Source organism: Entelurus aequoreus, linkage group LG15 (assembly GCF_033978785.1).
Source record: "Entelurus aequoreus isolate RoL-2023_Sb linkage group LG15, RoL_Eaeq_v1.1, whole genome shotgun sequence".
NCBI classification, from domain to species: domain Eukaryota; kingdom Metazoa; phylum Chordata; class Actinopteri; order Syngnathiformes; family Syngnathidae; genus Entelurus; species Entelurus aequoreus.
In genome coordinates, this window is record NC_084745.1 from 32,907,916 (window position 1) to 33,052,094 (window position 144,179).

The window sequence follows — 144,179 nt, forward strand, 5'->3', positions numbered from 1 at the left end:
CCCTCTTTCTTTTACCTCCCCCTGATCCCAACCTATCCAATCTATGGCCTCACTTCGCTGCAGCCCCTCCTAATAAATAATGGCAAGTGTCCGGAGCTCATCATCCCAGCAAATAGGCCAATATATAAGATGTGCAATGACCTCGGATAGCCACAGTGGGGAGGTTGGCAGCCCATTCATTCTAGGTTCAGTGGGAGCAGAAAGGCTTTATATAGACCCTTCGACACGCACACACACGTCCTTGACTAAACAGGAAGTCCAACAAAATATGCTAGAAAATGCTTAATTTTGACCTGTTTGGATTTGCCTTCCTGCTACAACCTCAGATTCATTACACCCCACCCAGCCTCTGTTAGAAACTTTCCCCATATAATATGATGGCCATCTGCTCGGCTGAGCCACGCTTTCCCAAAAGCCCCTGGGCGAGATGTTTATCTGTCTCCCCTCCCTTCCCACCGCCAACAACAACCCCCTCCTCTCCCATCCACCTCCCGCCCGAAACTCTGTTAAGGATGCAAAACATATCAGCGATCAGGTGCCGCCGAGCTGTAAAGTGATCAGGAGAAATGGGAGGAAGCGTAATTGAAGTGGATTAGAGCAGAGAGCCGTGGGAGGAGGAGGGTGGCGGATGGGAATGAAATAAAAATTCTCGCGGCTTGGACAGCGGCCCTTCTTACTGCTGTTTGAAATTCACTGCGCTGTGATTAACATTGGAGCAGAGCAATGGTTAGAAGTCCTGGCAAGTTCCATGTTTTATTAACAGCTGTTGTTGGTAATGTGTTCCTGTCAGCTTGACAAATGGACTCCCAAGTACAATGGGGGGGAATGAGTATTAGATCCCCCGTTGATTTTGAAAGTTTGCAAAGATAAACTACCGAGAACTAGCGTTTTCTTCAGAGGACATTTGTATTTTTCAGGGCTATTATATGTTTTTTCTAAATGATAAAATCTGACAAAAGAAATACAGAGGAACCTCAGTGACGACAACGCTGTGGATACCCTCTATAAGTTTTAAACCAAACATCGCTTGTTCATTGCATTCTTTGGACTCATATTGAGCTAGCAAAATTAGACAAATGCTATAAGTAAGCTAGGGTTGTACAGTATACCGCGATACTAATGAATCATTTTCGGTACTATACCGCCTCTGAAAAGTACCGGTCCCGCACCACCGTCGTCGTCACGTCGTGACATTGCTGGTTTTAGCAGAGGAGCATGTTCGGCAGTGCACAATCACGGAGTACTTACAAGCACACACAGTGTGTAGACAGAAAAGGGAGAACGGACACATTTTGGCTTAAAAACTAACAATAAAGGTGAAGTTATAACACTGAAACACCCTCAGAAAGAGATGCTTTAAGACATGGCTAGCTAGCTAACGGCTAAAGTCCAGCCGCTGTCTGCAGTGTTTTAGCTACTTCTAAATCACTAATCCTTTCCTCCATGGCGACAAATAAAGTAAGTTTCTTACAAGTATCATCCATGCAGGACGAGCAATAGCTAAACAGCGATACTACTATGATTACGTCGATATTTTTTGGCATCACAACATCATCTTTTATTTTTAAAACATTTATATTATGTTTATAAACTCAGGAAATACATCCCTGGACACGTGAGGACTTTGAATATGACCAATGTATGATTCTGTTACTACTTGGTATCAGAGTGATACCTACATTTGTGGTACCATCCAAAACTAATGTAAAGTATCCAAACAACAGAAGAATAAGTGATTATTACAATTTAACAGAAGTGTAGATAGAACATGTTAAAAGAGAAAGTAAGCAGATATTAACAGTAAATGAACAAATAGATTAATAATTAATTTTCTACCACAAATTTTGACAAAACAAATAGAATGGAAAATGACACATTATGTTACTGCATATGTCAGCAGACTAATTAGGAGCCTTTGTTTGCTTACTTACTACTAAAAGACAAGTTGTCTAGTATGTTCACTATTTTATTTAAGGACAAACTTGCAATAAGATACATATGTTTAATGTACCCTAAGATTTTTTGTTAAAATAAAGCCAATAATGCAAATTTTGTGGTCCCCTTTATTTAGAAAAGTATCAAAATAATTTTAGTACCGGTACCAAAATATTGGTATCGGGACAACACTAAAGTAAGCTAAAAACACTTAAAATACATTCAAATTAGCTACTACTGTGCTGAATAAATGAGCACTGGAGATCGATCAACCTGCCCACAATGACTGTGCTACCGGGCACAAAATGGCCGTGCTGTGAGGCACATATTGAGTGAATAAAACAAAGACAAAGTTTAAACACCAAAACATATTTTTGTTCAGTCTGAGGTTCGGAAATCCAAAACAAATTGCCGCTGCAGAGGACGGTGGTTCCCAGGAGAACAGCCCAGAAATTAGGCCTTGTCGCTCATTGCAGTCTTGTGCAAATCTACAGTTTTGACAGTTATTTGGTCTTCCCCATAATGAGAGGGTTGAATATTAGTTTATTTCTCTTTTATCCATCCACATACGGAAGGACAGGACTAGGATGTGTGTGCTTCATTGGGTTTTTCAACCGAACCAGTGCCATTTGCTTGTAACTCTCTTAAAATACACATAAATAATTTGTTCAACTTTAAATCTGATAATACACGTATTAATCTACTTAAAATGTAAAGTCAATGTTGATTTATTTCCCTAAAGCGAAGTAGAAAAATAATGACTATGGGGCTGTTAATTATTATTACCAAAGACAGCAAATCCACGATTATCTTATGACTTATAAGATTGGTCAGTGGTCCAATGTGTGCTAAAAAGTGAATTTGTCTTGTTAATTGGCTCCAAAACTGTTAGTATGGAACTTTAAATATAAATGCATAAATATTTGCAAGGAGTGTAACGATTGATCAATACATCAATAGATTAATGTGGAGGTCTTGCTCCCCAGGGTTCCTTGGATCACCACAGACGGACGTGACAGCTTCGGTCATGTTTGCACACAATGATTTATTTTGCAATAAATAGTTCCTTATGCTTTTCAGCAAATGTCCGTCCCTCTCAGTGAGCACACAAATGGTTTCTCTGCAGCCTTTCCCTCGTGCTCCGCTGCCAACTCGCCACCCTCAACGACCATCAACCCCCTTCTCCTTCCCGACTGCTCCCTTTAACAGAGCGACAGGTCATCAGACAAACACTCTCAGCTGTGTCATCTACGCACCTGTCGCTAATCTCGAAGCCGGTCCTGGCACATCCCGCCTTGCTGCAGTCCTGCAGGCCACGCCCCTCACAATTGATTTATAGTCCTAAATTTCAAGTAAATCGATTTGTGCCTGGTAAAGGTGTCAAAAAAAATCTATATCCGAATGAATCGCAATTCTTATTTGTAACGATTCTTAATCGATTCAAAAAATTGTATTTATTTATTTATTTGATCTGTACTGTCCAGCCACTCAGGCAAATCATATCGTTGATGTAGATGCCATTATCAGCTATAAAGATTTATTTTAGAAAAGTGAAGTGTGTGATATTTCTCTTGTTGCCTTATTTGTATTTGACTTTATTAAATGTTTGGGTAGAATTTTATAAAACAAAACCTGTTTTTTTTAGGTAATATAGACATTTATCACAGCAGTCTATCTATTTCATGGAGGAATGCAGTTAATCATAGAACTGGCACCCAATGTTCTAAAAAAGTATTGATTTTAAATCGAGAATCAATTCTGAATCGAATCGTTTGGTGCCCAAAGATTCACAGTCCTCATGTTGGGCATGTTTGCCTTCTGGAAGATACTGTATGTGTCAATCCAATATCGCTTTAAAAGGGAATCGATGGGTTTTATCGATACTAGAAAAACGAAAACATTGGATGGCAGACTTAATACGAAGTGTAACAGTTTTAAAAAATAAGGCCGTTAAACGTCATCAAAACAAAGATGGCGGATAGCTACGGTGGCTGAGAAAGGTCATAACAAACGCCACAAGACAATACAGTATCGTTAATTACTACACAACAGCTTTCAGCTACAATTGCAGAAGCCATAACAAATACAAACGATACAACAATTTAGAGCCGCAACACAACTTTAAGACTCAAAAGACACGACCGCCACACCACACCGTAAGTGACAGTGGAGCAAGATACTTAACGCATCGACTTCGGCCACACAACAACATGGAGTGTGACACACAACACGCAACTGGCAGCCAGGGAAAAGAAAATCGATAAGAAATAACTAACTACAAGAGATGGATAAAGGAGGCTATGGTGAATTAGGAAACGAGGGATCAACAGGGATGAGGGGGCATACATGTTTTAGCACAAAAATATACTGTATGGCTGGAAACTCATCATGTGTGCTTACGGACTGTATCCCTGCAGACTGTATTGATCTATATTGATATATAATGTAGGAACCAGAAATATTAATAACAAAAAGAAACAACCCTTTTTTGCGAATGAGTGTGAATGAGTGTAAATGGGGGAGGGAGGTTTTTTGGGCTGGTGCACTAATTGTAAGTGTATCTTGTGTTTTTTATGTTGATTTAATAAAAAATAAAAATAAAAATTGTATTTTTTAATTTATTGTTTAATTTCTTGTGCGGCTCGGTACCAATCGATCCACGGACCGGTACCGGGCCGCGTACTGGTGGTTGGGGACCAATGCCCTAAAGAACAAGAATTTCTCTCTGGATATGATCTGCCCGAAATAACGGAGGTAAACATACCAAATGATATAGTCGCACTAACATCCAAATTACAAAAGTATGGAGGCACGCAACTTTGTCACGGGTCCATGATCTTGCCCTGAGAGGTTTAAAACACAATCTTAAGACTCTTCTGTCCGTGTAAAGTATTTAGCATTTACAAATGCTACAACACACTTCACCACGACTTGTTACCGTGAACAAACATTAATCGTTGACACCGCTCTTCTCGTATTTTGGCCTCTTCAGACTTCTGTTTGACTTTGCTGTGGCTTAAGTTTAGTGTAGGAGCCCAGAATTAGTCATCCACTTGAAATAAAGAACTTGGCTTTCCTGCACAATATTAACAAAGCTTTTATGTTTCTGTTATTAAAATCGACAACAAACGTATAGTTAGGTGAACTAGTTAGATTAAGTTAGAATACGGTATATTGGACCAACAATCACAATATTTATTACTAAGACTTAATATGACATTAGTTTATTTCCACAATCAGAGGTATTTCTATTTAGGCATAGTACCCACAACATAACAGAAAACAAACAAATGCAATCCCTTGTCCTTAGTTTACATTTAGTTCTGCTCTCACACACTAACTATATAGTAGAGAATAAACCTAAAAGTTTCTCAAACAAATCAAATGTTCAAACAAACCATTTCACAAAGTGATTGCTGCAGACACGAGCATGGTCCAACTGTACTCCACAAGATGAAAGCATCATTTTTTGAGAGCCCCTCCCTTCGACACCCTTTTATACTTTTCCTAACTTTATTCCCTCTATGAAGCACTTCTTTCGGGACTCTATTTATAGTGCATTCATATTTCTCGATTTGAATGGTTGGAACAAGGGTTGTCCCGGTACCAATATTTTGGTACCAGTACCAAAATGTATTTCAATACTTTTCGATACTTTTCTAAATAAAGGGGACCACAAAAAATGGCATTATTGGCTTTATTTTAACAAAAAATCTTACGGTACATTAAACATATGTTTCTTATTGCAATCGAAGAAAAATGTTGTCCTAAAATATAAAAGTGAACATACAAGACAAGTTGTCTTTCAGTAGTAAGTAAACAAAGGCTCCTAATTTAGCTGCTGACATATGCAGTAACATATTGTGTCATTTACCATTGTATTATTTTGTCACAATTATGATGGGCGGGCGGTAGAAAATTTATTATTTATCTACTTGTTCATTTACTGTTAATAACTGCTTATTTTCTGTTTTAACATGTTCGATATACACTTCTGTTCAAATGTAATAATCACTTATTTTGCTGTTGTTTGGATACATTAGATTAGTTTTGGATGATACGGTCATCGATCAGATACCAAGTAGTTACAGGGTCATACATTGGCCTTATTTAAAGTCCTCATGTGTCCAGGGACATATTTCCTGAGTTTATAAACATAATATATATATATATTTTTTTTTTTTTTTTTGAAGGAAAAAAAGATTTTGTGGTTTTAAAAAATATCAATGTAATCATTGTAGTTACAACTAGATACGTTCCTGTACTTGGTGTCATTACAGTGGATGTCAGGTGTAGATCCACCCATGGCATTTGTTTACATTGAGGAGCGCTAGCCTGTTAGCGGTGAGCTATTGTATCCTCCCACGGTGTGTAGTCAAGCATGTTTAGCTATTCTTCGTCCTGCAGGGATGATACTTGTAAGAAACTTACTTCATTTGTCGCCATGGAGGCGAGGATTAGTGATTTAGAAGTAGCTAAAACACTGCCGACTACGGATGGACATTAGCCGTTTGCTAGCTAGCCATGTTTAAAGCACCTCTTGGAGAGCGGTGCTTCAGTGTTTATAGCTTCACCTTTTATTGTTCGTTATCAAGCCAAAATGCATCCATTCTCCCCTCTTTGTCGACACTTTGTGTCTGCCTGTAAGTACTCCGGGATTGTGCGTTGCCGAACATGCTCGTAAAACCAGCAATGTCATTGCTGGTATACCTTACAACCCTAGTTGGAACACCCAAGAACAGCACAGCAAAGCGGCATTTTCAGTTTAAAATCTTCACTTACCAATGCGTCTTCCATTTGATTTATTACCAGGATCAAGCCCACAGATACTTTGTAGAAGATCTGTATGATGCAACTTCTTGTAGATCATGTGATTTTTGGAATATTCCAAACTGAGTGAATATCAAAGACGATAAACTTTTAAAGTATATATAGGATAAAAAATACAAATATGTACAAAATAAAAAAAAGCATTTCTGAGTGATTTAAATAATTATATTTTATGATGATGTCAAATTTCAGGAATCTTGGACAAGCGAGCATTAAATGCTATTTCTCCTGTGTTTAATGTAAATAATCAATGAGATCATTGGGCAGGACACTTTGTTTAGTAAAGAAATGTACTTTGCAGGTAATTGTATCGCATATTCATACATTTTATTTACTGTGGACGCAAATGGCACTGATTCCTTGGGATTGTATGGCCCCTAACCTGTCAGTTGGGGTCAGAATGCTTGCTGGTTCAACAATTTTTTAGAAGTTAATTTGTGTCTTTATTACAAAAGTTTTTTTTTTTAATACTGAATTCATGTAACATCATTTTTTGTGTTTACATTTTGTCAAATGGAATTGTTTACTTTAAATTATGCTGACTATTTAATAATTTAAAAAAAATGTTTTGAATAATTCAGTTTGTTAAAATAAAGTGTTTTTAAATTCAGTGTGTAAAAAATATTTGCATAAGACCTAAGCAATCGAATGAATTGCCTTTTTGCAGCTTTGGAACACATCACGTGACTGAAAACTTAACACTTGATTGGCTGGTTCTGAGACTGGATCGAGTCTTGAGTTTTGAAGAAACAAATCTTTCTGCACTGAATTTTTACACACAGGATTTTAACAAACGTAATTTTTAAAAACACAATACATTCAATCAAATTGTCAGCACATTTTAATGTTGAAAAATTCAGTTCACAAAATTCAAAACACAGAACATTCAGTTACATAGATTCTGTGTCCGATTAAAACTTTCACAATAGCCTCCAAAAAATTCACTTTTATTAAATGTTTTGGTTCAGGATTTATTTTACATTCAGTCTCTCGGTTGGCTTAAAATGTACCGTAAATGTTCTGTACAGATTATATCTTTGTAATGGCAACATCTTAAAAATCATCATGGGATCAAATACTTGTATGTGACAGTGTACTTTGACTAGTACACTTTTATTACATGTGTGCAAGCAGCAAAGCAAATATTAGCATTTTGCTTTGACAATATGGGTGTGCAATATTCACCCATATGTTGGAAGACTTTGGTAGCTCAAGCAAAGGGAGCAGAATTCTCCACAGCAGTCACTCATGAAGAGAAATTCTTAATAATAAATATCCCAGCAATAATGAATGTGCTGCTGGCTGCAGTTGTCTGGAGGGCATAATATCTAATTTCCTCCCAATGTTTCATATCCCTTCTCCAGCATGTCGACACAGTCCATCATTGCACTCCGGCGCAGGTTCCTATCACTTTTTATTTATTTTTCAAATCAATATATAAATCAAAAGCGTGGACAGATGAGATCCAATAAATTACGGAGTGCCGGACAAATGCGGAATGTTAACCGTGTGCCAAGATAGGAGAATCCCATGGGTGCTTCCTGTTGTCCGCCGTGTTGCCAAATGTCATATTAAATCACCTTAAATATTACTAAAAGCTTCTGCACTTCGGCCATTGTTCTATGACGCAGATGCCCGTTTATGTTTTGTTATTATTAGTGTATTGTGCACTGTGTGTTGATGGCAGGAGTGTAGACTTTTTTTCAACGAATGTGAGTTTAGATCTGCATTTTTTCTATTAATCTTGCTCAACATTTATAGATGTGCTCCCAAAAAGTGTTTAACAAATGATTTGGTGAATGAGCTAAACACCCTGAAGCAGGGGTCTTCATCCTTTTCCAGGCCAATGACCCTCAGGCTGATTAGCAGGCCTATGTATATCTTATTTATTATTGTGTTTCAAATTAAACTGGTCCTAAAGGTACCTTGTTTTTGTGCAATACTGAGATATTTAAATTATACAGGATAGTGTCGCTAATAGTTAGTTGGCGACTAGCGCATTACTTGCACAAATAACACTGGCTAAAAACTACTGCGCCAATCGCAAGCTAACTATTGCTGCAGCCATCGATTGCTGAAAACCAGCGTACTAATTGCAAGCTCACATCCGGCATGCTAGTCGCTAGCTGACAACTGAGCTACCAACTAGGGTGCTATTTGCTAGCTGAAAACTGGCACGGTAATTGTCAGCTGACAACTAGCCCGCTAATTGCTAGCTGACAACTAGCGCGCTGATCGCAAGCTATCTTAAATGTTTGACATCAAATAGAAATCATAACAATTGTTTAAGTTTGTATTTGAAACCTGCAAGGTACAGTGACAGGTGGCCATGTCACTGCCATTTAAAGTGTGTTGGAGCAATGTTAATGTGTATTTAAAGACATTTAAAGTAGTGGAAAAAAGTGCATGGGGAATATAAAAATAGATATATTCTGAAAAAAAGACAAAACATATATACAAACATATATTTTACGACCCCCTGGAGTACCTCTGCCCTAAATTTACAGTGGATTGTTTTGTCCGTGAGCCTTATGGGGTCTGTAGAAATGTTTGGAAAATTAGGCCTTTTTTTTGTCTTCATTTATATTTTCACACCAACTGAAATATCTTTGAATACATTAACATTGATCCAACACAGTGATGTGAACAGAAATATAGGCTGTTAACAAGAGATTGTCTCCAAAAACTAGTTGCAGTTGTACAAATACACTCAGGATGCCATTGTTCAGTAAATTTTACAGACCTCATTATGTCTCAGTATGAAAATTAACATCATAAAAAGTTCAAAGGATAAAACAGCCACCAATATTACTTGTGAATTTGTTACTTAATTGTTTCTTGATGATTGCGGTTAACACCAAAGAGTACTAATGTTCATGAACGCCAGATCGGTAATTGATTTTAAGGTCTGGTATGAGAGGAGGAGGTTATTTATTCTTCGTCATGATCCTAGGACAATATTTTAAAAGGTAGCAACACCTGCAAGACAACAAGGTAGACATGACTGCAAATAAACCACACAGATGAAAGTGTAACCGAAGGCCTTCTTATTTCATTATATCTGCATGTCTTTTATATTTAGTCCAATTCAGTCAGGTATTATTTAGTCCAGGGGTCTGCAACCTGCCTCTGCCCTGGCTTCCTTTGGCTTGCCTTTGACACACAATTTCAATAAATAATGGCTATTTAATTTTGAATAATTAATTTTTTTGTTACTATATTTTAATGTTACAGTTGTTATTTTGGAGAGTTCTGTGATCTTGTAATATTAAAATTAAAATTTTTTGTCGATCGAAACGTATGTCACACCACCTATGTGTCATCTGTTGTTGCCAAGCAATTGTATAGTTTTTTTTAGCGGTCAACATCCCGTAAGCTAGCAATTGACGGAAAATACAACATTTAATGCTTCATGGACAGATTCATTTGCTGTCTCTGTCGACGAGGTTGGTTCATGTGCCCAATATGTAAAGAGAAAATGGCAAACAACAAAAAAAAATCAAATGTAGAAGACATTTCCAGAACAAACACACAGCATTTGCGGAAAAAAATTACCCAGCTGGAGATGACCGAAAAAGAGCAGTTTTGGAACTGCTGCGGAAAGCTGATCAGAGCAAATCAATTTGGGGAGTCATTTTCTGTCTCGTGTTTCATCATCAATCATCAATCAAAGTTTATTTATATAGCCCTTAATCACAAGTGTCACAAAGTGCTGCACTAGCCACAACGACATCCTCGGCTCAGATGCCACATCAGAGCAAGAAAAAACTCAAACCAATGGGATACAATGAGAAACCTTGGAGGGACCGCAGATGTGGGGACCCCCAACCCCTGGGGCCAGCAGGGGATCATCTTGAGTGGAGACAAGTCAGCAGCGCAGAGACGTCCCCAACTGATGCACAGATGAGTGGTCCGACCCGGTTCCCGACTTTGAACAGCTAGCGCTTCATCTGTGGTCACCTAATAACTGCTCCACGCAGGAGAGGGGGGCAGAGCAGAAAAGATACGGCAGATCAACTGGTCTAAAAGGGGGGTCTTTTTAAAGGCCTACTGAAATGAGATTTTCTTATTTGAACGGGGATAGCAGATCCATTCTATGTGTCATACTTGATCATTTCGCGATATTGCCATATTTTTGCTGAAAGGATTTAGTAGAGAACATCGACGATAAAGTTCGCAACTTTTGGTTGCTGATAAAAAAGCCTTACCTGTACATCACAGGTTGTGGAGCTCCTCACATCTGCACATTGTTTACAATCATGGCCACAAGCAGCGAGAGCGATTCGGACCGAGAAAGCGACGATTTCCCCATTAATTTGAGCGAGGATGAAAGATTTGTGGATGAGGAAAGTGAGAGTGAAGGACTAGAGGGCAGTGGAAGCGATTCAGATAGGGAAGATGCTGTGAGAGGCGGGTGGGACCTGATATTCAGCTGGGAATGACTAAAACAGTAAATAAACACAAGACATATATATACTCCGTTAGCCACAACACAACCAGGCTTATATTTAATATGCCACAAATTAATCCCGCATAACAAACACCTCCCCTCTCCCATCCATATAACCCGCCAATACAAATCAAACACCCGCCCAACACACTCAATCCCACAGCCCAAAGTACCGTTCACCTCCGCAAAGTTCATACAGCACATGTATTTCCCCAAAGTTACGTACGTGACATGCCCATAGTGGCACGCACGTACGGGCAAGCGATCAAATGTTTGGAAGCCGCAGCTGCATACTCACGGTACCGCATATCCAACTCAAAGTCCTCCTGGTAAGAGTCTCTGTTCTCCCAGTTCCCCACAGGCCAATGGTAAAGCTTGATTGTCATTGTTCGGGAATGTAAACAATGAAACACTGGCTACGACGTGGCCGCTACGTGTTTGTGTTGCTGCAGCCCTCCGCTAATACACCGCTTCCCACCTACAGCTTTCTTCTTTGCTATCTCCACTGTTCATTAAACAAATTGCAAAAGATTCACCAACACAGATGTCCAGAATACTGTGGAATTTTGCGATGAAAACAGACGACTTAATAGCTGGCCACAATGGTGTCCCAAAATGTCCGCTACAATCCGTGACGTCACGCGCAAACGTCATCATACCGAGACGTTTTCAGCAGGATATTTCGCGGGAAATTTAAAATTGCACTTTACTAATCTAACCCGGACGTATTGGCATGTATTGCAATGTTAAGATTTCATCATTGATATATAAACTATCAGACTGCGTGGTCGGTAGTAGTGGGTTTCAGTAGGCCTTTAAAGGCTAGCGTATACGAATTTGTTTTAAGATGGGACTTAAATGCTTCTACTGAGGTAGCATCTCTAACTGTCATAAATGATATTTCATAAGTGTAATGAAACTATAAGTGGGGTTATCGTCATTTTAGGGATCAAACAGAGTTTGTGGCTCTCGGTGGGTTTTATTTGGCGGGAAATGGGCTCAAATGGCTCTTTGTATGGTAAAGGTTGCCGACCCCTGATTTAGTCATTTTATTGGGAAGCTTCTGTGGTTGGTCATGGAGTCCTTGACAAATGTAGTGTGTGATGTGATGGTGGGAGAGACTCACCAATGCAGCAGCTTCTTATGTCAGTATCGTCCAAAGGACGTTCTATCTGTCCAGTGTTTTCGCTTTGTCGAAATAGCTTGGCTTCAAATTCCACATTTTGTTGCTTTGAGTCATTTTCACCTCACTCTTTCGGCTTCCGTCTGCTCCAACCTCTCACTCTTCCTTCGTGCTCGCTTTTATAAGCAGTAGTTCAACCTTTATTCATTCAGATTCAAAAAGATAAGGTTGTGAATCCTCATTTGTCCAAAAATAGTCATATTTGTTGTTTGTTACCGAATCTGCCATGATTAGCAGACACACACACCTTTGTTTCCGGAAGTCGGAAGTGCGATGCTATGGAAACTGGAGTCAATGCGCGGAATAAATCAGTCCCGGCATTGATTAAAATGATCAAAATAGGGTAAATATTGTACATATTACTTATTGTTATCAACGTGTCTGTTACTAATATTATATATAGACTTGCAGTGTGTATATAAAACGTTGATGGAGGGTTTTGAAGGAGTTTTAGAGGGCTTTGAAGGCTACAACAGTGACTCTCATTAACCATATCTTGCAAGCGTTTTTATCACAAGTGTGTTCTTGTCTCTTATAATGATTGTGAACGGTAGGCAAAAATCCCCAAAAAAGTACAATTCCCCTTTAAGTTTCACCAACTGAGGCCATGCAGCAGCTCGCCGGCTCAATATGCCAGCATAAGCTATTTGGCTCTTTGTGATCAAGGCGCCACTATAAATAGTGTGTCTGCGTTAGCGCTTATAATAACAATATCACTAATATCCGGGATATCGCAAAAAGCTGCTGCCTGACCAGGGCTCAGACAATCTGTAGACTTCTACCACACCCACCAAGGACTGTTTTCACTGCTGGACTCTTGAAAGAGGTTCCACAGCCGCCGTAGCAGAACCTCCAGGTTCTGTAACAGCTTCTTCCCTCAGGCCATCAGACTCTTGAACGCATCATAATAACCCCCTCAATTCCCCCCTAAAAACGGATTAACTCGCTGGAATATAAAGACAATATAACATACATCCATAAACGTTGATACATATGCAAAAGTGCAATATATTTATCTGTACAGTAATATATTTATTTATATCTGCACCTTATTGCTCTTTTATCCTGCACTAAAACAAGCTAATGCAACAAAATGTTGTTCTTATCTGTACTGTAAAGTTCAAATTTGAATGGCAATAAAGGAAGTCTAAGTCTAAAACGTGGTTAATATTCAAGTCACGACATGCAAATGGTGTATTGTTGGCGGTTTCTGGATGTTTTGTTAGAGGACTTTAAGGGCGGAATAATGTACTCCCATTAGCTGTATTGTTAGCCACCTCGTATTTACCGAATTTTACAAGTTAAGATTAAGATTAAAGATTAAAGTACCAATGAGTGTCACACACACTCTAGATGTGGTGAAATTTGTCCTCTGCATTTGACCCATCCACTTGGGGAGCAGTGGGCAGCAGCGGCGCCGCGCCCGGGAATCATTTTTGGTGATTTAACCCCCAGCTCCAACCCTTGATGCTGAGTGCCAAGCAGGGAGGAAACGGGTCCCATTTTTATAGTCTTTGGTATGACTCGGCTGGGATTTGAACTCCAACCTACCGACGAATGCATAAAATAAGAAAGTATGTTCTTGTCTTACATAGGAAGGGGAACTGCACTTTTTTGTCTATTGTATTCATTATAAAAGACATGACAATGGATGTATTTTTTATTTTATGTATTTTTTGCTCATAAATAAATGTCCGGGAGGTCCTCTATTTCGCCCATAAAACCCAATAAAAAACAATCCACAAAGCGCCAACAATACTACATTTACATTTCAGGACTTGATTATTACCCAAGTATTACTGATATTGTTATTATACGCGCTAACTCAGACAAACTATTTATAGTCAACCGTGTTGATATGATCGACTGATCAGCTGCTCTCTCGTTTCTTTGCTTGTCAAACTTTATTCTAGATCATAAATAGGGATGTCTGATAATGGCTTTTTGCCGATATCCGATATTCCGATATTGTCCAACTCTTTAATTACCGATACCGATATCAACCGATACCGATATCAACCGATATATACAGTCGTGGAATTAACACGTTATTATGCCTAATTTGGACAACCAGGGATGGTGAAGATAAGGTACTTTTTAAAAAAATTAATAAAATAAAACAAGATAAATAAATTAAAAACATTTTCTTGAATAAAAAAGAAAGTAAAACAATATAAAAACAGTTACATTGAAACTAGTAATTAATGAAAATGAGTAAAATTAACTGTTAAAGGTTAGTACTATTAGTGGACCAGCAGCACGCACAATCATGTGTGCTTACGGACTGTATCCCTTGCAGACTGTATTGATATATATTGATATATAATGTAGGAACCAGAATATTAATAACAGAAAGAAACAACCCTTTTGTGTGAATGAGTGTAAATGGGGGAGGGAGTTTTTTTGGGTTGGTGCACTAATTGTAAGTGTATCTTGTGTTTTTTATGTTGATTTAATAAAAAAATAAACCGATACCGATAATAAAAAAAACGATATCGATAATTTCCGATATTACATTTTAACGCATTTATCGGCTAATAATATCGGCAGGCCGATATTATCGGACATCTCTAATCATAAACCATGGCTCTCACCTGGATAGTAGAAGGACGAAGATGTAATCCGACATGTTGGTACACTTTGACAGGCGATAACGACACAAAAAGATGATTGGTTCCACCCCTTTTTCTCCGCGAGGATTATGAGACATTCTTCACCTAAATAGCAATATATGAACATCCTAGCAGTCAAAATCCTAACGACAGCAGACCTTGTACAGTAACATGTTTTATTAAGTTTGATGGATCTCATGAAGTCTGCAGTAATCAGTGATGTGGTAAAAAAAAAAAAAAAAGCGAACGCTGTGATGCGTTTTTTAAATAAATGCAGTGCGTAGCTTAAAATGATCAAAATACATAAATATTAAATGTTATTATAAATGTGTCCGTTACCACATTACATATATACTTACATCGGGGGTGTCAAACTTCCGGCCCGAGGGCCGGATCAGACCCGCAAACAGGTTTAATCCGGCCCGCGGGATGAGTTTGCGAAGTATAAAAATTCACCTGAAATGTTTGAATGAAAGAAACAGCTGTTCTAAATGTGTCTACTGGATGTCGCAATAGTAATTATTTGTATCTTTGTAGATGATGCTACATATGTACAAAATAAACCACATGATGTTAGTACATCAGTCGAGGAAAATGATCAAACTACATAAAAACATACGGTAGTTTGATTTTGATATTATTTTTTTACCTTGATAGATTTGAAAATGAACACCAATGAGTTGACTGATGAACATTATCACATAATTTATTCAGAAAATATAAATAACGACAAATAAAGATAGAATACTATTAACCGCAACATGGAAGTATAAAAAAAACCCAACAACATTATGATTTGTACAATTTCAGAATGTGCTTGTTCTATTTTTTAAAACAAAGAAAACAATCTGAAGTTCTCTTTATTTTTAAGTTATTGTGCCGTGATTTTACCAGTCCGGCCCACTTGGTAGTAGATTTTTCTCCATGTGGCCCCCGATCTAAAATGAGTTTGACACCCCTGACTTACATCACGTATATAAAATCCTAATGGAGGTGTTTGGATGTTTTTAAGGGCTTTATAGGCTCCATCGTAAGCAGACTTTTGATCGCATTTATTTAGTGTTTGGAATGCTTTCAAAAGAAAAACATCCGTCGTCAAGTCCGTCATTATGATCGTTAATGATAGGCAAAAAAAAAAGTGCAGTTCCCCTTTTAACAAGGCAAATATCTGCAAGCATGTGTTTCCACACTTGCACTCTCAATCCACATTGAACTTGTAGCGGCCAAATGGAACCAAGTTTTTTTTCCTCCCCAACCGGGCTTTGCGAGTCAACGAAAGCCCAACCGCATGGAAAAAGACAGAAGTTATATGAATAAGAGACGGTGTGCAGTAGAACCAGGTGAAATAGAGCAGACAACAAGGGGAGTCGCCCTCATAAACCTGCAGCTGCCATGTTGAATCCTGACTACAGACCTGCGTAGGTGCATGGGGCTAAGCAGTCAGTTTGGGCACTGACTGTAACGTGAAGGGCGGGCACTAAGGGCACACACACACACACACACACACACAGACACACACACACAGCTATACCTGAGCATGGCAATCATCGCTATCAGCAGGGAATATGCTACCATCAGGCCCAATAACATCAGCGGGCACCTTAGCGCTGACGCCACATGACATGCATATGTGCAGGCGATGGCGGCCCAGGCAGCAGCAGGGGTTTGAAGGAGATACCCGCTGACAGTGGTCCACTTGTGTGGGGGGAAGACCCCCCTCCATGCAAAGTGAAAGGACAGAGCCCCTTGACAAAACACAAGGAGGAAACTAGGCAAAGGATTGTTACATACATTAGCATTAATAACAAGTATAATTACTAATATTATATAATAAAAGACGTCATCTCCATTCATCCAAGATATTACATGCCGCACGGGGAAACACAATCTCATTTAAAAACAATAGCAAAGCAGAAGGCCGCTGCCGCCGCTCTAATACGGAGCATATAAAAGAATAAATAATCCAGTTGTCTGCAGTGCCCAATGCAAAGTAATTTAACGCATCAATGCGCGCCCACCTATTAATTTCTTGTAGAAGCAGAACGGGGGGCGCCTGCGAGCACTGATTGGATAGCAGCTGCATCATGTATCACTTCCCCGGCCAAACAAGGCGCACAAACGCCACGCTCATTGTCATGGCACACATGGGAACGAGGTGACAGTGTATTCCTAATGAATGAATTACCAAAGTACGTCAACACATATAGAGCGGCGCCATTTGGGGGCTCCTGTCCTCAGGGCGCCGCGACACTTAGAACGCTCCAGGCTTCTTCTCTGCATTCAATGGAAATCCCCGGCTGCTTTAATTAGATCCACGTCTTCCCAACGCCCCCCCACCCACCCACCCTAAAAGTGATGGTGTTGTTATCACTGAGCTCACACAATACCTTAAATCAATACTAGTTGGACTTGAGCCACCAAAGAGAGGAGATTCTACATAACTGCATAACTGACCATCAGCAAACATACTATTATGTTTTAACATTGACTGTGCACTTGCATGAATACTACAATATGTTCGATACCTTCATTTTTCTAGTCATGCATCATTCAAAAACCACCCCACTTAAGAAAATTAGTGCACACATGCATTTGGAAAACAATGTTTTGAAAATATACTGTATTATTGTAAACAATATACAAACATTATATTTTATAATAGGCGATAAATATATTTAAAAAATAAAATGAACACAATTACAAGTTATTTTAATATTAATTCCCCCTTATATTGGTCAATGAGGTATACATAAAGATAAAAACACACAGTTGACATACAATTGTTTATATATATATATATATATATATATATATATATATATATATATATATATATATATATATATATATATATATATATATATATATATATATATATATATTTGTGTATTTATATGTATGTATATATTTGTGTATTTATATGTATAAAAGTATACATATGTTAATTGGTGTTTGAAATATAATATGTCAATATATTACAAATATAAAATTACCCACTGAAAAACACGAAAGTGCATAGTTTTTTTATTTATTTGATAAAATATAAATGTATAAAACAGATAATATACATATTAGGAACATGTATTAAAATTGACAAGACCTTGCAAAAATCGTAAGAAGGAAAAAACACCCCACAAGTTTTTTGTTTTTTTTATGCAGGAAATTAATGTACTCATTAGTTAGGGAAAATATGTTTTGAAAATATATAATTAGCAAAATATCATTGCTGAATATGGTTTTCATGTAAAAACTCAACTATACATAAAATATGTTGATCGTGGCCATAAATTTTTTTTTTTTTTTTTTCATTGTTTTGTTGGTTAGACCGGATGTGAAGCATAGTGCTATTTATGTGAAGCCGCCAACCGGTTGTGTGTGATTGGTATGAGAAAAGACTTGACATCTTTTAACAAAAATTTCAGATAAAAGTGACTTTAGATTTCCTCTCGACTGTCTTTGTTTCTGTTGAGCTTGTATTCCATCTTACTAAAGCTGTTCGAGTAATAGTCTACATTTTATATTTTCAAGGCACTTAACTGTAATCCAAACACGGACGTGAAGCTTCTCCTCACTCCAAGCAGCAATGTGTGCTCAGCCTTCGCTCCAATGATGTGGTCTCACGGCGATTGAAGGTAAAATTGTCTTGTCTTGTCGGGAGAACAACTTGCCATGGCTTTGGATCTGAGATTTCCATAAGATCCCCCTTTCTTTGTGCAGTTCTGCTAGCTATTTTCGAGCCTGTGGCTCCACATTAACTGGACGCCATTACACATGTTCCCAAACTACGGAAAGGGCCGAGGGTTAAAAATGTTAATTGCTCGTGAAAAAAATGTTCGCTGTTAAAAGAACATATCGGTAACGTGTTATTGCGTTAACTTTGACAGCCATAATATATATGTATATATAAATACATATGTATCAGTGGCGTGCGGTGAGGTTCATGTCAGGTGAGGCACTGACTTCATCACAGTCAGATTTACAAACATATGAACCCTAAAGAGTATCTTATTCACCATTTGATTGGCAGCAGTTAACGGGTTATGTTTAAAAGCTCATACCAGCATTCTTCCCTGCTTGGCACTCAGCATCAAGGGTTGGAATTGGGGGTTAAATCACCAAAAATTATTCTCAGGCACGGCGCCGCTGCCGCCCACTGCTCCCCTCACCTCCCAGGGGCTGAACAAGGGGATGGGTCAAATGCAGAGGACAAATTTCACCACACCTAGTGTGTGTGTGACAATCATTGGTATACTTAACTTTAACTTTACACTTACAAACTGTAGCACACAAAAAAGCACATTTAATAAAAAAAACATTATTATGGTCTTACCTTTACTTATAAGTGCGGGAGCAGTGGTGTTCGTGTTGGAAGAGTTGTGAATGAATGAAATATGAAATCCGCGCTGCAGTCTGCAGGTGTACCTAATGTTGTGTCCCTGTTCACGGCTCCTCCGGCGCGCCGCGCGAGCATTGTTGTTTTTGCACTTTTTGGCTTCTTGTTAAGTGACTTTTTTGGGTGGATTCGGTCTTGCACGTGGAGGGTTTGGGTGTGGGCTTTGGTTGGTGTGGCGCTCCCGTCGGGCGGTGCATTCTGCGGCGGAGGTGCTTGGCACCAGGAGGCGGGGTTATGAGACGAGCCTCCAGTTTTATGATCGCTCAGCACAAGAAATACGTTACACACATACAGTTGTTGAGAAAATACACTGTACATTATATACCTCAGCTAACTAAACTATGGAAATGTATAATATAATTCATATAGCAATACGGTCTCACTGCACAGCAGGCCAGCAGTTAGCCGAGTCATTGCGCACAATCCATGTTGAGGCACAAATCAGTGACGTGCCTCAACTGGCTGCTGATCACCGCACCGTCTCTTCTCAGTATTTGAACGGCAAATGTGAAAATATAAATAATCTAAAACTGGTGAAGTTAAATGGAAAATAACTTTAGTATAATCACTGGATACATATAACAATTTAATTAATTGTTTTCCTTTTTCCTTTTTTTTTTCTTTCCATGATGGCAGGTGAGGCCGTGCCTCCCCTGCCTCTAGTGACTGCACGCCACTGATATGTATGTATGTACTGTATATATGTACAATATATGACCAATATATGTGTATGTATGTGTATATATATATATATATATATATACATATATATATATATATATATATATATATATATATATATATATATTAGGGTTGCAACTAACGTTTAGTTTGATAATCGATTAATCTGTTGATTATTAATTCGATTAATCGATTAATAATCGGATAAAAGAGACAAACTACATTTCTATCCTTTCCAGTATTTTATTGAAAAAAAATAGCATACTGGCTTCAACTTGCCAAATAAAACAAGGAAATGTTACAAAAATGCACACTTTTGACACCCCTGCGATAGATAATAAAAAATTAAATCTGATAAATCTATCGATAAAAAGCAGAGCCTGGCGACGCATGCGCGTTTATCATAACTCTCCCGCTCTCGCTCTCTGTCTCTGCCCCTCCCTCACGAATGCTGCTGCGCGCACAATTTGTTTAGTTTTTAACCTTCTTAACCCTGAACGTACATTGTTAATACACACAACCATAACTCAAAATGCCGGACATTTGAGGCATTTAAGAAACACCGCCCGGACAGCCGCGCAAAAGAGGACATGTCCGATGAAAAGAGGACGTATGGTCAGTTTCACGGTTTCACCGGACATGTCCTCTTTTGCTAGCATGCTAGCAGCTAACGGGCTACGATAGACCATACATATATATATATATATATATATATATATATATATATATATATATATATATATATATAGTATATGTATGTATATATATATGTATATATAAATATATATATATATATATATATATATATATATATATATATATATATATATATATATATGTATGTATATACAGTATATGTATGTATATATATGTGTATATATATATATATATATATATATATATATATATATATATATATATGTATATATTTATATATAAATAAGTGTATAGATGTGTTTGTGTATATATATACAGTATATGTGTATGTATGTATGTATATGTGTTTGTATGTATACAAGTACATATGTGTATATTTATTTGTAAATATGTGTATTTAGAAATGTGTTAATATTTATACATGTATATATATATATATATATATATATATATATATATATATATATATATATATATATATATATATATATATATATATATATATATATATATATATATATATATATATGTGTGTGTGTGTGTGTGTGTGTGTATATACTGTACACATATATACATATAATGAATGAGAATAGGCAGTGTACAAGATGGATATAATATCTAAATATAGTGGAAAAAATACTACTTTTCATATTATTACTATTAGAAATGATTTAAAAAAAGTAAAACACACCATAATGTATAATATTTATTCATTATTCATCAAATTTACAATGGCAAAAATATAATCTGGCAGTGTCATACAACTTAATAAGGTGACCAGCCGAGCTACCATAACAATGCCGTAAATTAATACTTAATTAAAAATGATTTGTTGAATGTGAGAGGATTGTGTGAGAAATAAAAAAGTGAGCTTCATCTTTCTGAAGGTCATCGAAGAAAATATGCACCAATTTGCTATCGTTAGTAGAAAATGTCTGAGCAATTAATTTGACCTGTCTCATAGAATCAGAGTATTTTCTTTGATGCATGTTGCTTCATTATCACTATAGCCCATCATTACTTTCCTCTTATTACAGTCTGGGGGACATTTGAGCCAACTCTGTGGATGGGGGACAGGACACACACAGTTTCCGTGGGGGGGAGGAGTAGAAAATGTGCCCCACAGATATAAAGTCTGTGTTTTCCTGCAATTAATTAATGGGTCCCTAGCTAGTTAGCAGTAGGCAGCTCTCGCTTTCTACTGTGGCGACTGGGAGAGGGCAGAAGAGGTTGAAGGCAGGCTCGCCTCGGTAGCTGCAGGCTTCTAGTTGTGAGCCACTGGATTTGGACTATTTTTAACGAAATCCTTTTATGGATAGATAAATCTGATTTTATGCAAGAAGAGTCTCCTGGGTTTCAATTAACTGGGGGGTGCGGGGAGGGGGGTCACGTTGCAGCTCCATCACAAAAAAAATGAGGCAGGAAAGAGATGGAAAAGACGAGGTGTTAGTTAATGGTTGTCTAATTAAACATTTGTCAAACGCATTATGTGTTTTTTTTCTGTTGAGTTTTTTGACTAAGCTGTAGTTGCATTATATTTTGGTAAATTCTCTAAAATTTGTTGTGCACAGGAATTCTTACTAACTTCCACAAAGTTGTACCAACCTCGCAATACAGTCAGGAGTCTACTGTGTAAGAATAATGCAGCCCTGCAGCCTCAGTCTCACAGGAGTCATCATGCCAAGGATAAACCAGAACTTGAAAATATTTTTCCGCCGTTCGTCACCTGTTTGGGAGCACTTGGTAAAAGAGCTACTGTAGGTTACACCAGTGATTTTCTAAGTTTTTTCACCAAGTACCACCTAATTTTTTTCCAGAAGTAATCGTTGTTGGCCAGATTAACATTGTTGTTGAGGGGTGAAGGGCTCTGTGGTTCCGAGCGCGACGTCACGCGATCACGTGACTGACTGCCTCATTATTTCTCAAAATGTCTCGGGGAATCTCTGTGAGATTGGTACTATTTTGATCAACTTTTGAAGTCTTTTGGTGTCATAAATCAGATATATATATGATAATAGCTTCAATATAGAGGCGACTCTTTAGGCCCCATTGAATCCCATAATAGCTGCTATTTTTAACAGACTGTATTCCTGTTATATTACTATGCTTTTTCAATGAACACCAAAGTAATCTCATTGTTGACAATTGATTAAAAAAAATTGTATTGTTTTACGCTCCTTAACCACCAAATGGCACCAGAAAATGTTGAACTTTGATGAGCGTAAATTAGTTAAATTGCCCTTAAACTGCTGAAATGCGTAATATGTGTATTTTATATACCATTATAAAAATAATATGTTATTGTAATGTATTTTTGACAAAAAAGCCATAAAAAGAGTAGATGGATTAACATTTTTATTTTGATACTTTTCGGTACTTTTCTAAATAAAGGGCACCACTAAAAATTGCATTATTGGCTTTATTTTAACAAAAAATCTTAGGGTACATTAAACATATGTTTCTTATTGCAAATGTGTCCTTAAATAAAATAGTGAACATACAAGACAACTTGTCTTTTAGTAGTAAGTAAGCAAACAAAGGCTCCTAATTAGTCTGCTGAAGTATGCAGTAACATATTGTGTCATTTTCCATTCTATTATTTAGTCAAAAATATTAAGGACAAGTGGTAGACAATGAAATATTAATCTACTTGTTCATTTACTGTTAATATCTGCTTACTTTCTCTCTTAACATGTTATATCTACAATTATGTTAAAATGTAATAATCACTTCTTCTTCTGTTGTTTGATACTTTACATTAATTTCGGATGATACCACAAATTTGGGTATCAATCTGATACCAAGTAGTTACAGGATCATACATTGGTCATATTCAAAGTCCTCATGTGTCCAGGGAAAAAATATCGATGTAATCATAGTAGGATCGACTAGATACGCTCCTGTACTTGGTATCATTACAGTGGATGATTCAATAGTATTGCGGTACTATACTAATACCGGTATACCGTCCAACCCTAATATATATATATATATATATATATATATATATATATATACAGTGTTGGGAGTAACGCGGGTAACTAGTAATCTAACGCGTTATTTTTTATATTCAGTAACTCAGTTACCGTTACTACATGATGCGTTACTGCATTATTTTACGTTATTTTTTATGTAGTATCAGCTAGAAACTGAAGATCTGAGTGTGTTTTGTGGCAGCGCTGCGGTGGAAAATAAGAGGCGTACGTGCTTTGTGTGGGTGGGGGCGGGGGGAGACTCCCATACCGTAGTTGAGGGGCGCAGGGGAGACGTTCCTTCGGGTCTAACAACCTTCACTTTACCCGGAAGTGGTCTTTACAGCTGAGGGTGAATGACGAGGCCGGCGGTTTGTTGCAACTTTGTGACTTTATTGGACGCAGCCATCCAGCATGCTAGAGAGAGCACCTGCACACACTCACTGTCGCCGGTCCCTCACTTCTCTCGCCCACTCACTCACTGACGTCACTCACCTCTCATGCTGTCATATCTTAAAGGGCCACACACACACACACACATATACGCTACTATCATAACAACTAACAAGACGTCAAGGCGAAGCAAAGAGTCGATTTTTTTAACAAGGAGAAATTCTCAATACTTTTCTTTTGTCGAGCACAAAGAAAATAACATTTTGGTTACATGTAAGTTGTGTCTTGGATCAAATATCCTATCTACTTCAAGTTCAAGTTAAAGTGCCATTATGTTGCAGCTATTTAAAATAGTTTTGTCAATTTGTTCTGGCCAGCAACAAATTGGCCTTTGAAATATATCTTTGTGTGTTGTATGTAGACCACATTGCTTAGCAGAGTTCAGTGATGTAAATGCATGTCAAGTTGATCAACACATTGTATTATTCTCCAGTGCAATAACAGTACTGACATGAAGGCTAAAGGGCATTAATGGGAGCTTTTAAAAAAGAAAAGAAAAAAAGAAGTAACTAAATAGTTACTTTTCAAAGTAACGCATTACTTTTTGGTGTAAGTAACTGAGTTAGTAACTGAGTTACTTTTGAAATGAAGTAACTAGTAACTATAACTCATTACTGGTTTTCAGTAACTAACCCAACACTGTATATATATAAATATATATATATATATATATATATATATATATATATATATATATATATATATATATATATATATATATATATATATATATATATATATATATATATATATATATATATATATATATATATATATATATATATTGCTGACTTCTGACACTTTTGAGCAGATCCCTTTTGGATCCTGATTGAAAATGTGTAGTCAATCTAAAGTTTGCACAAGGGTTAATCATACGCCAAGTCACATGACCTGGAGGAGAATATAACATATCAGGAAAATGTTGTTTGTTCAAAACGCACAGCAAGATCAGTGTGTCTGTCACCTTAGCGCTCGTCATCCCGCATCATTCTTCGCCAACCCGCCAGCTCTCTCCTTGGTTGTTAAAGTACCCACAGGGGCACCCCCTTAATGTGAAGTTGATCTCAGGTTATAGTCACTTACTCGCCATGCCGCCATTACTGCGATGACATTTCTCTTCCCATTCAATTCCCAGCATGAGCGGCGCTTGCGAAAGCGTATTACGTCCGTCTTTCTTCCCTCTCTGCCGCATGGTATGGGGGGAATGATTCGCTTCGCCAGAGCGCGGAAATGTGCTTGGATACATTTGGCTGTAATGCACACACACGCTGGACGAGCACACATTACACACACACACACACACACATATGATGCTGTTTAGACATGCAGGTATTGAGCAATGAGCATGCAGACTCCATTAAGTGTTTTATGTAGTCCTTGCTTGATTTCTCAACCAATCTTGCTCAAATGTTACACAAATATACTTGTCAGTCCCCTGAAAGTGTATACCACATTGTGTGGTTATTCAGCTAAACGCCTTTAAGTTACAACAGGTGAACTGCAAAAGAAATCTCAAGTCAATCTGATGTTTTTATGTATTCTGTTGATGTAGGTGTACTTAATAATGTGCCCAGTTGTTGTCAGTGTAAGCCAGCCCCTCCATGACTTTGCTGCCTTTTTTTGGAATTGTCGTGGCCTAAAATGCCTAAATTCGCGTCACCTTTTTTAGAAAGTTGCGGCAAAAGTTGCGATGTTTTGAGGCACTTTTTTTTTCATCCATCCATCCATTTTCTGAAGCCTATCTCAGCTGCATTCGGGCGGTAGGCGGGGTACACCATGGACAAGTATTTTCACTCACATTAAATCAACTTGGTTGGTTGATTGGTTGAAGTTTATTTTGAACATGTATACAGTTTCAAAATGATACATCACATACACTATATTGCCAAAAGAATTTGGCCACCCATCCAAATAACGAGAATCAGGTGTCCTAATCACTTGGCCCGGCCACAGGTGTATAAGATCAAGCACTTAGGCATGGAGACTGTTTCTACAAACATTTGTGAAAGAATGGGCTGCTCTCAGGAGCTCAGTGATTTCCAGCGTGGAACTGTCATAGAATGCCACCTGTGCAAAAAAAAATCCAGTCGTGAAATGTCCTCGCTCCTAAATATTCCAAAGTCAACTGTCGGCTTTATTATAAGAAAATGGAAGAGTTTGGGAACAACAACAACTCAGCCACAAAGTGGTAGGTCACGTAAACTGACAGAGAAGGATCAGCGGAGGCTGAAGCGCATAGTGCAAAGAGGTCGCGTCAGTTGCTACAGAGCTCCAAACTTCATGTGACCTTCCAATTAGCCCTCATACAGTACGCAGAGAGCTTCATGGAATGGGTTTCAATTAAGGCTGCAGCTAACGATTATTTTTCTATCGATTAATCTGTTAATCTATGGATTAATTTTTCGATTAATCTATAGATTATTTTTCCTTTTACCGATTATTTTTTTTATTTAAAATGAAGATGAAAAAATAAATGTAGGCCCGTTTTTTCAAAAGGCATGGCTTTTATTTACAAAAAAAAAGAAGTATGGCCACTCAGTCAACATTGACAACAACATGACAAAATATTCTGTAACAATGTAAACATTTAAAACTTTTAACATTTAACAAAATTAAAAGTAGCTTTTTTGCTTTTTAATGTGCAAATATAAAAGTAAACATCCAGTGCAAATCTTAATATTCTGCAATAGCATAAGCATTTCAAAAGTAAAAGTATTGCTTATTTTGCTTTAAAATGTGCAAAAATAAAGATAAACATCCAATACAAAAAAGTGCAAAACGAAATATTCTGTGACAACAGTGTAAACATTTCAACAAAAGTGAAAGTATTGCTTATTTGCTAAAATGTGCAAAAATAAAGATAAACATCCAATACAAAAAAGTGCCAATCTAAATATTCTGGAGCACTGTAAACATTAAGTATTGCTTTTAAAATGTGCAAAATAAACATCCAGTCCAACACAGTACACAATAACCAATTCTACTCATTCCAGTGAGTGTCTAACAGTTGTAATGAAGAAAGGTTAGCATGTCTACATGCTCTGGTTCTTTTCTTGTTTACAATATTCCCAGCAGCTGAAAATAGGCGCTCAGAAGGGGTCGATGTGGCTGGAACTGAGAGGTAATTAGCCTTCACCTCAAGCCAGGACTGCGAGTGAGCTGAGCTGCAGTTTAAGTTTCTAGAAGGTCAACGGGCTCATAGTGATGTTACTAGTAGTTGACTGGGAGGTGTTTATTATCATTTGGGGAGAGTCCGCTGCCTTATGCTCACCTGCTAAACACATATCTGCTCGACGCTGAAGCGCTGACTACATGCGCTCTGAATACGCACTGCTGATTGGCTGCTAACGTTTTGAATATGCACTGCTGATTGGCTGATAACGCTTTGTGTGTACCAATCAGATGGTTGTGTGGGTGGGACAATGCTGCGTGCTGAGACAGAAGCAGAAGGAGCAAAGCAGCTTGTTAAGACTTTAGCTTTAGCTTAGAAACTCGTTCGGTACACACCCGTACCGAACCGAAAGCCCCGTACCGAAACGGTTCAATACAAAACACGTACCGTTACACCCCTAGCAGATACAAATGACACATTCATGTTTTTGTGTAATGATGACAACGTATGCTCACGCGGACGATTGACTAGTTGATGGTTTTCTTTTCAAATGTTCGTTCATAGCCGTTGTGCTGCTATGATAGGCCATTTCCGCTCGACACAGTGTGCATACAACATTATTAGGCCGTGTATTGAAATACTCCCACACTTTTGACCACTTTTAGCGTGATTTTTTCCCCCTCGCTCGCACCGTCTGCTTTGCGGTCCGCCATGACGGTAGTGTGACGTAAATATGCGTCGACGTATTTACGTAACCGATGACGTCGACGACGTCGACGCGTCGTTTCAGCCTTAGTTTCCATGGCCGAGCAGCTGCATCTAAGCTATACATCACCAAGTCCAATGCAAAGCGTCGGCTGCAGTGGTGTAAAGAACGTCGCCACTGGACTCTAGAGCAGTGGAGACGTGTTCTCTAGAGTGATTAATCACGCTTTTCCATCTGGCAATCTGATGGACGAGTCTGGGTTTGGAGGTTGCCAGGAGAACGGTAAATTTCGGACTGCATTGTGCCGAGTGTGAAATTTGGTAGAGGAGGAATTATGGTGTGGGGTTGTTTTTCAGAAGTTGGGCTTAACCCCTTAGTTCCAGTGAAAGGAACTTTGAATGCTCCAGGATACCAAAACATTTTGGACAATTCCATGCTACCAACCTTGTGGGAACAGTTTGGAGCGGACCCCTTCCTCTTCCAACATGACTGTGCACCAGTGCACAAAGCAAGGTCCATAAAGACATGGATGAAAGAGTCTGATGTGGATGAACTTGACTGGCCTGCACAGAGTCCTGACCTAAACCTGATAGAACACCTTTGGGATGAATTAGAACGGAGACTGAGAACCAGGCCTTCTCCACCAATATCAGTGTGTGACCTCACCAATGCGCTTTTGGAAGAATGGTGGAAAATTCCTATAAACACACTCCGCAACCTTGTGGACAGCCTTCCCAGAAGAGTTGAAGCTGTAATAGCTGCAAAAGGTGGACCGACATCATATTGAACCATGTGGGTTAGAAATAGGATGGCACTTCAAGTTCATATGTGAGTCAAGGCAGGTGGCCAAATACTTTTGGCAATATAGTGTATTTTACATATTTGTTTGTTTTTTTGTTTTTTTACAACACGTCCTAAAAAGGAGTTTGGAAAAAACAAAGCTTATTTATTACTACCCATTTTTCCACTTCATAGCAATTGCTAACACATATGTTCTCTTCCTGTTCTTAATTTGTAGACAATTTACTTTAATTTATTCTTAATACAGCAGTTATATTTAGAATTAAGTCAGGTATAATTCACTTAATGAGATGAGTAATATCTTATTTTCAATAAGTTCCTGACATTTGTCAAAATTCTTATTTCTTGTACTTTACAAACACTTTAAATTGGATCATATTAGTACATTGTTTGATTTATTTGCTTAATCCATTCCATAATTTAATCCCACATACTGATATCCTAAAGGTTTCCAGGGTCATACATACATGCAAATGTTTTAAGTTAGATTTTTCTCCAAGGTTCTATTTCTCCTCTTTTGTTGAGAAGAATTGTTGTACATTATAGTTATAGTTTGCTTTGTGCATAATTTTAGCTGTTTCCAATTGCACCAAATCATTGAATTTCAATATTTTTGATTTAAGAAATAAAATGTTTTTGTGTTCCTTGTATCCAACATTATGTCTTATTCTAACTGATCTTTTTTGTAACACGATTAATGAATGAAGTGTACTTTTTTGTGATTTTATGAATTATTTGTTCCTTGTAACCTGAACCTCAAAAAGCCCAATATTTCACAAACATTGGAAAACAAATACTGTATTGATGTTTTACTTGTTTTATACCACACAGACTTAAAAGTAAACACTAAATTACCGTAAAAGCACATAATCGGCGCTCATTATCAAACAACTTTACTGTTTTAACCAGTTATAAATAATAATAGTCATCAATAATTATAATTACAGAAACAAACACTACCAAAGACTTCCTCAATGTTCACTCTGCTCTGTCGTCCGTGTTAAACTTTCATTTATATTCCAAAACATTTACCCACGAACACGAGAGCAATTTTAAACGGTGGAGAGCGATTTATATTAGTCATTTTTGTTGGTGAATGAGAGGAGATTAGAGATAATCATCACACTTCAACATCTCTACCTGCTAGGTCAGCTTTGCGAATGAAAATCAGTTTTTTATTGTCTCACCCTGGACAAACTAGAAAGTCAGGATGCCAGCTCAATGTTTATTTAATACAATATCCAGAAGGCTTACCGCGTAAACAGGAACAGGAAGTATGTCTAAACCATGGGTGTCAAACTCTGCCGTGTAATTTCATTTGGCCCTTGAGGCAATATCAAATCAACACTAGAGCTGACCCGCCGATTATATACAGCAGCGGTGCCGCGGTATCACCGCATTCACCCTGGTATCACCGCATTCACCGCTAATTCTCATACTTGCCAACCCTCCCGGGAGACTCACAAATTTCAGTGCCCCTCCCGAAAAACTGCCCCGAGCTGTCATCACGTCCGCTTTCCATACAGTCCACTGACGTGCTCTTTCAGTCACATAATATGTTCGGCTTCTGCACGCACCAACACAAGTGAATGCAACGCATACTTGATCAACAGCCATACAGGTCACACTAAGGGTGGTCGTATAAACAACTTTAACACTGTTACAAATATGCGCCACACTGTGAACCCACACCAAACAAGAATGACAAACACATTTCAGGAGAACATCCGCACCGTAACACAACATAAACACAACACAACAAATACCCAGAACCCTTTGCAGCACTAACTCTTCCGGGACGCCACAAAATAATACACCCCGCCCCCAGCTCTCCAAAAAGTGCACTTCTGCTGCTATTTGACATAACTGTTTGTTATGATGCTTTGACATTTTTGCACTTTATTTCTTTATTGAAAGAAAATTCTATGAAGAGAAAAGTTGTTGCAAATGTGGTTACATTGCTAAAAAATGAAAAGTTAAAGCTGAAAAAAGAAATATACTTTATTGAGTTAACATTATTTCTTTATAGGGGGAAGGATGTGATGTTATGAGCTAGAAATATAACAACTACACTACCCAGCATGCAACAGGAGTGACGAGCATGCATGTTGTTGCATGTCGCCACCCGGCAGCTAAGAATGAGGTTATGAGCACGCTGTGAAAGTAAACGTCAAGAACTCAGCCAACACCCCTCGTCTGCATTATTTATAATTAGACAGACAACACATATACAATGTGATTTTGTTTTGTTTACAAGGAAAGAAAAACAAAAGTTAAAAAAGGGAGATGTCATATATGTATGTGCTGCGGTTGCTTTAAGAACGTTGCGACAGCTGCCGTAAAGGAGGTGCGTTGCTAGCCTTGTTGCTATGTTTCTGGTTGGTCGTAAAAGTGTTCGTCATGTGTTTGTACCCTGCACAAATCTCTCAGTAAAGTTATTCATTGGATTATACCTTTTGTTTTTAACTTTATTACACCTTGGAGCACTTTTTCCGGTCCATTGTTTTTCCTGCTTTCCCTATCTGCGCCTAATGACTGAGCTACGTGACGTCATTTCTTGTGATGTCCCACGGAGCATTTCTGGTCGGGACGGGATTCGTTCCCAGGGATTCGAATAAAGAAGCAACTCTTTTTCTTTACTATAGTAGTCTCGATAACGGGTACCGGTTCTCAAAAAGGGATTCGAGTCCGAGGACTCGGTTCTTTTCTTATCGAACAACCGGGAAAACCGGTTTCGAGTATCATCCCTAACCTTGAGTTAGCATAACTCAACTGTTGGATTAAATAATTCAACCCAATAGTTTGGTTGGGAATAACCCAACATTAAGTTATCATAACTCAACTTTTTGGTTAACTAATTCAATGCAAAAGTTGTGTTGAAGAAATTAACCCAAAATGTTGAGTTAAAATAACTCAAATAAGGGGTTTGTCCTTTTCTGAACTAGCAGCTGGGTTAAAATTGGGTTATTTTTTAACCCAACATTTTTTAGTGTGCATGACAATTGTACCGTTTGATAAGTAAAGAGTTGATATGTCATCACACGCTGCTGTCCCTGCTTTGTCTACACAAGAAACAAAAATACGTTTTGATTAAACAGTTGACGTGCGTGTTTCTTTATTTTTTTATTTTATTTTTTATTTTTTTTGTCCTGCCCAGCTTCTCAGGAAAATCATATTGTTGATGTACTTTACAAAAGAAAAGTGTGGGATACTTCTCTTGTTTATTAAATGTATTTATATTATTATTTGGTGCAGCCGGGCCGGAGCAGGAGGGGATAGAAAGAGAAGAAAAGGAAGACAGAGGGGGAAACTGTGGGGACAAGAGGGGGATAAGACAGAGAGACAACAACAACAACAGCAAACACAACAATAACAATAACAACAACAACAATAGAACAACATCAGCAAATAGGATATGTACAAATTATGATGGTAAAAGTGATAGCAAAGAAGCAGTTAGTGGAATAAATAATAATACAGAAATGACAATGAACATTTTTACACTACTCTATTGGAGCAATACAAATACCAATAGAAATAGCACTATTGATAATGAATAATAACAATCACCTCTATTATCAACAATACAATTGTTCAGATGCAACAATACACGTGTTTCAACGCAGCTGAAAGACAAATTTGATTGGCAAAAATGTCTCCATTTGGCCAAAATGTGCCGGGAAGTTGTGGCCTTTGGACAAAGTTGCGGGGCCGCATATAATTGGAGGGATTGGTTGAATTTGACTGGTAAGGGTGCTATTAGGGTGACGCCTGGCGAGACAACCTCTCTAATTGGACATCTAACCTTGATGAGCTATTTTACGCACACACACGCACGCACACACACACACTCACACACAAGTGCAAGCGTGCACGCTCCCACTCGCCATAGGAGTGTGTATCCGTGCCCAGAAATGACTCCATGTGATATATTATCATATTTCTGGCAGGAGCGGCGGGGGAGAGTGCTCATCTGAGACAAATTATCCAAATTAATTTCTAATTTAAAAATCCTCTGCCTTTTTATTACGAGCTGTGGGCACCTTTGGAGTAAAAAAAAAAACAGACTGAAGTCCAATTGGACACTTTAACAACTTGTGTGTTATTTTGCCCACAAACCAAATGGATAATGGGGGTTTGATGGGCACGGGAAGGATGTAATTGCACATGGCCGCCTGACATTCAGCTTCCATGGGAGATTAAAGAGTGAAATCAAAAATGAAAAGTTTGAGGCATACTTAGAGCTCCCCTTTGTTCCAATTAGTGGTCGAAATTGGGAGGAGAAACCAGCGGCCGCAGGGATTGGTCAATCTTTGTGGAATTGGTTTGAACGCGAGCATAATAGCCCAGAGTTTTATGGGAAATGTAGGCCTGGAAGCCTGTCTGGACCAGTGTTGGAGGTCTCATTACTTGAAATGACCAATTAGACTATCTTATCTAGGTCACATATAATGCTGCCATCAGACAACCTATTTCTTGTATGAATGGACGTTATTGAGCATGAGCAGAATGTAAAAAGTTCAAATGATTAGCCCGGGGGTCTGCAACCCGTGGCTCTCGAGCCTCATGCGGCTCTTTAGCACCGGACTAGTAGCTCCCTGGAGCTTTTTCAAAAATGGAAAAAAATGGGGGGAAAATATATTTGTTGTTTTAATAATGTTTCTGTAGGAAAGCCCATTGTTTAATATGTTTGTGTTTATGTTTTACTGATGAGACTATTTGGCCAGTGCCGTTTTGTCCTACTAATTTTGGCGGTACTTGAACTCACCGTAGTTTGTTTACATGTACAACTTTCTCCGACGCTGCAACAGAAAGACGTGTTTTATGCCACTCCTTCTTTGTCTCATTTTGTCCACCAAACCTTTCATACTGTGCGTGAATGCACAAAGGTAAATGATAAATGATAAATGGGTTATACTTGTATAGCGCTTTTCTACCTTCAAGGTACTCAAAGCGCTTTGACATTATTTCCACATTTACCCATTCACACACACATTCACACACTGATGGCGGGAGCTGCCCTGCAAGGCGCTAACCAGCAGCCATCAGAGGCAAAGGGTGAAGTGTCTTGCCCAAGGACACAACGGACGTGACTAGGAAGGTAGAAGGTGGGAATTGAACCCCAGTAACCAGCAACACTCCGATTGCTGGCACAGCCACTCTACCAACTTCGCCAAAGGTGAGCTTTGTTGATGTTATTGACTTGCGTGGAGTGCTAATAATCCATGCTAACATGCTATTTAGGCTAGCTGTGTGTACATATTGCATCATTATGCCTCGTTTGTGGGTATATTTTAGCTAATTTAATTTCCTTTACTTATGTCCTCTGTGTATTTCATTTATATTTGCATGTCTCATGACACATCATCTGTATATAATATTGGCTGCATTTCGGCTTGTGTGCCATGTTGTTCTAGACCACAGCAAACGTTACCATGTACACCTACTCAATGGCCTAGTGGTTAGAGTGTCCACCCTGAGATTGGTAGGTTGTGAGTTCAAACCCCGGCCGAGTCATACCAAAGACTTTAAAAATGGGACCCATTACCTCCCTGCTTGGCACTCAGCATCAAGGGTTGGAATTGGGGGTTAAATCACGGGCGCGGCCACCGCTGCTGCCCACTGCTCCCCTCACCTCCCAGGGGATGATCAAGGGTAATGGGTCAAATACGGATAATAATTTTGCCACACTTGGTGTGTGTGACAATCATTGGTACCTTAACTTTAACTTTTGTTCCAGACCACAGCAAACATTACCCAGCTTGCAAAGATTGTAATAAATCTATTAAAAGAAAACAGCATGTAATTTCCTTTAACTTAGGCACAGATATATATATACCTTTGGCAGTTTTAAGACAGTCATTTCCAGGAGTTGTCTCACCCTCTGAAACACCAACTTAATATACCTTCATTATAACACTTACATGAGGCTTTTAACTTTGTGCGGCTCCAGACAGAATTGTGTTTTGTATTTTTGACAAAATGGCTCTTTCAACATGTTGGGTTGCCGACCCCTGGATTAGCCAAATGACAAGATTTGGTTACGATAACATTGGAATCTTCAAAGGCTTCAAAAACAAAAATAGAATACCGAGGGATGTGTACCGAATTCGGTACTCTTAAAGGCGCCGACTAAATTCCGTCTGTACTATGGGGTGACAATTCACATAAAACCAAAGCATGCCATATTGTTATATTTTGTTGCACGTGACGTCTTGTCCGTTTGAAATGAAATTAAACAATCACTCAAGCAGAACTTAGAGTACACTCAGCCAAACTTGCCTCCAAGTAATGTTACAATTTCCCATGTCAACAAAGCAAGCATGCCTGATAGACAACACTTAAACACAACGTAAGGCTACACTTTTCAAAATGCACAAACTCAATGCTAATTCACATTGGATTTGCCATAAACATGTTACTGATTAGCATTAACAATTTTACATTACAATTTCAACACCTCCACACCTCCAATTGTGTAATCAAAACTACAACAACAATCAAACAGCTGCTGTGTAATAAGTACAATATTTACTGTATAAAGACAACATAAGACTTGACTGACATTCAGTGTAATGGAAAAAGACTACTCCCTGACAAGGAAACAAACTGTATCCTATACATATACACTACTGCCATCTAATGTCTTAAAAAATGGCAACTCCATACAAAGTATATTATATAATACTTGCAAATGAGACTCAGAATTGTAGCAAGAAAAGATATGATATTCAGCTTTTTTTAAATGTTACATTAAAAAATCATATTTTATTATTAATCCATTAACATTTATTAACACTCAAAGGTAGAATACATTGTTACCATTGAGTACCCGGTTAAAATTAGATTGGTATCCCTCGTGGTAACATTTTTCGTAAGATTTGGTTTTCAACTAACATATTTGCCAAAGTTTTCCCCCGGTTTAAGTATACCGTCTCGGGTATTGTGGTGTTACATTACGCGTAACAAACTAGTCTGTTTGCTACTCACTCAATTCCATGAAGTAATAACTACTTTGTTATCTTTCAATTCTATATGTACCAACTTAAATTTGACAAAAAACTTTGGAAATTACTCACATTGGGTTGAGTTTTTTCTTGCCCTGATGTGGGAGCTGAGCCGAGGATGTTGTTGTGGCTTGTGCAACCCTTTGAGACACTTGTGATTAAGGGCTATATAAATAAACTTTTGACTTTGACACTGAGCAGATAGGCATATACTGTATGTCTGACACATTGTCTCTTACATTTGAGCTCAAGTGAACCAAACTGCACCAGAGTTCCCTCTTAGAATGTTTTGACCCCCACTTGACCAAATGAAGCGCACTACCAAACAAGACATGTTGTGAACGCACCCACATTTTTAAGTTGGGCCAAATTTATTTTATGGAAAATATGCTAAACGTGGACTTGGTAGGCGTTGATATTATGCGTTATATGGACACAAGGAATCAGTCACAGATAGACAGACTATAATATGGTGGGATTTTGACAAACAATTAACTTATGAGCTCAAAATATCATCAAGCCAAGTACAAGATGACAAAGTATTTGGTTCTGCATGCATTACTTTTATACAGCATTGTCACTATTGTCATATGACTTCTAAACTTAAATATTTAGGTCAAGGATATGTTCTTCTAGACCCGCCATTAATGTCATGTTCTATATATGTTATGGTCAATTTTACATGTAAAGTATGTGGACGTAAACAACCTACTTCAGTTACATAGAATTTCATAATATCAGGCGTGTTTTGTTTTTTTTCTTTGCCTTTTTGCCATGTTACGCACTATTACACAGTTACCAATTGTAGCTAATGTATTAATTCCTCCATTCTGTGCCGGGTATATTCAAAGAATGAGTAGTTTTACTTTATTGTAGTTTTATTTAAGAATATTAAAACCTGCAATAGGGTTGTACGGTATACCGGTATTAGTATAGTACCGTGATACTAATGAATCATATTCGGTACTGTACCGCCTCTGAAAAGTACCGGTCCGCCACCCTCCGCACCCCCGTCGTATCATGGCTGGTTTACAAGTACTTACAAGCAGACACAGTGTGTAGACAGAAAAGGGAGAATGGACGCTTTTTGGCTTAAAAACTAACAATAAAGGTGAAGTTATAACACTGAAACGCCCTCAGGAAGACATGCTTTAAGACATGGCTAGCTAGCTAGCGGCTAAAGTCCAGCTGCAGTCGGCAGTGTTTTAGCTACTTCTAAATCACTAATCCTCGCCTCCATGGCGACAAATAAAGTAAGTTTCTTACATGTATCATCCCTGCAAGACGAGGAATAGCTAAACATGATTCACTACACACCGTAGCTCATCGCCGTCAAAATGTAAACAAACGTAACATACACTGTAATGATGCCAAGTACAGGAGCGTATCTAGTCGATACTACTATGATTCCGTCGATATTTTTTGGCATCACAACATCTTCTTTCGTTTTTTTATTTATTTATATTGTGTTTATAAACTCAGGAAATATGTCCCTGGACACATGAGGACTTTGAATATGACCAATATATGTACTTGGTATTGGATTGATACCTAAATTTGTGGTATCATCCAAAACTAATGTAAAGTATCCAAACAACAGAAGAATAGATTATTATTACATTTTAACAGAAGTGTAGATAGAACATGTTAAAAGAGAAAGTAAGCAGATATTAACAGTAAATGAACAATTAGATTAATAATTCATTTTCTACCACTTGTCCTTAATAATTTTGACAAAATAATAGAATAATAATAAATTACACAATATGTTACTGCATATGTCAGCAGACTAAATTAGGAGCCTTTGTTTGCTTACTTTCTAATAAAATAAAAGTTGTCTTTATGTTCACTATTTTATTTGAGGACAAACTTGCAATAAGATTGTAGCTGAGATAGGCTCCAGCGCCCCCCGCAACCCCGAAGGGAATAAGCGGTAGAAAATGGATGGATGGACAAACTTGCAATAAGAAACCTATTTTTAATGTACCGTAAGATTTTTTGTTAAAATAAAGCTAATAATGCTTTAAATACAATGTGTGGTCCCCTTTATTTAGAAAAGTATCGAAAAGTACCGAATAGTATCGAAATAATTTTGGTACCGGTACCAAAATATTGGTATCCGAACAACACTAACCTGCACATGTGTCCCCAATGTTCTGATTTAGTTTAGTTTGCTCTCATTTTTTTACATTGTATTTCCCCTACAGCCTAATTTATTCTTATTAACCTATACTGTATTTATAAACCATTCTATTTAAAGTACTATGTATATAGTATCGTCCTTGTGGTAATCATTGGGTTAAATCTGGTGACACAATTTTGTGCCATTTCATGTGTTCCCTGAATCCTTGATTGATCAGATGAAACATAAAATAGTGTACCATTTGTACCCATAATGATGCCAAAATATGTAATGGTAGACAGTCGTACAAGCATCTGTGTTGGTTAATAACAGACAAAGTACAGTAAATGTGCTTCAGTCATTATATCGCCTTATTAAGCCATTATTTACTGACGCCACATGCAGCTTGTAGCTCCGTGTTTGATCATCTGGAGCCTACAGCTGCTTTTTAGCCAACCTCAAATAATAGAATAATAGCGCACAGTGTAATGAACAAATACAGCGCTGCTCTCCAAACATGATGCACATGTGCATTGTCTGTGCCTCTCTAGGGCGAGGATGTGTGTGTGCTGGCTTGAGGAGAGTCACCGTGCCGTAATTAAGGACAATGAGGGTCTTGTGGGGGAAGGAGGGGGGGTGTGCTCTATGTAGTGTCCTCATTAGTGGAATTTTCACCCAGAGGTGGTGCTGGGAAACAGATATCTAATGAGGAGCCAAGACCAAAAGTTTGTTCGTGCTGTATGCTCGCTGGCTACATTATTCAGTCCCTCCAGGATTTTGCAAGCTTTCTTTTTGTGAAATGCCGGAATTTGCAGCAACTTTTTCATAAAGTTGTGGCAAAAGTTTTGACTTTTTGAGGCCTATTTTTTTTTCCAATAACATTGAATCAACTTATGATTTTATGAATTTGTTTTCAATGTTCAACCTTAACGTCCATCAAGCGGATGGTTTACTTGTTTTATACCACCCAAACTTAAGGAAGAACTGCACTTTTTAAAAATGTTGCCTATCGTTCACAATCATTATGAGAGACATGACAATGGATCTGTTTATTTTTTATTTTTTGCATTCTAAATGTTAAATAAAAGCGATCAAACGTTTACAATGGCTTACAATGGAGCCTATGGGAGCCACGCAATCCTATAAAGCCCAAAGAAAAAAACATCCAAACACCTCCATTAGGGTTTTATAAACAAGATGTAAGTACCATATTTTCACTTAAAAAACTTTTTTTTTTTCTCAAAACGTATAACCCGGTACATCTAAAGCAGTGGTTCTTAACCTGGGTTTGATCGAACCCTAGGGGTTCAGTGAGTCGGCATCAGGGGTTTGGCGGAGCCTCCGCCGCGGCAGTCAAGACACACCCGACTCATCGTGTAAATAAAAAAATCCATATCGGCGTATCATTGATACGGCAACAGCAGAAGTCACACTGATTTGCAGGTGTGTCATTTGTTGTGAGTTCATGCACTGTTGGTTTTGTTCTTTGAACAAAGGGGTGTTCATGCACGGTTCATTTTGTGCACCAGGAAAAAAAACCATACAACTTTGTCTTGAATTTGAAAAAAAACATTTTATTTTTTACTAAAGAAGGGTCCGGTGAATGCGCATATGAAACTGGTGGGGTTCGGAACCTCCAACAAGGTTAAGAACCACTGGTCTAATGTAAGGAATAGTTTTGGTTGAGCTTACCCACCTCAAAGCTATTTTATTTGGTACATGGTATAATGATAAGTGTGACCAGTAGATGGCAGTCAAACATAAGAGATAAGTGTAGGGCTGCACCATGATGGTAATATGACTCAAGTAAACAACACCGACATGTTATATGTTCCATTGAAAATATAGAACATTACACACAGCGCTCGAAAATCTATCAAAATGTTTTAGTACGACTTTGGTAAGCTATGAAGCCGCACTGTTTGATGTGCTTCAACATACGAGTATTATTATGGTGTGTGTATAAGGTGAGACATATTATCTGGCGTTACACTATTTTATTAAAGGACAAACTTGCCATAAGAAACATATGTTTAATGTACCATAAGATTTTTTGTTAAAATAAAACCAATAATGCAATTTTATGTTGTCCCCTTTATTTAGAAAAGTACCGAAAAGTATCGAAATAATTTTGGTACCGGTACCAAAATATTGGTATCGGGACAACACTACCCTGGATTAATCTGATTAAAATATAATTTGTTTGACAACACAAACCATTTATGAATTCTACGGAGCATTACTTTCTAAAAGCACTATGTAAGAGTGAAGCTGCCCTCTGGGTAATGGCAACATGCTGTAGGTCGCTTCTGCCTCTTACACACACACACACACACACACACACACACACACTCTCTCTCTCTCTCTCTCACAGTTAAACTCTCAGCATGCCTCTGTACAGGTAATCTCACTTAATCATCTCAGAGGTCACCGCAAAAGCAAGGCGGGGTGATAATTGCTGTGCTGAGCAGCAAGGACAACAAGCAGGAGAAATAGGGCGAGGCCAAATTGGGCAAACGGGGACGGGACGTGAGACAAAATCCCCATTATACAAATTATATACTTCTATTACTTCTTCACAGTACGACACAAGAGCTACGACAACCACAATCAAATGATAATAAAGTCAATGGCTGACAATGCTAGAGAATTTAGGGACAAATATTTTTGTTACCACTTTTACAAAACATGCATTAAAAAGACATTTTTCTCATTAAAAATAATGCTAATCCAACTATCCAAAAGGTATTAGTACAAAACACATTTTACGGAGAAAGATTATACTTGTACATGCAGTGAACAATACAAATACATATAAATGATGAATTAAATGGATAAATAAATATTTAACCTCACTTTTACCGTGTGGGCAAAGACGGCTATTGGCGGAGAGAGAAACGGGCAGGGGTTGTACAAAACTATGCGAAATAGTACTGACCAGAATGTAAGACGACACTAAATATGGGAAAAGTTAAAGTACCACTGATAGTCACACACACACACACTAGGTGTGGTGAAATTACTCTCTGCATTTGACTCATCCCCTTGTTCCACCCCCTGGGAGGTGAGAGGGGAGCAGTGAGCAGCAGCGGTGGCCGCGCTCGGGAATCATTATGGTGATTTAAACCCCAATTCCAACCCTTGATGCTGAGTGCCAAGCAGGGAGGTAATGGGTCCGATTTTTATAGTCTTTGGTATGACTCGGCCGGGGTTTGAACTCACGATCTCAGGGCGGACACTCTAACCACAAGGCCACTGAGCAACCACACTTTTTAAATAAACATTTTGCGTAAACAGGTGAAATGTGTGTTTCTTGTTGATATAAATGGCATTTATTTGCTGCTGAACAGTTTATTGATTCTGATTTATTGATCACAATGATCTTCAAAATAATATCATAACCCCTTGTTTGTTGTTCGCTAATCTGACCAACCTTTCAGACCCTTTTTAAGCGGGTCCTTGTTGCGGCTGCATCTGTCCAGATCCAGTGATGGGCAGCAACAAGCTAGGACTACATTTCCCAGTAGCTTGGTGGTAGCTTAGCTACTTTTTTAACGAGTAGCTTTTACTGGAGTTTAGCTACTTTTAGACCCATGTAGCTAGGTAGCTTACATCAAAGCTACAAGCTACAAAGAAAGAAGATGGACTCTGAATGCAAAAAAATAAAAAATATATTGAGAAAATACAATGACCTGGATGAATGAGAACATCCATCCATCCATCCATCCATCCATTTTCTACCGAATGTCCCGTTCGGGGTCGCAGACGGAGAAAATCCATAAGGATTGGTTGGTGTTCGTATGATGAGTCACAAATGGCTAAGGTTCAGTTCAATTTCAGTTTATTTCGAACATGCATACAATACAATGTAATACATCACATATTTCCAGCTCTTTCATTACAGCACGTCCGAAAAGGAGTAGGAAGAAGCTGAGCTTTTTTAATCCTACCCCTTTTTCATGCCATAGCAATTTTATCCTTTTTCCTTGTTCTCTGTAACATAATAGTGAACAAATAAATAATAAACAAATAATATACCATAGTAAATAAACAAATATTAAATACATAAATAATCTTTGTCTCAATATTTTTTTTATTTTTTTATTATTATTTTTAAGGGTTCAGGTTCAGGTTATAGTTTGCTTTGTATATAATTTTAGCTGTTTGCAAATGCACCAAATCGTTGAATTTCAATAATTGTGATTCAATAAATAAAGGGTTTGTCCATCCATCCATCCATCCATCCATTTTCTACCGCTTATTCCCTGGCTACAATCGGGCAGAAGGTGGGGTGCACTCTGGACAAGTCGCCCCCTCATGGCAGGGCCAACACAGATAGACAGACAACATTCACACTCACATTCACACACTAGGGCCAATTTAGTGTTGCCAATCAACCTATCCCCAGGTGCATATTTTTGGAAGTGGGAGGGAGCCGGAGTACCCGGAGGGAACCCACGCAGTCACGGGGAGAACATGCAAACTCCACACAGAAAGATCCCGAGCGCAGGATCGAACCCAGGACCTTTGTATTGTGAGGCAGACACACTAAACCCTGTTTCACCGTGCTGCCACATAAAGGGTTTGTATGTTCTCTATATCTAACATTATGTATTAGTCTAATTGATCTATTTTGTAACACCTTTAGTGAATGAAGCGCATATTTGTAGTTGTTTCCCCATATTTCTGCACAATAACTCAGATATGGTAACACTAGCGAGCAGTAAAGAATATGAAGTGTTTTTTGGTCTACAACATGTTTTGCTTTGTTCATTATTGACGTGTTTCTTGCTACTTTATGTTGTATATTTTTTACATGAGATTTACAATTAATTTTATCATCTATTGTTACACCCAAAAATGTGTTTTCTTTTACCCTTTCAATGTCTACTGCGTCTATTTGTATTTATTTGACTTTTTCTTCTACTGTTACCAAATAGCATTATTGTAGTTTTACTGAGATTAGTTTTTAGGTGTTTACTTTGCAAGCCCAAAGTAAAACCGCTCTCTCCATCCAAGACATGGAACACACATTTAGGAACACACATTAAGGTTGAGTTGTGTTTGATTTTATTTGGAACATGCATGCATACAACTTGATACATCACAATTTCCAGTTTCTCTATTCAAGATGTTCGAAAAGGAGTAGGAAGAAGCAGAGCTTATTTAATCCTACCCCTTTTCCTTTACATAGCAGTTGCTAAAACTTTTGTTCACTTCCTGACCTCAATTTATTCACAATATACTCCATAAGTAATAACAATAAATAAATAAATTATAATTAGTGAGGTAAGTTATATTTCATACGGTGAGATAAGTAAGATTATCTAGAAAATGAATGGATAATAAATTCAGAATGGTTATCATGGTTCTTCTTCTTTGTACTTTGTGAACACTTTAAGTTTGAAGAGTTTCTTAAAGTGGATCATATTAGTACATTATTTGATTTCTTTGCAAATCCATTCCATAATTTAATTCGACATCCTGATATACTGAAGGTCTTAAGTGTTGTACGTGCGTACAAATGTTTTAAATCAAATTTTTCTCAAATCAGTGGTCAAAAATCTTCAAACTTAACAAAAACCCTGGTAGCAGAAGCAGCCTTTTTTCTTTGCGTCCTCTCCCATTGACAGGAAGTGAGTTGAGTTCATGAAAAGTTTTTCTGCACATTATTATCAACTAGTCCCAAACAACACGCAAGTCATTGTATTTTTTTTTTGTCGAGATACAGATAAATGCTGCTTTTTTACTGTAGGTAGAGGAAAAGAAAAAAAACATAATAGGGGTGGGCCAAAGAAAAGGCAAACTAAATAAATACATACAGTGGGGTGCGGGGATGCCTAGAGGTAATTGTAGGGAGTCCCCAACTAAATGACAGATAGTTAATAGTAATAAACTCTTATTGAGTCCATTTGTACACTTACAGTTACATTAACATTGATATTATACATTTGGGCCCATAAATAAAAATGCCATTAAATGTAGCTTTGATATAGCAAGCGACTTTTGCTGTGTAGCTTGTAGTGTAGCATGCTGGCTACGATTCTCTGGGCATAACTTCCAATATAGCTTAGCTCCATTTAATCGAGAGTAACTTGTAGCTTACCCTACTACATGTTCATAGTAGCTTGCCCATCACTGTCCAGATCACTGGTGCATGTGAGTGACAGAAAGAAAAGCTCTGGCTTCGGCAGAAGTCGGTTTCCGCCACCTGTTGGTTTTGCATGGGTAAATCCTTAGACCTCGAATATAAGACGACGTATCTCTTTTAGACTAGGGGTCTTAAAATCAGGTCAATACGGTAAACCTCTGACACATCTTGTGCTGATATTTGCCGTAAAAAAGAGACAGTTGTGGTGTTAAGGATTATAAGAAATTCATAAATATATTTTCTGACCAGTGACGTCGCAGCTACTGCCCTACCTTGTCCAAATCTCTCCCAAAAAAACTTTATTTTATTATGATGTTAATTATTTTACTGTGTTATTATTCACAACCGTAGTGAGGTGCGGATCTATATTTAAATATTGATACCTTTGGTACCAGATATCCATGCTCTAAAACAGTGGTTCTCAGACTTCTTTCACTAAGTACACCCTCAGAAAACACTTGGCTCTCCAAGTACCACCTTAACGACCAGGATTAAAATACAGTAGGCGTAAATAATCATTAAAAACAAGGCAGAGGTTTTATTTAACAAATATATTTATTATGTTTGGCCACTGTAACATTACAAACACTTTAAAAAGTAACACTGTGTTTGAAGATTTAATTAGGTAATTATTTAGCACCCCACTAGATGGAGCCTGTGTGCCACCAGTGATGCGCGTACCACAGTTTGAGAATCACTGAGCTGAAATTGATACTGAAATATGTAAAAATGTATACAAACAATCAAATGTATGATTTATTAGGTTATGTTTTTATGCAGGGAAGATGAAAGCGCTCCCAGCATGCCTTGCGGCACTTGATTTTTTATTACCGTATTTTCCGCACTATAAGGCGCACCGGAGAGGCTGGGGTTACGTTATGCATCCATTAGATGGAGCTGCGCTAAAGGGAATGTCAACAAAACAGCCAGATTACAAACCAGCGTTCTGACAACTCTGTTCACTCCCAAAATGAATAAACAGCTGTTTTATTATTTTCCCCAAGGTAAAGTCAGTGACGTGGTATTTCGTTTATCTTTTAACAACAGCAAGGTATAACAATGCAACATTTATATCACATAGTGGAGGGGAACTTTTCCTCGATTCAATAAACACGTAAAAAACAGTCTGATACTGTTACGGTAAATCAAACGTTAGTGCAATCACAATATAGTAACACTAGAAATAGTGCAGAGAAATAACAATATCAATAACTCAACGTTGCTCAAACGTTAATGTCACACAACACAACATACAAAATAAACATGTAAAGCTCACTTTATGAAGTTATTCCTCATCCACAAATCCCTCGAATTGTTCTTCTTCAGTGTCCGAATTAAACAGTTGGGCGAATACGGCATCCAACATGCTTCGTCTCGCCGAAGTCGTCATTAATCGAGTCAGTGTCGCTGCTGTTGTCTAGCAGTTCAGTGACAATTTCTGCCTTCCTCATATATCCCAGCATGCACCGCGTGCTTCTTCTACGGGGGGAAAAATAAAGTCGGCGGCTGCTTACCGTAGTTGCAAGACCTGTTGTGGCTCAATATTGGTCCATATATAAGGCACACCGGATTATAAGGCGCACTGTCAGCTTTTGAGAAAATTGGAGGTTTTTAGGTGCGCCTTATAGTGCGGATAATACGGTAGTTTAGATTGTTGAACTGTTATTTGTGTGAAACATACGTAGTAAATGACAAAAAATTAATATTTTGCATTATTTATTGGATTGAATTTCCAGTTATATTTCCGCATTCCCTGTATTTATGCACATATACCAGGGGTGTCAAACGTACGGCCCGAGGGCCGGATCAGGCCCGCGAACAGGTTTTATCCGGCCCGCGGGATGAGTTTGCTAAATATAAAAATGAACCTGAAGTTTTTGAATGAAATAAACAGCTGTTCTAAATGTGTCCACTGGATGTCGCAATAGCAATTATTTGTATCTTTGTAGATGATTAAGTTAAAGTTTGTCATGTCTGTTAAACATGTTTTTGTTTGGCCATGTGCTGTTTATTTTTTGGACTCTTTTTAGTTCCTGGTTGTGCACTCTTGCTTGTTTTGTTTCCATGACTACTAATTAGCTTCACCTGTCTCACGTTTTGCACTCGCGCACCTGTCACTAATCAGGTCGGTATTATTTAAGCTTGCAGTTGCCAGGCAGTCTGTCTGGCGACATTACCTCCTTGACACCAACTCGAGTATTTCATATATATTTCATATATATATATATATATATATATATATATATATATATATATATATATATATATATATATATATATATATATATATATATATATATATATGTATGAAATACTTGACTTTCAGTGAATTCTAGCTATATATATATATATATATATATATATATATATATATATATATATATATATATATATATATATATATATATATATATATATATATTATTTATTTTATTTACATAAAAGAAATACTTGAATTTCAGTGTTCCGGTGGCTATCCATTAGATGGCAGTATTGTCCTGTTTAACTTCTCCGTTCATGATGAGTATATCATTTTGGCCACCGTGTTCAATGGAGAAGTCTGTTCTACATATTTACAGGCAACATAAACCTTCCCCTTCGAACTGTCCTGGATGAACTGAAATTCTTGTTTCCATTCGTTTGAATTCGTTAGGCAAGCTGTTTATATTGTGGGAAAGCGGACGTGAGAACAGGCTGTCCCCACTCAGTCTCAAGTCCGCATTGAGCTGGAGGGGGCGTGGCCTCCAGCTCCGGCTGAATACCGGGAGTTTGTCGGGAGAGGCGCTGAATACCGGGATTCTCCCGCTAAAAACGGGAGGGTTGGCAAGTATGATCCTTACTACTCATGCCATTGTCATGCTGCCATAGTTTTCATGCTGCTCGTTTCTTGCCACGTGAGTTTTGTGTATTCTTGTCACAGTAAGTGTTTATTTGTTTCATGTTCATAGTTTTTTGCCCAAGTCCTAGTTTTGTTTCATAGTCAAGTTTGAATCTCCGCCTTGTGCGCGCTCTTTGTTTGTTCTTTTTGTTAGTGATAAAAATAAATATGTCTTTACCTGCACGCCATGTCCACTCCAACTTTCCTTGCAACTCGGGAAAACAAACAACCCATAGTCCACGTCTTGACAAAGTTAAAGTACCACTGATAGTCACACACACACACTAGGTGTGATGAAATTTTGACCCATCCCCTTGTTCCACCACCTGGGAGGTGAGGGGAGCAGTGAGCAGCAGTGGTGGCCACGCTCGGGAATCAGATTGTTGATTACTGATCTCAAGGCGGACACTCTAACCACAAGGTGCTACATATGTACAAAATAAACCACATGTTAGTACATCAGTCGAAGAAAATTATCAAACTACATAAATAACATCCTGTAATTTGAATTTGATATAATTGTTTTTATCTTGATAGATTGAAAATTAACCCCACTGAGTTGACTGATGAACAATATCACATCATTTATTCTGAAAAGATAAATAACGACAAAATAAAGTATATATACTATTAACCGCAACAGGTGATTGTAAAAAAAACAAAAAAAACAACAACATTATGATTTGCACAATTTCAGAATGCGCTTGTCCTATTTTTAAACAAAGAAAAAAATCTGAAGTTGTCTTTATTTTTAAGTTATTGTGCCGTGATTTTACCAGTCCGGCCCACTAGGGAGTATATTTCTCTCCATGTGGCCCCCGATCTAAAATGAGTTTGACATCCCTGACATATACTATACTATACAACTTCGGAAAAATACTGGTGATATTTGAAATTGCCATTTTTGACATTGTGACATCGCTGGTAATACAAGCAGAGGCGCATGTTAGGCAACGCACACAGAAACAGTGTGGAGATGGAACACGAAAAATGGATGCATTTTGGCCTACACAACTAACAGTCAAGTTGAAGCTATAAACATTGAAGCGCCGCTCTGCAAAAGGTGCTTCGCTCTTGCTCTTTTTTGCCGTTAGCTAACTAGCGGCTAATGTCCATCCGCAGTCGGCAGTGTTTTAGCTACTTCTAAATCACTAATTCTCGCCTCCATGGCGACAAATAAAGTAAGTTTCTTACAAGTATCATCCCTGCAGGACGAGGACTAGCTGAACATGCTTCACTACACACCGTACGAGGATACAATAGCTAACCGCTAACAGAAAGCTAGCGTTCCTTAAAGTAAACACATGCCAGGGATGGATCTACACAGACATCGACTGTAACAATACCAAGTACAATATAAAGTTAAAGTACCACTGATAGTCACACACACACTAGGTGTGGTAAAATGACCCTCTGTATTTGACCCATCACCCTTGTTCCACCCCCTGGGAGGTGAGGGGAGCAGTGAGTAGCAGCGGTGGCCGCGCTCGGTAATCATTTTGGTGATTTTAACCCCAATTCCAACCCTTGATGCTGAGTGCCAAGCAGGGAGGTAATGGGTTCCATTTTTATAGTCTTTGGCCGGGGTTTAAACTCACAACCTACCAATCTCAGGGTGGACAGTCTAACCACAAGGCCACTGAAGACATTATATAGTCGATACTACAATGATTATGTTGATATTTTTTTATTATCACAAAAACGTTTATCTTTTTTATTATTTATAAACTCAGGAAATACATCCCTGGACACAGGAGGACTATAAATGATGACCAATGTATGAGCCTGTAACTATTCGGTATTGGATTGATACCAACATTTGTAGTATCACCCACAACTTATGTGAAGTATCCAAACAACAGAAGAATAAATGATTATTACATTTGAACAGACGTGTAGATAAAACATGTTGAAACAGAAAGTAAGCACATATTAACAGTAAATGAACAAGTAGATTAATAATCAATTTTCTACCACTTGTCCTTCATAATGTTGACAAAATAATAGAATGAGAAAAATGACACAATATGTTACTGCATACGTCAGCAGCCAATTAGGAGCCGTTGTTTGCTTACTTATTACTAAAAGACAAGTTTTATCTTATTTAATGCCAAAATTCTTCTTTGATAGCAATAAGAAACATATGTTTAATGTATCATAAGCTTTTCTGTTAAAACAAAGCCAATAATTAAATGTTTTTGTGGTTTTTATATTATCGCAAAGTACTAAAATATTGGTATCTGGACAATCCTAGTTTCTACTAACGTAAGAATTTGTGGGTCAGAGGCTTAACATTAGAACAACATATAGAGCGGATAATGCGTGAATAGCATCAAAGATAAAGAGCAAATTTCCCTCAACATTGATGGTTACCGTGATGTTCATAAAACACAGTGTGACTTCAAAGTCAAATTAAGTTCACCGGGCGAAATTATGCCGGTCTGGCGGAATGTATCCATTTATATGACTCTTTTTATGGCTGATTCGAAGCCGCCTAGCTAATCAACGCTCTATTACAACGCTTCTCCGTGGCGGCGCTTTGATTGGCTTCAATTTACATAATAGCGGAACGCTGCGAAAGTGAACTGCTTTCCATTTCTCCTGCCAAGCAGATTAGATCCATAGGTTTATGGATTTGCAACACATGCCAAGCATTTATTTATTTCATTTCGCCCAGGAACTCACGAGTTGTTGACAATCACTGGGGGGACGTATTTGCCATCCTGCTTGGTTTGTGTGATTTACAAAATACACAGTGGCTAATTTGGGTCCCTGATCAGAATTGTATTTACAAATTTGTTTCACACTTTTTTTTTAATTTATGTGAAATGACTTTTATACTTTTTTAATCAAAGTGGACTTTAATTTGATCAAAATCAGAATAACACACAAGGAAATTGACTTGTTCGACTGTGCTCCTTTTGTACAGTGTAAACATGAAATTAACAATTAATTAAAATAAGAACAAGTATTTATTTAAACAACCGTAAATTCCCGACTATAAACTGCTACTTTTTTCCTACACTTTGAACCCTGCTGCATATAAGACGTTGCAGCTAGTTTATGTATTCTGCTTATGTATTGTTCTTTGCTGAGGCCATAAAAAAAGTTTTAGCCAAGCAAATACGCTGGAAAGGTGTTTTATTGCCACTAGTGCTTTTTATTTTTATTTTTTCCTCAACCAGAGTACCATTTAATCTTCTAGCCGCCGATAGCGTTTCTACATTTGTAAGTTTAACAGTATAACTAAAACTATTTGTACTTACTAGTGTTGTCCCGATACCAATATTTTGGTACCGGTACCAAAATTATTTAGATACTTTTTGGTACTTTTCGATACTTTTCTAAATAAAGGTGACCACAAAAAATTGCATTATTGGCTTTATTTTAGCAAAAAATCTTACGGTAAATTAAACATATGTTTATTATTGCAAGTTTGTCCTTAAATAAAATAGTGAACATACAAGACAACTTGTATTTTAGTAGTAAGTAAACAAACAAAGGCTCCTAATTTAGCTGCTGACATATGCAGTAACATTGTATAATTTATCATTCTATTATTTCGTCAACATTATTAAGGACAAGTGGTAGAAAATAAATTATTAATCTACTTCATTTACTGTTAATATTTGCTTACTTTCTCTTGTTCTATCTACACTTATGTTAAAATGTAATAATCACTTATTCTTCTGTTGTTATCCGGTACTTTTTAGAGGTGGTATAGTACCGAATATGATTCATTAGTATCACAGTACTATACTAATACTTATACCGTACAACCCTAATACTTACTAAACTGTCCCATGTGTGATGTCTGTAGAATTGTTTTCATGCATATTTGCACCTGCTATCATAATGTAATGAAGCTAGCGTCGTTATCATTAGCTAATATGCTAACACATTTACAAGTGTCTTTGTTAGAATTAACAACTTTACAACAGCATTATTTTGGTTTTGTTTCAGTTTCACAAATTCCGCCGTAAACTCACCAAGGCGTGCATCACCATGGAGTTATTGAAGGGGAACTGCACTTTTTTGGAATTTTGCCTATTGTTAACAATTATTATGAAAGACATAACGGATGGATTTTTTTTTTCATGCATTCTAAATATTAGATAAAAGTCTGTTTACAGCAGAGCCAATGGGAGGTCCTCTATTCCGCCCAAAAAAATCCAATTAATAACCATCCAAAAACCGACTCCAAATACATTTTGTGACTTGAATATTAACCAAAGTATTAGTGATATTGGTATTATAAGCGCTAACACAAATCAACTGTTTATAGCAGCGCCGTGATCACTACCATGTGTACCGATATTTACATCATCGAATGGTCTGCTGCTTTCTTGCTTCCCTGCTCCCTGGAAGTTCGTTGTAGATCATAAATCATGCATCTTACCTGGACAGAAGAAGTCTGAGGCGGTATTCCGACAAATTGGTACACTTTGACAGCCATTTAGGTCCCACAAAAAGACGTTTGATGGTAGGGAGGATCCATACTTAAAAGAAATTCATTGGAAATAAACTGTTCAGGAATATTTGATGTGCAAAATAACAGATTTAACACAATTAAAACATATTTTTGCATATTTTCCTAACACCTGTACATACATTTAATTTGCCAGATTAGACCAGGATTTTGCAATGGTGCCAATTTGTCCAATACCCGCAACTTCCTTGCACATTTTCGCCAATCGGCCTTCATTTTTGCCATTCGAATTTGTCTCTTAACGGCGATCAAACACACACGGCAAGTGTTTACGCTTGTGATGACAAAGCAAGAACAACAACGTTTATATATTACCTCCTTATTGCTCAAACGGTTGTCCTCCCAAACTCCCCGTTCTTGTCTATAGCGCTAAGCCTTCTGGGTAATGTGGTATGTATGCATTTACTTGCTAGTTTACATGTATTTATATATTTATTTATCTTTATTTATCCATGTCCATGCAATTGAGAACATATTTCTATTTGCATTACTGACCTAACAAAGAGGCCATGTTTACATGTTAGAGATGTTGAAGTCTGATGATTATCTCTCATCTTCTCTCATTTACCAACATAAATAGCCGCAAAGGTTGCTCTCAACAGTTCACAAATGCTTTTAATGTACGAGCTAAATGTGGTGGAACATAAATGAATGTTTTGAATGGACAAACACTTTTCAAGCGTAAAACATACATGGAGAATGTCTGCAATTTGTGGAAGACAGAGCAGACAGCGGACAAAAGGAAGACATTGGTGATGTTTCTTTCTGTATTTATCATCACTATTATTAAAACAGTACAGTAATTTGACAATGTGCCTTTATTGCCATCCAGAGTCTGTGTTGTATACAATGAGTAAAACATCAATACAGTATTATTTTTAAAATGTTTGTTGAAATGCTGTTGTTGTTTTAGGTTAAGGTTGCAAAGAACACTTAAAACATTCATAACAAAATCAAAATCATAAGTTCATTCACAAAATATTGCAATTTTTGCCATAAATCCAGGCATTTTAAAGGCCTACTGGAATGAATTTTTTTTATTTAAACGGGGATAGCAGATACATTCTATGTGTCATACCTGATCATTTCGCGATATTGCCATATTTTTGCTGAAAGGATTTAGTAGAGAACATTGACGATAAAGTTCGCAACTTTTGGTCGCTGATAAAAAAAGCCTTGCCTGTACCGGAAGTAGCGTGATGTCACAGGTTGAAGGGCTCCTCACATTTCCCCATTGTTTACAGCAGCAGCGAGTACGATTCGGACCGAGAAAGCAACGATTACCCCATTAATTTGAGCGAGGATGAAAGATTTGTGGATGAGGAACGTGAAGGACTAGAGTGCAGTGCAGGACGTATCTTTTTTCACTCTGACCGTAACTTAGGTACAAGGGTTCATTGGATTCCACACTTTCTCCTTTTTCTATTGTGGATCACGGATTTGTATTTTAAACCACCTCGGATACTATATCCTCTTGAAAATGAGAGTCGAGAACGCGAAATGGACATTCACAGTGACTTTTATCTCCACGACAATACATCGGTGAAGCACTTCAGCTACAGAGCTAACGTGATAGCATCGTGCTTAAATGCAGATAGAAACAAAAGAAATAAGCCCCTGACTGGAAGGATAGACAGAAGATCAACAATACTACTATCAGGAGACACCGAACCAAACACTGGACCTGTAACTACACGGTTAATGCTGTGCCGCCTGTCGAAGCCTAGCAATGCTGTTGCTAATGACGCCATTGAAGCTAACTTAGTTACGGGACCTCGTCAGAGCTATGATAAAAACATTAGCGCTCCACCTACGCCAGCCCTCATCTGCTCATCAACACCCGTGCTCACCTGCGTTCCAGCGATTGACGGCGCGACGAAGGACTTCACCCGATCATCGATGCGGTCGGCGGCTAGCGTCAAATAGCGCGTCTGCTATCCAAGTCAAAGTCCTCCTGGTTGTGTTGCTGCAGCCAGCCGCTAATACACCGATCCCACCTACAGCTTTCTTCTTTGCAGTCTCCATTGTTCATTTAACAAATTGCAAAAGATTCACCAACACAGATGTCCAGAATACTGTGGAATTTTGCGATGAAAACAGAGCTGTTTGTATTGTGATACAATGTGTCCGAATACTTCCGTTTCAACCATTGACGTCACGTGCAAACGTCATCATACATAGACGTTTTCAACCGGAAGTTCCCCGGGAAATTTAAAATTGCACTTTATAAGTTAACCCGTATTGGCATGTGTTGCAATGTTAAGATTTCATCATTGATATATAAACTATCAGACTGCGTGGTCGGTAGTAGTGGGTTTCAATAGGCCTTTAAGCTGTATCAATGACGGATAAAAGCCCAGGAACCCCTGGAGCCACTGACAAGAGATACAAAAACACCAGCCTGATACACGTAATGAGTTTGCAATGTTTTAGGAGGGCTTCGACATAAAATGCACATTATTTCCAGCCATTTAGCTTGCAGGGCTGCTACATAGAAAAATAAATCCCCCTAAATAAATACGATGTATGGGAGGGAGTCGATGCAAAGCTTTGTGAAATTGGAGACAAACACCGTGACTAAATGTGTGACGCCATGTCAGAAAATGCAGGTTTCAGGGTCAGTGGCCGAGGTTAGGGTTAAGTTAATGATAAGGTAAGAGTTAAGGTCAGACCAAGTCATGGTTAGGGTTAGTCTCCAGGAAATGAGTCCGTGTGAAGTTCTCTGAAGTGGTAGAAAAGTGTGTGTGTGTGTGTGTGTGTGTGTGTGTGTGTGTGTGTGTGTGTGTGTGTGTGTGTGTGTGTGTGTGTGTGTGTGTGTGTGTGTGTGTGTGTGTGTGTGTGTGTGTGTGTGTGTGTGTGTGTGTGTGTGTGTGTGTGTGTGTGTGTGTGTGTGTGTGTGTGTGTGAGAGACAGTCCTTCTGCCAGAGGCAACCCAGCAGGACTATGTGCAGTCAAATGATTTCACACTCTTTTCTTTTCTCCTCGGTTGCCTGTGCTGTCATTTCCAAAGAGCAGCGAGTGCACACATATGCACCCAAATTACACGTGCACACACACACACACACAGACCCGACACAGGCACACAGGAGGCGTACAGTGCATTGGAGGGGGGACACAAGACACGGTCTGGTGTACACATCTTTGATTTGTTTTGTGTGTGCAAAATTAAGGTACATGTGTTAATTGCCTTACGTTATTATTCATGTGGCGCCTATATATACATATACATATACATATATATATATATATATATATATATATATATATATATATATATATATATATATATATATATATATATATATATATATATATATATATATATATATATATATATATATATATAAACGCAACACTTTTGTTTTTGTTCACATTTACATAAGTTGAACTCAAAGATCTAAAACGTTTTACTATCTACACAAAATACCTGTACCTCTCAAATATTGTTCACAAATCTGTCTAAATCTGTGTTAGTGAGCACTTCATCTTTGCCTAGATAATCCATCCCACCTCACAGGTGTGGCATATCAAGATGCTGATTAAACAGCATGATTATTGCTCAGGTTTGCCTTAGGCTGCCCACAATAAAAGGCCACTCTTAAATGTGCAGTTTTATCACACATCACAATGCCACAGATGTTGCAAGTGTTGAGGGAGTGTGCAGATGTCATGCTGACTGCAGGAATGCTTACCAGAGCTGTTGCTCGTGGATTGAATGTTCATTTCTTTACCATAAGCCGTCACCAAAAATTTGGCAGTACATCCAGCCGGCCTCACAACCGCAGACCACGTGTAACCAAACCAGCCCAGGACCTCCACACCCAGCAGGTGCACCTCCATGATCGTCTGAGACCAGCCACCCGGACAGCTGCTACAACAATAGATTTGCATAATCAAAGAATTTCTGCACAAACAGTCTCAGGGAAGCTCATCTGCAGGCTCGTTATCCTCATCGGGGTCTGGACTTGATTGCAATTTGTCGTCGTTGTAACCGACTTGAGTGGGCAAATGCATTTTAATTGATGGCATTTTGAATGCACAGAGATACCGTGACGAGATCCTGAGGCCCATTGTTTTGCCATTCACCCGAAACCATCACCTCATGTTGCAGCATGACAATGCACAGCCCCATGTTGCAAAGACCTGTACACAATTTCTGGAAGCCAAAAACATCCAATTTCTTGCATGGCCAGCATACCCACCGGACATGTGACCCATTAAGCATGTTTGGGATGCTGTGGATCGGCGCATACGACGGCGTGTTCCAGTTCCTGCCAATATCCAGCAACTTGGCACAGCCATTGAAGAAGAGTGGACCAACATTCCACGGACTACAATCAACAACCTGATCAACTTTATGTGAAGGAGATGTGTTGCACTGTGTGAGGCAAATGGTGGTCACACCAGATACTGACTGCTTTTCTGACCCCCTCAGACCCCAGATAAAGCAAAACTGTGGGACATTTTAGCCTCTTGTTTTGGCTTGTTAATAAAGACATAGTTAATTAATTGCCCCCTTTTATGTTTGTGTGATATACAGTACTGTATAGCACTTTATATTGTGTTCAACGTGCACAAACCTTCACTAAAATATGGACTTTTGTCGAGGCTGGAACCCACTATTCATATTTACATTGTGTCTTGTGGAGAAATTTGCTTCACTATACGAACTTTTTGATTCACGAACCATGCTCAAGAACCAATTCATTTCGTGAATTGAGGTTCCGCTGTACAGTCAAACTAAATTGCGTGATTAATTTGCATACATACTGTATATAAATAATGACGTCATTTTTTGTGATTAATCACACGAGTTAACTCAATATATTTTTGACAGCCCTGATTTTATAATTTGAAGCCCTTAATAATTGTTAGTTTAAATTGCTCCAGCATGTCCATGTTTCTGCAGCGGTAGAAGGAACTCGCCGAGCATCAAAGACCCTCAAGCAGCCCCTCGCCTTTGGTGTCACAAGTGTGCCTGAAGGCCAAATGCTTGCTGGATGCTAAGAAGGAGAAGAAGTGCTGGAAGATCAAAATTAGCAGAGCAAGAAAGATCGGGGGGCGTCAAGACCCCGCCACTCCCTCCCCCCCTTTCCTCTCATGTGGTGCCGGGTGGAGGCGGCGAGCTCAGGTAGCTGCACTTTTTAATGACGCCATTTGCCTAATGCCTTCTCTGACTTGTCAATCTATCTCACATTATCATCCTCGTCTCCGCCTGTCTTGCCGCATCGCCCTCGCCCCTTGACTCCGGCACGCCGAAAGAGCCTCGCCTTGCATGTGACGAGGCTCCAGTGGCCCATTAAGGGCTTCCTGCAGACTAATTGGTGAGACGTTAAAGACAACAATAACAACAAAAGGGGAGGGGAGCAGGACAGCGAAGGGCTGAGCTTTTTCTTTTCTGCTGATCAATGCAGGTTGGCGAAGAGTCAGTCCAGTCCAAACTCATTCCATTGTGTTTCCCACATGGTTACCTGTGTTTCAGGAAGGTATACTAGGGAGACCCGGTAGAGGGCGTTTTTGTTAAAGGGGAACTGCACTTTTTTGTCTATCCTTCACAATTATTATGAAGGACATGACGACAGATATATATTTTTTAATGCATTCTAAACATTGAATAAAAGCGATCAAAAGGGTGTCGCTCGATTATTATTTACACATAAAGCCCCTGAAAAAACACCTCTGTTAAGGTTTTATATACATGATGTAAGTATATATGTAATGTAGTAACAGGCACATTTACAAAACCCAAAACCAGTGACGTTGGCACGTTGTGTACATCGTAAATAAAAACAGAATACAATGATTTGCAAATCCTTTTCAACTTATATTCAATTGAATAGACTGCAAAGACAAGATGCTTAACATTCAAACTGAGAAACAACATTTCTTTTTGTAAATAATCATTAACTCAGAATTTGATGGCAGCAACAAGTTGGCACAGGGGCATTTTTACCACTGTGTTACATGGCCTTTCCTTTTAACAACATTCAGTTAACGTTTGGGAACTGAAGAGACCAATTTTTGAAGCTTTTCAGGTGGAATTATTTCCCATTCTTGCTTGATGTACAGCTTAAGTTGTTCAACAGTCTCCGTTGCCGTATTTTACGCTTCATAATGCGCCACATATTTTTAATGGCAGACAGGTCTAGTACCCGCACTCTTTTACTACGAAGCCACGCTGTTGTAACACGTGCAGAATGTGGCTTGGCATTGTCTTGTTGAAATAAGCAGGGGCGTCCATGCAAAAGACTTTGCTTGGATGGCAACATATGTTGCTCCAAAACCTGTATGTACCATCCATCCATGTTCTACCGCTCGCCCCTTCCGGGGTCGCGGGGGGAGGGTGGTGCTGGAGCCTATCTCAGCTGCATTCGGGCGGAAGGCGGGGTACACCCTGGACAAGTCGCCACCTCATCACAGTGGCAACACAGATAAACAGACAACGTTCAGACTCACATTCACACAGTGTAAAAAGTCAGTGTTCAAAAACAAGAAAAAATAAAATAAAATTAGGTTTATTTTATTTGAACTAAGCAAAATTATCTGCCAATAGAACAAGAAAATTTGGCTTGTCAAGACTTTCCAAAACAAGTAAAATTAGCTAACCTCAATGAACCCAAAAATACCTTAAAATAAGTATATTCTCACTAGTAACAAGTGCACTTTTCTTGGTAGAAAAAAAAAAGATACCTTTTTGCTCAATATGTTGAGAAATATTCTTAAATTAAGTAAATGCTAGTGCCATTATGTTGACATAATGATATGCTCTCGGCATTACATTTCTTGAAACCAGCAAACCCACTGCAGTTCGCCTACAGAGCCAACAGGTCTGTGGATGATGCAGTGAACCTGGCCCTCCACTTCATCCTGGAGCATCTGGACTCCCCAGGAACCTACGCTAGGATCCTGTTTGTGGACTTCAGCTCTGCCTTCAACACCATCCTCCCTGGACTGCTACGAGACAAGCTCTACCAGCTCAGCGTGCCCGACTCCCTCTGCAGTTGGATTAATGACTTCCTGACAGACCGAAGACAGCACGTACGGCTGGGGAAGATTGTCTCGGACAGTCGAACCACAAACACTGGTACTCCTCAGGGCTGTGTACTCTCCCCCTGGCTCTTCTCCCTGTATACAAACTGCTGCACCTCCAGTCACCAATCCGTAAAACTGCTCAAGTTTGCGGATGACACCACCCTCATCGGGCTCATCTCGAATGGCGATGAGTCCGCCTACAGGAGAGAGGTGGACCGGCTGACGTCCTGGTGCAGCCTCAACAACCTGGAGCTGAACGCCCAGAAAACAGTGGAGATGATCATGGACTTCAGGAAAGTCACAGCCCCACCATCCCCCCTCACCCTGATTGACTCTCCCACCCCCGTCCCCATTGTGGACTCCTTCCGTTTCTTGGGCACCACCATCACCCAGGACCTCAAGTGGGAGCTGACCATCAGCTCCCTCATCAAGAAGGCCCAGCAGAGGATGTACTTCCTGCGGCAGCTGAGGAAACTTAAGGTGCCGACCGAGATGCTGGTGCAGTTTTACTCAGCCATCATAGAGTCCATCCTGACCTCCTCCATCACAGTGTGGTTCCCCGGCGCCACAGTCCAGGATAAGAATAGACTGCAGCGCATCGTACGTGCTGCTGAGAAGGTGATTAGCTGCAAGCTCCCATGCCTCCAGGACTTGTTCTCCTCCAGGACCAGGAGGCGTGTGGGTCGGATCACAGCTGACTCTTCTCACCCTGGACACACGCTATTCTCCCCTCTCCCCTCAGGCAGGAGACTACGCTCCATCCAGACCCACACCTCCCGCCACCTGAACAGTTTTTTCCCCTCGGCCATCAGGCAAATGAACAATAACTCCTAACAGCAGCTCCTTGAATTCCTTGAATTCCTTCTAAGTCTATCTGGTAGCTCAGTTACAGCTCTTTTTATTACCAAATATGTGTTATATGTGTTTTATGTCGCACGTTTGCACCAAGAAAAATTCCTAGTTTGTGAACCCGTTCTCAAACAATGGCAATAAAACTATTCTGATTCTGATTCTGATTATACTAAAAACTAATTTATTGTTCTTAATAGAAAGGCAACAAGGCAACTGCGTGTTACTCTCGGGGTTTCCTAGCCGCTCGGGCAAATCATATTGTCTGAAAATGCATTTTTCCATCGATAACATGACATCATCGCGCCAAGTGCGTGCTCATTCAGTCAATTAGTGTGCATATATACAGCCCGGCCCCCGGACACATTTTTTTTAATTGTAATTTTGAGGAATTTATCTGAATGTGCATGAACTATTTCTGTTAAAAATTGTTTGAAATGTCAAATGTTTGAATATTAACTGTCAGTTCACTGTACTGTGCCAACTGTTCTACTATAGGAGTACGTATTTTCTATTGTTTCATTAAAAAATAAAACAGCAAAGTCCATTTGGCTGTCATCTGTTTTAATTATGAGACACAATTGTGTCAAAATCATGATTTTTTTTTTCATGCTTGAAATAAGAAATTATTACTTTAAAAAAGTAGTTTTATACTTGTGAGTGGTGATGACACAGCTTTGCAACACTTGATATTCTAGTTTCAAGCATGTTTTACTCAATATATGTCATAAAATCTCAGCAACAAGCTGTAATATAGGGATGTGCGTATCGATCCTGTGGTATCGATATATCGATACTCACACGCTACTCATTTGGCATCACTTTTCTGAAAAAAGTATCGATATAAACCAAAAAACGGCGTGTGGGGGGTGCAAGCATCACTTTCAGATGTTTTTGATGACTTACTTAACTTACTATATGCTGGGACACCCCTGTACCTGGCAGAGTATAGAGCTGGCCCAGTCACGTGACAGGAGACAGCGAATGAGCGTCGTCAACGTGCAACACACACACAGCCAGCCGACAGCGATGCAGCCAGGCATATCCAGTGTTGTCCAATTGTTGACTTAAAACAGACATTGTTTTTTGTTTTTTTTAGTAATGTTTACTGAATATTTTTGTTTAAATGATTATCCTAAATTCAAAAAATTTCCACACAGGGGAATTTACTGTTAGTTGAAAATTGCTTGAGTATTTAAAACAAGATAAGAAAGAGATACAATTTGGAGATTCTTCATCTTTGCATTACAGTTTTATTTTTTTCCAAGAAAATCTTGAATATATGATTGAATGTGATTTTGGTTTTAATCTGTAACATGATTTCTTAACATTAGCCTATTTCATATTTCATTAATTGCTAATTATATCACAAACTTTAAAAAATAACTGCAGCTTCTTGCAATTCGGATTTGACTGTTAATTGGAAAGCCCTAATATTTAATTATTATTATATATAATATATGGTTATTATTATATATAATATTTAATTTATTTTTCATATTTATGTTATTTATTTTAATTTTACTTTTATTATATATTGACCATAAAAAAATTGGTATAAATGGTCTGTATTTGTCTTGTGATTTGTCTTAAATAATAACAATAGTAATAATATTTTTGACTGACAAAAAATTGCCAATAAGAAATTATTGGTATCGGTATCGATGAAAATGCAAGAAAAGGTATCGGTATCATATCGAATCCTAAAAGTGTGGTATCGCCCATCCCTACTGTAATATCTTACTGAGATCATTTAGGACCAAACCCCTTAAAACAAGCAAAAGACTCTAACATAAAATCTGCTTAGTGAGAAGAATTATCTTATTAGACTGAAAATAAGCAAATATCACCCTTATTTGAGTTTTTAATCTTACTTAGATTTCAGTTTTTGCAGTGCACACTAGGGTCAATTTAGTGTTGCCAATCAACCTATCCCCAGGTGCATGTTTTTGGAGGTGGGAGGAAGCCGGAGTACCGGGAGAGAACCCACGCAGTCACGGGGAGAAATGCAAACTCCACACAGAAAGATCCCGAGCCCGGGATTGAACTCAGGACCTACATATTGTGAGGCACATGCACTAACCCCACCGCAGTGTGCCACCATGCTGCCCCTGTATGTACCTTTCAGCATTAATGGTGCCTTCACAGATGTGTAAGTTACCCATACCTTGGGCACAAATACACCCCCATACCATGACAGATGCTGGCTTTTGAACTTTGTGCCTAGAACAGTCCGGATGGTTCTTTTCGTCTTTGGTCCGGAGGACACGACGTCCACAGTTTCCAAAATCAATTAGAAATGTGGACTCGTCAGACCACAGAACACTTTTCCACTTTGCATCAGTCCATCTTAGATGAGCTCAGGCCCTGCAAACCTGGCGGAGTTTCTGGGTGTTGTTGATAAATGGTATTTGCTTTGCATAGTAGAGTTTTAGCTTGCACTTACAGATGTAACGACAAACTGTAGTTACTGACAGTGGTTTTCTGAAGTGTTCCTGAGCCCATGTGGTGTTAACCTTTACATCCTGATGTCGGTTTTTAATGCAGTACCGCCTTAAGGATCGAAGGTCACGGGCATTCAATGTTGGTTTTTGGCCTTGCCGCTTATGTCCAGGGATTTCTCCAGATTCTCTGAACCTTTGAATGATATCACAGACCGTAGATGGTGAAATCCCTAAATTCCTTGCAATAGCCTGTTGAGAAATGTTGTTCTTAAACTGTTTGACAATTTGCTCACGAATTTGTTCACAAAGTGGTGACCATCACCACATCCTTGTTTGTGAATGACTGAGCATTTCATGGAAGCTGCTTTTATACCCAATCATGGCACCCACCTGTTCCCAATTAGCCTGTTCACCTCTGGGATGTTCCAAATAAGTGTTTGATGAGCATTCCTCAACTTTCTCAGTCTTTTTTGCCACTTGTGCCAGCTTTTTTGAAACACGTTGCAGGCATCCATCCATCCATCCATTTACTACCGCTTGTCCCTTTTTGGGATTGCGGGGAGTGCTGGAGCCTATCTCAGCTGCATTCGGGCCGTAGGCGGGGTACACCCTGGACAAGTCGCCACCTCATCGCAGGGCCAACACAGATAGACAGACAACATTCACACCCACATCTAAATTCCAAATGAGCTAATATTTGCAAAAAACAACAAAGTTTACCAGTTTGAACGTTAAGTATCTTGTCTTTGCAGTGTATTCAGTTGAATATACGTTGAAAAGGATTTGCAAATCATTGTATTGTTTTAATTTATGATGTACACAATGTGCCAACTTCACTGGTTTTGGATTTTGTATAATAACATTTAATATTTACGTATTTTGATAATTTTAAGCGTATGTTGTACATTAATTTAAAAAACGCATCCTGACATTTGCTTTTTTTTTTCTTCATCACTGATTATTACTCACTGCAGACTTTATGAGAGCCAACAAACATAAAAAAACATCACTTACTGCACAATGTCTACTGTTATTAGGATGCCGACTGCTAGGATGTTCATATATTCCCATTTAGATGAAAAATTTCTCATAATATTCGCAAAAAAAATGGGCTGCGGGGCGGAGGGACCAAGCATCTTTTCGTGTCGTTCTCGCTGTTTCCGGGTCTAAATTGGCAGTCAAAGTGTACCAGCTTGTCGGAATACGTCCCCGTCTTTCTACTATCCAGGTGAGAGGCATGATTTATGATCTGCAATAAAACAAAGAAACGAGGAATAGCTGATCACTCGATGATGTAAACATCGGCACACAGGCTTGTGATCACGCCGCCGCTATAAATAGTTTGTCTGCGTTAGCGCTTGTAATAACAATATCACCAATACTTGGTTAATATTCATTTCACGTAATGTACCGTATTTTTCGGACTATAAGTCGCAGTTTTTTTCATAGTTTGGCCGGGGGTGCGACTTATACTCAGGAGCGACTTATGTGTGAAATTATTAACACATTACTGTAAAATATCAAATAATATTATTTAGCTCATTCACGTAGGAGACTAGACGTATAAGATTTCATCGGATTTAGCGTTTAGGAGTGACAGATTGTTTGGTAAATGTATAGCATGTTCTATATGTTATAGTTATTTGAATGACTCTTACCATAATATGTTACGTTAACATACCAGGCACGTTCTCAGTTGGTTATTTATGCGTCATATAACGTACACTTATTCAGCCTGTTGTTCACTATTCTTTATTTATTTTAAATTGCCTTTCAAATGTCTATTCTTGGTGTTGGATTTTATCAAACAAATTTCTCCAAAAAAATGTGACTTATACTCCAGTGCGACTTATACATGTTTTTTTCCTTCTTTATTATGCATTTTCGGCAGGTGCGACTTATACTCCGGTGCGACTTATACTCCGAAAAATACGGTAAATGGAGTATTATTGGCGGTTTTTGATGTTTTTTATTGGGTTATATGGGTGGAATAGAGGACCTCCCATTGGCTCCATTGTAAGCGGACTTTCATTTGCGTTAATTTATGAGTTAGAATGCATTGAATAAATACATCCGTTGTCATGTCTTTCATATTGATTGTAAACGTGCAGTTCACCTTCAAGAATATTTTAGTTATGTCATATATCAATCAATCAATCAATGTTTATTTATATATCCCTAAATCACAAGTGTCTCAAAGGGCTGTACAAGCCACAACGACATCCTCGGTACAGAGCCCACATACGGGCAAGGAAAACTCACCCCAGTGGGACGTCAATGTGAATGACTATGAGAAACCTTGGAGAGGACCGCATATGTGGGTAACCCCCCCCACCCCCCTCTAGGGGAGACCGAAAGCAATGGATGTCGAGTGGGTCTGACATAATATTGTGAAAGTCCAACACATCAGCGAAAGTCCAGTCCATGGTGGGGCCAGCAGGAACCATCCCGAGCGGAAACGGGTCAGCAGCGTAGAGATGTCCCCATCCGATGAACAAGCTAGCGGTCCACCCCGGGTTGAGAGCAGAGTAGAAAAGAAAAGAAAAAAACGGCAGATCAACTGGTCTAAAAAGGGAGTCTATTTAAAGGCTAGAGTATACAAATGAGTTTTAAGATGAGACTTAAATGCTTCTACTGAGGTAGCATCTCTAACTTTTACCGGGAGGGCATTCCATAGTATTGGAGCCCGAATAGAAAACGCTCTATAGCCCGCAGACTTTTTTTGGGCTCTGGGAATCACTAATAAGCCGGAGTTCTTTGAACGCAGATTTCTTGCCGGGGCATATGGTACAATACAATCGGCAAGATAGGCAGGAGCTTGACCGTGTAGTATTTTATACGTAAGTAGTAAAACCTTAAAGTCGCATCTTAGGTGCACAGGAAGCCAGTGCAAGTGAGCCAGTATAGGCGTAATATGATCAAACGTTTTTGTTTTTGTCAAAAGTCTAGCAGCCGCATTTTGTACCATCTGTAATCTTTTAATGCTAGACATAGGGAGGCCCGAAAATAAAACGTTACAGTAATCGAGACGAGATGTAACGAACGCATGGATAATGATCTCAGCATCGCTTGTGGACAAAATGGAACGAATTTTAGCGATATTACGGAGATGAAAGAAGGCCGTTTTAGTAACATTCTTAATGTGTGACTCAAACGAGAGAGTTGGGTCGAAGATAATACCCAGATTATTTACCGAGTCGCCTTGTTTAATTGTTTGGTTGTCAAATGTTAAGGTGGTATTATTAAATAGATGTCGGTGTTGAGCAGGACCGATAATCAGCATTTCCGTTTTCTTAGCGTTGAGTTGCAAAAAGTTAGCGGACATCCATTGTTTAATTTCATTAAGACACGCCTCCAGCTGACTACAATCCGCCGTGTTGGTCAGCTTTAGGGGCATGGAGAGTTGGGTGTCATCAGCATAACAGTGAAAGCTAACACCGTATTTACGTATGATGTCACCTAGCGGCAGGATGTAAATACTAAAGAGTGCAGGGCCAAGAACCGAACCCTGGGGAACTCCGCACGTTACCTTAACATAGTCCGAGGTCACATTGTTATGGGAGACACACTGCATCCTGTCAGTAAGATAAGAGTTAAACCAAGACAAGGCTAAGTCTGACATCCCAATACGCGTTTTGATACGCTCTAATAAAATATTATGATCAACAGTATCGAAAGCGGCGCTAAGATCAAGAAGCAGCAACATAAATGACGCATCAGAATCCATCGTTAGCAATAGATCATTAGTCATTTTTGCTAGGGCTGTCTCCGTAGAGTGATTTGCCCTGAAACCGGATTGAAATGGTTCACAGAGATTGTTAGACGCTAAGTGTTCATTTAGCTGCTGTGCGACAATTTTTTCGAGGATTTTCGAGATAAACGGAAGGTGGGACACCGGCCGGTAGTTTACCATGAGGTCAGGATCGAGGTTAGGCCAGCCATGAAATTGACTGAATTGACATGTATTTTTGCCAAATCGGTCTACACTTCCAAGAGCGCTCGCAAGAAGCTGCCGCCGTGAAGCGCCGCCATCTTGTATACAATCGTTTCCTCGCCATATCGCGCTTCAAAGTCTGGCATATTCTGCATATTTTGGGTCTAAATTAACAATTTTCTAGGATAAAATTGGCTAAATGAACAATAAATATCAATACTACAGAAATACCGCAATTTCCAGACTATAAGCCTGGAGCTTATAAAACGGTGCAGCTAATCTATGATTTGTTCTTCGCTAGCGGGCATAATGTAAAGATGAACACTAAAAGATGTGGTATTATCTGTGCTATGGCGCCATCTTTTGGACGAGTTCACTCACTGCAGGTGCTGCGGGTTGAAAATGTACTTCCTGTGTCGTGCCTTGAACCGGAAGTATAACCATCCATAGCGTTTCTGGTTGAAAGGATTCTTCATTCGTCACTCTAAGCAACGTTTGTAAGTTTTACAATATAACTAAAACAAGTCATACTTACTAAACCGTCCCCTGTAGGAGTGTTTTCATGCATATTTGTCTGTGCTACTGTAATGTAATCAAACTAGCATCGCTAGCATTAGCGAATATGCTAACACGTTTACAAGTGTCTGTGTTAGTATTATTAACTTACAATTGCATTTTTTTTGTATTGTTTCAGTGATTGAGTCTGTTTGAGATAGCTTCCGCTGCTAGTTGGGTCCATGACGATGACTTCTGTTTTGTTTGATCAGCCTTTTTACTGCCTTGTGACAGGGACCATTTGGAAAAAATTAAGGTATGTAAATTAACATTTACAAAACATGTTGTACCGGTGTATATCTGCGGTTTATAGTACGGTGCGGCTAATATATGTAGAAATACTTTTTCTTCTAAAATCTGGTGGGTTCGGCTTAAATATGGTATTGGCCACTAGATGAGACAAAACCAATCAGAGCGCAGTGTTCGGTAACGTGGCCACTGAATGGCTCAGCCACAGGCAGCATTAATATAGTTGATTGAAGGAGTGTAAAGGTGTCCAGAGTGCCCTCATAATGTTAAAAGCTGTAGTTAGATGGTTGTAAACAGGTTTTTTATGCCCTAGCTATAAAAATATATGAAATTCATTTACCGCGGTCAGGCCCAGAACCACTTAACAGCAATAAACCAAGGTTTACTGAAATATGTTCTGAAAGCTGACCAATCAAGTACTTCTTTACTTCTCATAGTCTCATGATAAAAACAGCCAACCACCCTAAGGCTACGCTGACACTGCAGGCCAGGATGTCCGATTCGGATTTTGTTGTCAAATCCGATCTTTTTATGTAATTATTAACATTACCAAACAAAAATGTGATGTCTAATGTGAACGCAGTCTGTCCCGCATGCAGACATGACATCATGAAGGCACACATGCTGCATTGATTACAGAAGTAAACATAGCTCCAATGCTAGTACGTCTGCATTTGTGGCAATTTCAAGGATTTTATGCAATCAAAGTCAAAATGTTATGTTGAGATTGTTGGCATAGCAATCACCATAAATACATTGACAATTTTACAGTTTATACGTGTGATCTGTATTGATGTTGCTCTCATTCATGGATGATCGTAGTGTAATCGGAAACAGAAAATCCCGATCGGAACATCTCAATCAGATTATTTATTATTCTCAAAACTGAAGGAGTCAGGTAGGGTCTGACTTAGGGTTGTTCGGTATACCGGTACTAATAAAGTACCACGATACTAATTGGTTGAAATCGGTTCTATACTGCCTTTGAAAAGTACCAGTAACATTCTTTCATCTGAATGCCTACTGTATCAATGATGTTGAGTGTGTCAAAACGCACACACAAAGTGCATACAAGCAATAACATCTTGGAGAGGAAGAATGGCAAAAAACGACAATTCTACTGGTTAATAAAGAGTGTGTGTGAAGCGAAATATGGAGATAGTTGGGCTTCAAAACTAACGGTAAAGGTGACGCATTAAACATGGAAGCGCTGTGCTTCAAGTGTTGCTTTAAAACACGCTTCCTCAAATGTGGCGATTAGTATTACCACCTTTGCTTCAAACTTAGGTAAACATATAAATAATAAGCATTCAGATCAACACAAGGAGTTTAAAGAGTGACAGGTAATAATGTTGTTGTTACACCTGTCCTGTTGTTTGACTTCGGTGCAGACCGAAGTAGAGAAGCACAGGGCAGACACACTTCACTTTACCCGTTAATGGGTCTGCTAAGCTCTGCTTTCAGGTCAGAATGACGAGGCCGGCGATTTGTGACAATCTGGTTGCTTTATTATTAGTTTTGCAGGACACAACCAGACCCGTTCATCACTCTACTGCGCAGTGCAGCTCTACCGCTCTCTCTCTCTTTGCTCGCCCACTCACTCACCTACCATCACTCAGCCAACACGTTGCCATTCTCTTAATTACACATAATGTACGCTACTCTCATAAGTTAACCAGCTCCTCTGCTGTGCACATGTATGTAGGTACATAAGATGTAGATACGTATACGCGCACACAGCTGCTTGGATTGATGCCAAATATTAGCGGAGTTAAAACTGCCCAATCAGCAGTCAACTAATGCAAATTAAATGACAATATTTTGTAACAAATTGCTACAATTTGTGTTTTATCTTTAACAAAAGTGTGTTTTACCTGCTACATGGCTTATATGTGTACATGTATCCATAGTTTTGTTTTTATTACTTGCTAATAATTGTATTTTTCTTAAAGCACAGACCAGGAGTGACAACCATAAATCATGAAACATTTAAGATCATGTAAATAAAGCTTTTTATTATATTCAAACCTAATCCTTGATTAGGGCTGACTATATGTAAAATGGAAAATTGTAAATTGTTCTTTGAGTCCAACAAGAAAAGCCCAATGTGTTTAATATTGAATATTGAATTTTTGTGTAGTTCCCTTTATTTTGAAAAGTATCGATATACATTTTGGTACCGGTACCACATTATTGGTATCGGTACAACCCGCGTCTGACTATACAGCTATTATTCCAGTTTTTTAATATTACGCCCTATCTTTGATCAAAATAAGGTACCCCGAATGATCACTTATTCACTCTAGCTCTGTATTGCATTGTGATGATTTAAGTGTAGAGCTACTGTATAGACCAGGGGTGTCAAACGTACGATCCGGCCCACGAACAGGTTTTATCCGGCCCGCGGGATGAGTTTGCTAAGTATAAAAATTAACCTGAAATTTTTGAATGAAAGAAACAGCTGTTCTAAATGTGTCCGCTGGATGTTACAATAGCAATTCTTTTTATCTTTGTAGATGATGCTACATATGTCAGTTGAGGAAAAGGATCAAACTATATAAATAACATACTGTAATTTGATTTTGATATAATTTTTTTATCTTGATAGATTGAAAATCAACACCAATGAGTTGATTAATGAACATTAAATTAAATTAATTTAATTAAATGTATTCAGAAAGTATAAATATTGACAAATAAAGATAGAATACTATTAACCGCCAAAGTAACGCGTTACTGTAACGCCGTTATTTTCGGCGCTAACTAGTAGTCTAACGCCTAATTTTTTTCAGTAACTCAGTTACCGTTACTACATGATGCGTTACTGCGTTATTTTACGTTATTTTTTTATATAGTATCGGCTAGAAAATGAGAAGATCTGAGTGTGTTTTATTGGAGAGCTGCGGTGTCGTCCTTCTGATTCTTCTTGTGTCACAAGGAAGAGAAGAGGCGCGCTGTGGGTGGGTGTGGGGCGGGGGGCGTGTCTGTGTTTACTAACAAGACATCATGGCGGAGCCGAAGCCGAGTTTCTTAACATGAAGATATTATCACTACTTTTCTTTTGTCGAGCACAAAGAAAAGAACATTTTAGTTAAATGTAAGTTGTGTCTTGGATCAAAGATTCTATCTACTGCCGAAAACAGCAATTCAAATCTGCTGAAACAGCTACAAAAGCAACATGCTTCGACGAAGCTAGTAAAGAGAGACACAGACTCTGATGCCACTTCACCTCCACCTAAGGATTTTAACGGAGGGACTGCTAGCCAGGACAATTGCAGCGTATGTGCTAGAAGACATGCAGGCTATTTCTACAGTGGAGTCACCCGCTTTCAGGCATCTAATTAGCATGATATCGGGCATCAAACAGCAAATGGCACGGAGAACATGTTCCAAGTACCTGGACACAGTGGACAGTGAGCACATAAAAATGGAAAGCAAACTAAAGAAGACACTCCAAACTATGAGGGGTCGTTAGGGACATTATTCAGAATTACCTCTTACATACATTACTGAAATGCTCTCACATAAACAACTGAAATCTTTTTCTTTTATACACACTACTGAAACACTTTTATAAACACTACTGAAATGTTCTTACATACACTACTGAAATGCTCTCACATAAACAACTGAAATCTTTTTCTCTCACACACCCTACTAAAACACTCTTATAAACACTACTGAAATGCTCTTACATATACTACTGAAACACTCTTATAAACACTACTGAAACACTCTTATAAACACTACTGAAATGCTCTTACATACACTACTGAAATGCTCTTATAAACACTACTGAAACGCTCTTATAAACACTACTGAAATGCTCTTATAAACACTACTGAAATACTCTTACATACACTACTGAAACACTCTATAAACACTACTGAAACACTCTTATAAACACTACTGAAACACTCTTATAAATACTACTGAAACACTCTTACATACACTACTGAAACACTCTTATAAACACTACTGAAAAACTCTTATAAACACTACTGAAACACTCTTATAAATACTACTGAAACACTCTTACATACACTACTGAAACACTCTTATAAACACTACTGAAACACTCTTATAAACACTACTGAAACACTCTTATAAACACTACTGAAACACTCTTATAAACACTACTGAAACACTCTTATAAACACTACTGAAATACTCTTACATACACTACTGAAACACTCTTATAAACACTACTGAAACACTCTTATAAACACTACTGAAACACTCTTATAAACACTACTGAAACATTCTTACATACACTACTGAAACACTCGTATAACCACTACTGAAATGTTTTTGTCTCACGCACACACACACACACACACACACACACACACACACACACACACACACACACACACACACACACACACACACACACACACACACACACACACACACACACATGGAATTATTTTTCACTAGTATGTATAAACGGATTTCACCTGTGTGTGTGTGTGCTTTTTACACGTGTGTGAGGGACAACAATTTCAGTAGTAAGTGTGCAAAAATTTCAGTTCCGTGTATGAGCGCATCTTACCATTGTGTATACGAGCATTTTACCACTATGTGTAAGAGCATCTTACTAGTGTGTGTGAGCGATGTTGCATTCCGGTTCCGGTATAATCCCCGCCCCTTTTCAGACAAGTTTTTTTTTTTTTTTTTTAAAGCCAAGTTGTGGACAAAATGTCTGCCGACAAGTAGCTTAACCGAGGCGGGAGCTCCACTTCATAATTTGAGGGCTTCAGCGGAGAATATAAGAACACTTTCAATGCAACAAGGGTCGGACTGCCGCCATGGGTCGCACCTGCAGGACGCGGCACCTGAGCGGCCACACAGCGGTGCCTTTCTCCTCCCGACAGCCAAGCAGCCTGGAGCACTCGTTCCATTGCGAGTTTGCACCGCACACATGCAACGTTTTAGTTCATGGACATCGGGGCAAAAGGAGGAAAAGGTAATTAGACATTATTTATTTCTAAATGATTGTTGAATCACACGAAATGTAAGACAACATGGCATTGTAGTGAGCTACAATGGTAACATGTCGAAATGTGAGTAACATCGTGTTACGTCAGTAGCTAATCATATACTAATGATAATGGATTGCATTTATTTAGCGCTTATCATCGACTATATAAGGGGTCCCCAAACTACGGCCCGCGGGCCGGTTACGGCCCGCCAAAGTCCAACATCCGGCCCGCTGGAAAAAAAAAAAAAATTGTATTATTATTTTCAATCTGTCTTTTCTAATCCATTTTTTGGTGTCCCCTAGCCGCTCAGGCAAATCATATTGTCTACAAATGCATTTCCCTGTATGACTGATATTGTCTTAGCTGTTTTCATGTGATCTGATTGTTACATTCTTATTTCAGAGTCACCACACAGCTGCATGACCATTTCAACAAGGATGCAATAAACAACCTCTGGATTCATGGAACTTCTCTGCACACAAATATATTAATTGGAATATTCAATACATTTCTCATAAACATATTAAATATCCTTTTTTTTTTTTTCTCAAAAAAGGTTCCCTATGCCTTATTTATATACTTTTCAATGCTTCTTGTAGTCAGACAATAGATATTGTTTGTCTAAAATCATAGTTTAAGTTAATGTGTTAATATTTACACCTAGCCCCTAACCTAAATACAATAATCATAAGACAAAAAAATTGTGTATCACAAACGTTTGGGACAAGTTTGGGGAGATTTTGACAAAGTGTGTGTGGTGGTGGGGGCTGGATGACATTGCTAGTCAGAACATAAAATAACTTAAAAACATCAACCGTAGAAACATAAATGTTCACAGCACAAACGTATTACGGTGTTATTCTGATATTTGCAATAATAAAGTGGGCAACTTCATACAGGTCTGTATAACAGGTTCCTTATTTATTTATTTTTTACAAAATGTTTAAACAAAATGTTAATTCACAGAATACACTGCACAAGTGAAAAAAACATTTTAACAAACCTTATTATTCCCATGTTGTCCACTGAATAAAGTGCAGAATTGAAGTGAAAATGTCTATTCTATAGTTGCCATCATTTTCAAGTGGGTTCACTTGTTGAAAAATGTTCATTGTTGTCTCATTAATGTTTACATCTATGTCTGGAATTACACACCGACAAGTATTGAAAGGATAAGAATAATGAGACATAAGGAACCATTCTGAGCCAAACACGGTTGTTTTCAACACACTGTTGAAAATAATATTCACAATGTTTCTATGTTAAAATAATTGAATATTCCAATTAATATATTTGTGTGCAAAGAAGTTCCATGAATCCAGAGGTTGTTTATTCCGTCCTTGTTGAAATGGTCATGCAGCTGTGTGGTGAGTCTGAAATAAGAATGTAACAATCAGATCACATGAAAACAGCTGAGACAATATACGTCATACAGGGAAATGCATTTGTAGACAATATGATTTGCCTGAGCGGCTAGGGAACACCAAAAAATGGATTAGATTAGAAAAGACAGATTAAAAATAATAATACAAAAAAAAAAAAATTCCCAGCGGGCCGGATGTTGGACTTTGGCGCGCCGTAGTTTGGGGACCCCTTATATAGTCGATGATAAGCGCTAAATAAATGCAATCCATTATCATTAGTATATGATTAGCTACTGACGTAACACGACGTTACTCACATTTCGACATGTTACCATTGTAGCTCACTACAATGCCATGTTGTCTTACATTTCGTGTGATTCAACAATCATTTAGAAATAAATAATGTCTAATTACCTTTTCCTCCTTTTGCCCCGATGTCCATGAACTGAAACGTTGCATGTGTGCGGTGCAAACTCGCAATGGAACGAGTGCTCCAGGCTGCTTGGCTGTCGGGAGGAGAAAGGCACCGCTGTGTGGCCGCTCAGGTGCCGCGTCCTGCAGGTGCGACCCACGGCGGCAGTCCGACCCTTGTTGCATTGAAAGTGTTCTTATATTCTCCGCTGAAGCCCTCAAATTATGAAGTGGAGCTCCCGCCTCGGTTAAGCTACTTGTCGGCAGACATTTTGTCCACAACTTGGCTTTAAAAAAAAATAAAAATAAACTTGTCTGAAAAGGGGCGGGGATTATACCGGAACCGGAATGCAACATCGCTCACACACACTAGTAAGATGCTCTTACACATAGTGGTAAAATGCTCCCATACACAATGGTAAGTTGCGCTCATACACATAACTGAAATCTTTGCACACATACTACTGAAATTGTTGTCCCTCACACACACGTGTTAAAAGCACACACACACACAGGTGAAATCCGTTTATACATACTAGTGAAAAATAATTCCAGGTGTGTGTGTGTGTGTGTGTGTGTGTGTGTGTGTGTGTGTGTGTGCGTGAGACAAAAACATTTCAGTAGTGGTTATACGAGTGTTTCAGTAGTGTATGTAAGAATGTTTCAGTAGTGTTTATAAGAGTGTTTCAGTAGTGTTTATAAGAGTGTTTCAGTAGTGTTTATAAGAGTGTTTCAGTAGTGTATGTAAGAGTATTTCAGTAGTGTTTATAAGAGTGTTTCAGTAGTGTTTATAAGAGTGTTTCAGTAGTGTTTATAAGAGTGTTTCAGTAGTGTTTATAAGAGTGTTTCAGTAGTGTATGTAAGAGTATTTCAGTAGTGTTTATAAGAGTGTTTCAGTAGTGTTTATAAGAGTGTTTCAGTAGTGTTTATAAGAGTGTTTCAGTAGTGTATGTAAGAGTATTTCAGTAGTGTTTATAAGAGTATTTCAGTAGTGTATGTAAGAGTATTTCAGTAGTGTTTATAAGAGTGTTTCAGTAGTGTATGTAAGAATGTTTCAGTAGTGTTTATAAGAGTGTTTCAGTAGTGTTTATAAGAGTGTTTCAGTAGTGTTTATAAGAGTGTTTCAGTGGTGTTTATAAGAGTGTTTCAGTAGTGTATGTAAGAGTATTTCAGTAGTGTTTATAAGAGTATTTCAGTAGTGTTTATAAGAGTGTTTCAGTAGTGTTTATAAGAGCATTTCAGTAGTGTTTATAAGAGTATTTCAGTAGTGTTTATAAGAGCATTTCAGTAGTGTTTATAAGAGCATTTCAGTAGTGTTTATAAGAGTATTTCAGTAGTGTCTATAAGAGCATTTCAGTAGTGTTTATAAGAGCATTTCAGTAGTGTATGTAAGAGCATTTCAGTAGTGTTTATAAGAGTGTTTCAGTAGGGTGTGTGAGAGGAAAAGATTTCAGTTGTTTATGTTAGAGCATTTCAGTAGTGTATGTAAGAGCATTTCAGTAGTGTTTATAAGAGTGTTTCACTAGTGTGTATAAAAGAAAAAGATTTCAGTTGTTTATGCGAGAGCATTTCAGTAGTGTATGTATGAGGTCATTCTGAATAATGTCCCTAACGGCCCCTCATACCAAACTCTGCGTCTGCTCATCATTCAGCACTGAAGGTACACACACTCTATCAATTCTCTTATATACTCTTTCATTCTAGACTTGTAGAGTGTTTGATTATCACATCACTCTAAATGTATAGACTATAAAGTTCACAAACCTAAAGAGGGATCCTAGTGGGCCAGGCCAATCTTTCCTTTTCTCTAAACTAAAACTGGGAAAATGCGTAGAGTGTTCTGGGCTTCAGTACAGTGTTGATCTCCGGAAGACATGATTTTATTTCACAATTCCTTGAGAGAAAAAAACGTCTGGTTAGGCGTGTGTATAGCAGTATGTGTGCGGTATATAGTGACGTGACATATAATAATGTCATGTGTGCCTTCCTTGGGTGAAGCCAGGTTTACGGCTATGTTGTGACATGTTGTTATTATGCGGTTTGTTACTTATTTATGTTATGTTGCAGCTATTTAAAATAGTTTTGAGTTCAGTGATGCAAATGCATGTCAAGTTGATCAACAGATTGTATTATTCTCCAGTGCAATAACAGTACTGAAATGAAAGCTAAAAGGGCATTATGGGAGCCTTAAAAAAATGTTTTAAAAAATAAGTAACTAAATAGTTACTTTTCACAGTAACGCATTACTTTTTGGTGTAAGTAACTGAGTTAGTAACTGAGTTACTTTTGAAATAAAGTAACTAGTAACTGTAGCTAGTTACTGATTTTCAGTAACTAACCCAACACTGTTAACCGCAACATGTAAGTGTAAAAATCCAACAACATTATGATTTGTACGATTTCAGAATGTGCTTGTTCTATTTTTAAACAAAGAAAACAATCTTAAGTTGTCTTTATTTTTAAGTTATCATGCCGGGATCTTACCAGTCCGGCCCACTTGAGAGTAGATTTTTCTCCATGTGGCCCTCGATCTAAAATGAGTTTGACACCACTGGTATAGACCTCTGAACAGTGTTCTTTGTGTCCAAATGTTCACCTGAAGGTTTCAGGAGAAGCAGCCATTCAGTGCAAAGTTATGGATACTGACCAATACACACACACACACACACACATGCACACACACACACACACATCCTAATGCAGGCTTTTTTATGACAGGACTGGGTGACATGAAGTCCGTTGGATGAATAGTTTGATCGCCTCAGGCAGGCGAGGGGGAAGGATGGTGGCCGTAAATAGGATTGAAGTTTAAAATGGAATAATGTGGCCTGGAAAAGAGGGAGCGGGGGCAAAGCCAGAGGTAACGCAGAGGTGACGAGTTCGCCTGCAGAGCGGCTCAAGCAAAACATCCACACGCACACAAAAAAAGAGTACTACACTTCCACTACATTTTGATTTATAATCTTTTTTTTCTTTTTTTTTAACATTGGAGTCCTCTAATTGGCCCTGCAGGCTCCTTAAGGGCAGATTGTACCTTGAGGGCTTGAAAGGGACCCCGACAGTAGGCACCTATTTCTGATCAAATAGACAAAGGGAGATTATCATGTAATGATGTTCCGAGAGAGGAAGGCAAGGTTTGTCCTGTGGAACTGATGAGTGGACAACCTGGTGTGAGACGATGGTTCCCAGTAGGCCAACATTAAGAAACGAGCGGTGCCTTCGTTCCGAGTCATTAGAGCGCCTTAAAGCTGATGACACAGGCAGAAGGGAAGATTAATATCTTCTCAAGTGGTATCCAACAGGAAGGCCGTTCACTAGTGAGGATCACCTATGAAGCCATTAAGTAAAGGGCTCGTTTGTTGTTGTTTTTCTCTGCTTGGCAGTAATAGTGATGATCGCAGGAAGCGATGACAGTAAACCTGTTTAGCTTTACGAGCATCAAAAGTGACACAAACATTAGGAAATCCTGTAAACCAGGGGTTCTTAATCTTTTTGATATCGGGGCCCAACTTTTCCACTGCAGAGGGCCCTGCACGCAACTCATTTATTAACACTGAATTAGTAATCTTATTCTTGATTTTGATCATATTTAATCATTTTATCTAACTTATCTACAGTTTAACAGGCTAAATATTTTCAAATTATATGAAACCATGTGTTAATCACAAAGATTATTATCAAGGCTTAAGGTTCCAAAGCTGGTTCCAAAAATAAATAGTAAGGGACTCATAAAAACTGATGAAAAATACATTTACATTCAATTACACAGTGCTAAAATAAATACATTCTAACTGAATTAATAATAAAAAGTATGTATTTTTTTCATTAATAAACTGTAGATAAAATTTAAGTGCAAAGGAAATTGTTACGTGGGTACAGGGGAAGAAGACGGCACAGACAGCAGGGACGTCGTTTAGCTCTATATGTATTATTTAATACTATGTCTATAAACAAGGGAATGGAGTGTGACTAATCCAGAATATGTGTGGAAATTAACTGTAGTGTGTTACCAATAGTGTTGAGCGAGAGGCGGAAGTCCAAGAGGGGCAAGGCTAGCTCGGAGGTCCGTGAGCAGGCAGGAAGTCGGGGACAATAGAGAGGTGTCAAAGTCCGTGTCCAGGCGGGAGGTCGAGATCCAAAAGGGGCAGCCAGAGAACCAAAGGGGAACACAGGGAGATGAGACACACAGCTCGTAACGCGGGAATGTAGGAATGCTGTGTACAGGAACAGGTCGCTATGTTCTGGCACAGGATAGCAGGTTGCGCTGGCTTAAGAAGGCAGGAGAGCTCATCAGCGACAGGTGTGTAGATTGCTGATTGCCGATTGAATGCAGCCGCTTGCTGCAGCCGGAGTGGCGCGCGCCGGCGCGCTCTTGGAGGTGCGCCCAGTGCAGCACACAGATGAATGCCCACTGGGGTGCGCTCGGGCCGTGACAGAAAATAAAGCTTTACCAATTGAGTTATAATTTTTGCCCTTAACAAACATTTCTATGACTTTAGCTTCAAACGTCTTCTGATTGTTTGATGTTGTCATTACTGCCACAAGTGAGTTTAACGTTGATGTTCCAGGCAATCTTATTTTCAGTGGCGGTATAGGATAGGCAAATATAAGCTTTGGCTTCAGCCTATTCCTTTTTCGGTCATTCTTTTTATTTTATTTTATTTTATTTTTGTGTGTAAATGTGTATGATTGTTAAATATGTATAATCTGTACTGTTAAACTGGTCACACAAAATGGTTAATGGTTGATGGTTGATTATATGACCGAAATAAACTTATTTAATTCATTCATTCATTCATTCATTCATTCATTCATTCAAGAGGTGGAAAAGTGTATTACAACTGAGGCGGCCCATACGGCCCACATTTGAAAAACAGATATTTTTTGGCGGCCCTCTAAGAAACACTGCTGTAAATCAGGGGTCCCCAACCTTTTTTCCACCCGGTTTAACGTATGCATTATTTTCACGGACCGGCTTTCCACGTGTTGCAGAAGAAAATAGCAAAAAAAATTAACATGAAAAATCAACTCAGTTGAAGTTGTAATATAGAAGAGTTTTAAAAGCCTACTGAAATGATTTTTTTTTATTTAAACGGGGATAGCAGATCCATTCTATGTGTCATACTTGATCATTTCGCGATATTGCCATATTTTTGCTGAAAGGATTTAGTAGAGAACAACGACGATAAAGATCGCAACTTTTGGTATCTGATAAAAAAAAAGCCTTGCCCCTACCGGAAGTAGCGTGACGACACCGGGGGAAGGACTGCTCATATTTTCCTATTGTTTACACCAGCAGCGAGAGAGATTCGGACCGAGAAAGCGACGATTACCCCATTAATTTGAGCGAGGATGAAAGATTCGTGGATGAGGAACGTTAGAGTGAAGGACTAGATGCAGTGCAAGACATATCTTTTTTCGCTCTGACCGTAACTTAGGTACAAGCTGGCTCATTGGATTCCACACTCTCTCCTTTTTCTATTGTGGATCACGGATTTGTATTTTAAACCACCTCGGATACTATATCCCCTTGAAAATGAGAGTCGAGAACGCGAAATGGACATTCACAGTGACTTTTATCCCCACGACAATACATCGACGAAACACTTTAGCTACGTAGCTAACGTGATAGCATCGTCCTCATATAGAAACAAAATAAATAAATCCCTGACTGGAAGGATAGACAGAAGATCAACAATACTATTAAACCATGGACATGTAACTACACGGTTAATGCTTTCCAGCCTAGCGAAGGTTAACAATGCTGTTGCTAACGACGCCATTGAAGCTAACTTAGCAACCGGACCTCACAGAGCTATGCTAAAAACATTAGCTATCCACCTACGCCAGCCAGCCCTCATCCGCTCATCAACACCCGTGCTCACCTGCGTTCCAGCGATCGTCGGAGCGACAAAGTACTTCACCCAATCACAGATGCGGTCGGCGAGACGGAGGAAGTTAAGGTGAGTTTGGCTGCTAGCGCATCTGCTATCCATCTATCTATCTGCTGTCCTCCTGGCTGTGTTGCTGTAGTCCGCCGCTAATACACAGATCCCACCTACAACTTTCTTATTTGCAGTCTCCATTGTTCATTAAACAAATTGCAAAAGATTCACCAACACAGATGTCCAGAATACTGTGGAATTTTGAAATGAAAACAGAGCTTTTTTGTATTGTATTCAATGGGGTACCAATACTTCCATATCAACTGATTCCGTCACGTACATACGTCATCATATCTAGACGTTTTCAACCGGAAGTGTGGCGGGAAATTTAAAATAGCAATTTATAAGTTAACCCGGCGGTATTGGCATGTGTTGCAATGTTAAGATTTCATCATTGATATATAAACTATCAGACTGCGTGGTCGGTAGTAGTGACTTTCAGTAGGCCTTTAATATACATCTGTTAACAAGCTTATGAAAGTTAAGTTAAAGTCCCAACTAGGTGTGGTGAAATTACCCTCTGCATTTAACCCATCCCCATGTTCACCCCCTGGGAAGTGAGGGGAGCAGTGAGCAGCAGCCGTGGCCGCGCTCGGGAATCATTTTGGTGATTTAACCCCCAATTCCAACCCTTGATGCTGAGTGCCAAGCAGGGAGGTAATGGGTCCCATTTACTCACGACCTTCCAGTCTCAGGGCGGACACCACAAGGCCACTGAGCAGGTCAATTGGTGTGTTTAGTGAGACAAGCCAAAGTTAAGTCGGAGAAAATGCGGTAGATTATAAATCAATGAATGTTTCTGTGCGACCCGGTAGCAAATGCATCACGGACCGGTACCGGTCCCCGGACTGGTGTTTGGGGACCACTGCTGTAAATAACACTTGTGGCGCCCCCTTTAAAAGACGTGTTAGCATACATGAATAATACATATCCTTTATAATCCTGTATAATGACTCTTGGGCAATTAATGAAAGGAGGTTTCAGCGGGCTTGCGAAGAGACTCAGCTCGCGAGCGAGCAAAGAGAGTCAGCGCATGAGCAAAGAGAGTCAGTGTGCAAGCGAGAGAAGAGAGTCAGCGCAGGAGCGAGCAAGGACTATTCGGGTACTCTGGAATGCCCTCCCAGTAACAGTTAGAGATGCTACCTCAGTAGAAGCATTTAAGTCCCATCTTAAAACTCAATTGAATACGCTAGCCTTTAAATAGACCCCCCTTTTAGAGCAGTTGATTTGCCATCTCTTTTCTGCTCTGCCCCCCTCTCCTTCGTGGAGAGGGGAGGCACAGATTAGGTGACCACAGATAAAGCCCTAGCTGTTCAAAGTCGGGACCCGGGGTGGACCACTCATCTGTGCATCAGTTAGGGACGTCTCTGCGCTGCTGACTTGTCTCCACTCAAGATTATCCCCTGCTGGCCCCACTATGGACTGGACTCTCACACTATTAACTAGATCCACTATGGACTGGACTCTCACACTATTATGTTGGATCCACTATGGACTGGACTCTCACACTATTAACTAGATCCACTCGACGTCCATTGCACCGGTCGCCCAAGGGGTCCCCACATCTGCGGTCCCCTCCAAGGTTTCTCATTGTATCCCATTGGGTTGAGTTTTTCCTTGCCCTGATGTGGGATCTGAGCCAAGTATGTCGTTGTTGCTTGTGCAGCCCTTTGAGACACTCGTGATTTTTTGATTGATTGATTGATTGATTGATTGATTGATTGATTGATTGATTGATTGATTGAGAGCCACTGTATGAGCAAAGAGAGTCAGCGCACGAGCAGGCGAAGACAGTCAGCTTGGGAGCGAGCAAGGAGAGTCAGCGCGCGAGCAGAGAGAGTCAGCGAGCTAGAGAAGAAAGTCAGCGTGCCAAGAGAGTCAGGGCATGAGTGAGTAAATGTTCCGCGTGCGAGCGAGCAAAAAGAATCAGCGCACGAGTGAACTCAGAGAGTCAACGCACAAACGAGCTCAGAGAGTCAACAAGCGAAGAGAGTCAGGGCGTGAGTGTGGTGGATGGTCCGAATCTTAAACAGCAACAAAAGTGAATTTAGTACAAACGTTTTATTTACCCATAATCAAAAAGTACAAAGTTGGATTGAATTGCCCATGCAAACAGACAACGTCCTCCGGAGGAGTTGGATGAGTCGAGAATCATGCGAATCACACATAGCTAGCCCTTGTCACTTGGCCATATATCTGTTTTCCTCATGCGTCAAGGTCCCGTTGCTTTGAACCAGCTCATTCTGCAAACTCATTGAATCCTTTAGCCATAACAAACAATCAAAACATTTTGTAGAATGGTCAGACCGACCACTCGTTCAACTATAACCCACATATGGTCCTTCAATGGTTCAGAATAGGAAAAAAGAAATGAGCAGACATTCTTAAGGCTTTTCGACAGAACTTCTTTTTGGACTTCGACAGACACAAAATATGGTTCAAAAGGTCAGAAATTCAACTACACGAGCGAGCTAATATTCAGTGCGCAAGTGAGTAAAGGGAGTCAGCACGCTAGCAACCGGTGTCCAGGGGCGAGCAACATTGTGTCACTGTTGTGTCGCCATGCATACCTGCCTGTCAGAGATATTAACATATCAGTGGCGGATGCTGGTCTCTCAAGGAGGGGAAGCTCAATTTCGGCCTACATCAGGGGTCAGCAACCCGCGGCTCCGGAGCCGCATGCGGCTCTTTGACCACTCTGATGCGGCTCAGCTGCATACTTGCTGACCCTCCCGATTTTCCCAGCATATATGCCGACCCTCCCGATTTTCCCAGGAGACTTACGGATCTCAGAGACTCTCTTGTGGGCAAATGTTCCCCGACCTTCAACCTAATAATTAACTAAGGGCGTGCCCTAATGGCACTGCATTTATTGTCCTCTATAGCCTGTAAAAACAGCGTGTCTGCCCGGCCACATGTTGTATGTAGCTTTTACATGCACACGTAGGAGACAGCAAGGCATACTTGGTCAATAGCCACATAGCTTACACTGACGGTGACCGTATAAAACAACTTTAACACTGTTACGTTACAAATATGTGCCACACTGTGAACCCACACCAAAAAAGAATGACAAACACATTTCTGGAGAACCTCCGCACTGTAACACAACATAAACACAACACAACAAATACCCAGAATCCCATGCATCCCCCCCCCCCCCCCCCACACCCCCCCTCCGTGCGTCGGTTGAGGTTGGCGGGGTTTGGTGGTAGCGGGGGTGTCTAATGTAGACCGGAAGAGTTAGGGCTGCATGGGATTCTGGGTATTTGTTTTGTTGTGTTTATGTTGTGTTACAGTGTGGATGTTCTCCAGAAATGTGTTTGTCATTCTTTTTTGGTGTGGGTTCACAGTGTGGCGCATATTTGTAACATAACAGTGTTAAAGTTGTTTTATACGTTCACCGTCAGTGTAAGCTGTGTGGCTGTTGAACAAGTATGCCTTGCTGTCTATTACGTGTGCAAGCAGGAGCCGCATTCAACATGTGGCCAAGCAGGTATGCTGTTTGAGCAGACTGTAGAGGGCGCTAAAAACAGTGCCATCACACCCTGGAACTCGGGAGTCTTCCGGGAAAATTGGGATGGTTGGAAAGTATGACGTTATCAAGCGCCATTCAATTAAAATTTGCGGGCCGCACTAACATTAAATTTTCACATTGAGGTGGCGGCCGGGGCGTGTGTCTGAGACCCCTGGTTAAAACATAGCACAAAGCAAAAAAAGCTTTGTACGCAGTGTTATTTCATTTTAAATTGTCAAAGGAGTTTTGTGGCTCCCTTTGTTTTCTTTAATTTGTGAAACTTGTCAAAATGGCTCTTTGAGTGGTAAAGGTTGCCGACCCCTGGCCTACATCATAAAATGTGTTGGTTTATATATACGTAAATTCTACCCTCCGTTCCTTTTTAAGAAAGTGATCTGTGATCCTGTCGTACCAAGAAGGCGTCTTTTCCAGGGATTTGATAAGTGTCCTCTCAATGGCCAGGCCTTGGCCCATGGTGTTTAAACAGGAGAAGCTCCTCTCTACACCTGCACATGTAGCTCCAATCGTTGCCACTAATGACAATAGTTTGTACACCTGTGTGCATTATAAAAGTATGTTTGTTGTTCAATAAAAACTTTTTTTTTTAAATACATTCAAATTATCTGCCATTATGTGCAGCTTGCTAGGACTGGCGCGAGGCTCGTGCGAAGTGTGTCCGCCTGTGAGTGCTTTGAGACGGTGGAGGGACTCAGCAGCACCCGCTGCTCGGTAGGAACAGAAACTGCAGTGTGAAAGAAGTCAGTCTCCAAACACAAAAAACACCAGAAATAGAAGTTCTATTTGTCGCTAGTCGTTTTTAACAAAGAAAATTGATTGATTGATTGAAACTTTTATTAGTAGATTGCACAGTGAAGTACATATTCCGTACAATTGACCACTAAATGGTTACACCCGAATAAGTTTTTCAACTTGTTTGAGTCGGGGTCCACTTAAATTGATTCATGATACAGATATATACTGTTTTCATAATACAGTCATCACACAAGATAATCATCAGAGTATATACAATGAATTATTTACATTATTTACAATCCGGGGTGTGGGATATTGGGGGGGGGGGGGCATTTAGGATTGGTTGGTATCAACACTTCAGTCATCAACAATTGCATCAACATTGGAACAGTGTAGGACTGACTTTGTAGGATATGTACAGCAGGTAGTGGACACAGAGAGAGAGATCAGAAAGTATAAGAAAAAGTGTCTACATTTGATTATTTACATTTGATTATTTACATTCCGTAGAGGTATGATGTGGAAGGGAGGGTGTTAGTTTAGGGTTGAAGTTGCCTGGAGGTGTTGTTTTAGTGCGGTTTTGAAGGAGGATAGAGATGCCCTTTCTTTTACACCTGTTGGGAGTGCATTCCACATTGATGTGGCAAAGAAAGAGAATGAGTTAAGACCTTTGTTAGATCGGAATCTGGGTTTAACGTGGTTAATGGAGCTCCCTCTGGTGTTATGGTTATGGCGGTCATTTACGTTAAGGAAGTAGTTTGACATGTACTTCGGTATCAGGGAGGTGTAGCGGATTTTATAGACTAGGCTCAGTGCAAGTTGTTTTACTCTGTCCTCCACCCTAAGCCAGCCCACTTTGGAGAAGTGGGTTGGGGTGAGGTGTGATCTGAGGTGGAGGTCTAAAAGTAACCTGACTAGCTTGTTCTGGGATGTTTGGAGTCTAGATTTGAGGGTTTTGGAGGTGCTAGGGTACCAGGAGGTGCATGCGTAATCGAAAAAGGGTTGAACGAGAGTTCCCACCAGAATCTTCATGGTTCTTTTGTTGACCAGAGAGGAGATTCTATAGATAAATATTGTTCGTTGGTTGACCTTTTTGATTACCTTGGTTGCCATTTTATCACAGGAAAGATTAACCTCTAGAATGGAACCTAGGTAGGTGACCTCATCTTTCCTGGTGATAACAATGTCACCCACTTTTATAGTGAAGCCATTGACTTTCTTATGGTTGATGTGGGATCCAAATAGGATGGATTCCGTTTTACCCAAGTGTATGGATAGCTTGTTGTCAGCGAGCCAGGTGCAAATTCTACAGAGTTCAGCACTGAGGATTTTCTCCACCTGTGACTTGTCCTTGCCGGATACCAGCAGGGCCGAGTCATCCGCAAACAAAAACAATTCACAGTCGCATGCTGATGACATGTCGTTTATGTATATTAGGAACAGTAAAGGCCCTAATATACTGCCTTGGGGGACTCCACAGCTTACTGAGAGGGGGGTGACACAGTGCCGTTCACCTCTACCACCTGTTTCCTCCCCTCCAAGTAGGATTGCATCCAGCTCGATGACGCTAAGAGGATCAGGAAAGTCTCTGGTTCAACTCGGAACAACAGAAGGATTATTGAAAAATGCTCCCACAGACATTTACAACACAAGATCGCTGATTCTCTCATTTCGCTGTCAATCAAAAAGGGAATCAGACTTTGACAGATCATCCAATCATCATGCAGAAGTTGAGCCCACTGCCCCATAGACCCCCAGAGACGCTGAGCGTCCGATGGGCGGGGCAAAGCCCAGCATTTATCCAATGTCTCGTCTTGTTTCGCTGCACTGTATGAACTCTGTGAACGGCCAGTGTCTACAGCAGGGGTCTCAAACACGCGGCCCGCGGGCCAATTGCGGCCCGCGAGACATTATTTTGCGGCCCCCACCTTACTATGAAAGTTTAATGGTAGTGCGGCCCGCGAGTTTTAAATGAATGGCACTTGACAGCGTTGTGTGCGGCGCTGAAGGAATCTACCAATCATGGTGTGGTATAAACTGCCTTTAGTGTCCTCTAGAACCTGTCACCGCACTGTCTTTTTCTCCATACAAACAGCGTGCCGGCCCAGACACATGTTGTATGAGGCTTCTGCAGGCATACACAAGTGATTGCAAGACATACTTGAGGAACAGCCATACATGTCACACTAAAGGTGGTCGTATCAACAACTTTAACACTGTTACAAATATGCGCCACACTGTGAACCCACACCAAACAAGAATGACAACCACATTTCGGGAGAACATCCGCACCTAAACACAACATAAACACAACAGAACAAATACCCAAAATCCTTTGCAGCCCTAACTCTTCCGGGCTACAAAAACACCCCAGTAACTTTACTAGCTCCTGTAATTTCAATAAACCCAAATTAATAAATAATATGTTAGTGTGTTCTAAGTAATCTACTTTATGAATAATCCTTATAGCTCTTTTCTGTAGTTGATACAGAGAAAGTTGCGGTGCACAAGGAATGCAATTTGAAACGTCATTATACAACTAGACATGCTGAGGAGTATGCAAAATACCAGGGAGATGAGAGAGTGAACCTGGTTGCAAATTTTAAATTCAGTCTACTGAGGCAACAAGATTTCGTCAAGAAAGCAAGCGAAAACAGCGATGCAGCAGTCAAAGCTAGCTACATGGTGATTGAGATGGTTGCTAGGGCGGGAAAGCCATTCAAAGAAGGTGAATTCATTAAAAAGTGCATGTTAGATTTTTTTTAAGAAATCTTTTCTTGCGGCCCAGCCTCACCCAGTTTCTGCATCCAGTGGCCCCCAGGTAAATTGAGTTTGAGACCCCTGGTCTACAGTGTTTAAAGCACTGTGAAGCTGCGGGAATGAGAAAGAGGAAAGCCGCGTCGTTACCAGTGATAAGCTGATTCTGAACAAAAGAGCGCGTTGTAGCGCATATTTAGTCAATAACATGTACAAACACTATATATTTAATCACTTATTTTTGGACATTTTAGGGGAAGCTGAGCTTCCCTTGCAGTCTTAGAGCAATCGCCACTGTTAAACATAATCATATTTTGTCCTAGCATTGTATCATATTAGATACACTTTTTGGAATTGTGATACATATGTAATGAAATCAAAACATAGCATATATCTAAACGTGGACTTTGATACATTATGACTTTCTCTAGACGTTTTGTGTGTCATGGTACATCTGTAAAGAAAACTGGACAGGCAGTAAGGTCGGCAGGAAGACTGTCGGATGTTGCTGTTTACTTTCCCCATCACACCAAAACACACACTTGCACGGCAGACACACACACACAAACACACACACATTCCCTGCATATGCGACAGCAGGGTCCTGTCTCTGATTTCGGGCCGAGCGTGGAGCCGCACCGTGGTGAGAGCAAACGATTTGAGGCATATGTCAAGTCCTTGCGGATTCAAAACCAAGCACTGTCAAGAACACTCTGCCTTGGCCGGCCGGGCGGGCGGGCGAGCCGCCTCCTTGCGCCGTGCATGCGGCGGGCGATTCTCCTCCTCCCAAGTCCCGAGACCGAACCCGTCATCGTTCTTTCACTTCTCTGCCTTCTTTTCCCCCGCAGACTGTCGCAGCACTCGGCGGGCGCCGCTCCCATCCAAGCGGACGCCACACATTTGCCTGGGAGGCTCGAAAGGGGGGCCTCGACACCCGGGAGACTGAGTCCGTTCACATTATAGCCATTGTGGGAGAAGTGTGTGGCGGCAGAGAGAGAGAGAGAGAGAGAGAACAGAAGGGAAACTAAAGTGTGTTTGTGGAAAGATCACACGCTCAGGTAAGAGTCAAAAAGGTTGTAATAAACAATATGGGCTCTTATTTGTTAGGAATTGCCTTGAAGCTGTTAAAAAGACACTCTTAATTTGAAAGATCACGCTCACATCCTTTTGGTTAATTTCCCAAAAACACTGAATGAAGGGTTCAAAAGACCGACTTGTTATTTTATTTATTTTTTTATTTTTTTATTTTTTTTAGAAGTAGCTTGTTTTTAACAAGAAAACAATTATTGGTAGAAGTGATAAGATACAATTCGGATCAGAATAATTCAAATTTACACATTGAGTATATTGGTGGGAATTATTCTGAAATATTTATGATAATTAATTTTGCTTATATGTTTTCATTGTAAACTTTTCATAAGGTGGCGCCACATTAGTGACAAACGTTATTTGTACATAGAAGTGACTCACAACTGAATCGGTAGTCATGGCTCACTTGAAAGAGCCTTTTAAAAGATTCGACTCATTCGCAAACTTCACCGCTCTAATTTGTAAGGCTCAAAATAAACATACACATCTTTTTTAAACTCCATATCAGAAGAGATTGCTTTAATAAATATTTTTTAAATGCATATTTTTTTCAATTACTTATGAATTCTTTAATATTATGAATTAATAAAAATCGAAATAAATAAGAATCGGGATTCAGACGTGAATCGATTTTTTTCACTACCCCAATACACATATTAAACATCTTAGGCTGCTTCTACACTAAACCGGCTAAGATTATCCAGGGTAAATCCCACCTAACCGTATCCTTGTCCACACACACACAATCACTTTAAGACCCCCTATAAATATTGAATCAATTTATGTTGACAGAGGATCTCTATGATCCTTTTGTTCTGTGTTTTTTGCTCACATTTGATTTATTTAATTTAGACTCGCCGGGTTGGTGCTTAATGAAACACTCGTAGCAAACATGTGTTTAGGAAGTACAAATAAGATAATACTTAAATGGGAAATAATAAACGTTAAAGGTATATCAAACAAACCTTTAACAATGTGATCACTGCAAATTAATGCATTTTTCGACTCTGCTCCCTTGGACTGAGTGTGGAGTGAGCTGCTTTTCTCATCGTTTCGTAAAATCTTGCATTCTTTAGTCCTCTTTAATTACTTCTAGGGGAACTCTGAAGAAACGTTTATCTTTTTCGCGATTTGAACGATTCATACAGTCGAATACAACACAAGCATAGGGCATTTTTTCTTGGAGAAAGGCTAAATGGGCCCCTAGTAACCATTGAGAACAGGGCTAGCTTGACCACCACGCGTATTTAATGGGCGGGACGTGAGCCAGACGTGACGTCAGTAACATCTCAGCAATAGAGTAACACAAATATGTAAAATATATAACATTTATGATGGTTTTAAATGATTATATTTCCCATTAACATTCTTTTTTTAGGAAGTAGGGACATGCAGCAAATGCTATTTTTTCATTGTTCATGGCAGTTTAAACTACACTTTAAAATGATGTTTTATTTAAAAAGCAACAACGTCAATGTGCAGGAAAATTTTGTTAGTAAAAAAACAATATTTGATAAATGTTTTGTGCATGTATACACTTTATTTCCTGGGCACACATATTAATCAATTTGGTTGAAAGGCTCATCAGGACTTGATTGATGTCCCCAAACTTTAAACCACTTTTTTTCAATGGGTGTCTGCCATCTCTTCAAGGCACTGGTGTGTGTGAGTGACAGGAAGAAAAGCAGAAGTCCCTCCACCTCGAGTATAAGATTACTAGATCAGACTTTTGTGTGTGTGGTCAAGTGACCTGCTTTACACTACACTGAATGTCCATCACGGTGCAAAAATACCCTTTTTTTTTTACTCTAATATTGATGTGATTTTTAAAGTTGCTTTCATTTGGTCAAATAATGTGCACAATTAACATATAAGGAGATTGGACTTATCATTAATATTATGAATATTACATGTTAAAAGATGCAGCCTGCTTTCATAGTCATAGATCATAATGACAGTGCGATGCTTAAATTACAGTCCTTTGATGCAGGGAATTAAATCAATATCTAATTACAGTACTATAATAGTGTGAAGTGTTGGATTCAATTAAAAACTGTGTAAAAAGTAGCACGGGGGTTGAGGTGAGGTGGAGTGGGTGTCGTTCTGAACGTGCACTGCCATGTCAGATGAGTCTCCCTATTATGCCGAGCCACAACGTATTTCCAGCGCGCTCCGTGTGAGAAGCCAAAATTGTGAAAAGAGATGACTTTTTTTATCCCGTTTGCTCCCGGCCAATGTTCGACTGCAGACGTTGTATAGATGGAGCTTGTTAACCTCCATCACCATGAATCAGAATAACCAAAAAATGCACTTAGTCTTAAGAAAAAACTGATTTTAGTTCCGTTGTTTTTTCATTTAGTAGATGTGTGCTGATATGAAGATCATCTTGAAAAAAAATTTACGCCATATGATCCCCAGCTATAAATATGTAAAACTGGATTAGCAAACACCATAAGTAATCTTACCTACACTAACTGCATCACACAGCAGAGACACGTTACACAGAAACTGTTATGGTGTACGGGGGAAGAAGACGGCGCAGACAGCAGGGACGTCGTTTAGCTCTATATTTATTATTAGAGATGTCCGATAATATCGGCCTGCCGATATTATCGGCCGAAATATGCGTTAAAATGTAATATCGGAAATTATCGGTATCGTTTTTTTTATTATCGGTATCGTTTTTTTTGTTGTTGTTTTTTTTAATTAAATTAACATAAAAAACACAAGATACACTTACAATTAGTGCACCAACCCAAAAAACCTCTCTCCCCCATTTACACTCATTCACACAAAAGGGTTGTTTCTTTCTGTTATTAATATTCTGGTTCCTACATTATATATCAATATATATCAATATAGTCTGCAAGGGATACAGTCTGTAAGCACACATGATTGTGCGTGCTGCTGGTCCACTAATAGTACTAACCTTTAACAGTTAATTTTACTAATTTTCATTCATTACTAGTTTCTATGTAACTGTTTTTATATTGTTGTACTTTCTTTTTTATTCAAGAAAATGTTTTTAATTTATTTATCTTATTTTACTATTTTTTTTTAAAAAGTACCTTATCTTTACCATACCTGGTTGTACAAATCAGGCATAATAATGTGTTAATTCCACGACTGCATATATCGGTTGATATCGGTATCGGTTGATATCGGTATCGGTAATTAAAGAGTTGGACAATATCGGAATATCGGATATCGGCAAAAAGCCATTATCGGACATCCCTATTTATTATATATCTGAAACTAATCCAAATGTGTGTGGTGAACGACTATGTGTAGAGATTAGCTGTAGTGTGTTACCGGGAATGTTGAGCGAGGTGCGGTAGTCCAAGGAGGCAAGACAAGCTCAGAGGTCCGTGAGCAGGCGTGAGGTCGAGGACAGGAGAGAGGCGTCAAAGTCCGTGTCCAGACAGGAGGTTGAGATCCAAGAGGCAGCCAGGGAACCAGAGGGAATACGGGGAGACGAGACACACATCTCGTAACGCGGGAACGGAGGAAATGGTGCTTGAACGACAAGGGACACGAGACAAAATGAACACGAAGGGGGAGAAAATACGGAGAGAGAGAGAGAGCATAGAGTTCGATACGAGTTGGCTTACTGTACGAAACAGGAAACTACGTTCTGGCCCGGAACGCAGGTTTGCACTGATTTAAGAAGGCACGGAAGCTCATCAGCGACAGGTGTGTAGATTGCTGATTGAGTCGATTGAATGCAGCCGCATGCTGCAGCCGGAGTGGCGCGCGCCGGCGCGCTCTTGGAGGTGCGCCCAGCGCAGCGCATAGATGAATGCGCACTGGGGTGTGCACGGGCCGTGATAAAAACTACATTAAAAAGAGAATGAGACAAGATTATCAATACATATTTGTTTTGTAATCAAACCACTACTCTGTATAAACATATGAAATAGGTGTTTAAAAGTATTCATTCATTTGTCCGACTCGCTATTGTGACACTACTAGTGTTAACCACCCTGAATAATTAGTTTTTGTTTTTGACAAACACAACAAATTCAATATAAAGGGGCCAGAATATGAACGTGATGGGGGGTAGGGGGTGTAGGTAGTCTTACACATTCTTAATTTGATTCAAGCATCCTTATTATTTTTTAACAATAAGGTTACCATAATTTCCGGCTATAGAACGGTATTTAAATCGCACCCACCAAATTTTAGAAGAAATGTATATCTTTCAATTTAAGCCGCAGATATATACCGGTCCGAAATATTTTGTAAATGCTTATTTACATACCTTAATTGTTTTCAAACGGTCCCTATCTACCACAGCAGTAAAATGGCTGATTAAAAACAAAACAGAAGTCATCGTCATAGAACCACTAGCTTCGGAAGCTAGCTCTCCATTCAGCTAAACAGACTCAGTAACTCCACGGTGACGTTTTGGTGAAGTTACGAAAATGAAAAAATACAAAAAGAATGCCATTATAAGTTAATAATACTAATACAGACACTTGTTAGCATATTTGCTAATGCTAACGGCGCTAGCTTGATTACATTACGGTAGCACGAACGAATGCGCATAAAAACACCCCTACAGACGTCACACATGGGACGGTTTAGTAAGTATGAATTGTTTAAATGATATTGTAAAACTTGTAAATGTTGCATGGAGTAATGGAAGAAGAATCCTTTTAAGCAGAAACGCTATGGACGGTTATACTTCTGGCACAAAACAGAAAGTACGTTGTCAACCCGCAGCACCTGAAGTGAGCAAACTCGTTCAAAAGATGGCGCCATAGGACAAACAATAACACATCTTTTCAGTGCCTCTGTCTGTGTTTGATGAAAACTATTTGTTGTATACAAAACATTATGGCCATTAATGAAGAAAAATTCATAAATTGGCCGCACCATTTAATAAGGCACAGGGACCAAAAAGTAGCGGCTTTTAGTCCGGAAAATGCGGTGTATTCATTTTAATTTAACATTTATGATGCTGTTTTTTTATAACTTACATATTTAAATAACAGAAAAAAAATCTTCCAACTTTACAAAAGCCAAGGCAATCCTCCTGTGCTTGGGACCCCGGTACAACATCCCCACTTCTCGGAACTAATTAATAGCGATAAAAGAGGGTTTACTGTATTATTCATTCATTCATGTATTTATTTGACAGGGACAATACAATTAAACATTGCTACCCATGGGTAAACAAACATTGTCAAAGTACATAAGACTTGTAGCCACAGGCTAATTTGCAACCCTCGTCCCTGGTTAGGCTTTAAAAAAAAGACTCTTGTCAACCAGTCAGACTATTGGAGCCTGAGTGTGTGCATAAAAGACACAACCAATAAAAATGCAGCGAGGGTACTTTATAATTAGATATTAAGAAAATATGTTTTAATATTTCACAACAGGGCTCCCAAATTTACGGCCCAAGTTAAAAATAAATAAAATAAAAAAAATAAGTATTATTATTTATTCATTATATATTATTATTAATTTATTATTATTATTATTTTATTTTTTTTAATCCGTCCTTTCTAATCCATTTTCTACCACTTGTTACTCTTGGTGTCTCCTAGCCGCTCAGGCAAATCAAATTGTCAAAACTCGGAATATATATATATATATATATATATATATATATATATATATATATATATATATATATATATATATATATATATATATATATATATATATATATATATATATATATAAATAAATAAATATATATATATATATATATATATATATATATATATATATATATATATATATATATATATATATGTATATATATATATATATATATATATATATATATATATATATATATATATATATATATATATATATATATATATATATATATATATATATATATATACATATATATATATATATATACACACAACCACACAGCCCGGCCCCCGGCCAAATTGTTTTAGCCCAATGCAGCCCCTGAGTCCAAAAGTTTGGGGACCCCTGTTTTACAATATATGTAAGGATTTGTATATACTATAAATAAATATGCATGTACAATAAACAAAAAGACTACAATTTAGTGCAATCCAATATATTCAATAGTCATGTGTTTATATTCCAGAAAATGTCCAAAGTTTGTATGAAAAAAGGGGAAAAGAAAGTTTGTTAGGTCCAAGGGGGAAAGAAAAGTGTTCGATATACACGATCACCTCCCACCTCGGCAGTAAACAAAACAACAAAAGGCTAAAAAAATTAAATAAAAATAAAAATAAAAAAGGTATTTACATATTATATATTTAGGAAAATGGTTTGGCTACATTATAAACTTAAATAGTACCGCCGTTTTAGAAATGTGTCCGTTAATCTGTCACGATGACTGCATTTGAAGCGGTGCTAAATTGGCAATTATCTTTATGGGCTTTTGAATGGACGTGACCGCAATGCTGCTAAACCAAATAAAATTATTAGAGAGGACATGTTGATTCACCATTAACTAAACATTTACCAGAGACAAGGCACCACCACCACAGTGTGGACTTCTTGACCCAAATTGGCTGCCCTGATTTTATCTCCTAATTTGTACATCTCTAGGGTGGATGCAACCATGTTTAACGGACTACAAGGTCACGGACGTTGTCCATGCGCCGGAGCATGAGCAAATGTTTGTAAATGTGATCTGAAGGATAACAGAGGAGACGTGCAGAGCAGAGTGCAACACGGTGGCGGCGCTAATGCACGGCCACGTCTCGTTGGCAAGCGAGTCGACCCACAAGGACCCCCCTGCTAACGACTCTTTGTAAATGATGATAAACACCAGCTCTCCCTCCGCCATTACCTAATGATGTTCAATGGCAGTTGCTGAAGAAAAAGACAACAAATATATTCCGCCAATGCATCATAAATGGGCATCCCTAAGGAAAGCCATCTGAATTGTAAATGAATGTGACAAAACGTCATTTATCACCAATTTCAAGCAACTATGTACTTAATGTGTAATGTTTTGTGGCATTTTTCTGCATCTTTATGGGCATTTACCGCGGTTTGTATGTGTGTGTTTATCTAATGTGAAATGTGCAACAATAAGCATGGATTTATGCAGGAGTATGTCACTAGTCTATGAAGTGAAGAATCTAAATATAGTTCATATGCAGTCAGATTCCTTGTAAGTCTCCCCAAAGTGCATCTTTGGTCATAAAAACACTGTTGGGATTTTTGGGCACCTCTAAAGTGCTGATTATTTATTTTCTGACGTACAGTAAAACAAACACTAACATGCATGCCTTGTGTTTTTTACGATCCAACAGCTCAAGGCGTGCACAACCAAAGGTCTCGCTGCCAGCGTGTCACCAGGGTGGACTTACGCTGTCACACACACACACACACACACACACACACACACACACACACACACACACACACACACACACACACACACACACACACACACACGCAGACTGATGTTCAGGCCTAATGTCCTTTCTGCTTCTGTCTGCAGGCTACATGACAGACAAAGAGCTCCAAAGTGAAGAACAGCTTTGAATCTTTCTGTCATGGAGATCTTTTTTATCGCTCGCAGGGATTCTGTTGAGACAAGTCCTCCACTCTACCTCAGAAATACGACATGTCGGAATACAAACTCCGACCGAGAACATTTTTCATGCATACGAAACACAAACAGATAGGTCACCGTTCGCATATAAAAACCATGCCGAGCACTTGGGAGCTACCTTGTCTGATGGTCACAATCTGTGACTTAATAAATATATCCTTAAAAAGTGGCCTGCACTCCCCTAAACACATTGGATTCCAACTGGAACCAGGAAGTAACAATTCTCCATTGACCAAAGGTGTACAAATACAAACCTTGTCTGCACTTTTTTGGGAATTTAAACCACTGGTATCCCAAAATACTCATAGGTCGACGTACCACTGTAAAACTGTTAGTTACGTGTTGCATTCAAACTGTACCCAGGAAGCATCAATTGATCAAGCATGTGTACAAATAAGCCTTTTCTCAAGTTGAACTCTTACCTAAATAAATGTATGTTACTCCACACCTAACCCCTAAATCTTACAACCTAACCCTGGGCCTTAAAGCTAACTATACATCCTAAAACTAGAGCCGAACCATAAACGGTAAAGTCTAGACCTTAATGCTAACCATTAACTCTATACCCTATTCGTAGATTCAACCCCAAACCCAAGTCTCTAATCCTAACTATTACCCTAACCTTGCCAATTTATTGCTAGCTATTCATCCTAAAACTCAAATAAATGTATGTTACTTTACAACCCAAGATTCTAACATTAGTCAGTAAAGACTCAAACTTTATACTATCCATTAACCCTATACCCTAATCCTCAGGGTCAGTTTATTGCCAACTGTTCATCCTAACCCGAGCGCCAAATATAATACCATTACGCTAAACTCTAATCCTACAGTACTTCCGACCGCCTACAACAAGGTCCTGAATCTCAACACTCACCCTAACATTGTCCGTTTCTAACCCTAACTATGCTCAAAGACTGCCCCCCCTCTACCAAACACCTCTCAATAAATATGTCAGTTACATTGTATTTCTACTGTGAACAGAAAGTATCTATTATCCAATGACCAATTGTGTGTACAACTGATGACCCCTCTAAAATAAAAAGCCCTTCTACTCTGCACTTCAGAAAATAAAGGCCCTCGGCCTCTTTCTGTGATTCCCAATCCTAATGAAAATGTTTTTAGTTCTCCTTAGAGTAATGATAATTAACCGTACAACATGTTCTCTTGTACAAAATGCCCACGGTAAAAGTAGTAAACATGCTGGATAAACAAAGGGTTAATGAGAAGAGGCCTTCTCCCTCTTTGATAACCACTTGTTATGCAAACATTAAGTCCCTGTTGCATCCCAAGTGGATATCATGTGGTAGCAGCCATTATCCCGTAAGTTTTCCTCTGCTTATTTGCTTCTGTGTTTGGTTGTTAGCAGAGAACCAGACCCTTATACCCAGTCCTTGTGGCCCTTGGGTCTCCTTTCCACCATCTGTCTGCTGAGGCGTCTCCATGCCCTGCTCATTTGTCCACTCAGTAGGCTCTGGTCCATCCTCCATCTCTGCTGAGCCCTTCTTATCAGACCCATGTGGAGAGGCCTAATTAGTCAGTGGACCTGCTGCAAGCGCCCGCCGGGTCCTGGATCAGCCTTGACATACGCCGGAGCTGAGGTTAAGAAGGTGGTCTGCTTGGCGCCCTCCAGCAAATTGTAGTGAGTGTACAAGCAGATTGACGTGAGCAATGTGAGGATTGCAATGTTTTTTTAATGAAAGTCAGTATTGTCCAAAGAGTTGTGGTTGTCATTCAACATCTTGTTGCTCTACCACTGTTACAATTGTGCCTAGCATACTGTGGTGCAATTAGATACTGGACATGGTATATTAATGTGTTTCTTTGCCCAGAAGCATCTCTACATATTGCTGTCACATTATTTGAATATTTTTTATGAAGTTTAAACCTGCCTCTAGTTTGCAGATTGTACCCATTCTAGACAGTAAAGCTTTCGACTAAATCTGAACTGTAGATCGAGATCTCAAACCCTAAATCCTAACATTAACCATCAACCCTAAGCCTAGATCCTATACCTAACCTTAATCCTAACCTTAGCTATTAATCATAAAAGTTTATCCTGACCCTTAACCCTATCCAACAGAATCCAACTATTAACACAAATTCCTAACCCTAAAACTCAAATTTTAACCATAAGTCCTTGACCCAACCTTAGCGTTAACAAGTGAAACCCAATCATTTCATCCTACCCCTTGGCTTGGTCCTTCACCCTTGGTTTTGCCCTAGTTTGCAGATTGTACCCATTCTAGACAGTAAAGCTTTCGACTAAATCTGAACTGTAGATCTAGATCTCAAACCCTAAATCCTAACATTAACCATCAACCCTAAACTCAACACAACCATAAGCCTAGATCCTATGACTAACCTTAATCCTAACCTTAGCTATTAATCATAAAACTTTATCCTGACCCTTAGCCCTATCCAACAGAATCCAACAATTAACACAAATCCCTAACCCTAAAACTCAAATCTTAACTGTAAGTCTTTGACCCAACCTTAACCTTACCAAGTGAATCCCAAACATTTCCTCCTACCCCTTGTGTTGGTCCTTCACCCTTGGTTTTGCCCTTTCACATCAAGCAAGTACTGTCCCAATTCTCATTTGATATTAAGGGAAGCGCTAAGTGCCAAGGGGTGTAAAGCCCTCGAAAATAAGTGTGATCCCAACCACGATTGTTGTAAGAAAGTTGCCATCACATTCGCTGACAAAATGGCCGAGCTGAAAGTACAAACATGTAAGCACTTATGAGCATTTTTGATTTTTATAGTACCGACACCCCTGTTTTATCATGTATTCAATCCTTTGCTCCGCCATTTAAATAATGTCCTGTTTCGAATGTCGTTTTTATTTTAAATTTGCTCTTCATACGAGCTATCGAAAGCGGCTGTAGCTAATAAACTACAATGTCAGAATGGCAGCAAACAAACGTTACTACAATTTACAACATATTATAAATGATTTGAGAACGAATCTACTTTTAGAATTTACATTAGGACGGCATGGCTAGGTTGTTAGAGCGGCCGTGCCAGCAACCTGAGGATTCCTGGTTCGATCTCCGGCTTCCGCCATCAGTGTGTGAATGGGTGAATGTGGAAATAGTGTCAAAGCACTTTAAGTACCTTGAAGGTAGAAAAGTGCTATACAAGTATAACCCATTTACCATTAGCCATCTTCAGAGTGTTGTTGTTTTTTTAAATGGCTCATCATACGAGCTAGCTAACACAGCTGTTTGTGTAGATAATAAACTACAATGTCATACTAGCACCAAACAGACTTTACTACAATGTACTTCATTTCATGAATGATTAATCAGCTATTCTGCTTTCACAATTCACATTAGCCATGTTTAGAATGTTGTTTTTATTTTTAAATGGCTCCTCATAAGAGCTAGCTAACGTGGCTGTAGCTAGTAAACTACGATGTCAGACTAGCAGCAAACAAATGTCACTACGATTTACTACCTTTCATGAATTATTAGAAAGCAAATCTACTTTTAGAATATACATTAGCCATCTTTAGACTGTTGTTTTTATTTTTAAATTGGCTTGTCATGTTGACCTAGCTAACACACCTATTGTACATATTGTAGCTTCTAAATACTGTGGCGTTAGCTTTTTATATCTTATTATCCGTCTAAAAACAGTGATGTACAGTAACATACAGTAGTACATCATAGAAGGTTTACTGCCTACGCCACAGCGACCAAATGGCAAAGGGTGACTACTTACTGTTGCAGGAAAAAAGTGTCCTTAGACGTGTTTTCCGACCACCAGGTTAGACAAAAGGGTTAAAGAGGAGAATCGGGCTACAGCCAATAATCGAGTTACACCTAAACCTAGACCCTAATTCTAGATCCTAATTCTATGCCTGTTACCCAAATCCTAACTGTCAGGTTCAAACACTGATGACATCTATTAAACAAGACAAAAGGCAAGGAATCAAACAGAGACAGAATTAAATTTGGACTCAATATTGAGGAGAGACATGGCCACTGTACTCTCTGACAGTCCTGCACCACGCTCTGACGAAGAAGGTTTTCGTCCCCTCTTTTATTTAGATGTTCAATGTTTACGCAACAACACCTGTCTCAACAGGAATGGTGAGTATGTAAACAGTCATTGTTTTCGGTCATATTGAAGACAAAGAAGATGCCTCTGGCTTGGGCCCGTCGTGGATTCAGCTTTGGCAGGTTTTTGAGGACAATGGATGACCCCTCCCGTCTGATTCCATCATACACAGCGGAATCTTCCAAGCGTTTGGCTTGGTGCAACAAAGACAGCTTCTTGTCTGTTCATTGGAAACTCAGAACGGAAAGTTTTTTGATAGTTTAAATAAAAATTTTCTGACACTAACCTTACGCTAAAGCCTGACACTAAACCCTAACCCAGGGGTGTCAAACGTACGGCCGGAGGGCCAGATCAGGCCCGCGAACAGGTTTTATCCGGCCCGCGGGATGAGTTTGCTAAGTATAAAAATTAACCTGAACTTTTTGAATGAAAGAAACAGCTGTTCTAAATGTGTCCACTGGATGTCCCAATAGCAATTATTTGTATCTTTGTAGATGATGCTACATATGTACAAAATAAACCACATGATGTTAGTGCACCTGTCGAGGAAAATGAGCAAACTACATAAATAACATCCTGTAATTTGATTTTGATAGAATTTTTTTATCTTGGTAGATTGAAAATAAACACCAATGAGTTGACTGATGAACATTATCACATAATTTATTCAGAAAGTATAAATAACGACAAATAAAGATAGAATACTATTAACTGCAACATGTAAGTGTAAAAAAAACCAACAACATTATGATTTGTACAAATTCAGAAAGTGCTTGTTCTATTTTTAAACAAAGAAAACAATCTGAAGTTGTCTTTATTTTTACGTTATTGTGGCGTGATTCTACCAGTCCGGCCCATGTGGTAGTAGATTTTTCTCCATGTGGCCCCCGATCTAAAATGAGTTTGACACCCCTGCCCTAGCCTAATACCTGAACACTTAACCCCTAGCTCTAGACAATTCACTCAACTCTAACTTTATCTATGAATCTAACCCAAACATTATGTATTAACTCGTAACAAAATGGAAATGAAATTAGTACACAATTGTGAGTTCCCTTTTGTAGGACAATAACTGTACAAAACGCAGACATAATTCAGGCGAGACATAAGAAAATATGAGTGAGGATGAAGCTTCAAAGGAAGAAATAGAGTCAGAATGAAGACCTCACTCAACAATTAGGCCACTTGAGTGAAGTGTTATGTGGAAAGGGGTTTTGGGGTCAGGCTGTGTGCGTAGACTATGCATGTGTGCGTGTATGGGTGTTGGTATTAAAAGAGGGGTGGGGGGTATTCCAAGGCTTAGCATTCTGCTCCTCCAATCAGGTCACATTAAAAAGCTCTCAAGGAGATGACCTATACATCCAAACAACCAACCATACCTCTCACATGTAAACAATCACATGTATGATAACCAGGAGCTTTTAACAGCAGCAACTTGTGTTGACAAGATTTTGACAGGCTGTTGAAGTGAATTAATTAACTCGTATTATGTTTTGCATATGGTGAATGTTTATATTCATCTTTGAGAAAGCGAATCCCCAGGTTTAAGTAAATAGTAGCATTTCAGTTTGGGCACAAAATAACATAGGGCCCTTTAGAACTGACATTTGTGTGTGGATTGGATTAGTTCTCGCGGAAGAAAATTCAATAAAATTGTACATTTGTATGCAAAAGTGATGGCCCTATCCGTGAGAAGAGACTACATGTTTAGCTTAATGACAGCATCTAAGATACGACCGGCATCTGTTTTCTTTTCAGTTACTTACACCCAAACATCCCCTTTATGGCCAGGATACGCTTTTCTACACAGAGACAGGAGGTAGGAATATAAAACTGATGGTTTGGCTTCTCCAAGTTAGGAGCGCCTTATTTTTCTGACCTGACCTCCGCCAGGAACTGCAGTCCTGTAAAATGACGCTCGCTTGTAATAAAGCCACTTTTGGTTCAGTAAAGCGTCTCCGACGTCTCTTTTGATCCAGCTGCACTGCCGTGTCACCTTTCCGTCCGGACGAGGACGGCAAGACCAGAAATACACATCACTGTGTCAGCGGACTTGAATGGAAAATTGTATTAACGGGATAAAAAAAAGAGAATTACTGTATTTTCAGCAGACATGCACAAACTGAATGTTTGACATCCTTTAAACCAGTGTTTTTCAACCTTTTCTGAGCCAAGGCACATTTTTTTCATTGAAAAAATCCAGAGACACACCGCGAGCAGAAAAAAAAAAAAAAATTAACTCAACAGCCGATATTGACAATAAAAAGTCGTTCTCGCAAAACTATAACCCAGCATGCATCACTAAAGCTCTTGTCTCAAAGTAGGTGGACTGTCACGACCTGTCACATCACGCCGTGACTTATTTTGAGTTTTCTGCTGTTTTCCTGTGTGTAGTGTTTTAGTTCTTGTCTTGCGCTCCTATTTTGGTGGCTTTTTCTCTTTTTTTGGTATTTTCCTGTAGCAGTTTCACGTCTTCCTTTGAGCGGTATTTCCCACATCTACTTTGTTTTAGCAATCAAGAATATTTCAGTTGTTTGTATCCTTCTTTGTGGGGACATTGTTGATTGTCATGTCATGTTCGGATGTACATTTTGGACGCCGTCTTTGCTCCACAGTAAGTCTTTGCTGTCGTCCAGCATTCTGTTTTTGTTTACTTTGTAGCCAGTTCAGTTTCGTTCTGCATAGCCTTCCCCTAAGCTTCAATGCCTTTTCTTAGGGGCACTCACCTTTTGTTTACTTTTGGTTTAAGGATTAAACACATTTTTACCTGCACACTGCCTCCCGCTGTTTCTGACATCTACAAGGCAATTAGCTACCGGCTGCCACCTACTGATATGGAAGAGTATTACACAGTTACTCTGCCGAGCTCTAGACAGCACCGACCACTCAACAACAACACATAATTTGCAGACTATAATTACTGGTTTGCAAAAAAATGTTTTAACCCAAATAGGTGAAATTAGATAATCTCCCACAGCACACCAGACTGTATCTTACGGCACACTGTATTGAAAAACACTGCTTTAAACCACTGAAATGTGTCTCTTGTGGATTCACTGTATTGTTGTTGTTGTTGTTGTTTTTTTCAAAAAATTGTTTACCCACAGACAGTTGAAAAAATTAATTTCTATCCAACTATAATATTTAATAGGAGAGAGCAAATACTGAAGAAGGTGCATATGGTCAACACACATTCCAGAGTAGGAATATATCTCTCAAAGTTATAAGAAGACCATAAATACTGTGCCAAATATGATCAAGATCTATATGTAACCTTTACCGGAAGTTCAGTTTTGGGAAGACATCAATCAAGTTTGACAACCGCCTGTTCTCCTGACTGTGACCAAAATTGTTTGGTAAAGCTCCCCCATATCCATGTCCAAATATTGCCATGTACAAGGTAGTGTCATAACTCGGTCTATGTCGTGGTTTGCTCTCCCGTGGTGCAAATGCATTGGAACGGACGTGGCGTGCAGGTAAAGACATAGTTTAATTATTACTATAAACTCAAACAAAAGGTACAAACAAAAGGCGCTCACAGAGGAGGTAACAAACTTGACTAGGAAAAACAAAAGGCGCGCACAATGGCGGAGAACTATGAACATTAAACAAACAAAAACTTACGTGACAAGAGATGAAACAAGAACTAACGTGACAAGGAACTGTGGACATGGCATGAATGGGTGATGTCGCCAGGACGAACAACAGAAACAGAAAAGCCTATATAGTGACATGATAAGTGAAAACAGGTGCGTGACTAACTGTGAACAGGTGCGTGACATGACTGTGAAAACGTGAGACAGGTGTGTGTGAGTCCAAACGTGGAACAGGTGAAACTAATGGTTGCTATGGTGACAAACAAAACCAGGAAGTGAAACAAGGAACTAAGGAAGTGTCCAAAAAACAAAACAGCACATGGCCAAACAAAAACATGAACACAGACATGACAGAACCCCCCCCTTACGGACAGATCCCAGATGTCCAAAAACAAAAAACAGGATCAAGAGTCATGGGAGGGGGGGAGGGGGACATGGCGGTGGGTCGCCAGACCAGGTGTCCCCGAATCCACCGGGGCAGGATCAGGTGGCGGCGACGCGTAGATCGCCGCTGTACCTGACGAGGTGGGCGACCCGGGAATGGCCATATCCATGGCCGATGAGGTGGGCGCACTTGGCGTGGCGGACGACCAGGCTGTGGCCACCTTCGTGGCAGACGAGGAGGCAGGCGCGTCGTCATCATGGCAGGCGGCGAAGTTTGGCGTGGCGCGTCAGGCGGCGAAGCTTGGCGTGGCGCGTCAGGCGGCGAAGCTTGGCGTGGCGGGTCTTGGTCTTGGCGTGGGTCTTGGTCTTGGCGAGGGTCTTGGTCTTGGCGAGGGTCTGGGTCTTGGTCTTGGCGAGGGTCTGGGTCTTGGTCTTGGCATGGTTGGTCTTGGACTTGGTCTTGGTGTTGACATGGTTGGTCTTGGACTTGGCGTGGCGGTGCTTGGACTTGGTCTTGGTCACTTGGCGGGTCTTGGTCTTGGTCACTTGGCGGGTCTTGGTCTTGGTCACTTGGCGGGTCTTGGTCTTGGTCACTTGGCGGGTCTTGGTCTTGGTCACTTGGCGGTTCTTGGTCTTGGTCACTTGGCGGTTCTTGGTCTTGGTCACTTGGCGGTTCTTGGTCTTGGTCACTTGGCGGGTCTTGGTCTTGGCGTGGGGCAGCCACGGGCGGCGCTTGGCGGCGTGGGGAAGCCACGGGCGGCGCTTGGCGGCGTGGGGCAGCCACGGGCGGCGCTTGGCGGCGTGGGGCAGCCACGGGCGGCGCTTGGCGGCGTGGGGCAGCCACGGGCGGCGCTTGGCGGCGTGGGGCAGCCACTGGCGGCGCTTGGCGTCGTGGGGCAGCCACTGGCGGCGCTTGGCGTGGAGCAGCCACTGGCGGCGCTTGGCGTGGAGCAGGTACTGGCGGCGCTTGGCGTGGAGCAGGTACTGGCGGCGCTTGGCGTGGAGCAGGTACTGGCGGCGCTTGGCGTGGAGCAGGTACTGGCGGCGCTTGGCGTGGAGCAGGTACTGGTGGCGCTTGGCGTGGAGCAGGTACTGGTGGCGCTTGGCGTGGAGCAGGTACTGGTGGCGCTTGGCGTGGAGCAGGTACTGGCGGCGCTTGGCGTGGAGCAGGTACTGGCGGCGCTTGGCGTGGAGCAGGTACTGGCGGCGCTTGGCGTGGAGCAGGTACTGGTGGCGCTTGGCGTGGAGCAGGTACTGGTGGCGCTTGGCGTGGAGCAGGTACTGGTGGCGCTTGGCGTGGAGCTGGGCGTGGAGCAGGTGGATCTTGGCATGGTCGAAAAACTGGTGGTGGTGGTCGTGCTGGTGGCTGTGGCTTGGCAGGTCGAAAGACAGGTGGTTGTGGTCGTGCTGGAGGCTGTGGCTTGGCGTGACGAAAGACTGGTGGTGGGGGTCGTGCTGGTGGCTGTGGCTTGGCAGGTCGAAAGACAGGTGGTGGTGGTCGTGCTGGAGGCTGTGGCTTGGCGTGACGATGCTGAGCCACCCCACCTGAACAATTCCCAGCCCTAGCCCCCCCCTCAAGGAGCGGATACCAGACGCGCTCCCCGCGGTCTGGAACCGTCTCTTGGGGTGGGCGGAGGGGGTTCAGGAGGAGGGCAGAATCCTCCCCTCTAAATTGTCCAAAAGGTCTTTCGTTCCCCCCCACCTGGGCTTTTGTGGGTGAAAAAAAAATTTCTGACTTGGGCGTGGCATGAGTCCTGGGGGGCGGGGCATGAAAATTGGGTGACTGTGATTGACAGGATCTGATTTCTAAAAACATGTCTTGGTAATGTTTAATCATGGATTTAGAGTCTTTGGTTGGATGTGGCTGACAAGAAAAAGAGTTCAGGGGAAAAAAATCCATGACGTCACCCACTGGCAGCGGCGTGACGTCGTCCTGGGGAAGCCGGGCTGGCTGCAGCTCGTTTCCGCCCGGAGGGGGAGGAGCTTGCGGGAACGATGCGTCCTTTCCAATGCTTGTGGAAGCCCTCCCTGACGTCCTTCGTTGGGAGCGGCGCTTCCGGGACTGCGGTGACGCAGCGCCATCCTCGGACCAAAGGGAGCTGATCGGCACCAGTTTGCCGGTCGGACCCCACATGAGATCCCTGCGCTCCATGGGGGAATGGCGGAGTGTCTCGGCTTCCATGGCGCGCAGGACCTCCCACGTTACCTCGTCAAAATTGTCCCATTTTTTTGCGGGAGAGCTCTCGTGCTGGCGACATCTGTCATAACTCGGTCTATGTCGTGGTTTGCTCTCCCGTGGTGCAAAAGCATTGGAACGGACGTGGCGTGCAGGTAAAGACATAGTTTAATTATTACTATAAACTCAAACAAAAGGTACAAACAAAAGGCGCTCACAGAGGAGGTAACAAACTTGACTAGGAAAAACAAAAGGCGCGCACAATGGCGGAGAACTATGAACATTAAACAAACAAAAACTTACGTGACAAGAGATGAAACAAGAACTAACGTGACAAGGAACTGTGGACATGGCATGAATGGGTGATGTCGCCAGGACGAACAACAGAAACAGAAAAGCCTATATAGTGACATGATAAGTGAAAACAGGTGCGTGACTAACTGTGAACAGGTGCGTGACATGACTGTGAAAACGTGAGACAGGTGTGTGTGAGTCCAAACGTGGAACAGGTGAAACTAATGGTTGCTATGGTGACAAACAAAACCAGGAAGTGAAACAAGGAACTAAGGAAGTGTCCAAAAAACAAAACAGCACATGGCCAAACAAAAACATGAACACAGACATGACAGGTAGTATGTAGAATGTAGTATGTATAGGTAGCAGGTGATAAATGGATAGAGGCTGTTATTTCTGAAATGTAATAATTCATCAACTTCTTATATATGTAGTAACGAGAGAAAAATCCATGATGGCTCATGTGTAATGTATTGTAAATATGTATAATCACTGTATATTATTCCCAATTCAACATGTGTATTATGCTGCACACAAACCAGCCCTGGTTTCCTTAGGCAAATTCTTCCTCCCTGGGTAGAAGAGTCTAAGTGGCTAACTGTGTGTGTATTTGCCGTACAGTCAGGCTCAGGTAAACACACTTCTCTCTTCATCTCACTCACAGGCCCAGGGTGAAACACCGTAACGCTAAATGAAAGCTCTGCGCCACCGCTCACGTGGCCTAAGGTGTGTTTGTACATGCAACAAGGTCATCCAATTAGCCATCTCTCTCTCTTTCACCTCAGCGGCCTGTGGGCAGGTGGTGATGAGACACCAGCTCTTCCTCCAATTGCAGCGATTTGAGAGGAAAGATGCTAACAACCTCCAAGTGATTCCAACATTGTGGCGACAAGAGGTACACGTTGACAAAATCATGTCATGCTGCAGGGCGGGAGTGCAAATTCCTCCGTTTGTGGGTTAAATGTTTTTGGACAGTTCTTCCTGTGGCATGGCTGGACGGATCAACTTTAACCCAAACCCTATATCCTATTCCTAGTATTTAATTGTATGCTAACATTAACACTAAACCCCAGTACTTAACATGTAACGCTGACCTCAAGATTTTAAACCCAATCCTAACTTTAACCCCCATCCTAAACCATAGATTCTAACACCAAATTCTAAACCCAAATCCTAGATTCTACCATCTAATCCTAAACCCAAAACCTAAGTCCAGAACCCTTGATCCTAACATAAACCTTAAACCTAAATAATATCAGCCATTGGCCCATGACTACAGATCCAGGCATTAACCATTACCCCTAAACTCTAACCCTATTTCCTAACACTTAACCCTGAGTCCAAGACTCTGAACCCAATCATAACGTTGGCCTTTAACCTGAGCCCTAACCATAGATCCTAATACCAAACTTTAAGCCCAAACCCCTAGATCCTAACATTAACCTCAATAATAGTGTTAACAATAGGCTATAAATCTTAGATACTAGCATCTAATCCTAAACCCAAAACCTAAGTCTAGAACCCTTGATCCTAACATGAATCCTAAACCTAAATAATATCAGCCATTGGCCCATGACTACAGATCCTGGCATTAACCATTAACCCTAAACTCTAACCCTATTTCCTAACACTTAACCCTGAGTCCAAGACTCTGAACCCAATCATAACGTTGGCCTTTACCCTGAGCCCTAACCATAGGTCCTACCACCAAACTTAAGCCCAAAACCCTAGATCCTAAAATTTACCTCAATATTAGTGTTAACAATGTCTTAGATCCTAACATCTAGCCCTGAGCCAAAAACCCTGAACCCAAATCCTTTGTCCAAAACCCCAGGTACATAACCCCCAATCCTAAATTATCAAGTATATGCTCTAAACTATAGATCATAAAATTCACCCATCCATCCATCCATTTCCTGCCGCTTGTCCTTTTCGGAGTCGCGGTGGGCTGGAGCCTATCCCAGCTACACTCGGTCGGAAGACAGGGTACACCCTGGACAAGCCGCCATTAACTCTAAACCCTAACTTTTTATCCTAACCTGTAAACCTGATCCCCAGACCCTAAATCCAATCCAAACTTTAACCCTCACCCTTAGCCCTGACCATAGATCCGAACACCGAACCTTAGGCCCAAAACCGTAGACCCTAACACCAGAGCCAAAGACTTTAAACCCAACCATAACTTTAACCCACACCCCAAACCCCATGGCCAAAACCCTAGATCCTAATCCTAGATCTTAACCATAGGCCCTAAAAATAGATACTAAAACTAAAGGCCCCAAAAAATAGATACTAAAACTAACCATTCACCCTAAACCATATCTGTAGATTCAAACACCTACCCTAAAAATGTGGGTTGAATGTTTCGAGGCCATTCTTTTAATTGTATAGTGGACCAGATCAGAATCCTGTGTGGGTTTTTATGGCCCATAAGTTTCAGTTTCCCTTTCCATGCTGTATTGCTGCTTTCATTTTTTATCATTTCTCTTTGTGTTCCATCCTTCTAAACACAATGATTATTGTTGCCATAGCGTACATTTACACTCTACTCATTTTCTCACCTCAACTGTGCTGAAGTAGAGTAAAGTTTGATCCTTCAAATGCCAAAAGATAAAAAAAGAAGAGCTTTAAAGAGATCTGGTAGATTTTACCTTCTCACACCTTCCCTTATGAGGCTAGAAGGACATGCAGGCACCATGCTGCTGAGGTGAGGACTGATTTGAAGGCAGCGTCTTCTCCCTTTCAAGCGCTCTCTCCAAACACATGAATGCAAACACACATTCACTTCAAGAGGGAGATGTGTGTGTGTGTGTGTGCGTGCGTGCGTGCGTGCGTGCGTGCGTGCGTCCGGTGCATATGTGTGTGTGTGTGTGTGTGTGTGTGTGTGTGTGTGTGTGTGTGTGTGTGTGTGTGTGTGTGTGTGTGTGTGTGTGTGTGCGTGTGTGTGTGTGTGTTCTTGTATTTCTACCCTTCTTGAGACATCAACAAGGAAAAGTACCCTCCATATGAGGACCGGTGAACAAGTTAGGACCGAAATCATGGTCCCAATATGGAAAACCATTGCATGTAATAGAGAATGTCTCATTTGCACCCCTGCTGGTGAAATCTATCAAAATTAGGGTGGTCCCAAAAAGGAGGGATTTTTCAAATGGACGGTGTGTCAGTTTTAAAAGTGCCCCCCCCTCTGGTCAACATATGAAATAACAAGTGTGTGTAAAAATTTGAAGTGCTCCCCCCTCTGACCAACATATGTAATAACAAGTGTGTTTAAGAAATTGAAATGTGCCCCCTTTGGCCACAATTTATTTAAAACAATAAAATAAATATGTTTATAGAGACATACTGTAATAACTCGAAGTAAATAATGAAGCTTAAAAACCAATTAAAAACAGAAAATGCCAAAAATATATATATAATTAACTAAAAGCAGCCTTTTTCTCACAATGTGTGGACTTTTCTCTTTTAAAATTGGGAACAATGTCTCATATTATTTCTGTTTCTGTAATATTGCAATATTTTTTAATGTAAAATTATTACTTTTGAGTGCAAAATGGTGACATTTGTCATATAAAATTCAGACTTTTTTCACAATATTGCCAATTTTTTTGTTGTCCTTATAAAATGGTGATATTTTTTTGAGTCAAATTATGACTTTTGTCATAATTTTGCCAAGTAAAATTCCGATTATTGTTATAACATTGCCAACATTTTAAAGTTCTCTTATAAAATTGTGACTTTTGTCGAGTAAAATTACGACTCTTTTCATAAAATTGCCAACATTTTAAGCTTTTCTTGTAAAATTGCGAGGGTTACTGAGTAAAATTCCAACTTTTATCATTATATTGCACAAATGCTCGGTTTTTCTTGTAAAATTTCGACTTGTGTTGAATAAAATGACGACTTTTAATATAATACTGCCAGAATTCTAAGTTTTTCTTGTGAAATTGTGACCTTTTTCTTGTGAAATTCGAACTCGTTTTTCACAACAAGCTTTTTTTTATATTTGCATAGTATGTATATTATTGATGTTGTAAATACAAATCTTTATATATCTAGAAAAGGCAGTCCTAAAGAGGTAGGCCTTTTTCGGAGGTCTCAAGAAGGTACCAAATACGAGAATGTGTGTGTGTGTGTGTGTGTGTGTGTGTGTGTGTGTGTGTGTGTGTGTGTGTGTGTGTGTGTGTGTGTGTGTGTGTGTGTGTGTGTGTGTGTGTGTGTGTGTGTGTGTGTGTGTTCTTGTATTTCTACCCTTCTTGAGACATCAACAAGGAAAAGTACCTTCCATATGAGGACCGGTGAACAAGTTAGGACCGAAATCATGGTCCCAATATGGAAAACCATTGCATGTAATAGAGAATGTCTCATTTGCACCCCTGCTGGTGAAATCTATCAAAATTAGGGTGGTCCCATAAAGGAGGGATTTTTCAAATGGACGGTGTGTCAGTTTTAAAAGTGCTCCCCCTCTGGTCAACATATGAAATAACAAGTGTGTGTAACAATTTGAAGTGCTCCCCCCTCTGACCAACATATGTAATAACAAGTGTGTTTAAGAAATTGAAATGCGCCCCCTTTGGCCACAATTTATTTAAAACAATAAAATAAATATGTTTATAGAGACATACTGTAATAACTCGAAGTAAATAATGAAGCTTAAAAACCAATTAAAAACAGAAAATGCCAAAAATATATATATAATTAACTAAAAGCAGCCTTTTTCTCACAATGTGTGGACTTTTTTCTTTTAAAATTGGGAACAATGTCTCATATTATTTCTGTTTCTGTAATATTGCAATATTTTTTTATGTAAAAGTATTACTTTTGAGTGCAAAATGGTGACATTTGTCATATAAAATTCAGACTTTTTTCACAATATTGCCAATTTTTTTGTTGTCCTTATAAAATGGTGATATTTTTTTGAGTAAAATTATGACTTTTGTCATAATTTTGCCAAGTAAAATTCCGATTATTGTTATAACATTGCCAACATTTTAAAGTTCTCTTATAAAATTGTGACTTTTGTCGAGTAAAATTACGACTCTTTTCATAAAATTGCCAACATTTTAAGCTTTTCTTGTAAAATTGCGAGGGTTACTGAGGAAAATTCCAACTTTTATCATAATATTGCACAAATGCTCGGTTTTTCTTGTAAAATTTCGACTTGTGTTGAATAAAATGACGACTTTTAATATAATACTGCCAAAATTCTAAGTTTTTCTTGTGAAATTGTGACCTTTTTCTTGTGAAATTCGAACTCGTTTTTCACAACAAGCTTTTTTTTTTATATTTGCATAGTATGTATATTATTGATGTTGTAAATACAAATCTTTATATATCTAGAAAAGGCGGTCCTAAAGAGGTAGGCCTTTTTCGGAGGTCTCAAGAAGGTACCAAATACGAGAATGTGTGTGTGTGTGTGTGTGTGTGTGTGTGTGCAGGTGGCTCAGGAGAGCGTCAAAGCAGCGACTTTAAATGAAAGCGAAAGACCGCTGGCGTTGCTGCTGTGCCGTTCTTGCTTTCGAACAGAGGCCACTCTCCGACTAATTGGGCTAATTTGGCTGCGCGAGAAGCGAAGGAATCTCAGAGGACCGAGTGGCTCCTCGCTCTTTTCATCATCGTCCCTCTCTCTCGCCTCATCTGAACTTTCTCGCCACTGCCGCATCTCACTTCCTCTTAATCTGGCTTTGATAGCCACACCTCTCATGTTACATTCAAGGGATTTCTAAAGATGCTTGGCCCGGTCCTAACGCTCTCAAAGCAGCTGTAGGTGCACCTGCACCAGGGCTGAAGCTATTGACCATTTTAGTCATCAATTAATTTGTCCCATTAATCGTGTAATCGGATTAAACACACTTTATAGCCTCATTGCGTATTTTCGGGGAAAAAAGTTGAAATACACAACAATTTTTCTAATGACATTTATTTATTGTTCTCATAAATACAAATAGTCAACATTGACATTGCATTTTTAACATAACATCATCAATACAAAAGGATACTGGGACGGCGTGGCGCCGTTGTAAGAGTGGCCGTGCCAGCAACCTGAGGGTTCCTGGTTCGATTCCCAGCTTCTACCAACCTAGTCTCGTCCGTTGTGTCTTTGAGCAAGATACTTCACCCTTGCTCCTGATGGGTCGTGGTTAGTGCCTTGCATGGCAGCTACCGCCATCAGTGTGTGGATGAGTGTGTGAATGGGTGAATGTGGAAATAGTGTCATAGCACTTTGAGTACCTTGACGGTAGAAAAGCGCTGTATAACCCATTTACCATTTACCATATAAAAATAATAATAATAATATGGTAATCGGTCGTGAGTTCAAACCCCGGCCGAGTCATACCAAAGACTATAAAAATGGGACCCATTACCTCCCTGCTTGGCCCTCAGCATCAAGGGTTGGAATTGGGGGTTAAATCACCAAAATGATTTCCGAGCGCGGCCACCACTGCTGCTCACTGCTCCCCTCACCTCCCAGGGGGTGGAACAAGGTGATGGGTCAAATGCAGAGGGTAATTTCACCACACATAGTGTGTGTGTGACTGTCATTGGTACTTTAACTTTAACTTTAAGTGTAGCCTAAAACCAGGTAATAAATTAGTAAGAAATAAACTAAACCAACTGCCTGAGAGGTACATTTTGTTCAGTAAATGTTTCAAAAATGTTTGAAAAGGTAGCACATCCCAAAATTAAGACTAGTAGGACAAAATACTCACATTTCACTTGATTTATTGCTCACATCAAAAAAGAGGAACGCTTACGCGTTTCGGCACGTGGCCTTCGTCAGAGCGTTTAAGAGTACATACAATTTCAGTGTCAATTTATACATACACACACACTCAGAGTTCACAACTGGGAATTGGATCCAATTACTGGGGAACCAATCACATGTCTTCTTCCTTGCTGATGCTGGGACCAATTTTCAGGTGGAGCTTCTGCAAAACACTGTTGTTAGGACTAGCATACACTAGATGGCACTGGACTGGATACTGGATGACTACAATGACACAGAAGGAACAATTATGTTAAAAAACATTTTAGGCTATAGTCATCATTGAGTCCATTTGGTGTCATAGTATTGAGTGTGTAGATCCAGAACATTTCTCTCTGTGATAGTTTTTTCAAAATATCTCCTCCTCTTTTGGGCATCATGATTTGTTCAATCCCATAGAATCTTAATGAAGAGGGTGAACCGTGGTTTGCTTCAGAGTAATGTCTTGCAATGGCATAGTCCATATTGCCTGTACGAATTGCTGTTTTGTGCTCAGATATTCTTTGTTTTAGCGGCCTTTTGGTTTTTCCAATGTAGGCTAAGCTACAGGGACATAATAGCATGTAGACCACATGAGTTGACTTACAGTTGATGAATTCCCTTATTGGAATTTTCTTCCCAGTGTGAGGATGGTTAAATGATTTAGTTTTTGTTGTATTGTTACAGCAGGCACAGTTACCACATCTATACATGCCTGTTGTTGTTGTTGTTGTCAACCATGTGGTGGTCTTTTTGGGAATCATATTCTTATACATGACCATGTTTTTAATTGTAGGCGCTCTCCTGAAAGCAAAAAGAGGTGGGGATTTGCAGAGGTCCTTTAGTGTTTCTTCTGCTTGGAGCACATGCCAGTGTTTCTTGAGTGTCTCCTTTATTTGTGAAGCACAATGGTTGAATTCAGTGGAGAAACAGGCCCGGCTTGGATTCTTAGTTTTCTGAATGTTGGACAGGAGATCAGTACGAGCAGTAGTATTAGCTCGCTGTATGGCTTTCTGAATAGAGTTAGAGGCATAACCTCTTTCTTTGAACCGAGCAGCCATGATTATTTCTTTGGAGTGAAAGTCCTCAAGGTCTGAACAGTTGCGTTTGAGCCTCAAAAACTGACCCACTGGGATATTGTCCTTTAGGGGTTTGGGATGATTGCTTGTGGCATGTAATATTGAATTTCGTTCCATATCTTTTCTATAAATAGAAGTGTGAATAGCTCCTGTTTCATCTTTATGTATGCTCAAATCTAAATAATTAATCTTTTCAGTGCTATGTTCACAGGTGAATTTAAGGAACGCTGAACTATTGTTGAGATATTTCACAAAGTCCATCAATTCTTCTTGCGTCCCCTCCCAAAATATCAGGATGTCATCAATGTATCGTTTGTACAGTTTTATATTTGAATGGTAAGGGTTACTATTTGGGTCATGTATGACTTCTTCTTCCCATTTCCCTACCACTAATCCAGCTACAGAGTTTTGCAGAAGCTCCACCTGAAAATTGGTCCCAGCATCAGCAAGGAAGAAGACATGTGATTGGTTCCCCAGTAATTGGATCCAATTCCCAGTTGTGAACTCTGAGTGTGTGTGTATGTATAAATTGACACTGAAATTGTATGTACTCTTAAACGCTCTGACGAAGGCCACGTGCCGAAACGCGTAAGCGTTCCTCTTTTTTGATGTGAGCAATAAATCAAGTGAAATGTGAGTATTTTGTCCTACTAGTCTTAATTTTGGGATGTGCTACCTTTTCAAACATTTTTGAAACATTTACTGGATTACTTTTTTTTGGGTTTGGCACTCCATCTTGAATCACATTGAGAAGCGCAATCTCCTTTTTGAACCAGGTACATTTTGTTGTCTGTTGTGCATGTTTGGGCTTTAGCATATGAACATGAAACATTTAAACGACAGTCAGTAAGTGAGTTTGTTTCGTAGATGTCAAGTTAGTGTAAAAATGTTAATTTGTAAGAAAGTTTTTAGCTCATGGTGTTAGCTGCCAACATAGACCTGTACCACATTCCTGGTTGTTCGCTCTGTACATATGCAGGTTGCTTTCTGGTGACATGCCGCATCATCAATATAGTACTATTATGAAATGCCAGCACCGTTTGACAGTGCAAAAATGGCATCTATTTCAGTTACAAATGATAGCAAACTTTTGACAGCTTTTGTCGGTTTCTTTGGGTCTTTTGCTCTTTTTCCACTTCCTCAATGTTTTTCATTGAGCCATCTCACTCCATCGTCACTCAGCGCTGTTCCCCACCACACACACGCACACGCACAAACATACACAGAGCATGACCCGCAGCACCGCTCTCATGTCTGCTCTATTGCAAGTAGTTGTGAGGAAACATTGGCCGCATATATTAAGTTGCAGGCACTACATGAGGTAATGTGTTTTCATTATCATCAAAGCAAAAAAAGAAAAAATATTTTTTTTTTCTTATCAAATTATTTGATTTAATTGATAAATTCTTGCAGTACTATGTAGGGATTAAAACGATCTTCATCCACGTGAGTGTAGATTTAAAACCGTCTCTGTCTACACACAAACACATACACTAGCTGTCATGCACATTTTGTCCATTCAGAATCCACAGCTGACTTGGTGGCATTACACCTCTGTTAATACAAAAGTATAATGTTTGATATGCCCGTCATACATTGTCATGTACAATATCTTTAAAACCAGCCGGCACTTACACAGGAACATTATGAATCTTTTATACGCGCCTGTGCTGCTGAAACCCGACACTCGTGCAATTATAACATGTTTAATCAGCAACATGGTGCTGTGAAGTGTACATTACTTCTAAAACCATCTCACAATAAAAAGGAAACCTTTTGAATGTTTAAGTGCCTAAACCGCACGGAACTATATCGTGGAATTATAACGTATTTAGTCATCTGTATAGAGATACCGTATTTTTCGGACTATAAGGCACACTTAAAATCCTTTTTTTTCCTCAAAACTCGACAGTGCGCCTTATAACCCGGTGCGCCTAATGTACAGAATAATTCTGGTTTTGCTAACCGACCTCGAAGCAATTTTATCTAGTACATGGTGTAATGATAAGTGTGACCAATAGATGGCAGTCAAACACAAGAGATACGTGTAGACTGCACTATGATGGCAATATGACTCAAGTAAACAACACCAACATTTTATATGTCCCATTGAAAATATAGAACATTCCACACAGCGCTCAAAAATCTATGAAAATGTTTTAGTACGACTTTGGTAAGCTATGAAGCCGCACCGCTTGATGTGCTTCAACATACGAGTATTATTATGGTGTGTGTATAAGGTAAGACATATTATCTGGCGTTTTGTTTCACAATATTATGCAAGAGCAACTTTTCTTACCTTCTGGTACCTGCTGATCTGTATTTGGGATCTGCATAAGTCTTGAAAAATTGCTCACATCCGCCTTTGTAGTCCATGCCGACACTGTAGTCGATAAGCTTCTTCTTTTTCTCTATGTTCTTGTTATGGGACATTCATCCTCCGCTGTTGCCATTTCTAATATAAAGTAGTGTAAAGTTCTTACTTATATCTGTCAGTAAACTCGCCATGAAAGCAAGTCATAAAAAAATAAATACATGAATAGTCCGTCAATGGGGGCTCTCTATTTTGCCCACAAACCCTCTAAATAACCATCCAAAACCTGCCAACAATACTCTATATCTGAAAATTAACCAAATATTAGTGATGTTGTTGTAATAAGCGCTAACGCAGACAAACAATTATTTGCGGCAGATTGATAACACACAGCTACAGTAAGTAGTCCTCTGCTGCTTTACTGTGAGCCGGCAGCGACGTCCTGCTTCTCCCACATCAACGCATCTCGGCTCATCAAAGTTATTTTAGATTTGAAATCATGCCTCTCATCTGGATACTAGGAGGATTTAGCCATAGATCTAGAAATTGTTCTTCTGTGACATTCCATTTATACTCGGAAATTCAGACAAACGCACACAACCGAAGACAGTGTCTGGAGGGAGACTTCTTTGTTAACCTTTTGTGTGCATCATGATTAATTCTTCATCTAAACGGGAAGATATGGACATCCTATCAGTCGTCATCGAAGTAAGAGCAGACATAGTACAGTAAGCTATCGTTTTATTATATTGTAGTCTGTATTTATTGTTTAGCACTTAGCAATACTGTTACATGATGCTATAGTGTTTCACTAAAGCTGGATTTGTTTAGCAGAGCTTCTAAAACTTGTAGCTCATCCTCCTTATATTCAGGATCAACAATAGAAGGTTCTAGATCATCCTTTTGCCCAAAGTAATCGTTGTTGGCTCTCACAAAGTCTGCATGCTTTGCATTGTTTTTGGTGGGGAAGGGAACTGCGGTTCCTACCTCTACGTCACACGATCATGTGAATGGCTTCCTCTTTAACTCTCAAAATGGCTCTGGAATCTCCATGAGATTGCTACTAATTCGATCATATCTATTTACTTGCAAACATTAGGAGTCTTTCAGTCTCATACAACAGATCCATCCATTCGTTTTCTACCGCTTGTCCCTTTTGGGGTCGCGGGGGATGCTGGAGCCTATCTCAGCTGCATTCGGGCGGTAGGCGGGGTACACCCTGGACAAGTCACCACCTCATCGGCCAATTTAGTGTTGCCAATCAACTTATCCCCAGGTGCCTGTCTTTGGAGGTGGGAGGAAGCCGGAGTACCCTGAGGGAACCCACGCAGTCACAGGGAGAACCTGCAAACTCCACACAGAAAGACCCGAGCACGGGTATCGAACCCAGGACCTTCGTATTGTGAGGCACATGCACTTACCCCTGTACTACCGTGCTGCCCTCATACAACAGATATATATGCTAGTTGCTTCAATTTAGAGGCAACTTGTTTTTCCACTCCACTGGTACTTTAAAGCCATTTTGCTTCAACTATACTTTTATTTTTATTTTTGCACTCTTAATGAATGTATATTTTATTTTTTATTTTTCTATTAGAATATGGGAAATAATAGTAGTTTATGTAAAAATGTGTACATATTTTTTAAAATAATAATAAAAAGTTTTTAAAATATAAATACATGACATAAATATTTTAAATGAATAATAATAGTAATAATAATAAAACATTGGAAAAAAGTTTTCCAAATTGTATCTTACTTTTTTCTTATCTACTTTTGTTTATATTCCTTATGACTGCATTATTCTTTTTTATTTAGAACACTTGTTTTTTACTGTGAAATAAAACATTAATAGAAAAATACTGTTAACTATAGTAAAAGGGGAAAAAAATTAAAAGTCAAAAAATAAATAAATTTGTAATGTACGCCTTTTATGTAAATACAGAAAATACAATAATATATCAATGCGTATTGCCACATTGTTGTCACAGCGGCTCTTGTATTGACTCTTATTTGATAGTGCAGGTGTGCTCAACGTTGTGGCGCTGCCATTATACTTACAGCATCTTGCCTTCTTTCCAGAGAACAAAGCTGCCTGCATGCCCTGCAAGCTCGGTGCAGAGTGAAAGATTAGCGTGGCCATCTATAGTGAAACATGATACAATAAAAATAAATAAAAGAACAACCTCCTAGAAAGCCTCAAAGAGTCAGAAAACATGCCAAGGAAAAGATAATCTACTTTGTGAAGGCTCCTCAAGGCACAGTAAACCGACTATTCTCCTCCAATATCAATAAAACACACAGGCGATACATTACTTTGTAATGCATTACGGCTCTTCTTCTAGATTTTGATATGGACGACTCATGATGTCGATGAATGATAGTCCCTGTGACTCGTTTCCTGAACGCGTCTCCGTCTCGCAGCCTTTGGCACTGGCGCCCTCGCTGGTCATCTGCACCAGTGGGATAAGGGGAAGAAGGGTGACTTTGAGACACAACATATGTTATTCGCTTTTTTTCCAATAGCGCGATGCCTCGCAGGGAAATTTGCGCTATCGCATTATGACACAGAAAATGAAAGAGGCTCCGCTGCGCCCCAAGATGGAGTGCGCACAGCCAGAAATAATATCGTCAACGTAGACGTTGGGAGCCGGTGACAGCCGGACTGCATTGAGACATCACAAACGCTACATTTGAGTTCAACTTCCAAAAGAATTACAGCAAAGATGCACAATGAAAAAGAAACACTCGCAGAATAGGGAAGGGGGGGAAATGAAAATGGAGCACTTTTGTTGCTCCTTCCGTCCTTTTGAATTTGGATATAAAAAGGAGGAACAAAAATAAATACATATCAATATGAGCCCAAGAATAATAGATGATGTAAGGTTTTGGAAGATGGGGGCTGCAAAGCGCCTGGAGCACATATCTTCCCAGCAGCATCTTTGCAGTCACACTTTCTGGCAGACCGTCACTGTTTGCTATTCTTAGTGGCCGCTTCTTTAAAAGGCGAAGGCAGATTAGCCCACTTAGCAGACAGACACTGATCTGCCCATGTCACTAACAAATGACTACACTAATACTCCATTTGCTAAATATTCTGCTCTTTCTTGGTATTACAAACAAGAGAAGGTTCTGTTAAACGATGTAATTAATGATAATGTTTCCTGGCAGCTTGCACTCCATTATTTACATGAATAGAATAGAATAGAAAGTACTTTATTGATCCCTGGGGGAAATTCAGCAGCACAGTTCGCTCACAATAGACAGTAATAATAATAATAATAAATAATATAATATATATAATATATTATATATATAATATAAATATATTCTACATATACTCTACATTTATGTGCAGTCAAGGAACATATGCATTATACAGTCTGATGGCTGTCGGTATGAAGGACCTCCTGTGTCATTCCGTGTTGCATTTTGGGAGTCTGAGCCTGGATGCAATATTACCAGGCTTGTCCAAATTTTAGTTTAAATTTAAATAATCTGAATTTGTTTTTGTTGTTTCCACCTTTTTTTCATTTTGTTTCCCTTTTTCCTCTATTTCTCCCTTTTTTTAAAGGGGGCAATTAAAAAAAAAAGAATGGAAAAAAGGAGGAACAGTTTTTTTTTAAGTAAAAAAATAAAATAATTTGAATTTGAATCGAATTGGCTCCACTGCACTGAATGATGAATTACAATAACAGTAGGTGGAAATAAATTAATTCAGGTAAATTCCTTGTAGCCAAGCAACAGGAGGATTTTGCCATGTTCAACTAAGGTTTTGGCCTAGACTTAAAAGTACTTTCAACCACTAAAATTAAACGCAAAATATTTTCTAACCATTTTCCATTATTTAAAAATAACAATATCCATGACCTTAGTTCTTTTATACCTACAAAAATTGGTTAAAATGCCAACATGGTAGCTGTTCATTTATATTACTTGTGTGAGTTAGGGTTGTACAGTGTACCGGTATTAGTATAGTACCGCGATACTAATGAATCATATTCCGTACTATACCGCCTCTGAAAAGTACGAGTCCGCATCACCATTATTACATTTTAACAGAAGTGTAGATAGAACATGTTAAAAGAGAAAGTAAGCAGATATTAACAGTAAATGAACAAGTAGATTTATAATTCATTTTCTACCACTTGTCCTTAATAATGTTGACAAAATAATAGAATGGAAAATTACACAATATGTTACTGCATATGTCAGCAGCTAAATTAGGAGCCTATGTTTGTTTACTTACTACTAAAAGACAAGTTGTCTTGTATGTTCACTATTTTATTTAAGGACAAACTTGCAATAAGAAACATATGTTTAATGTACCCTAAGATTTTTTGTTAAAATAAAGCCAATAATGCCATTTTTTGTGGTCCCCTTTGTTTAGAAAAGTATCGAAAAGTACCGAAAAGTATCAAAAAGTATCGAAATAATTTTGGTATCGGTACTGGTACCAAAATATTGGTATCGGGACACCACTAGTGTGAGTGCTACTAGCATAAAATTAGATTATTAATTTAAAAATTATCCGGTTTGATTTTGACCAATCACTTTCACAAACTGTCTAATCAAAACGTGTGTTTGTTTCTTGTGTAGACAAACAAAATGTAACAATTTATCAACTCTGTACGACACAGTTGTTGTCTTTCCGCGTAGCTCAGACTTACTTCCGTTTCCTGCCGACGGTACTAAGCCTCTTGAGTAATGTAGTATAAAAACATATACTTCCTAGTTTAAATGTATTTAATCTTCATTTACATGACCGAGATGTTGAAGTGTGACGATAATCTCTCATTGTCTGTAATTTATCAACAAAAATGATCGGCATAGATTGCTCTCAACAGTTCACAAATGCTGTTAATGTGCAGGGGTAAATGTGTTTGAACAAAAATGAATGGGTGAGATGGATAAACACTTTTTAAGCGTTAAAAACATACACAGAGAATGTCTGCAACGTGTGGACGACAATAGGAAAGTATTTGGCGGTGTTTCTTTCTCCAATTATAATAATTATGACTAATAATTAATCAAAATCGTACATTCATTTGGCAATGAATTCTGAATATGTGTGTTTACTGCCATCTACAATGCAAAAAAGCGCTGACAAAATATAAAATAAAAATAATAGATTTGAGGGAAAAAATATTAAAAAAAACTAGTGAAATTATCTGTACATGCAGCTAGGTAACTTTACTTGATAAGACCTCATAAATTAAGATTTCTATAGCTAGACTTTTAAACTAGAAATTATTATTTTAATCTGAAAACAAGCATTATTCATCTTGCATTTCTTAAATTAAGCATGCTTGGGATGTTGCAGAATCAAGATTTTCTCTGTTGGATAAAAAACAAAATATCTTATTTGAATAGTTATTTTCTCAATTTTAACATTTTCAAACTGGAATAGATAAAATATAATTATTCATGTTCAAATCAAGATTATGATGTAAATTCAATGACTTAAAATAAGTAAAAAGCTCTTAAAACTCGGGGGATTTCTAGAAAAAAAATAATATGCAGTGGAGTGTGTACTTTTAAGTCTGTGTGGTGTACAACAAGTAAAACATCAATGCAATATTTGTTTTCCAATTTTTGTTGAAATCCTGTGCTTTTTCAAATCATTGATAACAAATTCATAAAATCACAGCTTGATTCAATGTTCTTCAAAAAAACATTGCAACTTTTGCTGCTACTTTCTGAAAAAGTTGCCACAAATTAAGGCATTTTAGGCCGCTACAATAACACAAAAACCAGCGAAATCATGGATGGACGAATTATTGGAAAACAACCTGTTAGCAGTTTCCTGCTTCATTAAAATAAAAATGATTTATTCTTGTATTTTTTGCATTTGGTTGCCTTACCGAATCGTGACTAAACCCAGGTGTGTACCAAACCGTGATGATAGCGTACCGTTCCAATCCTATTTAGCGTTATTGTTGCTATTTTCTATTGTTGGTTATGTGTGGATTCGTGTTGCAGATTAAAAAATGGCCCTAAAAGACAAAAATTGCCCAAATGTGGTTGGTGGTGCGACAACAAGTGTATCAGTATGACTGCACTGTGCTACAAAGATAAAATACCATATTTTCCAGACTATAAGGCGCACTTAAAATAATTTTCTTTTCTCAAAACTCGACAGTGCGCCTTATAACCCGGTGTGCCTAATGTACGGAATAATTCTGGTTTTGCTTACCGACGTCAAAGCTATTTTATTTGGTACATGATGTAATGATAAATGTGACCAGCAGAGGGCAGTCACACATAGGAGCTACTTGTAGACTGCAAAAAATGATGGCAGTCACACATAAGAGATATGTGTAGACTGCAATATGACTCAAGTAAACAACACCCACCATGTTATATGTTCCATTAAAAATATAGAACATTACACCCGGTGCTCAAAAATCTATCAAAATGTTTTAGTACGTCTTTGGTAAGCTATGAAGCCGCACCGCTTGATGGATTGTACTGTGCTTCAACATACGAGTATTATTATGGTGTGTGTATAAGGTAAGACATATTATCTGGTGTTTTGTTTCGCAATGTTATGCAAAAACCAACTTTTCTTACCTTCTGGTACCTGCTGATTTGTATTTGAGAGCTGCATAAGTCCTGAAAAATTGCGCGCGTCCGCCTTTGTAGTCGATAAGCTTCTTCTTTTTCTCTATCTTCTTGTTATGGGACATTCATCCTCCTCTGTTGCCCTTTCTAATATAAAGTTCTTACTTATATCTGCCATGAAAGCGCTAAAACATACCGGTGTAGTGAGTTTACATCATTCACCCAAGGAACTTTAGTTGAGTTGAGTTGAGTTGAGTTTGAGTTTGAGTTTATTTCGAACATGCAAGCATACAACATGATACATCACAATTTCCAGTTTCTCTTTTCAACATGTTCGAAAAGGAGTAGGAAGAAGCAGAGCTTATTTAATCCTACCCCTTTTCTGTACATAACAGTTGCAAAACTTTTTGTTCACTTCCTGTTCACAATTTTTTCACAATAAACTCCATAAGTAATCACAATAAAAATAAATAAATAAATAATAGTAAGAATTTAATAATAATAATTGGTGAAGTAAGTCATATTTCATATGATGAGATAAGTAAGATTACTTTAAGAATGAATGAATGGATGGATGAAATAAATTGAGAATGTTTGTCATGGTTCTTCTTCTTTGTACTTTGTAAACACTTTAAGTTTGAAGAGTTTCTTGAAGTGGATCATATTAGTACATTGTTTGATTGCTTTGCCTAATCCATTCCATAATTTAATTCCACATACTGATATACTGAAGGTCTTAAGTGTTGTACGTGCAAACAAATGTTTTAAATTACGTTTTTCTCTAAGATTATATTTCTCCTCTTTTTTTGAGAAGAATTGTTGTATATTCTTGGGTAGCAGGTTATAGTTTGCTTTGTGCATAATTTTAGCTGTTTGCAAATTCACTATGTCGTGGAATTTCAGTATTTTTGATTCAATAAATAAAGGGTTTGTATGTTCTCTATATCCAACATTATGTATTATTCTAACTGATCTTTTTTGTAACACCGTTAATGAATTTAGTGTACTTTTGTAATTATGTCCCCATATTTCTACACAGTAGCTCAGATATGTAACACTAGTGAGCAGTAGAGAATATGAAGGGATTTTTGGTCTAGAACATGTTTTGCTTTATTCATTATTGACGTGTTTCTTGCAACTTTATGTTGTATATTTTTTACGTGAGATTTCCAGTTCAATTTATCATCAATCATTATACCTAGAAATTTGGTTTCATTTACTCTTTCAATTTCTATTCCGTCTATTTGTATTTGTGTTTGACTTTCTCTTCTACTGTTACCAAATAGCATTATTTTAGTTTTACTAAGATTCAACGATAGTCTGTTTTTGTCAAACCATCTTTTTAATTTGTTAATTTCTTCTGTTATTATTTGTATTATCTCCTGTGTGTTCTCTCCTGAACAAAACGCTGTTGTATCATCCGCAAATAATACTAACTTTAAATATTTTGTAACTTTACAAATGTCATTTATATAGAGATTGAATAATTTAGGTCCTAGTATTGATCCCTGAGGTACACCACAGGATATATTTAGCGTTGTAGACGTGTGTTCGCCTAGCTTCACGTATTGTTTCCTGTTCGTTAGATAACTTCTTATCCAGTTTAAGACTAACCCTCTGATGCCATATCGTTCTAGTTTTTTGATTAAAATATTGTGATTAATTGTGTCAAATGCTTTAGTTAGATCCATAAACACTGCTGCCGCACATTTTTTACTATCTATTGCATTGGTAATTTCTTCTGTAATTTCAATTAAAGCCATTGAAGTTGAAACATTAGCTCTGTATCCATATTGGTTCTCTTCGAGTATTGTATTTTTATTTATGAAACTTTCTAATCTGTTATTGAACAGTTTTTCAATGATTTTAGAAAATTGTGGAAGTAGAGAAACAGGTCTATAATTTGTAAATTGATGTTTGTCTCCAGTCTTATAAATTGGTGCAACTTTAGCTATTTTCATTTTGTTTGGAAATGTACCTGTTTGAAATGATAGGTTACTAATATACATTAATGGTCCTGAGATCTCTTCAATAACCTTTTTTTATCGTTTCCATATCAATTCCGTTACAATCAGTTGAAGTCTTAGATTTACATTTTTTTGCGATTGTAACTATTTCCTCCTGTGTCACATTACTGAGGAACATGGAGTTGGGATTTCGCTCTATGGTATCATTATAGTCCTCAATTGGAACTGGGTCTGGAATCCTTTCTTCCAATTTTGGTCCAATATTTACAAAATAATTATTGAAGCTTTCAACTACTTCCTTTATGTTGTCATTTTTTTATTTTCATCTAAGAAGTATTGAGGGTAGTCCCTCTTAGTTCCATTTTTAATAATGCTATTGAGGATGCCCCATGTTGCTCTCATATTATTTTTGTTCCTGTCCAATAATTCACTGTAATATTCTTTTCTACATGATCGTAGTATGTCTGTTAACTTGTTTTTATACTTTTTGTACTTAATTTCTGCCTCTATAGTTCTTTGTGCTATACATTTTCTATATAGTGTATTCTTCTTCTTACAAGCATTTTTTAATCCTTTTGTCATCCATGGTTGATTATTCTTTCTCTGCTTGTTACTGAGTTGTATCCATGGACAATGTTTGTCATAAAGTATTATGAAGTTGTTTAAGAAATGTTCATATGCTTCATCAACCTCTTTTTTATTATACACATTGTCCCAATCTTGCATTTGTAGCTCAATTTTGAAGGCAGTCATCCTCTTCTCTGTGCATAGTCTTCGAAATGTCCTTTTGTCTTCCATGTTCTTCTTGTAGTTTCCATCATATATTGTAAAAACTGGCAGATGATCACTAACGTCGGTTATAAGTAGACCACTTGTAGTGTTATTATCAAAATCATTGGTAAAAATATTATCAATAAGCGTGGCACAGTGTCCTGTGATTCTGCTTGGCTTTGTGATTTTAGGATATAGACTGATGCTGTACATTGTATCAATGAAGTCATCAATAGACTTTTGCTTGTTGGGGTTCAATAAGTCAATATTAAAGTCACCACATAAGAACATTATTCTTTGACCATAGTCCATGTAAGTTGCCTTGATCCATTCTTCAAATGTTTCTATACTTGATTTAGGTGATCTATATATACAACTGATGAATATGTTTTTGCTTTTTTCCTGACATATTTCAATGGTTATACATTCTAAGATATTATCTATAGCAAATGACATGTTTTTTACCACTTTGTAGTTCAGGTTCTTCATCACGTACACAGCTACTCCTCCTCCATTTTTGTTGGTTCTGTTGATGTAGTTTAGCTCATATCCCTCCAGATCAAAATCTATTCCTTTTTTATCATCAATCCATGTTTCTGTGACAGCAATCACTTTGAATGGTTCGTTGATGTGTTCCAAAAAGTTCGTAATGTTGTTGTAATTTGCATACAAGCTTCTACTATTAAAATGAATAATTGACAATTTGTTATCACATTCAATGTTGCTATTATATTGATCATCTGTATAATAAAAACAACTATTACTGATGTGGGAGAAAAAATTTGTATCTGGATCTATATCATTTTCCAAATCCTGGTTTTTGTGATCTTTGTTGCAGAAATTTTTTAGTTCCATATTTTCTTGTTCAACAATCTTTGATGTTGTTTCAATAATCTCTATAAGTGTAGGTGGATGCAATCCTGAATGTAGGTCCTCTTGTTTAGTCGTCCCTTGGAACATAGTAGTGTCGATGCTGAATTTAGGTGCTTGTTTTTTGTCAGAGTCCATTATCATCGTTGTTGTGGTAGCTGTGTAAACTTTAAAAATTGTCCAGGTCCTTGATGTCATGGACAACAATTACTCTTGCTTCTGGACCTCCATTCAGCTTGATGTAGATTTTACAGTTGGCGCTCCAAGTTCCCTGGATTTTTCCTTGCTTTCTCAAGGCGCGTGCTTTCTTGGCAATTCCAGCATTACGTTTTGTGAGATGCTCATTCATGTACACATTTGTTCCCTTCAGCTTCTTTCCCTGTCTCAGCAATGCCATTTTAGATTTTCTGTTTACGAGTTTCACGAGCACGACTGGAGTGGCGTTGTTGTTTCCTCCGTTCAGTGGGATGCATGTTTCGATGGTATTAATGTCAATTTCAATTTCTTTTGATTGCAGAAAGTTGACCACTTGCTGTTCTGCTGAGACCATATCCATTTCATCTGGTTCACCTTCATTATTCACAGCTTTCGCATAGGATCTTGGTTTAATTCGGTGCCCTGTCACGATGATATCATTCATTCGTTTATCCTGATCCATTTCATCTATGATGTTCCTCAGCATGTTGTTGTCCTCTTGAAGGATCTTCATTTGTTTGCTCATTTCAGTGGCTTCTTTATTTCTGGAGTTGTTCTCTTTTTTCATTTCTTTAATTTCTTCTTTCATTTCTTTCATATCCTCTTTCCATCCATCCATCAATTCTTCCCATTTTTCTATCATTTCTTCTTTAAATTCCTGGAGTATTTTTTGTAGTATCCCTTCTTGAATCCCATCACGTCCTGTGCCCAGCTTCAAATCAGTCTTTCCAGTCAATCCTTTAACTTTTGGCATCGCGGCAGTCACTGACGTCAGCGCCTCTTATGTCTTACTTCTTTAGCGACTTGCGGCACTTTTAACTTGTTTTTTCAACAATTTCAGAGAGTTATTAGAGAGTTCCGGTCGGACGGTTTTTCACGGGACACATTTCCGGCGGATGGGGAGAGGCTGCTCCGTTAATGATTTAAGTAAAGTCTGAATGTCATTAAAACAGTTACCTCCATCTTTTGACACTTTTTCCACCCCCGTCCTCGCACGCTACACCGCTGCAACAAAGATGACGGGGAGAAGACGCTGCCTAAGGTGAGCCATTTAAATAAGACCGCCCACAAAACGGCACAGAAAGCGGCTTGAAGATGATCTGTAAAACATAATCTATGCAACATTTTGACCAAAGAACCACCATTACATGTTATGTAGACCACAAGGAAGTGTTTTCAATTTAGAAAAAAATAATAATAATATGAGTCCTTTAATGCGCCCTATAATCCGGTGCGCCTTATATATGAAAAAGGATCGAAAATAAACCATTCATCGGCAGTGCGCCTTATAACCCGGTGCGCCCTATGGTACTATGAGGAGATCTAATTACATTTAGCTCTACTTTTAGCAAAGTTGCTAGCTATATGATAAACTATGATAGTGTAGTGTGGTTAATGCACACCTTTAGCAGCCATCATCCAATCAGCCGTCATGCCGAGGAGCATCATTCAGGCGCGCACAGCGAGGGCTTCAGTCGGGCCAACACAGGCAGGTCTGGGTCACCCCCCACGCCTGTCTCGCCAACAGATGTGATCGATTGTGACAGATCCTTGACGAGTAATTGCTCTAATCACTTGACGGCTCGCCGACCGATTGAACACCCTCCCCCCCTCTTTTCCTCAGCGCGGTCACAACAGCGGGGAGTCTGCGGACTGAAAACCCAGGGAGATGCTCCGCGCTGAACGTGACCTCTTGGGGTGCAGCACTGGGGGACGTTCGCGTGATGCTTTTTTTAGGTGTCGGGATGTACAGTACGTTCGACACTATTTAAAGGTCCCCGATTGTGCAAAATGGGCTCATTATGACGTTTTTGCGTCCTTTGTGGGGGACTTGGGTTTTTGCAGCTACAAATGTATGAAAGAAATTGCTCTGTTTTGAAAAAAACAAATGTCCACTGCAGAGGACGCTGGTTCTCAGGAGGAAATATGTCCCAAGAACATGAGAAAATGGGGTATTTTGAGGTTACAAGTTGTTTAATCTTTGTCCTCTAACACGACCCTTCATGAATATGAAGTCGGAGTACAGGAAGGAGAAGGCAGAGGAAGATTCCACGCCTGGAAGCAGACACCTCATTGCATATTCATACATTGTGTTATATATTGTAAGAGCGCCAGGGGAAGGGTGCGTCCAAACAGTAAGTCGCCGTGTTGAATGCTACTAGGGACAGATAGCGCTCAGACAAATTGTACTAGAATTGTATCCAATAGGGAATAAATACTTGTGATTTTAAATTTATGCATCGTGTCCTCTTTAAACGTCCAGATTAAACGAATACGTCGATAATAAATAGTGCCGCCCACTACATCATGCAGGACAGCTTTGCAGACAAATAAATTAAAAAAGGCTTTGCTACACATCCTAAAATAAAGCTCAAAGCTACAGATGTGATAGCTGGGAATTTCTCCGGTGAATAGGCTAACCTAGCATGATGATGTTGTTCAAATGTGACCGTAATCTTAGCACAAAGCTATGTCGTTTTTTTCAAAGTCACTGTTTTCTAATCTCTCCTAACAGAGTTTGTGGAAGAGAAAATTGTGTTTCCGAGACAGGGTGTGAGGCTTAAAGGCGTTGACGTAACTTGCTTCATCTTCGACGGCATCCTGATTTGTTTGCCGCGCGTCCGCGGAGGCTCACGCATGACTTGCGATTGTCTTCCAAAACGCTAGAGGGCAGTGTTTTCCAAAGTTAGCAACCACTACTCTTGTTGACTAGCTATTAGCTTCTGGCGATTCATATATATCCCGATTTTAAATTGATTTATAAATGACAAAAATCTACTGAGGAATCAATTTTTACTGTAACGGTTTTTAGGTACTTTTCCGCTAGTGTTACGGGGCTTCATCTAATGGTACGCCAAAGAATCACTGAATTTAATATTCTAACACAGTGTTACTGTTCAAATTGCATGTAATGATACAGTGGCCAAAAATACTAAATATACTTGTTAATTAAAACCTTTGCCCTGTTTTTATTGATTATTTAGGCCTACTACGCTACTATATTTTAATGTTGTTCATTATGGTGGTACTTGGAGAACCAAATTAGACTTAGACTTAGATTTCCTTTATTGTCATTCAAATTTGAACTTTACAGTACAGATAAGAACGAAATGTCGTTGCATTAGCTCGTTGTAGTGCAGGATGAAAGAGCAATAAGGTGCAGATATAAATAGATTTACTTGGTTCTCCAAGTACCACCATAATGACCAACATTAAAATATAGTAGCGAAGTAGGCCTAAATAGTCAATAAAAACAGGGGACAGGTTTTATTTAACAAGTATATTTAGTATTTTTGCCCACTGTATCATTACGCATAATTTGAACAGTAACACTGTTCTCTAATGTGGTGCTTGGGGGAAAAAAAAGTTTTAGAACCACTGGTGTATTTGTTAAACGTCAGCAGCCGAGAGGAGTTTTTGTAACCTGCCTGTTTTGGACTTGTGTGTTGTTTTTTACTGTTTGTGTGCTGTTTAGGTTCCTGTAAAGTTCTCTTATTTTGAAGTTTCACTTCCCCTGTCTGTCCACTGAGTGCTGGCTCCCGCACCTGTCATTGATTGTCAACTGGGACACGCCTGTCACCGGTTGCCAATCAGTTTCTCATTTCTTCCATACAAGGTGACGTCATTGCTTATTGTTTTGCTTTGCTCAACGTACACGAGTTGTTCTGTGTCTTGTGCCCTTTATAGCTGCACTCGCCTTCTTTTGTTCTTTTTCTCCACTCCTACTTACGTGTTCTCCTACTCCCTCGTGAGTGCGTTTTACTTTATTTTTTTTTTTAATCATATTATTTTACTCACCATCTGTCTCCCGTCTGCTGCTTCTTGGGGTCACGCCCCTAAGGCTGCCTTCCAGATTATGACACTGCTGCTCGAAAAAGCTATATTTTTTTGGAAGTACCGGTAAAGGTCCGCCGGGGGGACCTCACGCAAGCTATGTGACGTGAGAGCATTATTTATCTATGTTGCTGTTGTAAAAAATAACGAGTTACCCTGACGATAAAACCGTTACCAAGTTTTGAACAACTAAATGACGTGCATTGGCGTAAAACATTTAAAAAATGTCCCTGTCTGACTTTCTGACAATAAGATGTCAAAAAATTGAGGTCTTATTTTAAATTGAAATTATGCAGGCTAGTCTAGTAATAGCCTGATTAATCATGATTAATCCAAATGTAAAAGTGTAATTAATCCATCCATCCATCCATTTTCTACCGCATGTCCCTCTCGGGGTCACGGGGGTGCTGGAGCCTATCCCAGCTGCTTGGCAATATTAAATTGGCCCTAGTGTGTGAATGTGATTAATCTGATTTAAAAAAAATATTTATATTTAATAATTCTGCTCAAAAAAATCGATTAATATCCAAATCAGGATTTTTATTCATCATGATTTTAAATTGCTTCTTTTTACATTAAAATCTATCGATTTTAATGTAAAAATATTAAACAGCTATTATTAATATTATTATAATTTTTGATACTGTGGCTTTTATGAATTTCTGTTTTTTCTAATTTTTTTAGTACTGTATTTACTGAGTATTGCATGTCATCTCAGTTGCTTTGTAAATGTATATCCTGAGTTTCGTAAAGCTGGCATTGGGTTGGATTTGTGGTTGCTGTATTCGCTTGTATTAGATTGAATAGCATTCTGTGAGTTTGGTAAATAAACATTGTTTAATATATTTTTCAAACATTTTTTAGGCCAACACTGTGTGTATAAGAATAGAAGAATAGAATAGAATAGAACAGAATGGACTTTATTGTCATTATATTTGCATATAACGAGATTAAGGACTCCAATTTAAGGTGCAGTAGTGGGAACAAATATGGGGTAAAAATAAATCACACAAGAGGTAATAAAGAAAAAAACTAACATTTGAAATAAACAGACTACTATCCAATAAAAATAATAAGCAATCCTGTACAATATACAAAACACTGTAGAAATACAAAATACCGTACAATATACAGAACAAGACAAGAGTACCGGAGTAATAAATAACAATCAGTGTCGGACGTATTGCACTCGAAGGGTAATATTAATTCATAATTAATTAATAAGTCACGCTTCAGCAGCCAAGAGGAGATTTTATAACCTGTAACCTGTTTTAAAAAGGGTTTATTATAATTTATATACCAACAAGAGAATATATTACCTGAATCGTGTTGAATTTAGACTCAATTCTAAATGGAATCTTCACCTCAAGAATCAGAATCGAATCAAAACGTGGTTGCCCAAAGATTCCCGCCTATATTTTAGTTGTACATATTTTGGGGTACAGCCCTTTGTTTTCACCTGTGGTTGTGGTGGCAGAGCTTTATGAATAAAGTTGGTATGTTATGTCATATTTCAGCCTAGGGCTGGGCGATATGAACGAAAAAGTATGTCTCGATATATTTTTACCTAAACTCGATATTCGATATATATCTCAAAATATTTTCCGGTGAAAGTGTACATATAAAGATGTTCATTTTTGAGCGATTATCACTGAAATTGAAGTAAATGACAACTGTACTGTAAACAGTCAGTGGCACTTTTATTAATCCGGTTAGTAAAGATGGGTATTAACAGCAGAGAAAATAAACTGTTTAAGTAGCACAGAAATACATAACATAAATAAAATAGGAAAATTTTAGTTTTACGTAAAATTAATAACATAGATGTACAAATATTACAAATAATAATAATAATGGATTAGATTTATATAGCGCTTTTCTAGACACTCAAAGCGCTTCACAGAGAAGTGAGAACCCATCATTCATATTTACAACTCATTCATTCATCATTCATTCTCCGGTGTGAGCGGCACCGGGGGCAGGGGTGAAGTGTCCTGCCCAAGGACACAACGGCAGCGATTTTGGATGGTAAGAGGCGGGGAGCGAACCTGCAACCCTCAGGTTTCTGGCACGGTTGCTCTACCCACTACGCCATACCGCCCCAAAATGTATCAAATTCGGATAAAAAATAAATTTGCAGGCAGACAATTTTTAATTCACAGTGGATGATGTAATGGACTGTCACACATGTACGGTTCCGGTCAGCGCCAACTAAGTGACTTGACTTAATTGTGCGGCTATGATCTTCCTCACTTCGGCATACATTTTTGGCAACTGGAGAACATTTTTGATTTGGGCTTGCATGGTAAACAACACAAATTAATGTTTTATCCAGACACATACATTTGTCCAAATGTGGCCAAGTAGACGTCGTCTACATCGCTAAAAGAAACATCTAAAGAAGATAATCCCTCTGCCATCTTTTCCCTTCCTGGTTCGACGACCCGCCTTATCTTGCCTCTGATTGGCCTGTCCCTAATGTTTTGCCTTAATCTCCACCAATCGTGACTCATCATAGTAAACAACTGACCAATCATGGATTTTCTTATACGTGCAAGCACGTCTTGGAAGGAGGAAGGGGAGGGGTTTAGTAGCCCATGAGAGGGAGTGGGAAGCGGGGGAGAACAAGGAACACAACAAATAAGCGGTGTTTAGTCATTTTAATGTGAAATAAATTATATCGATATTACGATATTTTCTTAATTCATATTTTGTTTAAAATGATATCAATATATCTTGCAAACTCGATATATCGCCCAGCCCTATGTCAGCCTTAGCACTCAAACCTAGGGTTTCAAAGGGGTGGAAAGTTTCCGGTAAATTTCCGGAAACTTTCCGGACATTTACCACGGGAAGTTAAGTTTGGGAAGTTTGGAAATTTGGACCATTTTTTGATTATTCAAAGTTGGACACCGTCCATCTTATTCTGTAGAATAAGATGAGGAACTTGTAAAACACTAACGCAATGCCACACACAGATATAAATAGTCAGCTTAACAATTGGAGAAGTCTTTAAAAATATGTTACTGATGGACAAATGAATAGAAATAGGCTAGATGAATAAATGAACACTCAATCAGCATGCTAAATCAAACTATAACCTACATTCTTGTATGACAACAGAAAGGCTAGCACAGCCCAAAATGTTGAAAGAGCCATATTGGACCAAAAATACCAAAACAAATCTGTCTGGAGCCGCAAAAAATTAAAAGCCATATCACATACAGATAGTGTGTCATGAGATATACATTGAATTGAGATGACTTAAAGGAAACTAAATTACCTCAAATATACCTACAAATGAGGCATAATGATGCAATATGTACATATAGCTAGCCTAAATAGCATGTTAGCATCGATTAGCTTGCAGTCATGCAGTGACCAAATATGTCTGATTAGCACTCCACACAAGTCAATAACATCAACAAAACTCACCTTTGTGCATTCATGCACCACGTTAAAAGTTTGGTGGACAAAATGAGACAGAAAAAGAAGTGGCATAAAACACGTCCTAGAAAGTCGGAGAAAGTTATACATGTAAACAAACTACGTTGAGTTCAAGGACCACCAAAATTTGTAGGACAAAACGGCGCTCGCCAAATACTCGAATCAGTGAAGCATGTTTAATACAAACAGTGTGCTTAATAACAATTAGGGAGGTTTGTGTCATGTTTGTCCTCCTACAGAAACCATATTAAAACAAAAAATATATTTTTTTCCCTTCATCTTTTTCCATTTTTCATAAATTAAAACATGGTGGCGCTAAAGAGCCGCAGCTGCGGGTTGCCGACCCCTGGGCTAGCAGAACAGAAGGCAGAGGAAACTACACGTTTTGATTTAGTATTTGCTAGTTGAACTTTACAGATCACAAAAAAGGTACATTCGGATCGCTAACGTTTTTAGCATAAATGAATGGGATTTAACATAGAGAAAATTAGCATCACGGCTAACAGAAATATTTTCGGTTCATTATGAGACTGTGGTGGTACATAAACCTAGCTAGCTAGAGACATTGGCCCCAAAATCATTTAACAAGTACAGGAACAGCTAGCTAGCTATCTTGAGTGTAAGTCTGCTGGAGTAGTCTACAGTCATTCAGTAACAAGCAATTACACATCTATTAAACTTAAATACCATAGCTCAAATATATTTACCCCAGTAATATCATCAAAACTTACCTGACTGGATGAAGTCATTGGGCTCAAATACTGGTGTGGCCTCAATAGGCCTGCTGTAGTGTGTAGCATGCTGGGAATTACCTGGGCATGTGATGGAAGAATGCACTGCACATGTGATGGAGGAATGCACAGTGCAGGGTTGAAATTCAACTGTATTTGCATTAAATCAGGTTGTTTTAGCTAATAATCATGCTGCGAGGTCTAGTATGTTGAATTAAATGTTTATTCCCATTAATTTCCCGTTAATTCCCATATATTCCCGTTAATTCCCATGGAAAGTTTCCAACTTTTAATATTCCCGGAATTTTGCAACCCTACTCAAACCTCACTTCTCCCATCCTGTTGTGTTGAAAGTAGTGTCGCTGTCTACCAAACATGGTCGGATACAAGTGACGTGCGGTGAGGTTCATGGCTGGTGAGGCACTGACTTCATCACAGTCAGATTTACAAACATATGAACCCTAAAGAGTATCTTATTCACCATTTGATTGGCAGCAGTTAACGGGTTATGTTTAAAAGGTCATACCAGCATTCTTCCCTGCTTGGCACTCAGCATCAAGGGTTGGAATTGGGGGTTAAATCACCAAAAATGATTCCCGGGCGCGGCGCCACTGCTGCCCACTGCTCCCCTCACCTCCCAGGGGGTGATCAAGGGGATGGGTCGAATACAGAGGACAAATGTCACCACACCTAGTGTGTGTGTGACAATCATTGGTACTTTAACTTAACTTTAACTTTACACATACAAACTGTAGCACACAAAAAAGCACATTTAATAAAAAAAACGTTATTATGGTCTTACCTTTACTTATAAATGAAGTCCATGCGCTGCTCCTTTTGAACAAAAGCATCAATAAATTGTTTATAGAAGTCTTCCTTATCTTTCTTCAGTTTTAAAAGTCTCTCTGTCTCGATGGAGATCTTCCTTGAATTATTACCTCCTGGTTCGATTGAAAGTCCAGTTTAGAAAACTGTTTTATTTTAGATATGTAATCCTCCATGTTAAAAGTTCAGGCGAGAGGAAAAAATGAACGATCACTGCTAACTGTTGCTGCTTGTTGTCACTTGTTCTGTAGCCGAGAAGTCCCAAGAATGATATCTGGGATCACTACCGCCCTCTACCACCAGGAGGCGGGATTACTGTGAGCCTCACCCAGTGCGTCTTCGCAGCCGTTTTATGATTGCTCAGCACAAGAAATATGTTACACACATACAGTTGTTGACAAAATACACTGCACATTATATACCTCAGCTAACTAAACTATGGAAATGTATAATATAATTCATATAGCAATACTGTCTAACTGCACAGCAGGCCAGCAGTTAGCCGAGTCATTGCGCAATCCATGGTGAGGCTCAACTGGCTGGTGACTCACCGCAAGTCTCTTCTCAGTATTTGAACGGCAAATGTGAAAATTCAGCGATTTTGAATAAAAAATAATCTAAAACTGGTGAAGTTAAATGGAAAATAACTTTATAGTAAATTCACTGGATACATATAACAATTTTATTATTTGTTTTTCTTTTTACATTGTTTTTCTTTCCATGATGGCACGTGAGGCACCGCCTCACCTGCCTCCCCTGACTGCACGTCACTGTCGGATACTATATGTCCCATGCAGGTGCAGTGATTTCGCTTGGTTTTGGGTAAAAGGTGAACCTTCTTTTATTTCACGACTTTTATTGCTTTGTTCTACCCAAATGTTGAGTTTGTCAATGTGTTGCCTGACAGTCCACTTGCATCGGGGCCAAAAGGTGCGTTACCCTGCATGTGGGACAGACATGTTTAGAAGCAGTGAAGGGGTGGGGAGATGCTGAGCCAACCACCCTCCTTCCTCCCACAGAGCCACCCCCATGCCTCTTCACGCCCAACCAGACGCACCCTTCCAGGGTGTATGAGACAACCAATTAGAGCTCTTTGCGTCCGTCCCTCGGCTTTCGCCGCCGCGCCGCTGCTCGACCGGTGCAGAGGAAGTGGAGGAGAGCGGCTAAAGGTATGGCCCGGGCTGTCATCTCCACTCATAGGTAGCGCTGCATTCATGGGCCTTAATTATATGTGGGTTGTCAGCGCTGGTAGGGAAGGCGGCCATGGAGGGAAAGCCGGAGAGTGGGAGAGAGTATAGTTAGTGAGATTGGCAAGTGTGGACAAGACAGACATGACAGGCAGGCAACCCGTTCTTTTTCTACTCTCCAAGACACCCCCCCCCCCCCCCCCCCTCTCTTTTAGTATGCCCTGCTTGGATTGGCCACTTGACTGGGAAGGTGAAGCGTTCTGTCTCGCTTGGTAATGATGGAGCTGTCCATCTCAGTCAGTTACCTCCCGCTTTCAGAACCCCCCCAAAATGGAAATTGATATAATACACCACCACCCCCCCCACCCCCCCCCCCCCCACCCCCCACACACACACACACACACACACACACACACACACACACACCACCACACACACACTTTATGATTTTATTCGCACTTGATTTGTGTGCACTTAGTCACGGCCGCTGCACATGTCGTCTGCTCGGCTTCAGACGGGTCGCATCAAGAAGGACTTTGTGTCTGTTATCGCCTCCAAAGTGGTATCATTATCTGTCATTATGTCTTCACCAGGGATGTGATCTTTTGTTTGTTACAGTGTCGGTACAAATACAAGACGATCTTTCATATTCGAGGCAATTTTCAACAATTGCACTGAAATCATACTTTTTAGCTGCTTGATAGTTGTTTAATTGATAACCACTATTTTACAATTAACATTAGTGTTGTCTTGATACCAATAGTTTGGTACCGATACCGGTACCAAATTTATTTCGATACTTTTTGGTACTTTTCTCAATAAAGGGGACCACAAAAAAATTGCATTATTGGCTTTATTTTAACAAAAAAATCTTACGGTACATTAAACATATGTTTATTATTGCAAGTTTGTCCTTAAATAAAGTAGTGAACATACAAGACAACTTGTCTTTAAGTGGTAAGTAAACAAACAAAGGCTCCTAATTTAGCTGCTGACATATGCAGTAACATAATGTGTCATTTTCCATTCTGTTATTTTGTCAACATTATTAAGGACAAGTGGTAGAAAATGGATTATTAATCTACTTGTTCATTTACTGTTAATATCTGCTTACTTTCTCTTTTAACATGTTCTATCTACACTTCTGTTCAAATGTAATAATCACTTATTCTTCTGTTGTTTGATACTTTACATTAGTTTTGGATGATACCACAAATGTAGGTTTTAATCCGATACCAAGTAGTTACAGGATCATACATTGGTCATATTCAAAGTCCTCATGTGTCCAGGGACATATTTCCTGAGTTTATAAACATAATATACATTTTTTTTTAAAGAAAATAGATTTTATGATGCTAAAAAATATTGATGTAATCATAGTAGTATCGACTAGATACGCTCCTAATTTGGTATCATTACAGTGGATGTCAGGTGTAGATCCCCCAATGGTGTTGGTTTACATTTTGAAGTCAGTGAGCTACGGTGTGTAGTGAAGCATGTTTAGCTATTCCTCGTCCTGCATGGATGATACTTGTAAGAAACGTACTTTATTTGTCGCCATGGAGGCGAGGATTAGTGATTTAGAAATAGCTAAAACACTGCCGATTGCGGGTGGACTTTAGCCGCTAGCGAGCTAGTAATGTCTTAAAGCACCTCTTCTTGAGGGCGTTTCAGTGTTATAACTTCACCTTTATCGTTAGTTTTTAAGCCAAAATGTGTCCGTTCTCCCTTTTCTGTCTGCACACTGTGTCAGCTTGTAAGTACTCTGTGATTGTGTGCTGCCGAACATGCTTGTCTGCTCGTAAAACCAGCAATGACGCGACATGACGAAGACGGGGGGGCGGACCGATACCGAATATAATTCATTAATATCACGGTACTACACTAATACCGGTATACCTTACAACCCTAATTAACATCATGAATGGGTACTTTTCACATTTGAATCAATACGGTACCAATTATCGGTACTTCTGTGTGTGTTCATGTGTCAATAAGTATTAATTTGTTTAATAACAAAATCTGACTTTTTAAATGACATTTTTAACAGTTTAATGATTTCTTTCACTTCTGAGTCTCATTTGCAAGTATTATACTTTATAGTAGATTTTACATGCAGTTGCAATACCAAGACGTTAGATGGCAGTAGTGTATAGGCTACAGTAGGGGTGCCCAAAGTGTTATCTATTGGTCCGCGACACATTTTAAAGACAAAGTAAACACATCATGGATTGGAACAATATACAAAAAAATTAAGAAAAAAATGCAACTATCCTCCAAAATGTTACTGAAAAACCATAATGGGTGACGACCATGCGTTTTACTGTACATGGTCTTTGATCATTTCCATACCTCCTGTCATGATGAACATATTTACACATTTTTGGTAAGTTTGCTAAAGCCCTCGAAAAGGTTTTAATTGGCAAAATCTTAGTAAAGAATAATGAGAAGATATTGAACATCTCAAGGGGATTGTATTAAATACTACATCAATTTGCTTTTTTTCTAAACCACAAAGCTCCGATGGATGTTTTGTTCAGATAGTTTATAGCATATATCAATTTAACCGACATTATATTTTTAAGTTTAAGTATGTTTAATTTACAAAATATATCAAAGTGCATTCTTAAATTTTTTTGGGTATGTTGACATGAATCTGGTCTTTTGTTGCACCTTAAAAAGTGTTTATACTGTGTGCTGTACTCATTACACACCAGCTGTTTGATTGTAACGTGCATCTTAGTTGTAGTTTCCATTACCAAATTCGGGGGTGTTCAAATTGCCATGTAAAATCGCTAATGCTAATTTGTAGCATACATATGGCAAATCCAATGTAAATTAGCATCGAGCAAACACATTTTAGAAAGTGAGTGTTTTGTATCAATCGTAGTTGTTTTGTTGACATGGAAAATTGCAACATTACCGAGAGGCAGTCCGACTAAGTTCGCTCTGAGGGTTGCTTGAGCACTTGTTTGCCCGTCAAGTGTTTGGGCCGGTTGAGCCTACAACTAGGTGTGACGTCCAACACAACAACCTATCAAAAATATGTCACCGTTTGATTTTACGTGAGTCGATATCTGGTACTACCGACGAAATTCGGGTTGTTCCTATAAAAGTACCGAGTTTAGCACCAATCCCTATCCTTGCCCGACCTTTGAGACACTTGTTTTGTTTTGCTGCTGCATCTCTCCAGGTCAATGCTGTGTGGGAGTGACATGGGATAAAAAGCTCCAACTTTGCTTGGTTGTCAAAGTTGTCATCTGTAAATGTGTAAGTACTAAGGGTGTAACGATCCGTTTTAATTCGTTTTTATATTTGTGGAATCCGAAACGATTCAGTAACTTTTTAGCAAAAACATTCAGTCCGTGTGACTGTGAGAAAAATAGTGGATACTGGAAACTGCAGGTGAAGTTTCCTATATTCCTAAAAAAAAAATTCTACTCACATTTTCAACATCCAAACAATTTTCAATAAAAGTACAGCAACCCACATTATAAGAGTAGAGTTACCTGCTAGATACATACAGAATATATGTTCCTCTAACCTGGGTTAGGGTTAACCGATCCTGTAGCCGTGTGTGGAACTTTGTCAGTTTGCACATCCTTCTCACTAAATAAAACGCGAAATAGTTTTTGCAAAACCGCGATGAGTGTTGATAAACCTAAATAATTATATTTACATTTTCTCCTCCCAGTATTGCGGCCGTTTTGATGCTCAGCATATATTTGTAATAATAATATTCTGCTCACTAAACAGACACAATCCACTTTGCACACGTTTAGTAGCTCAGCTTTGCATGTGCTATCAGGTTTGCACGTGTTTTAGTACACAGAAACCTTTAGTCGAGCATAGATGTACTGACGAAGGATAATGAACAAAAGAGACTGTCTTTCTTTTCTGTTAACACCCTTACCAGTGTGCAAGCCAACCACATTTTCTTTTTCTATTACTGTATTTTATTTGTCCTTCATGTGTTCTGTGCACAGAGTGAGGGACTTCGATGTTACGGTCAGGGGTCGGCAACCCAAAACGTTGAAAGAGCCATATTGGACCAAAAATAAAAAAATTAAAATCTGTCTGGAGCTGCAAAAAATGTAAATATGTGTTGAAATGAAGGCAAAACATGATGTAAGTGTCTATATTAGCTATATTAGCCTACTATCAAAGGCTGACGCAAAACTTTGTTGACAGAAATGTTGTATCTTAATTTTTATTCTACACATTTTTGCAACATTGGAAATCATTAGTAAAATGGAGGCTTCTCACAGGATGAGATATTTTCTAGAAATGACTGGCTCAGAATGGCCAAAGGTATATATGTGTGTGTCCAAGTTTAAGGACGCGGCAGGCTCTCTTCTTCTAATGGATTTGTTACAATCTTTGCAAGCTGTGATCTGGAACAACATGGTACACAAACAACTATGAGAAATGCAGCCAATATTACATACAGATAATGTGTCATGAGACATGTAAATATAAATGAAATACACAGAGGACATACATAGAGGAAATTAAATGAACTCAATTATACCTACAAACGAGGCATAATGAGGCAATATGTACATACAGCTAACCTAAATATCATGTTAGCATCGATTAGCTTGCAGTCATGGATTGACCAAATATGCCTGATAAGCACTCCAGCAAATCAATAAAATCAACAAAGCTCACCTTTGTGCATTCATGCACAGCATAAAAGGTTTGGTGGACAAAATGAGACAAAGAAGGAGTGGCATAAAACACGTCTTTCTGTGGCAGCGTCAGAGAAATGTGTACATGTAAACAAACTGCGATGTGTTCAAGGATCGCTGAAATTAGTAGGACAAAACGGTGCTTGCCAAATACTCTCATCAGTAAAGCATGTATAACATAAACAGTGGGATTTCTAACAATTAGGAAGGTTTGTGTCATGTTTGTCCTCCTACAGAAAATACAAACGTATATATTAAAACATTTTTTTTTTTTTCTTTATCTTTTTCCAATTCTACACATCTCTGAAAGAGGTCCAGGGCGGCGCTGAAGAGCGCATGCGGTTTGCTGACCCCCGCTTTAGGTATAAGTTACACTAAAAATCGACTTACAATATGTTGTAAGAACAGAAGTTGTTTGTGAACCTACTCTCTCATGAACTATGCAGATGCACATGTATAAAGCCCTGCACGAAAATAAATACCAAGAAGGTTCTTTTAATGAGTGACACAACTAATAAACAGCACATCCTGCTTAAATGTCTTCAGGAAATCTTTTTAAATCCAGACTGATACGCATCTCTGCTTGTCTGCCTGTAAGTGAATAATGCAGATAGGAAATTAGCAGACGAGGAGAGACCTGAACTGGACATGTGTTTGTGTTTTAAAGCTGCGTTTGTGTGACTGAATCCCTCGCCGCTCCTCATGGTGAACTCCAAAACTTTTTCCCCCCGTGTCTTTTTTTAACTGGCACAAGTTTTCAGAATTCAATGTCAAAAAAAGTAAATAAGTGAATTGGGTTTTGTTCAAACCCCTTTTTTTTCCCTGGAGGTATGTTTGGGTTAACACGAACAGGTCCTAATGAGAGTGACAAGTTCAGTCAACTCAAAAAAATGTAGTATTTGTGTTAGACCCAGCAGCAGGGGCCTCCTTAAGGCTGGAACCAAAAAAACCTCAAGGGGCTGCAGCTTATTACATTGATGCATGTTGTATTTTTGTGCATTGTTATGAAGCATGAACACTAACAGGTATGCAGGAGGACAGTGTGAATCTTTGTCATATTCAAAACAAGTAGTGTCAGGTTTGATTGGTCAATATTTTCAAGACAAGTCAGTTGAAGGCCTTATGATGACCCAAAAAATGATCGTATGATTCTAATAGATCAGTAAGATGGATGCTGATGCTGCTGCTGCTGCTGCTGCTGCTGCTGCTGCTGCTGCTGCGGCTTTTTGTTCAATGGCGTGGCACTCAATTATTAGCTGGTGCTGGTGTTTTAGAATTAAAGAAAATATCAGCGCTGTCAAACAATTAACAATTTTATTCAGATTTTTTATTTTTTATTTAATTTTTTTATTTTATTTTGAACATCACAATAAATCACAGTAAATTGCTGTATACTTTAATCAACTTTTTTTTTTTTAAAGAGTCTGTATATAATAACTTAAAATCAGAATAAATGCTTTGAGTTTTGATTAATCACGATTATTCACAATTAATTACAGTAAATTACTTTATTGCATTATATATATTTTTTATTTTTTAAACGTAGTATTTTTACTTTGAATCAGATTCATTACTGTTTTGAATTTAGAAAAATCACAAATAATCGCAGTACGTTACTTTTTTGCACAATTTAGATTAACTTTAAAAAAAGACTCCAATAGTTTGACTTTGTGTAAGATTAATTACACTTTTGACTTTTGATTCAGCACGATTAATCGCAGTAAATTACTTGCTTTCACAATTTAACCTAACTTTAAAAAGTCACCGGTGTTTTAACTTTTTTAAAAATCACGTTTAATCGCATGAGATTACTTAATTTGAATAATTTCATAACTTGAATGAACTTCTAAAAAGACTCTAATATTTTGACTTTAATTAAGATTAAATACATTTTTGACTTATGATTAATCACGATTAATCGCAGTAATTTGCTTGCTTGCATAATTTAAATTAACTTCAAAAGGACCCCAATAGTTTGACTTTAAATAAGATTACTGTATTTTCCGCACCATAGGCGCACTTCCGATGAATGGTTTATTTTTTATCTATTTTCATATATAAGATCAAAAATATATCTCATATGCGTACAGGGCGCATTAAAGGAATCTTTTTTTTTTTTTTTTCTAAATTGAAAACACTTTCTTGTGGTCTACATAACATGTAATGGTGGTTCTTTGGTCAAAATGTTGCATAGATGATGTTTTACAGATCATCTTCAAGCCGCTTTCTGACAGTTGCTTCCGAATGCGGCGTTTTGTGGGCGGTCATATTTACGTGGCTCACCTTCGACAGCGTCTTCTCCCCGTCATCTTTGTTGTAGCGGTGTAGCGTGCAAGGACGGAAGTGGAAGTGTCAAAAGATGGAGCTAACTGTTTTAATGACATTCAGACTTTACTTAAATCTATAACGGAGCAGCATCTCCTCATCCGGAAACAACAACACAGGAAATGTGTTCCGTGAAAAACCGTCCGACTGGAACTCTCTAATAATAAAGTTCCTTTGGTGAATAATGTAAACTCACTACACCGGTATGTTTTAGCGCTTTCATGGTGAGTTTACTGACAGATATAAGTAAGAACGTTACACTACTTTATATTAGAAATGGCAACAGCGGAGGATGAATGTCCCATAACAAGAAGGTAGAGAAAAAGAAGAGGCTTATGGACTATTTTTTCAGGATTTATCCATCCATCCATTTTCTACCGCTTATCCCTTTCAGGGTTGCGTGGGGTGCTGCAGCCTATCTCAGCTACAATCGGGCGGAAGGCGGGATACACCCTGGACAAGTCGCCACCTCATCGCAGGGCCAACACAGATAGACAGACAACATTCACACTCACATTCACACACTAGGGCCAATTTAGTGTTGTCAATCAACCTATCCCCCCCCCCCCAGGTGCATGTCTTTGGAGGTGGGAGGGATCCTGAGTACCCAGAGGGAACCCACGCAGTCACGGGGAGAACATGCAAACTCCACACAGAAAGATCCCGAGCGCAGGATCGAACCCAGGACGTTCGTATTGTGAGGCAGACGCACTAATCCCTGTTCCACCGGGCTGCCCTAGGATTTATGCAGATGCCAAATACAGATCAGCAGGTACCAAAAGGTAAAAAATTGCATAATATTGCGAAACAAAACGCCAGATAATGTCTTACCTTATACGCACACCATAATAATACTTGTATGTTTATTGCACCGACAATCCATCAAGCGCTGCGACTTTTGAGTGCCCTGTGTAATGTTCTATATTTTCAATGGAACATTTAAAATGTTGGTGTTGTTTACTTGAGACCCATCATACTGCAGCCTAGACTTATCTCTTATGTTTGACTGCCATCTACTAGTCACACTTATCATTACACCATGTACCAAATAAAATAGCTTCGAGGTGGGTAAGCTCAGCCAAACGTATTCCTTACATTAGGCGCACCGGGTTATAAGGCGCACTGTCGATTTTTGAGAAAAAAAAATGATTTTAAGTGCATATAATCGCAGTAGGTTACTTTCTTGCACAATTTAGATTAACTTTAAAAAAGACCCCAATAGTTTGACTTTGTGTC